The 144,179-nt window shown below is 41.4% G+C and overlaps 2 protein-coding genes across 3 annotated transcripts; one reads left to right on the forward strand and one right to left on the reverse strand.

Annotated features, from left to right (window-relative positions):
• Positions 1–4,551: 4,551 nt before the first annotated feature.
• LOC131682040 (nuclear hormone receptor FTZ-F1 beta) lies at positions 4,552–117,671 on the reverse strand. 2 transcript variants are annotated; one of them, XM_058963211.1, is made up of 9 exons: positions 116,441–117,671; positions 34,899–34,952; positions 8,852–10,018; positions 8,585–8,796; positions 8,161–8,456; positions 7,857–8,093; positions 7,641–7,790; positions 7,316–7,573; positions 4,552–7,208 (listed from the first exon to the last, which is right to left on the reverse strand). In XM_058963211.1, the coding sequence occupies exons 3-9, from the start codon at positions 9,949–9,951 to the stop codon at positions 7,107–7,109; spliced, it is 2,355 nt and encodes a 784-aa protein (XP_058819194.1). In that variant the 5' UTR covers positions 9,952–10,018; positions 34,899–34,952; positions 116,441–117,671; the 3' UTR covers positions 4,552–7,106. The 2 variants fall into 2 exon arrangements, with proteins under 2 accessions (XP_058819194.1, XP_058819195.1); XM_058963212.1 differs by having other exon boundaries at positions 4,552–7,196; positions 116,441–117,670.
• On the forward strand, positions 72,930–77,711 carry LOC131679389 (uncharacterized). The gene has a single exon (XM_058960102.1). It carries the CDS (start codon positions 72,930–72,932, stop codon positions 77,709–77,711), a length of 4,782 nt encoding a protein of 1,593 aa, XP_058816085.1.
• Positions 117,672–144,179: the final 26,508 nt, after the last annotated feature.

Genomic DNA, 144,179 nt, shown 5'->3' on the forward strand with positions numbered 1-144,179 from the left:
CGAGTAGTGGGCAAACCCCTACTTACCGTAACTTACAAGCCGTTATGCTCTCCCACTGTGGACTCCAGAGCAGTACAATCGGATGCTGGACGCACTAACCGAATCGTTAGTGGGGCGATTACAGCTTGTTGGAAGCCCTAGCGAAGCTGGATGTAAAGCTGTGCAACGAAGGTTCCGCTACCACATGCCGTTAAGACAGTCGAGAATCCACCATCGACATAATATTCTGCAGTCCTTCGCTGATGGATAACATGAACTGACGGGTTAGTGAGCAGTACACACATAGCAACCACCAGGCGATCCACTACACCATTGGTCGGCGGAATTGCATGGTGACGCGAAGAGTGAGGACTGGCGAGCGGAAGTGGAAAATAAAAAACTTCGACAAGGACTTCGTAGCGACAGCGTCATTCCAATTCCAAGTGCCGATGAGCTGTCGGAAACAGTAGCGAGAGCATGTGATGTAACACTGCCGAGGAAAGAAAGACAGAGCGACAGGCTCAGCATCCTACTTGTCTAAAAGCCAGAAGACGCGTAAAGAGAGCAAGATCTGAGGTAGTCAGAGTGAAAAGTGATATTCTGGGCGACTAGGTTCACTTTTAAATTCGACATAGTGCTAGTAAGTCCACCTGCTACAAGGAGCTGTGCAGAGAAGTAACTACTGGGTCAACGCTTACCGTGTCGTGTTGACCAAGATCAAGGGTCCAACGACGGCGATCGAAAGGTGCGTTGACAAATTAAATATTATCGTGGAGAGTCTTTTCCAGAAACACAACTCAACCGCATGGCCACCTACACCGTGCGTCGATGCAGACGGTGGAAATACTGGTGACAATCGAGTCTCCATCGACGAGCTTCTAGTCCGGACGGTATCCCCAACGTGGCACTGAAGATCGCAATCGTGGCGTCTTCGCACATGCTCAGGCTAGTTCTACAGAAATGCCTGGACGAAGGCTACTTCCATGGCAGATGGAAGAACCAGAAGCTGGTGTTGCTACCAAAACCAGGAGTTCCAGCATCGTATCGGCCTTTATGCCTGCTGAATACTCTTGGTAAACTTCTGGAAAGGGTCATCCTCAACGGGCTGACTAACTACGCTGAAAGTGAGAACGGACTATTGCACAGGCAGTTCGGATTCCGGAAAAGGATATCGACGGTAGACGCCATTCGCACAGTTATCGCGAGCGCGGAGAAAGCATCGAAGCAAAAGAGAAGGGGTAATCGCTACTGCGCCGTTGTAACGATCGAGGTACCTGACATGAAAATGAGACCTTATATATATTAGAGTGGGGTCAAGTAGGTCAGTTTTCTTGATTTGTTTTTTAATCTAATGATTTATTTGAAACGGCTCAATGCGTTAGCACAACTGAGTCGTGGGTCTTTTAATTTTTTTACAACAAATGAAAATAAAAAAATAAATTCTAAGAATGTCGGTCTGCCAGATCTTGTTGACGCAGTTTGCTGCTGCATGTTGAGATCCTTTTCCTTGGCGGTGAAGCCGCTTGGGGGTCATTCAGTCTGCCTTTTCTTGCGTTATCGTTCTCGTCCATGTCATCATCGGTACTGCTTTCTTGCTGGTCACGATCAGAGGATCTTATTTGTTTCTTGTTCTAACGGGATGCTGTTGTAAATTCGTCTTCATCGGTATTTGCTTCTTTATTGGTGATGCTAGTTGTTGGTTTGGGAGCGGTTGTCGTGGTCGTTGTACCTGCATTATTGGTTAATTGGATCGTTGTTTTTGGTTTATCTGAAGGTGTCGGTGGCTGCTTGTTAGAGTTGGTTGGAGTAGATGAGTTTTGACTAGTTGATACGGCACAAGTTTTTCGGTAGTGGGCTGTATGGTTACAGAATTGGCATGTTGGGGTCTGCCCGGGATATGTGATTAGCGTTGTTTGCTTATAGGTCACTCCATCCTTCGGAGATTTGCATTCGATAGTCATGTAAGAAGGTATTGGTTGAGTCACTCGCACCCTCATAATACGAACGCCGTTGGGAATGCCGGTGAAAAAATTTCTCCAGGTGTCATTCGTAATAGATTCTACTTCTCCATATTGCGACATGATTCGTTTGATGTAATCTTTCCTAGTACGCGGGGCCAAATCATTGATACGCACCTCCACCATGTCGTTTTCCATATTCACGGGGATCTTGCAGGCATATTCACGGGAATCTTGCCATATTCTCTTGAGCGCAGGCAGAGGTTAGAAGCTTAGAAGCTTAGCACAGGTGTGATCAAAACACAGTGTTTTTACGTGGTGTACTGAATGTACGTAACTTTAGTGAGATTAAGCTCCATTTTAACCTTAACTAACTGTTCCACTTCCTCAACTGTGAGTCTAACACGAGTTTTATTAAAGTTGATCGAAATTTTGTTATTCCGTGGCACGGGCACTTTTGTTTCATTTGGCAAACTCATTTCACTCCGCAGCCAGGGGCAACGACACAATTTGTTTATGCACTGATATAGAACGAAAGCTGGCTTGATTCACTGGTGCCTATAGCCTGCTATAGCGTAGCGATTTTTTTTGCTTCTGCTTTATGTAGGGTGACCATATCAGACAAGTAAAAAACCAGGACAGTCGAAAGGGTACTGCTTTCCCCCCCCCGCTACCTCTCAATCGACATTGCCTTTTCCGCATGTTTTCGGCAGTTAAAAAGTTCTGGGGTCTGCCAGGCAAAGCTTCGTCAGTAAAAAAGTTCTGGGAGTCTGGGAGGAAGAGCTCTGCCAGAAAGTCTTTCGTCGGAATTCGATCACCAAGACAACCAAGGCAGTTCTTGCTACACCACCATCGGCAAATGTTTCATGCTGACACGCTGTGCGTAGGTTCTCTTGTTAGTATTCGTTAGTGCCTGAGCTGCAACTCCGGTGCTTTGTGGTTTAGTTGATGTTGATAAAGGTTTGTGTGATGCTAGCAGTTGATGTTGCTTCGTTAGAGGTTTGTGTGCATGGTTTCTCGTAGTGTGTCTTCTTGTGTAACAACGTAGGGCACGCAGGGGTCTGTCCTTCATGCGTGCACAGCGTGATTTGACATTTGGTCACGCGTTTTGCTTTGAATTGAAAGTTCAGATATGAAGGAATAGGTTCCGTCACTCGCATTCTCACGAAACAAACACCGTTGGAAATACCTAGAAAAATTTTCTCCAGATTTCAACCTTAAAGGATTCCATTTTACGTATTCCGACATGATGGTTGTAATAAATTTATTAATAGTACCCAGGTGTAGATCGTGCAGACGCATATCAATCTTATCATTGTCAATAAAAACGTGTATCTTGGTCCTAACATTATTGCATGTTGTCCTCCATAGCGTCACTTTCCGTTATGGCCAAATTTTAAACGTTAACAGTAACGAGTATGGTGTATGACGACGATTTTCGTTAGTCTAAACTGCATTTGTAAATTTGCTGTTGAGTTTCAAACATCTTAAAATGAATGATCGCACCGATGAAAGTAACGGTGCTTTATTGTTCAAACTGTCTTGGGATGAATTTTATTATTCGATTGCTTTGCTTGTTTATAGTGCTGACACGGTTTATATAGACAGCAGACTGTAGGTAGAAACGTTCGTTTGATTCACTGCACTGTTAACAAGCAGAGCGACTGATTAGGTACTGGTATCGACCCCGTAGTAATCCCATGATCCCCAGCTCGAGAGAGCGCTCAATGAAATTTTCCACGATAGTTGATATTTTTCTTTTTATGGAATGAATTTCCAGTAACACGAAAAAAACCACTAGCAAGAGGACTCAAGTAGAAGCAGAAGCACCCAAACGCCGATGTGTCTTTTTTTAGAGGTACCAAAGAGAATTCTTCGGGTCCCGGATTGAAAGGCGATTTAAGCCGAGAAGAAGCGCTGGTAAACATTGTTTCATCGATATTGACGAGGCACTCTTGAGAGATTTAAAAAAACATCGGAAGGTACAATTGGAAGATTCGACTTATTAAGTTTTGTTTGTCGCATTCCGATAGCGGATGAGTATAAGTTGCAGTTATGGTTGCGGTCGGTCGTAACTGCGATCTGGAGCATAGTGAAAAGCGAAGACTGAATAAATAAAAATATATTAGGCTTACAGAAGAAAAACCAGGACAAATCAAGCATTTTCTGGGAAACCAGGACGTATGGTCACCCTAGCTTTATGCGAGGTCAGAAGATAGACTGGCTTTATTTCGTGTTGTGCTTCTTCAGTAAAATTCGTTTATAGACCAACTTGAATATTCACCCAACAGTTCCTTAACACATTTTATTCTTGGAAGAATAACTAAGTGTGAATAGGACCCACTAACTAGAGCCAGCTAGAATTTCGGCTCAATTTCCGGTTGAACTTTACTGGATTCCAGTCATCGGTGTACGAACCTTGCTTGAAAACTTGCGTGCAATTATAATTCACATCTGGGAACTTGAGTGCAATTTTTATTTGTAACGCATTTTCAATTCAATGTTCAATGTTTACATATATAGCTTTTACCAAAAACATAACGTGTATTCGTTTCGTTCAGTAAATCAACTTAATCATACGACTTTGGAGTTTCGGATATTCATGACTACGAGCTAGTTTTAAACTGATATTTATTTTTAAAAAATGTCCAATTTGGCTTCCCCCACCATCACCACCACGACGACGACGACGCCGAGATAACGCGATTAGTTACTAATCGAGCCTCCGATTTGTCGTAAGCGGCGGGGTGCGATGGGAAGATTTCGTTCCGAGCTACATAATAGTAAACCTAAAAATTCGTTTAAGTACAATACGTGTATAAAAACTACTAAATTGAAGTATTGGATTTAATCTTGCCGATTGCATCGCAACTTGCCATAAAAAAACGATCGATCCTGCAACGTAATGAAACATACTACGGTCTTTTTCAACAGGGGTGGTAGGGTGGAGGAGGAGGGGTTTTTAGTAAAAAAGTACGTTCCTAAAAATACTGCGATTTCTCCGATTTGTTGTGCTGATTTTTTTCCGCTGATTTTGCTCTTCACTGTAGAAGATCATTTTTAAGTAGCTGTATATTTTGCTAGATGTTTTTGTGTTTACTTTGTGTTCTATTCGTTATTTACGCTATAGTACTAGATTTTACGCATAGATCATCACATAATTCCCTTTTTCCTGGACAACTTTTATTCGCTGTTTAAAAATCTCTCTCCGATATTTACACACTGAACGAAAACACCATTCTCATTTTCACAGAAATCTTTGCGTAAAAAGCTGCAAATGCCCTCCAAAAATCTTTTCATCTGTTGTTCTTTTTTTTTTCTCTCTTTTGGAAGCTATACGTTTAGAAAATAAAAATATTGCACTTCTCATACAATATTTAGAAAATTGTTTTTTTCCCCTTTTCTTACTTCTGCAACGCTTCTCTGTTAGCTAACTGTTATGCGTACTTTGCCTGCCCCCGGGACTCTCCCTCTAACGTTGTTTGTATATTGCAACTATCAAAGAAATATTCTCCAGAGTTCGTCGAATAAAAACACGATTCAAAAAAGTTGTTCTATTGTTGCATATTAGACTATTCTGCTGTGTCACGGCACACGTTACCCGGTACCGCTTGGGCTGTTTGTGTTGTGTTGTTTTTTTGTTGCTTTGTTCTTTTACGTAATTAATTAACACTAGACTAAAAAGTTCAGTCATTTCTGTTTACTAGTTGTTCTCTCATTATATTCGGTTTTTTTTCAACTGTTTTGCTTAACTTGCTTCTGGCACTTTTCTCCAGATTTTTTTTTATAAAATATTTTATACTCTACCGGAAAATTGTTGTAATATTTCCATCTGGTTGGTTCTCAGACAAAAGGCACACATTTCTCCGTCACTTTTTGCGATTTTAGCAAAATGGCCAAACAAAGGAATTGCTGTTGTCACAAGACTCCGATTCGATATAAGCGCGTTATATCGATCAGGAGAACAGTGATCAGTTAAAGGCTTGTAAAAACTTGTGGAAACCGTTTGCCTCTCAACCGTGTTTAATCATGAAATCGATCAGCCGTCACCCGCCAGCTTCGTGGGGATTCGGACTAGTTTTTTTTTATTTATTTATTCCTGTCCGTTTTTGAGTTCAAGTTGTGCCTTACAAGGGTTTGTTCAAACGTTGAAGATCCTTCGATGACACGTTTGCTTACACGCTAATCTTAGAAACAAAATTATCTCAGTTAATCCTTACGCTGTCAATAGAATATTTGCAAAATCAGTCGACTATCGAATTACAAAACGTAATCGAGCCGCTGGAAAAACTTAAACATTTCGATTTAAAAAAAGCACTGCTTAACAAAACTTGTATTAATCAACAATACAATGCTATTTTCTTTGTCTAATAAGAAAAAAAAAATAATTCAAGAGCGTAGTAGTTGGGTTTTTCCCTAACTTGTCGGGAAAATTCTATTGCTACCGTAGTGAAAGTATTGTGTGTTTCGTGAGAATTTTAACCTACTATGAGTTCTGTCTTAAAGTGCTATAAGGAAACTTAATCGGTACTTCTAAGGGATCAAAGGACAATACAGAAAACGAAAATCAACTCTGTTAAAGGGCGTTTAGACGCATTCTTCATCCTCGCACGTATAGCAAGAAAACCGTTTTGAACGATGTTTAAAGTTACATACGAGTAGTTAAATAAAACTTCTTACAACAGACAATATGTAAAAAAAACTGCATGGGGGAAAAATAAAAATCTGTTAAATATCTGATTTAAAACTACTTATAAAAAGGAATAAAATAAACTCGCTCTTCTTATTAGATTAAAAGTAAAAATCACAATTTCTAGAAAGAGTTTTGATTTCGGGTTACAGCATTCAAATATGGGAAAAAACACAAACAGCTTGCGCTACCACCAGCCTTCCTCGGTGGTAGCTGCCATGAAGATTCACTCAAACAACTAAGGAAAAACGAGGGAGTGTGTATGTAGGTGTGATAGAGAGAGCTGAATGCGTCAGTAGCAGTAGTGAAGAATGCCCGCACAAAACACGTGCGGGGTGATGTGAGGCGTTCCCGCGCCTACTATGATCGCAGTGCCTTCCTCCGGCAGTCGTCGACCACCGTGGAGGCACCGGTTTCTAAACACTAGAATGTATGAGGCACGTTCGTCTGGTTTTCCGAGGTCGAAATCCTAGTTCGTCCTAATGCTCTCCCCGGAGCAGTTCCATCAGCAGATTAAAGGACGGTTCTTCGCCTTCCTTCGGCTTGATGGTTAGCATCTCCTTGCCAACCTGAAATGAAAGCTGAAAATCAGCGATTACTGTTGGAGGGTAGCAGGCCGTTTGCCCAGATGAAGATGGTTCGGAAGGGAAAATACAGAAGTGATTTGAGGAATTGAGTTCAAACCTACCTGACAAGTTCGCTGAAGTTCTGGAATTCGCAACAGTAGCTCTCCAAACTTGGCCGGAGTTTCCGGGTAGTGAGCTAACGTGTAAGCTTGAAGTGCCTGTAGAGCCTTCTCTTGACTGGCTCTTACTTTCTCCGATTCTTTTAGTTCCGAGGTATCCGACGACATGAGCACGATCACCTTCATAGCGACGTATTCGTAACGATCAACGCGAAGTCGCCGCAGATGATCGGTCAGATTGAGCATTCGTTCGATACAGGTCTGTAAGACAAAGGAAACATATTTGCAGATGTGATCAGAAAAATTATCTTTGACAGCATTCACTAACCTGCAACCCGCTGTGCCTGGCCTGCTCCAACGTGATCGACTTTCCGAGTGAGATCTTAATTTCCCCCGGAGTCGGCATCGACCGGAAGCAGCATGAAAACAGCAACAATTCACACCACGAGTTGATCAGCAGGCAGATCTGATCGTCAATCTTCAAAAAGGTTCAATATTACAGTTTTCCAATCGGAAGCATTCAACTGATCATATAAATAGTTACCGAAATGTTCTTAAACAGAGGCAAACTCTTGCACCACTTGACTATTTTGTACAGTCGATGGTCCGCAATGTTGCACAGATTCGCGATCAGATCCGGATTACTCTCGCTGGTGATACCGGCACTGGAGAGCAGAGGGCTAGCGGCAATGGCTGCCGGAGTTACCGGCGGTGGCGGTTGATTCAACCTCGCCAATTCCATAGCGTTGTACTGCCACAGATGTTCGACGTCCATGATTTCCTAAAATAAACAAAAATCGATCACAATAACATCCAAGACTTTAGAAGCTACTCTATCGTGATCTCACCTGCAGTAGCTGTGGAACACCCGGTCGTACGTGTTCGCCACCGTTATTCCCGGTCAGCATGCCAGCAGGGCTGTTCGAGTTACTTTTGACGTCCTGTTGAGACTCGATCTTGAACTGATGACCGGTCGAACCTCCGATGCTGCCCGGTGGAAACTGACCGCCAGATTGGAATTTCGAGTACGGAAAGTTGTTGCCATTATCGTTGCCGGCCAGCGAAGGGCTCAGAATCGTACCGGGCAGGGTGTATGAGCACTGGTACGTGGAACGACCGCCTCGTGTGCGATCTTCGCGTATAGCTGAAAAAATCTAACTGTTAGAACCTTTCCAAAATACACGACTTCGTCGTATTTTCAAATACATTATTTCCATATTGTCTAGTGGTTAGAATATCCTGGTCCTCTTGATTCCCTTTCCCCCAACTCACCTTCCAGCTTCATTCCCTTTTGAAGGCACTTTTCGAACCGGCAGGCGGGACACTTTTTCCGTGTCGCAATCGTCACCGGACAGGCCGCTCCCCTAAGGCACACATAGTTCTTCCGGTTTTGCACAGTACGCTTGAAGAATCCCTTGCACGATTCGCACGAGAAAATCCCATAATGGAACCCGGAGATCTTATCTCCACAAATGGGACATGGACTAAAACGAACAACAAAATTAACCTTAACTTAGTTTCAATCGCACATTGACTCACCTATTGATCAGCTGCTGCCGGGAGATTCCCGGGGACGGAAGATGTTCGCTGTCGAAGACCGGCTCCTCCTGACTGGCAAGCTTCAGTGCTTGCTCGTTGTCGATCATCGGCTTGTATAATACTGAGTGATGCAGCGGAGACCCGTTGTAGGACCCGCTGGCGAACATATTGTGCCGTCCCTGGATCGGAGAATGTGTCGGACTGAACTCGGAACTGTACGAATAACAGCTGCTGTACGAGGCATCGCTATTGTTACGGCTTAGCGAAGGCGTGTAGGCAGCATGGCGTGATGTCAACGGAGACTGGCTAGGTGAACTGTGCGTGTATACCGAGTGAATGGCGGAATCTGGACTCGGATTGGCCGGGAGGAGTGTAGTTTTGGAACGGACCAAAAGCGGTGAATTGACTGCTGGAAGATTCTCCGCCAAGCTATGCTCGTACTTTAAGTTGATTACGTCCGGGAGTTTCTTAGCATTAATACTACTACTACTACTACTAGATGGAATGGAATTAGCGTAGCTCGATGCAACGCTTTGGTTGATCAATGGAATGCCCACTTCCGGTTTGATCATTCTACTTGGCAGGGGAGAGCTACTACTGCTGTGATTGGCCGTCAGTGCCAACGGTTCGGTTATACCGGGCCCCGATGGTTCCTCCTTAGTTACTAGCAATGGCTCTGCCTTTTCGATTGTTGCCATCTCCGGACCGATCCCACTGGAACTATTTTCGTTGTCAATCATCATCGCTTCCGGTTCCGATAGTTCCCCCTCCCAGGACATTGGCCGGGGCAGTCCTTTGCTAGCGCGACTATCCTCTCGCATGTTTACCTTGGCTGTATTTTCAATGTTCGAAAGCTCTGTATCAGACTCGTCGGATTCTTCCATTTTTGGCACGGTTATTCTGATACCAACATTCCCGAAGATCGTACTACTGTTGACGCTAGCATTCGGGGTGTTACTACTGCTGTTACTACTACTGCTACTACCGGAGCTGGATCCCGCCGGAATTATAGTGCCCACGTTTGCCGGGCTGAGGCTGGGATCATTCCCACAGTTGATCGTTGTAACCGATACGTTTCCACGCGACTCCGTTGATGTCATTCTGCTACTGCTTCAATAATTATTCTTCACGTGCGCTATGACAATAATACGAAGACAGCAATCATTTCTGAAAGGAGAACCAAAATGAAACAAGGTTAATTTGAATACGTGAAATCATCGTCGAGATCTGCAAAAAAAAAACTACTCCAACTGGAGAGAATGAAACTCAATCCATATTCTTATCAGACAGACCTTCCAACCAGACAACAAAAGAGTTAAAGGCCAAAATCCGCTTCCTACACGCAACAGAGCCCACAGTCTTTTGTTCTTCGCAGGCTGAATTACCACTGATTCTGAACTAAAAACTGGCACACTCACACACACGGTGCTTTATCCTCTCGCGACTATCACATTACAAAGTTTATTCATGCTACGACCCCCTATGCACAATCCCCATTTTCAGATCCAAACCAACATCAAACGGTACGAAATAAGTTTGCAAGTCGCACAAAACTCCAACATCCGCGTCCAACTTCACTTCCCACAGCACACAGGTTGACCCTTCCTATTACTGTACTTTCGACTCGCTCGCTCGCTCCTTCGCCTACAAATGAACCGAAACCAACACAACACCTTACATTCCGTCACACATGCGAGCGGATCTACACCGTTCGACACAAGGCCCACCACTTGTCCGCGCAGGTGTTGGTGCGAATGAATCAAGTAGCGTCAATAAACACAACGACCTTCAGATATGTTGGATTTGTACGCAACGACCTTGCATGTGCGTCATCGTCGTCGTCGTCGTCGTCGTTGTACAGGCAACGCGTCGTTGTATGGGTTGCAGCGGGCGCATCCATCGTCGGTGTATTTTATAACAAAAGAAACCAACAACAGCGGCACACTAATACTGATCGCGTAAAGCAAAGGCAAAGCCGAAGCCGGGCCCAAGTGAGTGAAGCAAAGTATGTATACATATATAGCAAAACAAGGCAGGCAGTGGCGGGTGGTGATGGTGTTGCGGATTTGCATTCGAAATTATTATTCCTTCGCTTCGGGTTTGTGCAAGAAAAGCTCGTTGCTATGTTACTAATACTGATCGGTTGGCTGGGAGGGTTGCCAGATACGATGTTTAAAAAACATTGGATTTTTAATCTTTTTTTTCGATTCAAGTTATTTTTTGCAGGTTTAAAAAGTTGTTTCGAAATAGTAAATGAACGTTTCGGTAACGATTAAATATGGTGAACGTTTGAGTATTTCTCATTTATCTCCAAATAAACTATGTACTTTCAAACGCTTATTAGATGATCGTCGATTTCAGGTTTCCAGAGCCAAAGGCAATACTACTATATAAGCCTAAACATTAAAAGAAATGACAGCTGTTCATCGTCATTCAAAAATAAAATTTTTGTAATAAAGCATTTTAGCAAACTGTGGAGGAATCATGCTTACCACGAGCGCTATGAAAGTAATAAGCGTTTTGGTGAAGCAGTCATAGATCAATCAATTTTCATTATTTTTTAATTATTTTTTCAAACATGATAATTGACACTTAGTAGCTATTTTACATTAGAGTTACGAAAAAGTATTTAATTTTATCGAGCGCATTAAAGTCCCGCAAATAGAAGAAAAATTGTAGGGAAATCGGTTGGATGAACTTCAGAAAAATTTCAAATCAAATTTAGACAAAGCCAGCACCAATTTTAGAAAACATTTAAGAGACTTTGTACGAACGATTAAGCATAAATTTGTACCAAAAGAAAACTTGTTGTAATTGTGATTTTCAACCAAAACAACGGTAATTTTTTTTGCACAAATTTTAAACATGATTGCTGTGTAAAACAATAATTTCGGCAGAAAATCATTTCATCAGAAATTTACTTGAATTGTCAAAATAGGTCACAAGTCTCAAAATAACAGGAAACTTGGCCGAATAAATAATTTAGCCAAACACGTAATTTAGCCGAAGAAGTAATTTGGCCGAACTCGTAATTTGGTCGAACAAGTAATTTAGCCGAACACGTAATTTGGTCGAACAAGTAATTTGGCCGAAAAAGTATTTTAGCCGAAAAAGTAATTTGGCCGAACAAGTAATTTGGCCGAACAAGTAATTTGGCCGAACAAGTAATTTGGCCGAACAAGTAATTTGGCCGAACAAGTAATTTGGCCGAACAAGTAATTTGGCCGAACAAGTAATTTGGCCGAACAAGTAATTTGGCCGAACAAGTAATTTGGCCGAACAAGTAATTTGGCCGAACAAGTAATTTGGCCGAACAAGTAATTTGGCCGAACAAGTAATTTGGCCGAACAAGTAATTTGGCCGAACAAGTAATTTGGCCGAACAAGTAATTTGGCCGAACAAGTAATTTGGCCGAACAAGTAATTTGGCCGAACAAGTAATTTGGCCGAACAAGTAATTTGGCCGAACAAGTAATTTGGCCGAACAAGTAATTTGGCCGAACAAGTAATTTGGCCGAACAAGTAATATGGCCGAACAAGTAATTTGGCCGAACAAGTAATTTGGCCGAACAAGTAATTTGGCCGAACAAGTAATTTGGCCGAACAAGTAATTTGGCCGAACAAGTAATTTGGCCGAACAAGTAATTTGGCCGAACAAGTAATTTGGCCGAACAAGTAATTTGGCCGAACAAGTAATTTGGCCGAACAAGTAATTTGGCCGAACAAGTAATTTGGCCGAACAAGTAATTTGGCCGAACAATTAATTTGGCCGAACAATTAATTTGGCCGAACAAGTAATTTGGCCGAACAAGTAATTTGGCCGAACAAGTAATTTGGCCGAACAAGTAATTTGGCCGAACAAGTAATTTGGCCGAACAAATAATTTTCCGAACAAGTAATTTGGCCGCACAAGTAATTTGGCCGAACTCGTAATTTGGCCGAACAAATCATTTGGCCGAATCAGTAATTTTGCCGAACAAGTAACTTGGCCGAACAAATAATTTGGCCGTACGGGACATTTGGCCGAACAAGTAATTTGGCCGAACAAGTAATTTGGCCGAACAATTAATTCGGCCGAACAAGCAATTTGGTCGAGTCAGTAATTTGACCGAAGAAGTAATTTGGCAGAACAAGTAATTTGGTAGAACAAGCAATTTGACCGAACAAGTAATTTGGCCGAGCAAGTAATTTGGCCGAACAAGTAATTTGGCTGAACAAGTAATTTGGCTGAACAAGTAATTTGGCCGAATCAGTGATTCGGCCGAACAAGTAACTTGGCCGAACAAGTAATCTGACCAAACAATTTGGCCGAACAATTAATTTGGCCGAACAAGTAATTTGGCCGAACAAGTACTTCGGCAGAACAAGTAATTTGACCGAACAAGTAATTTGACCGAACAATTAATTCGGCCGAACAAGCAATTTGGTCGAGTCAGTAATTTGACCGAAGAAGTAATTTGGCAGAACAAGTAATTTGGTAGAACAAGCAATTTGGTCGAGTCAGTAATTTGACCGATGAAGTAATTTGGCAGAACAAGTAATTTGGTAGAACAAGCAATTTGACCGAACAAGTAATTTGGCCGAACAAGTAATTTGGCCGAACAAGTAATTTGGCCGAACAAGTAATTTGGCCGAACAATTAATTCGGCCGAACAAGCAATTTGGTCGAGTCAGTAATTTGACCGAAGAAGTAATTTGGCAGAACAAGTAATTTGGTAGAACAAGCAATTTGGTCGAGTCAGTAATTTGACCGAAGAAGTAATTTGGCAGAACAAGTAATTTGGTAGAACAAGCAATTTGACCGAACAAGTAATTTGGCCGAGCAAGTAATTTGGCCGAACAAGTAACTTGGCCGAACAAGTAATCTGACCAAACAATTTGGCCGAACAATTAATTTGGCCGAACAAGTAATTTGGCCGAACAAGTACTTCGGCAGAACAAGTAATTTGACCGAACAAGTAATTTGACCGAACATGTAATTTTGCCGAACAAGTAATTTTGCCGAACAAGTAATTTGGCCGAATCAGTAATTTGGCCAAACATTTAATTTGGCCGAACAAGTATTTCGGCAGAACAAGTAATTTGACCGAACAAGTAATTTGGCCGAACAAGTCATTTGGCCGAACGGGTCATTTGGCTGACCGGGTTATTTGGCCTAACGGGTCATTTGGCCGAACAGAACATTTGGCCGGACGGGACATTCGACGGAACGGGACATCAGGTCAAACGGAGCATTTGGTCGAAAGAGACTTTTGGCTGAACGGAACGTTAGACCGAACGGGTCATTTGGCAGAACGGGTTATTGGGCCGAACGGTCATTTGGCCGAACGCGACATTTAATCGAACGGGACATTTGACGGAACGGGACATCTGGTCAAATGGAGCATTTGGCCGAAAGAGACTTTTGGCCGAACGGAACGTTAGACCCAACGGGTCATTTGGCCGAACGGATTATTGGGCCGAACGGTCATTTGGCCGAACGGTCATTTGACCGAACGGGACATTTGGTCGAACGGGACATTTGGCCGAACTGAACACTAGACCGAACGGATCATTTCATCGAACGAGTCATTTGACCGAACAGGTCGTTTAACTGAACGGGTTATTTGGCCGAGCGAGTAGTTTGCTCGAACGGCTCATTTGATTGAACGGGACATTTGGTCGAGTGTGACATTTGGTCGAATGGGACATTTGACCGAACGGAATATAAGGCCCAGCGGGACATTTAGTCGAACGGGACATTTGACCGAACGGGACACTTAGTCGAACGGAACGTTTGACTGAACGGGACATCTGGCCAAACGGGACGTTTGACTGAACTGGAATATTTGGCTAAGCGGGAGATTTGGCCGAGTGGGACATTTAACCGAACGGGACATTTGGCCGAACGGGACATTTGGTCGAACGGAACAATTGGCCGAACGGGTCTTTGGCCGAACCGGTCTTTTGGCCAAACGAGTCATTTGGCCGAATGCTTGTTGGTCAAATGCAACTTAATTGTCACAATTTTATTGAATTTTTCCGTGGCGTATCGTTTCACGGAATGTGTTATAATGGTGGGTTCAAAAATGTAGGTATGAATGATGAAAGAAAATACAATAATTTCGAATCGGAATACCTGATACGCCGATTGATATCAGGATTGGCTTTCAACTCCTCCAACTATGCTTTCGATGATTTATTAGGGAAAATGGAATGTAATCACCACTCCATCAGTTAATTCTGTGGCATCAACGGAAGACGGACGAGCTGTTATTTAAGGTACAGAAGCTAGTGGACTCTTCGATGCGTGATCTGTGAAAAACATTTTCTCGCAGTCAATGTGTTTGTATTTATTTATAAAATTATTCGGGAGCTCCCGCGAAGTTATATGATCTGGCATTCCAAGATATGCTCTTTCATGGACGTGTGTTCTTTGCAGAAGGATAATTTGAATCTTAGAGTAACATACGTAAAAGAATTATTATCTTGCGCACATGGCTGAAGTACACTGTCATAAAATTGGTTTGCTATTGAACTCGGCAAGCCTAGCCAAAATTTGCAATGACCAATGGGTTCATAACCTCGCGTCGGATGAATAAACCAGTAGAAATATCCCAGAAATGGAATTTGATCTCGGGAAATACGCAAACAACGATACTGTATTTATTCCAAGTTTATAATGTAAGTGTTCGCGGAAGAATGTAAATAGCTTTCGATATTTAATGTTTCCCCTTCAAGTGCGTTTAAAGTCCAACCATCCTTCATGTACTGAAATTCAAAATAAGCGAGCATGTTATGCACTACTAGAAGCTGAAGATGGGCTAGATCACGCTTCATTGAAAGCCAGATGTGTTTTTTCTTGGAGAATATGGTTTTTGCAAATCTATAGCTCTGAGAGAGGAATCACGCCATAATTTACCATTTATATTGGCGTTCATGAGTTGGCAAGATATTTATCAATACCATTGAGGTAGAAATTGTAAAGCAAAGGGCTTTAACAAGAACCTTGTGGAAATTTCATGTAGCTGCTTCTAGATGTTGCTCGTGTTATGAGAAAAGGTAACGGTAGAGTTTATCCGAAATAACAAATGCTACAGAACCGTAAGCTCTCTTATTAGCCAAGAATACAGTCATTTGCTCTTTAGAGCGCATGTTAGATGAAGTTTTGTTGAAATCAATGCAAGACTATCATTCCTTCCTTTTGCGAAAGTTGTCGAATAGCATTGCAATCGGTCGATACGAATTGTGGTCGAAAGGTGATTAAACTGGTTTATGAATAATAATCACTGTCGAGTTTGATTCTGTCTGACCGAAGAGCATTATTTTGGGCATGACACTAGAGTACGTAGGGATTCATCGATATATGTGAGTGATTTATGTAGTTACCGTGTCGCATCGTTGCGCATAATTTTCTGAATACGAACGGAGTATGGACATACCTTTCTTGCAAAGGCTAAAAATCATATTACTCGTATATTCGAAAATATTCAATTTTAAAAAACCCAATCATCTTTCGTTTGTATCACGATAGAAAGGCTATGCAGTCACTCTGAAACCGACTTTTTAATCGAGGCCCGGAAGGCTAAGTCTCTTATACCATTCGACTCAGTTCTTTGAGTTAAGCAAATGTGCGTGTGTGTGTGTGTGTGTATGTGTGTGAGAATGTGTGCGTGCGTGTGTATGTATGTATGTGACCAAAAATAAACACATCGGTTACTCAGGAATGGCTGAAGCGAACTTAGTCTCAAATGAAAGGTACAACGCTCCCATAGGCTGTTATTAAATTTCATTCCATTCCGACTTCCGGTTCCAGAGTGGTTGAAGAGTGGGGCCACTTTTTATACTTTGTTTTTACAAAAAATGATCTAGACTGTCTTTTGAAAAGGGTCAAACTTTTTCACCAATTTTTTTTTCAAATGGCTGCAGTCTAAAAATTACAAATCCTACATAAAAATGTCGGAGTATTTTCACAAAATTCGTAAAATTTTTGAATTAAAATATTGAAAAAATTCTTCGTCGACTCCTACACTGAAAAAATCGATTTTAAACATTTAAAGTCGAATTACAAAAAAAACTCCAACTTTGATTTGGATGAGTTGTTGATCCAAGATAGGTTCCCTACCTATCGTCAAAAATTCAAGTTGGACACTTTCAACGAAAAAAAAACTTTTCCTTGTCCAAACTGATTTTTTTCAGTGTATTTTTATCGAAAACTAAACCAATGGAAGTCATAATCATCTCAGAATTGAATTTCCCAACTGCTAGTTGCCTGATACATGCAAAAAGTATCAGTAACTGTTCGGTATCGAACGTCTAAATTCATAAAAATCCCTCTTGTCTTTCCCTGACCGATATTTGCTTTAAATTCCCCACCCACTATCACCCAATCCATTATTAAATCTTATTCTTGAATACAAATCATATCCCATTACTTGTATCTTTCCCCCATAGTTCATAAGTAGAAATAAAATCCTGTTCAATCATGTCCTAGCAAGAATTCCCCTCCCGCCCAGCCGTACCATCATATTTTTTCGTTTCAATGGAGGTGGGAGGGGCCAACATCACACAAAGCCGATTCAGACATCGGAAATGAATCAGGTATAAAAGTAATGCATTTTGTACGTATCACATCAGTATTTTTGTAAATTTCAAACCGTAAACATCGCGAAATAAACAAATCCAAAGAGAATCCGGAATTTTCCTTTCTGCCACCGAAAGAGCACCATTCGTGTTTCGTCCTCCACTGCTGGATCAGAGGCATCCGTTTGCTGCTGTAGCTGAGCCATCGCAATACAGTCCACTGACTTGCTGCGCATCGGAGTGCACACCCAAGGAAGCAATTAGTGTTCGTCCCATCGAATTGATCCACATTTAGACCCCACCCGCGGTAATCTATTGTGGACACCAGTTCGACTAGCACACGGACAACCTATTGCTGTTCCGAATCGACAACCGTCGTCGTTTTGGAGCACCATCAAGACAAACCATCCAGATTCCTGATCCCATACATTGTGCACCGCACAGTAACAAATTTGGTACATATTCATAACGTACTTGAATGAAGACTGGAACACTCGAAGACTGGAAGACAGAAGGAATGGAATACTGGAATACGGCACACAAAATGTCATTTGGATTCCAAATGAATGATCTGTGGTGATAGATCGCACACAAAGGACGCTTGTCTGGTGAACTCATTCGATGTTTTATCCGAATGTGCTGATGAAATTTCTAAATTTCCTCGCATAATGCATAATGCCAATGAGAAGAATACGCAATCACCTCCGCCGATAACAGTGATGACCTTCGACTTCAAAGCCTTTCGAACTGAACTTTCGACGTTCCTTCTGAACGTGAAAGTTTCTTTTCAGATTGGCCGAAGAGGAGAATATCGAGTTACAGCGGAGGAATTGATTGGCCACAAACGACTAATCCAGTATCTTACGGAGAAGTTATATAAATTTTATTCATATGATTTCAAGACAGCTAGATCATTCAAGGCTGTCTTGAAAGGGTTACCACAAGATCAAAGTTTGGATGAAATATCCAACGAATTGAAAAATTTACTTGGCTTTTCTCCTTCACAAGTTATTCTTATGAAGAGAAAGGCTTGCCACGACAACACGCCTGTACGCTCTGGAATTATCCAGGAGCTTTATTTAATTCATTTTAACCGTAATGAGGTTAATAATTTGAAAGTATTTGAAAAAGCACGTTTTATGTTCCACGTGCGAGTAAAGTGAGAACATTATAGACGACATGGGGGCAGAATTCAAAATCTGACCCAGTGTCGTAGATGCCAAGGCTTTGGGCACGGCACAAAAAATTGTCATTTGGATTCCAAATGTATGATCTGTGGTGATAAATCGTACACGATAGATACTTGTCCGGTGAAAAAAACCACAAAAAGTTTGAAATGCGCTAATTGTAGCGAAAATCATAAATCGAATTTCTGGGGTTGTCCTGTTCGAGAAAAAATTATAAATTCTCGTTCTAGACAACAAAAACAACAAATAAAAATGTACCTACTTCTTCAGGTACTCTTCAAGAAAACACGTCCAAACGTGTTAATCCGATTCAAAATAGATTAACAACTTCTTCTACCTCCGTCACACCATACTACAATGGTGTGTCATCTTATGCTTCAGTGAAAAGTAACAAGGCCAAAATAACGGCTACCGTTACCACACCTACAAACTCTTTTGCACCCAACGCTTCCTTTAGTCCAATGGATCTAGGTAGCGTAACGGAAGAAAAGTTAAAATACTTGCAAGTCTCTATGTTACCTATGATGATTGCTATGTTAAATTCTACCTCCATGTTTGAAGCTTTTCAAGCGGGGTGGGAATTTGCTACCAAAATTGTAATAAAATTAAAGTTTGACAATGACTTTAAATAATCATTTAAATTTATTAAATTGGATTGCTCGTTCATTGAAAACGTGCGAATTTTTCAACTTCTTGAGGATACATAATGTGCATATAGACTTTTTTTTAAAACCAAATATTAAATTGAAGAGTAACTCAAATTTTGTTATTCATCGATTTGATCGAATTGTTGGATTCAGCGGAGGAATCGCAATAGCGGTTAATCGCAGGATCAAACATTCCGTTACGCCGTCTCCTGACACCAAGGTGATCGAGAGTATGGGTATCGAAGTTGAAACTGATCTTGGTATCATTTTTATTGCTGCAGCCTATTTGGCTTTTCAGTGCACCGGCGAGCAAATTAATTTCTTGAAAGGCGACTTACAAAAACTTACAAGAAATCGGTCGAAATTCTTCATAATCGGTGATTTTAACGCCAATCGAGAGGATGCAATTTCGAAAGCACTCATATTGATTTATGGAAAAGGTTAAAGAGGCGCACTCGGGTCGATTTATATTGATTGATTTTTTTCCTCTATTTTCTTGGTAATTTCTGATCATGCATAACGAATACCCAAAAAAATAACGGGAGACAATCTTCGATACGCGTTCAATAATCGAAATGTATTTTTCATTGCTAAAGGCACATTCTCTTATTTTAAAGATGTGGGTGTGTGTGTACAAGTCATATACTAACTAAAATAGGCAATCAGTCGCAGCATTTTAGACGCCTTCCCGGAATTACCAATTGATTGGTGTAGTTTGACTGAACGGATAATTTGTTCGAGGGAGCCATTTGGCCGATCGCGTAGTTTGGCCGAACGGGTACAAAGTAATACACGAGTGATAAATGCGGCATGATGAGGTTGAATGAACCGTAAACCCTATTTTCATCAGTTTTTGGCCAATGACAATCGATAGCGAGGAAGTGACGGCACCGGTGATTGAGTGGTCACGTCTTCCTTCGGAAGGGAAGTAAAGCCGTTCGTCCCCGGTCCATGAGTCGATGGCTCGATATTTAGTACGGATAGTGGAATCACCTCTCTGGTGAAGAGTTGCACCCTTATACTTGCTAACAAATATCCTCCTCCCGTGATACTTGTGGTGTGCGCAGTAGTATATACGGCCTCTAGCAAAAGCAAGTATAGGACTAACATCCCTTCCCTTTCATTTCGCGATCTACGTTCGATCTTTAAGATTTCTGCGTTCGGGCCTGACCGGCGCTGGTATTAATCAATAATCACTTTAAGATTACCAGAAGTTGCACATTGAAATATGTTCCATGCATTCATCATGAAGACGCATATGCGTCTTCCGCTAGCCTAGATCGATAACGGAGTAGCAGCCAGGAGTGGTCGCACAAGTTCAAGATCAATGACAATCGCTAGCGAGGAAGTGCTGATGACTGTCGGGAAATTAATTTTCTATGTACAATATCAATTCATCATTGCTTATTTTGAGCACCTTTCACTAGGGATATAAAGAAAAACGAGAGAGCTTTTAGTAGGATCGATCCCAACGCTTTTAGTGGAGGAGGTAGTAAAGTAATGAGTATCCATCGCTGACGAACTAGAGAGTAGAACAAAGACACGCAATTCATGCAAGGAAACCTCTTTTACAGGTTTGTTCAAGTGTGGTGAAGACACTATCCGGTTTTCTCACACAACTACACTCTGCTAACAATGTCAGCATACTTGATCATTTTATTGTTTGTCTAAAGAATGAGTCGATAATTATGGCGACACTTTTAAGCTTGCGTAACTTTTTTTCACACTTGACCTAAATTTACCAAATTTTGCGCAGTTTCTCTTTAGAGTAATTATTTTATATACGTTGAATTTGTGAGTGAGATTCCAGTCGAGATGAAAGACAATTAGCAAACCGTGCGGGAACAGATTTTATACAGTGATAGTGAACCACAAGCCAGAAGTTGGACGACAACAACGTGCAAACAAACCGAGAGAGAGAGAGAGAGAGAGAGAGAGAGAGAGAGAGCAACGCTTATTTCACAAAACTTTGATGTTTTGCAAAGTTGCGTCCAGAGGGCTAAGCAACGATCCGGATTGAAAACATACAAGATGTAGAGCTGTTAAATTGGGACTGTTCAAGCAATTCTGTTGAGGTTACAAATATGAAAAGTTTAATTCAGGGTATGGAGTCATTCGCCGCTTTTCGCGCAAGAATAGTTTCCAGCCCTATGTCAGGGGTTGGGAGCTGAACCGAGGTGAGCTGCGTACAAAACAATCGATTGAATTAGTATAAGATTTTTATAGTTCCGCATACACGAACCCAATGCGATGGACAACTTTTTTTGTTCGACTATTTTCTTCGTACGCTTTGAACATAACCGGTGTCAGCCTTGTTCAAGCATATTCAAATAACATAATGGGTAAAATAGTCTAAGTTTTATGTTCCACGTATGAGTAAAGTGGGAAACGAAATAGACAACATGGGGCAGAATTTAAAATCTGACCCAGTGTCGTAGATGCCAGGACTTTGGGCACGGCGCGAAAAAATTGTCATTTGAATTCGAAATGTATGATCTGTGGTGATAATTCGCACACAAATGACGCTTGTCCTGTGAAAGAAACCACTGAAAGTTTTCAATGTACTAACGTAACGAAAACCATATATCGAAATTCTGAACATGTGCCATTCAAGAAAAAATTATAAATTCTCGTTCAAAGTAACAAAAATAACAAATAAAAAATTTACCTACTTCTTCAGGTATACTTCAAGGAAACAAGTTTAAACCTGTTAATCCGCTTCAAAGTAGAAATACAACTTCTCTTCCTATACAAGAATCTTCTATCCCGCCACACTATTATACAATGGTGCATCATCTTATGCTTCAGTGGTAGGTAACACGGCTAAAAGAACGATGACAACCACGCCTGCAATTTCGTTTTCACACAACACTAGCTTTGCTCCAACCGATCTAGGTAGAATTGCGGAAGAAAAACTAAATTTCCCGCAGGAATCAATGTTTCTATTGATGATTGCATTGCTAAATTCTACTTCCATGTGTGATGCTTTTCAAACTAGGTGGGAATTTGCTAACAAAATTGTAATCAATTTAAATTACAATAATGACTGTAACTAATCATTTAAATGTATTAAATGGGATTACTCATACATTAAAAACGGCCGTAGAATTTTGAAATGAAATCTAAATTTTAACCAGCAGTAATGGTAAAAAATCGGACTTAAGCTACTATACTGGTACATTTAGAAGAGAAAAAATCCTGATTAGCTTCAGTCAATAATGTTCTTTGTTGAAAACGGCAAAAACGTAAAAAAAACTGTGTGAACGAATGAATGGCATTTTACATGACAACGTTCGTCCTTACGCTCGCATACCTATTCGATGATGCTAAACGTTCAGTTGTATATCTTTTTCAATACTTTGAAAAAAAAAATCTGAAAGAAACTAAATCTGAAACTAAAAACTCGAAACATTCCTTCACCGTCAACGAATACTAGCTCGGATTGCATATTACTAAAAAAGTGGCTCATTTCTGGTTGCACTGTTCTTCTGTGCTAGCATTCACCGACACCCGCACGCGACAACTAGAACACAAACACTCACACAACGGTTCTAAGGCCGAGACATTGAGGAAATGTCGAAGCACAAACAACAGGCACCCAGGTCTTGAAGGTCTGTGAACGGTTTCTTTCTTTTATCGTTCTCACAAGACAAACAGTTTAAAGAAAAAGGCAAAGAGTCACAATAAAATCTCCGATCCCCGATTCAACCATGGCTTTATCGTGATTCCGTCGTCATTTCCTATGTGGCCCAGCAGCACGCCAGTGGAAACCGACTGACCAATTGGAACGATTTTCGCTCTGGAAGGTTACTTCTTATGTATGTACCAACTGCTGACCCGACGATACACACTCAGAATGCACTTTCGAGCGGAACAAAATCGCTCAAACAAGTTTACCGCAACGAGTTAACTACCTTTCACAAGAACATGTGGTTTCTCACTAGGGGTACATGGCGAACGATGACACCCGATATCCAATCCAAGCGAGTGGCGTTCACTCATCAGCACGCATGTGTGTCACCCAGTCGGGTCTCCCGTCGCAACCAGACCCGCACCAAAAAAAAAAAAAACGATTTTCATCCAAGCATGCTGCGACGGACGAGGTGTGAAAAATCCATCGAAACAGTCATATGAGTTTGAGGTGATGATACATTCATCTTTTTCGACATTTACCCCGCCACCCACCCCGAACAAGGCCAGTTAGATTATAAAATGATGCGTTTTTTATTCGACCGCCCGCGCTGCCAACCCACTCGTTTGACCACGGCCGCGGCAGCTCGACTCGACCGACGGACAACGAGGGGAAAGCTTAAGGTTGCACAGAGAAAGCGCAAAATTCGCAAACGAAAAAAGCAGTTTTTTTCCACACCGTATGTCAGATCTTCATAAAAATCAATCAACGTATGTAGAATATTGTTACAGTACTGCTGATTGATTTTTATGAAGATCTGACATACGGTGTGGAAAAAAACTGCTTTTTTCGTTTGCGAATTTTGCGCTTTCTCTGTGCAACCTTAAACATAAAAAAGCGATCCTCCACGTTGCGGCGGCGGCTATCGATGATGTGCTGTGCGGTCCGTCGTCGTCGGTAAGGCCATGCGATGCGAGCAAAAGCGAACCATCGCGAGGTGCCCGCTTGCTGCCGCCACCCCGGGGAAAGGTCGTCGACGCGCGCGAACGGACGCGATTACGATGATCATGATGATGATGATGGTGAGCAACTCTTCTACTAGCTAACACGAACAACTAGTACACAGTTGTTGTTGTTGTTGTTGGTGGTGGTGGTGGTGTTGATTGTGTTGGGGATGGTAGGCAACGAGAACCGCGGTGGCTATGACGAAGTACGGAAACCGTTAATCGGCCGAACACACAGAGCTATAATAGCACAGCGTTTTCGCGCGATTCGAGACCAACCGGCAGACAGGCAAAAGGAAATAGGTTTGGATGAGTGATGGTGATGAAGAAAGTGCGGACCGGTACGCGGGGATACTAGCGGATGGTATGGGTGATTTGTGTACATACTGTGGGCTGAAGTATTGTCAATAATTAATTAATTATTTGTTGCGTTTTTGTTTTCGACTTTTCACTTCACCTGAGTATTTGGAGTAGCATTTATTCAAACTGTTATCATTGTAGGTAATAATTATACATCATTTTACACAACGCTGGCTATCCCACACGTATTTAAATCGATGATTGAATGATCGTTTCTGGGAAAATTTGATCTGTCCTGGATAGAGAGCATGCGTTTCCACTGAATAATCATATTCAATGGAGGCGCAAGTAGTTAGTTGTTTCGACTTTATATGTTGAAGGAGGAGAGTGGTGTTTTTTGAGAAATATATTTTTTATGGGATGAAGGTGTCGTTTACTTTGCTCGTTTTTAGCTGTGACTGACATGTGCTGAAGTTGGAAATAGACAATCCCTATTATTTTTTCTATGTTTGGAGAGTAATTTTCGCCATTGATTCTTTATTTTACTTTTTACATTTCTTACAAAAGAAATGTATAGGATTCGCTCAAACTTTGAAAACTTTTTTACCATAAACACGTATAATCTGTGTTGATTCCTGAGCAAAATAAAACATCATAATTATAAAAAACGAAATAACTTGTTGATGTCATCTTATGAAATTTTATGGTTGTCCAATAAAATATCAATTTTTGCTCCGATTTACGTGCGTGATTTTCTTTGGCAAAACATCAAATCAAATATTAGTTTTGTTATCAACAAGGAATTTCACCAGCTCAAGTTTTCAATTTTCTTCAATTGATTGCAGAAACAGTTCTCTGATTGACGTCATAGGGCAATTTTTTTTTTTTGGTTTTTATTTTGTATTTATAACTTCTGAAATGACCAACTCGATAATAATCTGAGCAATCCTTATCTGCACTACCACAATATCAAGTCAGGAATCGAATTATAACAGCGGAAGTTTCCATTTTGGAAAGCCATATTTTTTTTATTTGATTTTTGATTTTTTGATTTAGGCAAATTGTTCGTTCAACGAGTTGAGAAATTAAGAAAACCTGAACTCATCCCTTGAGACCGTTATTAGAGTGCGACAACATATTGTTTTTCAGTCGTTGGCCAGTTGGTTGAAATTCGATATCTTACGAAAGCGTTTATGGAGTTGATACCCCAGGCTCCATCTTAGTTGAAATGTCGATAAGTTTTACTGATTAAAAAATACATCGAAACTCTCACAATTGCTCGCAAAATGCAATTCACGCGTTGGAGTGGAACCGTTCGTCGCCAGCAATGGTTAAAGGTTATTCAGAAAATAATGGCTAATTCCAATTTTCCAGATTATAATTTGGTGACAAATGTACACATATTACCGAGCAATTAAACAACACAGACGAAGCCACAAATGACAAACAGAACCTGGACTCGTAAGCCGTGTGAACAGTAGCTGACGAAACTCGATGGGCAAATCCTGGAGCTCAAGAAAACAAGCATATTAATGACGAATACGGCTATGAATTCGGAAGTAGGTATTGGTAAAGGATTGTACCCTTCATTGCGTCCCATGACGGTTTCGCTCGGGTGCTGTCAGTTCAATCGAAGATGGCGTCGAAACAGCAAGCACTCCGCGAGCGTGTTGTACGGTTTTACGAAATGCGTGGTCTTCGAGACGAAAACGTGCCCGTGAGTACAGTTTACCGGATCCTGACATCCCTAAGCGTGGAGCGACAGGCCCGCTGAGAGGGGGAGGCAGCCAGGGCTATTGACCTGGGGGCCCGCGTTGTTACCCGAATGATGGGCAAACACGTCCGGTATTCATAGAATATCAATAAAAATACCAATAGTAATTTTATTGTAATCCTTCGCCTTATTAAATTGTTATATGATGAAAGCGTAAAAAAATGAAAACTTTATTTTATAGTTGACATTTGTTAAAACAAATGTTCTTAAGGGAGTTGTCTACTTTGTGTACAAGTTTAAAAATCACGCCAAGTTTAATAATCACGAGTGTTATTGCTTGAATCAACGGAATACATTACAAAATATTGAGAAGCCAATTCAAAGTATTTTCGAAGAAAGCAAAAGAGTGTCAAACAGAAATGCGAGCGCACGGACAAACGCATCCGTCCTCTTCTACGTTCGCTTCTTTTCTGGTGGTGCCGGTTGTTGACTTGGAGACACTGGACGTGATTGTTGTTGAGTGAATATTTGTTCCTGTCAGATCCGTAGATATTGGTTTTGTGGCCGTTAGTGGTTTGGCATAAGATAACGGTGTGCTGTTCACGATTATAATAGGTGGCCTTTTCTTAGCTACTTTTGCACAAAGTTTTTCGTGGTGCAGTGTCTTTTGTAGAATTCGCGCATTGAAATCTACCATGGTTGCAGTATTGTCTGATGAAACGTCTCATTTTCGGTTAATCCGCATAAAATGGTTACGTATGAATAAGCTGACCAACTCTGACGAAAAAATCCGTACACCATATTGCAACGAAGCGAAATCGTTTACCACGCTCAGGCAAACAGTCCGCACAATGTACGGATTTTTTCTTCAGAGTTGGTCAGCTTATGTAAGAAAAAGTTGGTTTGTATGGAAGCATTTTCACCACAAGAACAACGTAAGGGCACCCAGGAAAATGCGAAGTTACAGCTCTTATGGAAGCCACTTCTCCGTATCTTGACATAAACTTGTTAATCCCGATGGCAGGGGCGTGTAGATATAATTCGTGTAAGCACATCTCTCTAGAGCTCTTGCCTATGTATACGGAGATGACATTGTTAATGTGACTGCTTTCGTTGGTGTGCTGCATGTTATTCCGCGAAACAAACGACTGTGCTTCTTAATGTTTGTTATGGTGCATTTGCAGGGCATTAACTTCTCCCGGATTGAGCACAATCTGCACATTTAGTCATTGTTTCGCTTCTCGAGTATCTGGTCTTACAGGACATTTCCAAATATCAATGGCAACACAATTCGCCTGCAGTCGTTTTTGCCGTGTATCTATAGCGGAAGGATTTTTATTTTCTACTCTGGGCGAGATGAGAAGGTAGACTAACCTTAATTGACTAGTGATTACGATGGATAATTTTTGCATTTTTGTATTTTTATAGCACGTTCAAGGAATATTTCTTCTAAAAGTGCATTGTGTTGAGATAGAAAGGTAATTTTGTGACTCGCCAAAGATGCGTGCGATGTCTATAAGACCCTAAATATAATGTTCGAAATAAAGCAATCAAGTCAGTTCAGTTCATCCAACAGTTGCAGTACTCGGTTGCCCACTGCACCGGCAGACGAAAGAAGAGAGGAAGGGTTGGTACGTTATCGAAATTTATTTTTTTTCTTTTGCTGTGTCGATAAAGAAGGGAGGTTATTTAAAAAAACACGGCTCTATGTTAACAATGCTGACAGCCATTAAGGTGCTTCTGAACTAGCTCTATTCTGGCACACTATATCGCCTTTTCCGACACTAAGTGTGCTTTAATGATCTCTATAACACTATAAATCCGTGAAGAATATGTTTTGTATGCGAATATTGAACATATCTAAGGTCATTAAATAATGCTTCGCGGTCTCTTGGGTATATTCCTTACCCCTAATCTTACCGCTTCCCCAATCCTTTCCATCAGGGAAAGGACGATTCATGGCACGGCACAAATCTCCGATCAACATGGGAAACGTATCATTTGAGCTAGACGCTACTGATTCCTGAGTGCCCGCAAATTGAAAAAAATCATAGCTATGGAAATTTTACCCGATTTGGATACCACGGAATAAGAAACTGTCGAAATTCACCTGTCTGGAAGGCTATCTGTGGATGTGGCAATATGAGTCAACTGGAGACTAATAGAAACCACGGACTGAAGCCACTTTGAGTTTCGCATGGCTGAAGAGGTACAAACTCATACTGGTCTAGAGGGTTTAAGTTTAAAAGGGCCCGGCAGTAATACAAGCCTTGGGGCCCGCCGCGGCTCTCGACAGCCCTGGGAGCGGAAGGCTGGTAGCAGCCGCTTGCGAAGATAATCCCCCGTCCCATTGAGGATTTTTTCGGCTCCCTCAGTGCCCTAGTGTACAAAAATAATTGGCGGACCAAGGATACGAAACAGTTGACCACCAGGATCCGGAATTGTATCCGAAAGATGGACGTCAGTGCCGTCCAGCGCTCTTGTGAGAGCATCGCGACTAAGTTGCGTCGGAAGGCTGACTGGGCTTCTTCTCCAATATTTATTGACGTTTTTTTGAAGAATAAACATTATGTTTTTAATGAAAAACACTGAAGACGTTGATTTTTTTTTTTGTTTTTAACTACATGACTGAAAAAATTCTCATTTTTATTGAACACCCGTTAAATATCCCAATGCCTTCAATCGATGAATCTGTGGCAGAGCAAGTCAGAATCGAGCATTGATTCGAATCCCATGTGATCAAAACGCTAAAAGAGCATCAGAGTACCAAAGCTAGGATTGAGCCAATTCAAGCGTTACTCCCACATTTCGATTCAAGTTTCAATTTATTTCGATCAAAATCTCTGCACGTATACCGAACCGTAGTGGTCATAGCGACAATTAAAACACTTTGGCAAAGAAAGCTTTGTCAGGCAAGCGTCTGTGGATGTGGCAAGATGATTCAAATCTTCATCACATTTATGTCCGTCAACGAACAAATCTACAACAACAAACCTCTCAGTATTCTGCTTTTTTGAGATCTAGTTAAAGCCTGGCACTATTATGCCCCGACCATTTTAAACAAGCAAAAAAAATTACAGAATTTTACCCTATTGAGGAATTTTGGGCCATTTAAGAGCCAAACGTAGGTTCCAACAATTTCAAAAATGTGCTTAAAAATGAACTGGAGCACCATAAAACTGAAAAAACGACCGACCTTATTCTTTTTGTCACTAATCGTAATTTTATGAGCATTTTTTTTTACTTTGGAGAAATCTTGTCATCTAGTTTCATCACATCAGAAATGTAGTATTGCTCTAGTCTGAACTGGTGAACTATATTTGATGTTAAATTTATTATTTGCATTTTTGGACTTAACATTTATTTCGCCGTAAAGGTGGCTATCATACACTGGTAAGAAGAATTCAAAACATTAAACCCGGCTTATACTGCACGGTCTGATGGTGCACTTAAACAAATCCCTGGCATTTCCTATTTCTGTTAGCTCAGTTGACAGCAAAGCACATAATACCTGGTAGGACATTCATTAGCTTTAGAACTATGAGAAGGGCATTGCGAAAAAACTATGAGAAAGGCACTGCGAAACGATCAAAATGAACTATTCTATATTTTGTCTACAATATGAAAATTAAAATGAATGATGCTTCACTGATAGCCCGAACAAAAGAAAAGCCCATAATTCTCCCATGCACATGGTCCTAATTCACATCAACTGCATGTTCTAATAGTGTTTGAAATAGGTTGAACCCATGGTCCGGAAGATCCCGTATAACATCCATATTTGGGGGAAATAATGGATTTTTCAGACCATTTTATGGTGTCACAAACATGAAATTTAGCGCGAACCACATTCATGGTATTATGGGAGAGTATGGTATTTGAACCCATGAGAATTTGCTCAGGAGTCCTCTAAAATAGTATTGTTTGGCCATATGTTAACTAAGTTTGGCATCTATTTACACAGAATGGCCTGTTAACAAGTTCAGATTAAACATATGAAAATCGTACTATTAATAAAAATGAAGATTAAGAAACTTCGCGCTTAAACGCATCACGGAATATGAAGATTGTTTTTATGATATGGATAACGTTCAAATGGTGAACGGTATAACCACCCTACTTCTTCATTCGTCATTCTGTCAGATTACTGCTACATCATGCAAATAATATTGATATGCAATATCTTTTATTTCTAGGCTTCAAATCTAACATCTTCTGATTACCATTACAATATGTCTCTTTTTGGAAATCTTGGATTGAAACACTAATTTCATCTGTTTGCGCTAGTTAGATACTAATTACTAGCGCCAATTTGGTGTCAGTTTGGATATATCGTCTAACTGGAAGCAAGTTGGTGTCAGTTACTGACGAGTAAAAAACGAAACATTGAAATCAAATTTTTCTGGCCCATTTAATTTTTATACCTTTTTTATGAACTTTACTACAACTTGGAGGCCGATTCATCCTTCTTGGTTGCGTCTATGGATTCAGTCGTAGCTGTTTAATCGATAGATTCTGGTTGAATAGCAGTCAAGTTGAAGATGTTGAATACTGTGGTTATGTTTCTTTAAGCGGAATTTTTCAGAGTTACAGAGGGGCTGTTTTATTACTGAAACGAAATTTTCCCTAAAAGACGAACAACAGTCCCTGTATGTGTGTGATGTGTGTTACTACCAACTATTGTAGCAGGACCACCGTCCATAGCACTGGGCATTCCTTCCACTATAATTTTATCAAACATTCCCCACTAATCATAATCCTAAGCCACTGTATGAAGGGCTAAAAGGGGGTGGGAGTAGGAAAGCAATTTCGCTTACTTATGCCACGGGAGCGTTTAAGAATCTCCTTCCAATGACAAGCTCCTATAGACGAATTTCGCGCTAAATCGTATGCAGAGTTGCATATTTTGTTTTACCAAAACTTATCTAGACTGTATTTTGAAAAGGGTCAAACTTTTTTTACCAATTTTTTAAAATGGTCTCAAAATGAACAATCCTTCCAAAAATGTCGTAGGAGTTATTTTCACAAAATTAGTCAAATTTATTAATAAAAATATCGAAAAAACTCTTCATCAACTCCTACACTGGAAAAAATCGATTTTGAAAATTTAAATTCGATTTACTAAAAAACCATCTTTGATTTGGATGAAATTTTGCTCCAAGATAGGAAATTATGTTTCCTACCTACCGTCAAAAATTCCAGTTGGACACTTTCGATGAAAAAAGTAATTTAAAAAAACTTTTACTCATCTAAAATGATTTTTTTCCAAAGTATTTTATATCAGGGTCCATAGCCCAGAGACCAGAACATAGAATCCCGAGGAGAGAACCCAGCCTCCAGATTCCATAGCCCAGAGTCCCGAGGAGAGAGACTAGAATACATAGTCGCGATTCCTCAACTCAAAATACTGAGGCGAGTCTAAAGTCCAGAATCCAAAGCTCAGCATCGAGAATGCAGAGTCCATAGCGTAGCGATCAGAACCCAGAGTTCCGAAGACAGAGCTCAGAGTCCAGAATCCAGAGTTCAGATTCGATAATCCAGAGTTTAGATTCCATAGCCCAGGGACCAGAACCCAGAGTCCCGAGGAGAGCCCCGAGTCCGGAGTCCAGAATCCAGAGTCCCGACTGCATAGTGCAGAGTTTAGAGTCCACAGTTCAGAGTCCAAAGTCCAGAATCAAGACCCAGAGGCCATAGCTCCAAAAACCACAGTCTACAGTCCAGAGTTCATGGCACAGAAACTCGAGGCGACATCTCAGAATACAGAGTTAAGAATGCAGAGTCCAGAGTGCAGAGAACAGAGTCGGAGATCCTGGGTCTAAAGCCCAGCGACCTCGACCCAAATTATTGCGACCGGAGTCTAGGGCTCTGAGACCAGAATCCAGAGCCCGAAGTACGTAACCCACAATACTGAGGCAAGGGATAAGACTCCAGAGCACAATGGTCAGAACCCAGAGTCCATAACGCAGAATCTCGAGGCGAGGGTCCAGAGTCCAGAGCGCAGCGTGCAGCATTCAGCATTCAGAGTTCAAAGTCCAAAATCTAGAGCTCTGAGTACAAAGACAAGAATCCTGAGACCAGAGACCAGAGTCCTCAACCCAAAAACTGAGCCCAATGTCCCGAGTTCAGAGCCCTGAGTCCAGAGCACATAGCCCATATACCAGAATCCATACTTTCATTGGTTTAGTTTTCGATAAAAATACTGAGGCGAGTCTAGAGACCAGAATTCAAAGTTCAGTGTCGAGAGTGCAGAGTCCATAGCGTAGCGATCAGAACCCAGAGTTCCGAAGACAGAGCTCAGAGTCCAGAGTTCAGATTCGACAATCCAGAGTTTAGATTCCTTATCCCAGGGACCAGAACCCAGAGCCCCGAGGGGAGCCCCGAGTCCGGAGTCCAGAATCCAGAGTCCCGAGTGCAGAGTGCATAGTACAGAGTTTAGAGTCCAGAATCAAGACCCAGAGCCCATAGCTCCAAAAAACACAGTCTACAGAGTTAAGAATGCAGAGTCCAGAGTTCAGAATGAAGAGAACAGAGTCGGGGATCCTGGGTCTAAAGCCGAGCGGCCTCAACCCAAATTATTGTGACCAGAGTCCAGGGCTATGAGACCAGAATCCAGAGCCCGAACTACGTAACCCAAAATACTGAGGCAAGGGATCAGACTCCAGAGCACAAAGCTCAGAACCCAGAGTCCATAACGCAGAATCTCGAGGCGAGGGTCCAGAGTCCAGAGCGCAGCGGGAAGAGTGCAGCATTCAGAGTTCAAAGTCCAAAATCTAGAGCTCTGAGTACGGGGATAAGAATCCTGAGACCAGAGTTCAGAGACCAGTTTCCTCAACCCAAAAACTGAGCTTTCATTGGTTTAGTTTTCGATAAAAATACGCTGAAAAAAAATCAGTTTGGACAAGGAAAAGTTTTTTTCAAATAACTTTTTCCCTTGAAAGTGCTCAACTTTTTTTTAATGGTAAGTTGGGAACATAATTACCTGTTTTAGAGCAAAATTTGATCCAAATCATAGATAGTTTTTTTGTAAATCGACTTTATATTTTTTAAATCGATTTTTCCAGTGTAGAAGTCGATGAGGAATTTTTTCAATTTTTTCATTAAAAAATTGACTAATTTTGTGAAAATCACTCCTACAACATTTTTTGTAGGATTTGTCATTTTTAGACTATAGCCATTTGAAGAAAAAAAATGGTAAATAAAGTTTGACCCTTTCCAAAAGACAGTCTAGAACAGTTTTGGAAAAACAAAATATGCAAAGTGGCTTTTTGTGACAAAATTCTCATGTACAGAAAGTTTCGTTAAAATCTGAGAGGGTGCTGCCAACATTTGTTCGAGTTGACGCGAAATTCGTCTGTAAGTCAATCGCAATGCAAGCCGTTATAGTGAAAGGTAGGTGGGGAGAAGAGCCAGCCCGATCTCCACGAAATGTTGGCAACAGGGAGCTGGCTTCTCAACTCTCCTTGTTCAAATCTCTTCAAGAGTACTCTGATGATCCCTCTCCAATTTATTTAACCGATCTTTGGATGTATACTCAGGGTTTTTATGCAGTTTTTGAGCGGTTTTTTACAAGAATTTTTGAATTTACGCGGTTTTCATTTACGCGGATTTTTGAATTTACGCGGTATCCATTAACGACGTTTCCATCAACGCGGATTCTTAAATTTAAGCAAATTTTGAAAATTACGCGGTTTTCATTTACGCGGCCTGTATCCCTGTATTGGGACAAACAACATTCACTGTAGGATAGAAAAGAAACAGGGTTACCTTATCAGATCAAATATCATTTACAGTTGATCGCAGATTTTATAATTCATCACTTCGTTTGGTTTCTTTTAACTAGTTTATGAATTTTTTTATTGCTTCTAAAAATTGAAAAACAACTGAGTATGATTACGTGTGGAGAGATAAGATTTTTTTTTTAATCTAAGATCTGTTTTACATCAGAAGCCCTTTTTGATAACTTTCGTGTTGTACTGACTCCCGTACATTAGTAGTGTGTTTTGAGTCTAAAATGTCCATGAAGCCACGACACGATCATAAACTGTGTAGATGGGCCTCGATTGTATCTTTAACATCTGCACACTCGACGACGTATTTCAAACGGTTCCGTGAAGGCCCAGGAGTTTCTTTGCAATATAACGACAGGTTATTGAGAAGAATCAAAAATGTAAGCGGGGTGTATCATCCCCCCTGGAAAATAGATAATAATTATCATCCTATTAATCCTCAAAAAGGCAAGCTAAAATTGTGACTACAAGAAGCATCGCTCCTAAGACTCAATGAAATCGTAAGCCTCTTTTTTGACTTTATATTAGTGAGAGAATCCCGGTCCGGCCCGAAAACGCTAGATCATTTGTATTTCAAATTACAAATTCCTTGGAACTAGAGAACTGTAACTAGCCGGACCTCTGAGACCCCTTGTCTTTTTGAGGGTTAATTGGATTTTTTAGGAGCACCCGGGTAATTGAATTTCCGGAAAATCATATCGAAGATAAACTATCTGAGCGTACTTTTGTTAACTAGTTAGTAACGTTACTATTGTATGGAAAATACAAAACAAAAATCAGGAAAAAACTGGATGTAAGTGAGTAACAGTTAAAAAACCTGGAAGATTTTTACACTTGTCTGTTTGACTGAATTGCGTGAGAAAATTTACTAAACTTGAATGTTGACATCGCTGATACATATTCATCTTTGTTGGAAATCTCTTAACTGGTCAAAATGATGATCATATTTAGGAGCGGGCATAGCGTTTTTGGTAAATCAATTGCCCTGTACGCAGCTCACTTGGGTTCGAGTTCCAACCCCGTACATAGGGTTAGAGATTTTTCTAAAGAGGTTTTTCTAATCCGAAAAAGAGGCGAATGCCCCTTATAGAGGTTAAAACTTTTATAATAGAAAAAAAAAATCATATTTTCAAGTATTCTCTTAACATTTAACACAAAGTCACTGTTTGCCACCATCGTAAAACTAGATTACTAAATGCAATACAAAACTACTCACCTATGCAAACCGGATAAAAGCAGGAATGCTACATGTCTATTTGAGCGGAGGAGTCTGAAAACAAAGGAAAAGAGTAGGGATTAGTTGGATAGCTTGCATGTTTGCATGTTTAGAGGTTAAGTCTGTAGAATTTTTGTTTACATGAAAATTTGTGTTTCGTAAAAATGATCTACGCCCTTCTACTGAGTTCACCAATTCATCGTTCAATGGACATTCGTAGGTACAGTCGTGAAACGGTTCTTGTCGCCACTTCTAAGGACTTCGACCACCACATGCCGCAGCAGATCTTTAACAATAGTTGTTTAAACGCGTCTTTACGATAATAAAAACAGACCGACATCAAAAGAAATTAATTTTATTATAATGAATAATTAAAATGTCTCTCTCTACTTTTTTATATGCACCGGTTCATTTTAAAAAAAGCTGACATGAAACAGAGCCTACTACGAGAATATCATCTTTCCGTAGTAAAACTGCACGCCATCTCAGCCCATAGTGCTACCAAATTCAACCGACCGACTGATCAGAGCAGCCGGTCGGTCATCATGATACCCAGCTGCTGGTAACCGTTAGTCACCTTTCGTTATTTCACATTGAGACAATATGACTGCCGCCGGCACCGTCGCAAAATTTCGCACCAGTTTTTCGCGGAAATCTTTTCCATTGTTGTCTGTCTGATGAGCTGCTGACGGACTCCCGGCTGCTCGCATTGGTCGCTAAGCGACCATGTCGATGTGTTGATGTCTTTCATTGGAGGTCGTCTCTGTTGACTTATTATTCTGGTGCAGTGATGCATCACCCACGCCCGATCCAAAAACTTCCACAAGATGATGGGATTATGTTGATAATGACCCGCAGGGGAAAAGGTACGACACTACCACGCAAGATGAAGATCGTGAATCAATCAACTGAGAGCAACCACCGACACCGTACAACAGATGATGAAGATGGCTCTGAAACTCTTCGGGAGGATCTTCTGTACGCGACGCTTCTACGGTTTGTCTGGAATGACAAACAAAAAGGGGTGGGCGCGCGCACACACACAGAAGATTATATAACCGAACAACTTGGCTGCGCCCTGGCTCGTCGCTAACAGGCTCGAATCTGAATCTCGCTATTAGGCGTGGGAGACGTTGTCTGAGCACAGCTGTAATTGACATTGAAGATGAGTAATTGCTGTGCACCAAGGCGGCGGCTTTAATTGCTGTCGCTGATGGGGCCTGTCAGGATTTGTTGTCACTTGTAAAGGTGCCACTCCTCATTTTTTAAAACAATATTTGAGTTTGAGTACAAGTATCAAACACTTTCAATGATTTCATGATTACCAACCTTCGTGGATCATTGAAGTTTTTCTCTGCGTGTATGTGCGTTCGTCTCTGAAATGAGTTTTAATTTCCCCGATTCATTACCATGTCGCTAATGATACATTCAATAAAAAAAAATGAACCTCTCACCAACAGTTAGCACCGACAAAAGACTCAAAACACAGACATTGCGTTGAGCGGCAAACAAACCTCGTCAGAAACGGAAACAACACAACAACATTTACGAAGCAGCAGAAAGTTCAAGGTCAACCTCGAGCCCGTCCACTTCACGGTGGAAGAAGACAGCGACTTTCTCTTTAGCACGTACCACGCAAAACCGATCCGGTCAGCCGGATTCAAGCTGTGTGAATAAATAAGCCAAGAGGGTTTTACGTTGCAGAAAAAAAAATATATAAAACAATAACAGAAAAAAATGCGACTCGCCCCGGTCCAACACCACAACGACGACGGCAACGACGTCGTTGGCGATAACGCGCGGAGCGCCCGGTGATTAATAGTTCGCTTGCGGTGTTCGGAAGTTGATAATCAAGTGGAAACTGGTCCGCTCGATTGGCTCTGATTGGCGAACTTTCAAATTTTTCCTGTTTGCCGATTTGGAGCAGCTCGTTTTGCGGAATTACCACCTCGCCCAACACGTGTTGTTTCGTTATTTCTTCGTCATTCGACCTTTCCCCGTTGCCATAGTCGTCAATGCAATGCACTCGATCTGGTGAATATTTGTTTCATTTTTTTTTGGTTCTGGAAATTATTAGAAACAACACAAACATATGAACTGATGTAATTTTCGGCTGTAATCTCGTGACACTTGGGTTTTTCCTAGCGCTAACCGAACCTCTAGTCAATCGCATCAGCAGAGTGGTCTGGTGGAAAATCACTCTGCGTCTCCATGGTTTACTCAGCACACTTTGATCTGCATAAAATACCGTTCGCACTTCTGAAGACAGAGAAATTTGATTTTCACCGAGGTGTCAGTTCTAGTACTGTCTCGCTTCTTGGCGGTAACTCTCTTTCACTCATCGCTCGATTCGTGAGTGAAATTAGCTGTTTCGCGTATCAAACGACTGTTGACCACTTGTTTGCGAATCTCTGTCGGAAGAATCTCGGTAGGCCATGCCACCGCGGTTGGCTGGTAAAGGGTGAGTCGTTAATTATTGTGATATTTTAGATTGATTGGTAAAACCGCTACAGTTATCGAAATGAAACCAAAGTTTTACAATAGTTCAGTATATGTATTTATTACCCTTCGCCACTTCTTTGGTCTTCCGAAGTTCGTGCTTCATCATGACCTAACAGTTTTCTTTGGGAAAGAGTTCAGGACAGTTAGGTGGGTTAAAATTTTCAACACAATATCCACCGAAATAATTCCATACCAATCCTGCACGGTTTAGGAATAGTAGCATGACGCCAAATCAGGCCAAAACAGCGGGTTTTGATCGTGTTGTCTCAAAAACGATAAAAACCGTTTTTGTAGACACTCAGTTTTGAAAATATCACCGTTTATGGTGGCTTTGGCCAGGAATGGATAACTACGTTTGCCACAAATGCATATGGCCTGCCAAATCAGGTACTTCGAAGCGTTTAAAACAATCATCTACAGCAAACTGCTTAAAATCCGCTTTGATGTAGGTCTTATCATCGATGACGCAGCACTGATATTTTATTTGCAGCGTCGTGTAGAGTTTTCGAGTGTGCGTTTGGGCAACGTCAACAGTCATTCCTATCTGGAACGGTTGAAGAACCTTTGAGACGATCGAATGATGAATATTCTTCAGTTTTCTCAAGGCGTGAGGGCGACAACTCAGAATTTTGCCTGTGGGTAAGCAAAATCCTTCCACAAATTGTTTGCTGTTTTTCTTCCACCTCGATCAGAATCTGACCGATAAATGCCCAACTGAGCGGCTGTAAACAATACACTCTAAAGAGAAACTGGGTAACATTTGAGTAATTTCGGTCAAACATGAAAACAGTTGCACAAGTTTGAACGTGTTGCAATAACTATCAACGCACCGTACCCTATTGAAATATACGCTACTTCACCTCATTCACACGACAGAGGCCGACGAAAAATAAATCTGAATAAAAAATAGACAAGTGTGCTTAGCAAAACTCGTGTTTTTTTTTGGGCGAACGAGATCACCAATCAAAGTCCTTCTTCGGATTAACACACACGCAATTCAAGTTACACCAATCAGCAAAGGTTTCAAGCTGTTGCTGGAGGAATCTGCAACTTTCAGTTGAGCCGTTAAGACGAAATATCTTTAGATCGTTTACGACAGGCCAGGCGTGGAGACTTCTGTACTAGTTGGATATCATTGAAGTAAAGCAGAAACATCAACGGTCCCAAGTGGCTTCCCTAAGATACTCCTGAACTACAAGTAAATATGGGTACCTAACAATCTGCAATGACAACCACTACCTGTCGATCTGTAGGGTAGGATCGGAACAACTTCAGGAAATTACCGTAGATTGCGAATCTCTCCATTTTAGCGATTGTTATATTTTAGTTCACTTTATCAAAAGCGGCAGATACTGCCCATTAAAGCATAAGAGTCCCATATTTAAAAACAGCAAGCCAAGAAAAACGCTGTTCAAACTTTACATTTTCATTGAGCCTTAATGTTGGTATTTCGTATTTTTTGGTATTTTTTCGATATTTTCTAAACAAGCCTGGTAATCTTATTTGTGCATTGTGATTCAGTGGTAATACAGAATACAATCCAACAGATAACTCATTTTCGACAAAAGTCTATATGGGAGCATAAGATAAGCACAAGAATTAATGGGCAGGATGGGTAAATAACATCAGTTTGAACGATCTACTTGAGACTGTTATAAAAGTTTCTGAACATACCTATCAGTAACGTGCACCAAAACGTTGGAAATAGTTTGAGCTGCGGTTTCAGCATCTTCGGAGTCTACAAATTGTTGCCAATCGAGATTAGGGAAAAGATCAGCAATACTGCAATGGTCAGCTGTGGGCCTGTAATTATATGTAATTCTTTTGGCTTTAAATCCACTAGTTTTAGATTCTCATTATATGTGAAAAGATGCATTTGTTAGTTTGTCGAGAGCGCGCTATGTTATCCTTATCTCAATCGTTTAGTAGTTGGTTTCTTGCACAAACTGAACATTAGGGTGGGACAAAAAATAGATTCCAGCTCCGAGCAACTTTTTGGGTACCATTTGGGTCCTAAAACATCTGTGCAAATTCTTAGCTCGATCCCTGAAACTATATTTTTGCGCCCACTGTTTAAAGTATACATGGGATTTTATATGGGAAAATTAACTTTCACAAAATAATTCCTCCAGGAATATTTATTTATTTCGTCAAGCATATGTAGACTACATAGAATGGTTTTACAATATTTACTTATATACTATACATTATTTCTACGGTTTAGTTCAGATTTGATTTGTTTTCTAGACATGGAAAGGTCAATGACGCATCATTCTATTGATGGGGCTATTTTTAGCATAGTTTGTCCTAAAAGATTGTTCTTGGAATAAATTACGAGTTCTTAGTTGTCGGCTAGGTACATACAATTTTATTTGCGAAAGTAATGATGCGGATTGTACACGTTGAGAAATAATGTCATTGATAAAGTAAAGCATGGCAAATTCGCGGCGTTCTTTGAGTGTTTGTATATTCATGAGCATGCAACGTGCTTTATACGATGGAAGAGGAAATGTCGTCCAGTTTAGTTTACGAAGCGCGTACAAAATAGCCCATTGCTTACTAAAAATAAACTGTTATGTAAATTTAACAAAGAAACAAAGTCTCGAAAACTACGAAACGATCTGACGCTTGAGAAAAAAGTTATTAAGCTGAAACCAATTGATGCTTTGCGATTGATAAAATATTCATTTTTTCTAGCACCACTCGCAATTCGCAAGAGTTTTGAGGCATAAATTGAATCTTCTTTTGTACATAATAAGAGAATGTTAAAGATTTTGTATATAATTCGACCGTCAGCAGCAGTGATGCTATGAAAAATAAAATTTTCATTAATCTTCAGGGCATCAATCGGTTTTTGCTTAATAACTTTTTCCACAAGTATCAGATCGTTTCGTGGTTTTCTAGACTTTGTTTCCTTGACAAATTTCCTACAAAAATCAGACATTTATTTATTTTTAGAAGGTAACGGGCGACTCTTGGAAGAATTAATTTGCAAAAGACGTTTTCCCCATACAAAATCCCATGTAAACTTTAAACCGTGGGCGCAAAAATATAGTTTTTGTTGTGCACAGCTAAGTACATAATAAATTTGCACAACCAATCTTGCACCCTTATACTCCACTATTAACTAATATATATTCAAGAAATACTTGAATTGTTTTTCAAAAAGAAGCTTTTTACTCCAACGAACTTCGCGTATTGTCTTGTGTAACTCGTTCAAATTTCTATTTTCGTAATTTTTCACACAGTATGCCATAGTTTCAACTGTCAACCACAATGCTGCTTTGTATTTAAAATTATTCTCTGACATACTTGTCGATAATATGGTTTCGGCATCATCAATAATGATTTTTAGATTTTTTCGCATTGTATTATTCAACCTTTTCCATATCACCGACAAGGCAGCGCATTCTTTTAGACGATGTTTAATGCTACCTAAAAGATCACAGAATTCGCAGTAGGGAGAATCTATGCCTCGAACACCATGTGTAAACATTTTAGATTTGTGTGGAATAATATCTCTGAGTATCACGAAAAGAGTCGATTTTTCTTCTAACTATAAAAAAATTCCTATTATTATTTTCCAATAATGCTTCCCACTGCCAATTTGGATTAGCGATTTGCTTTTTGTTGGTAATATTTTTTTGGCATGTAAATATTCATATATTTGTTTGCTTGTTTCTAATTTATCATTAATGTCACGTTCTTCCACTATCTTTAACCATTCAAGCGCATTCCTGGTTAGATTTGTATTGCTTTGTTGTGCCAACATGAATAAATCTATATCTACTGTGGAATTCTTTCCACGATTTTCACTTGGTTTCAATATCAACCAGAGCTAGGCCACCTCTTTGCACTGGGAGATATAATTCTTGTCGATCAACTTTATAGAAACGTCCCTTCCATAAAAAAAAATCCACAAAAATTCCTTAGTGAAGCCCTGTGTTTATTTTCTGGTGGAAAAATTTGAACGATGTACCACAATTTTGAAAGGATGAATGTGTTCAAGATCCATACCTTGCGAAATAGATTCAGTTTTCTGTGTAGCTGGAAAATTAAACTTGTTTGGATAATCTGAATAATTTGGGTATAATTTTGTTCGACTATTTTTTCATAATTTTGCTGAAATTTAACACCTAGTATTTTAATTTCGTCACTTTCCCTAACCAATTGTGGCCCAATTGCACAATTGTTTAACCTAAGAAAATGAGATTTTTTCAAGTTTAGTTTGATTTTTGAATATAAACAGTAATTATTAATCAGTTCTTGTGTAAAATCAAATTCATGATTATTTCTGGTGAAAACTTGATAAATAGGGGCATGCTTAACGGACAACCTTGTCGCACTGAGCAAGAAATTGCAAAAGGGGATATTAAAAAGCCATTGTGTAGAACTCTTGATGTTGCATTTTTGTATAATTTATAAAGACTGATGATAAATAGCTGCGGGAATTGAAATTTATTTAAAATCGTTCACAAAAAATGATGATGCACCCTGTCGAATGCTTTTTCCAAATCCAAATTCCTTTGAACTTTCGGTTTTTATTTGCTGTGATAACAACATTTCGCAGTAATCGCCAATTATTAATGCACGAGCTGTCTGAAATACAAGCAGAATGTCCAAATCCAACTATCGTAGATAAAATCGGTTGAAAACGATTCCATAAAATTTTAGTGAAGATTTCGTAATCGGGGTTTAACCTACTAATTGGCCGTTTGTTCAATAAATCAAACCTTCAGTCCCCCTTCTTAGGAATTAACGTGATAACACCAGAAGTGAACAATGCTGGTGGGAACAAATATCCATTGAATAATTTTCGTAATTCGTTCTTGATTAGATCAAAGAATTTAAGATAGAATTCATAACTTATGTCATCGGGCCCTGGAGAACTTTTTTTATACTGATTTTATAGCAAGTTCTAGCTCATTCATCTCTATGGATTTTATCAATGTATTTACATCTATTTCGTTTATTTTTTGTTTATTACCTTCAGCATGTTATCAGAATTTATTCCATTTTCATTTGTGGGTTGCTTTCAAAATTTTTCTGAAAAATGGTTAAGAATTTCATTTCCTAAGATTTTTGGATTAGATTCTATTTCACCATGTATTCGTAATTTTAGCAGATTTGTTGGTGTTGATTAATGGAAGTTACTTGATATAAAGATAATTGTGTGTAAAGTATTTGCTTTTAATTTCTATTTAAAGTTATTCAGTCTTTGTTGTTCAAGTTCAATCAGTTTCGATTTCACCATTGTCAACTCTTCCGAAGCATTTTTATTTATATTTTGTTTTTCTATAATTTCTTTTAAACAAACGCAGTAAAAGCTTTTTTTTCGATTCACTTGCTGATTGATTTGAAAATTTTCCTTCTTGAAAAAAAATTTATTCCCCTTTTCAAGTCGTTATTTCACCAAAAGCTTAGATTCGTCAACGAGTTTCTGATTTTCAATTGAAGTAATTCGTTCATCGTTCAATAACGCTGAGTTTATTTTCCAATACTTTCTTCCATAGTAATTCATGTGATTAATATCAGTAATTTCCAAGGCACAGTGCAGTGTTTCCAAACGCCGTTTTCACGATCAAAATTCAATAACTCCTGAACCGTTGGATTTGGAGATTAGATTTTTTCGAAGAAGAGTCTGGATATAAATAGACGCATCTTTTAATATAATGAGTTAAGTGATTAATTCACCTAAAAGTAAGATAGAAAATTTATTTCCCGTGATAATTTCGCTAGAAGCTTACTGTCTTTAATAAAGTTCTAGAAAATGTTGTTGCCAAGAACTTTGGTGAAGATACTAAAACTCTATATAGCAAGGGTAGCGAGATATTGAGGGTTACTTGCGATAGAGCCCTTAAAACAGTAAGTCAAATATTTTTTAACAGTACCTCAAATATTTTTCAAATTTTCAAGCTGTAAAAAAATTACATTCCGCTTGCAATTTGTCCTGGGTAATAGAAATACTCGCGATATAAACTACAATACCACTTGAGTTGCTGTGTTATGTTCCAGACTGAGCTAACTGAAATCGGAAGTGCATGTGTCAGGGTTGCATTTGACTACTTCATTAGACATTGGCCCGACAGTACACGATGACAATCTACGAAAAACTAGTAGCAATAAGCCATTAAAATTCAACTTTAACTTAGGGACCATCCATAAATGACGTAGCATTATATGGGGGAGTTTTGTATTTTGTGATGATGTGTGGTGACAGGGGGTAGGGAGTCATGTCATGCTACGAGCTTTTTTAAAGGGGAATAACTAACATCATTTTTCATTTTTTTGAAAAAAATTACCGCGACAAGGGGGGAGAGCTACCGTAAAGCTACGGAATTACCAGGGGGGGTATTTAGAGTTTTTTTTTTTGGTTTTTAAAATCACTCAAAAAATGATACGTCATATATGGATGGTCCCTTACATGTCTTATTTACGATTCAAATACTACTGAAACTTGTGTGTTTTACACAATTTGTTCACTAGCTTTTAGTCTACGGGACTCACAAAAGTAAGCGGTTATATTGTTCCGTTCTTCTTAACTTTTCAAATGTAGGCAGTACAAAGTGGCTAATACAATGAAACCTAGCGCTGTCGAATTCCAACTTCAGAAAAGCCACATTCTCTGTTTCAATAAACATACCACTTCGCTAAAAGATGGGCGAATATTTAGATTTTTTTTTATTAATAAATATTCTGTTGATCTCGCAGAGATTCATTAATTTTGTATCTTAGTATTCCTTGCTGCAGGAATAGAAATAATGGTTCTTCGTTATATTGACCCTTTTTCTAAAAATTATTGTTGGAGTAGGTTGATTTTCTGGCCTGTAGCTAGGATTTTGTTGCAGAGGGGCTCAAAAATCGATGCATTAATGAACTAATTCCAATGTCTTGAGAGACACAGTGAAGACTGTACGAAATTTTGAAGGGGGAAGACTATTTCAAAACAAGTGCAATAAAAACAAAAATCCTACAAATACAGTTTATGTATCTGTATTTGTAGGATTTAGGCTATAATATACCGTATATTTATTTATAACGAGAGAATAGAAGAAAGATATTAAAGAATTCAAAAACCTACCGAATATGATGTCATTAGAAAATGCAGTGTTCTGGACTGCGTGTTTGTAAGGCAGCAAATTGGTATAAATAAATAAATGCCATAGCTTAAATCTTTCTCAAAAAACTGTAACCGCAACTCCTGGAATAGGAATATTTCAGCGTAAAGTTCTAGCTCTACGCTTAATCTTTTTCATGATATTTAAAATTTTAGAATAACACTACATTCATGAATTATGTATACCTTCACACAGTGTTCGGTAATATTGAAAAATAAATGACAAACTTAAGAATTCCCAATAACGATCGTCAAGCGGTGAGATAGCATAGTTCTCACAAGTCTACTATCTCACGCCTCCACGCGAGTCTGTGTCTACATTTGGTCATTAGACTGGTGCCGACTGGGTACTATCAACCTTTTGCCTTTTGTCGGCAGATTGAGTGGGTGCGAATGGATCTCGGCATGAACACATTATCGGTAAAATGAACAGTTAATCTGAAATCAGTCCCAATACGATTTTAATCTGACTGGAATCAATGATCACGGGTCGATAAATTCGATAGATACTGAAAATCCGTCTCGTATGCATTTATGAATTCTTTGGATAGGACAGTGTCTGCCATCTTTGTTTAGCTCAAGCATGATAGTGCGAGAATTGGTGCATTCGATTCAAGTAGTGCGCTTATAGCTTCCAAACAGAAGTATTTCACTATTCTCAAATAATTTGTGTTACACAATTGATATTTAAGAACAAAACAAAGATACTTATACCAATTTATACGCATCCCTTCGATTGTAGGCCGTGGAATCAGTGAAATACTGCGACACCCTTCCTAATAGAGCCAAAATCGAAACTCTACCCTATCTAACCAAGTATTCACGCGTTTGAAAAAAAAACACGTTCACCAAAAACTGAATCTTTCCAAAACCTCTAAACGTGCCCCAAAGCAAACGCAAGCAACTGCACGACCCCAATCAAATAAATCCGTCCATCTAGTAGTCATTGCATCACGACAACGCTATACGGAGACGAATAATCACCCGAGGTGACCAAGAACTGTGCGACACTTTGCTGCGGCCATTCTCTCACTCACCGATAGTCATGATGATGATGATGATGATGATGCTGATGATGGTCGCCTAGGTGTAAACCGGCTTCGGTCCGGCCCGTCCCCGTCAGTGGACCAAACGCGGCGGACGACGGATCCGACAAATGAACGTTCGACAGGTGGACCAAGTGCGCCGTGCGACGAGAAGGAGATCGAGCAGATTAAATGAATTAACGGTGAAAAAATATTTGCTGTCATGTCTTCCTCCCCCTCCACACCACATCCGAGATCCCTCTCGCGACCGGCGATCGGGCTGGAGTACCTGTTTTGCCGTGTCCTCGTCGCAGCATTCGCTTGCCTGCTGCCAGCAGCACACAGTTTTGTACTTTTACATATTCGAGCGAGAGAAGAAAAAAAGCCGTTCGCCTCGCGCTGCTGCCGGACTGGAACGACTGGATTGTGGTTGACCATCACCTCGTCTCGCGGTGCCCGATACAACAACCGGCGATGCATGGGATGCTGACCGTGCTTTCAAACCGAATCTGAGCAGCAGCGCCTCTTTTAAAATGCAATCTCACAGACTATGCACCTGAGGAGGGGCAGTCGTGCAAAAACACCTCCCCGAAACCGAAAAGCTGATCGGTCGGTCGGTCGAGTCCGGGAGGAATTTAAGGAATTTACCATCTCATTACGGGGCTGTCCTGGTCGGAGCTGCAAACATAAAAAAAAACAGTTCGCGCACTGACCCCAAAAATAAAAACTGCTGCAGAATCCGAAAGCAATCAGAGCAGAGCGAAACTATTTCGTGCCTGCAGAATTTGAATAACCGGCTTCGAGGAGGTTGCTGATTGGGAGATGATGATGGGATGGGCTTGGTGGTGATCTGTTCAAAGCACGGGGAGGGAAAGGGGTTTCTATAAGTGTTATCATCCGACAAAGCCTACTAAACCGCTCTTTCCTGCGATTGCTGCGTCGCGTCGTGTTGGTTGTATATAGTTAATGAAACCTGAGAACGAGACATTGAACTTTGTTGGATCGATAGCCGTTTGGGATAGTTGGGAAGACACCGCGAGTGTGTGTGTGAGAGAGAGAGAGAGTGAAGGAGAGGGGATCAAGAGCGGAGTATATGGCGCTTGTTTGCATTCCGTGTGGCCAACGCTGGAATAATAGGCCGCTGGGCTAAACGGTGAGGTGATTGATTATGCTGGAATGTAGCTTGATAGAAGTTCCCGTTTATGTTACAGACATAAAATTTGATGGACTAGACGATTTATCACGATGTTTCTTTTTACAGACAGCCGACAACTTTTTACGAATGTGCTGTAAAATAAATCATGTTTAATCTCTAACCGTAACGTACTAACTAGTTAATTACTAAATCTATCATATTTAATATAAAAGCTACCACTGAACAGACCCCAACTTGGTCGCTCGAAAGGAATGTCATTTTTTGTTTAGTAACAAGGTTGCTACATAGCAAGATCTAGGCATGACGACCACCCCCCGAGATCGGAGCAACTTCATCAGCTTCGGGTCGGCTTCTGGCTTCGAAACACCGCAATTCATTGATCCGCCAGCGGCAGCTCAGCCACAGACCGTTCATGGGCTGCCCGCAGTGCTGCTTTGCCAACCAGTCAACCGGTCTGCTTGTCCGCTTGCATGCCTGCCAACTACCCGGCAGCGCTTCTGATTGTAGGTTAAAGCAATTTTGAAAGTTAAATTACCTTCGAAAAGCGGAGCTCCTTCGCATGTATGTATGTATCGTATATATGTATGCGATTTCGCAAGAATATTGTGCCTTCCCTTGGGTTCCCCCCTCGGACGACCCATCGGCAGTCGTTGGATACCAGCTGGGGTCTCTGAACGGCTGATCTTGTCCTCACGCAGATGGTCGACATGGATTGGAGGGAAATAAAAGTGCGACCATCGAGTGCTGATCGAGATCACGAAATGCGACTTATAATCCAGGATTGACCTCTGTGTTTTACTTATTTTATATTTATGGGTGACACCTAAAGTAACCAACAGTTCCGATAACTGGGTATAATTTGAATTAATCTACTTCAATGAAATTCAGGAATAGCATTCCAAGCAGCTCTTTTTTAACAGTTAGGTGTCCAACAAAAAAAAAAACCTATTTTAATCCACCTAGCGGTGCAATTGTGCCTTTCTCAATCATGAATCACGAGAATGTGTGCGTTGTTTATATTCATTAAAAGAGTTCGAGTTCTAAAATTTTGAAAAAAAAAAAACAGCCACGGTAATATTGAATTGAAAAAACCTGTTTTAATGCACCTAGCGGTTCAATTGTGCCTTTCTCATTTCTCTAAACTATGGCACGGAGGCTTTTTATGTTCAACATAATCGTGGAAATGTCCATTACATTCTTAGTACACTTTGCACTTATACACAATGGCATGCCAGCCACGAACTTGATGAGCTACGTGTCGACGGTGAAACACTTGAAACAAAAAAAATATCATACTCCATTAGCCTAATCAGCATTAGATCAATGTTATCTGCTTGCTAACTCATTTTGTCATGCGGGGCTGGGTATGTGAAGAGGGCGAAAGTCCCATGAACGAACGACTCCCCAGCTTAAATTGGTATGCTTTGTGATATAGTGGTGGTTTAAAGATGATGGGGTTGAAAGGGAGGAGTATGCGGGATGGATGGGGTGGTGGTCTGAGGGGTGATTTAAGGAGATTTTTAAAGGAGGGGCGCGAACAGTAGATGGGGGGTGTAACCCCTCTCCGAAAAACCATCAACTACGCCCCTGTTAAAATCCAGAAACCCTAAACGAGTCGAAAAAAAAATTTCGGGATTAAGTTGACGTTATTCAGAGTGATTGCATAACCTTTCTATATGAGAAAGGCAAAAATGTGCCAAAATCCAAAAAAGTGAATCGTAGTCAAATTTTTTTTCGAGTTTGCATCAAATCTCGACGTTTCATGCACCCTGAACACATTTAGCATCAAAAATAAAAATTCTATTTTTAATTTTTCCTATAGTTTATATGAGAAATTTCTGTGTGACCGCACTCTAAAACCCGTAATTCCGGAACCAGAATTCCGATCGATCCAAAATTCAATAGCAGCCGATGGGAAGGTTGCACCTTTCATTTGAGACTAAGTTTGGGCAAATCGGTCTAGCCATCTCTGAGAAAAATGAGTGACATTATTTGACACATACGCACATACATACACACACACATACACACACACATACACACACATACATACATACACACACATACAGACTTTTTCCGATCTCGACGAACTGAGTCGAATGGGATATGACACTCGGCCCTCCGGGCCGGGATTAGGTTGACGTTTTTTAGAGTGATTGCATAACCTTTCTATATGAGAAAGGCAAAAATGTGCCAAAATCCAAAAAAGTGAATCGTAGTCAATTTTTTTTTTCGAGTTTGCATCAAATCTCGACGTTTCATGCACCTTGAACACATTTAGCATCAAAAATAAAAATTCTATTTTTAATTTTTCCTATAGTTTATATGAGATATTTCTGTGTGACCGCACTCTAAAACCCGTAATTCCGGAACCAGAATTCCGATCGATCCAAAATTCAATAGCAGCCGATGGGAAGGTTGCACCTTTCATTTGAGACTAAGTTTGGGCAAATCGGTCCAGCCATCTCTGAGAAAAATGAGTGACATTATTTGACACATACGCACATACATACACACACACATACACACACATACACGCACATACACACACACATACACACACACATACACACACACATACACACACATACATACATACACACACACATACAGACTTTTTCCGATCTCGACGAACTGAGTCGAATGGGATATGACACTCGGCCCTCCGGGCCGGGATTAGGTTGACGTTTTTTAGAGTGATTGCATAACCTTTCTATATGAGAAAGGCAAAAATGTGCCAAAATCCAAAAAAGTGAATCGTAGTCAATTTTTTTTTTCGAGTTTGCATCAAATCTCGACGTTTCATGCACCTTGAACACATTTAGCATCAAAAATAAAAATTCTATTTTTAATTTTTCCTATAGTTTATATGAGAAATTTCTGTGTGACCGCACTCTAAAACCCGTAATTCCGGAACCAGAATTCCGATCGATCCAAAATTCAATAGCAGCCGATGGGAAGGTTGCACCTTTCATTTGAGACTAAGTTTGGGCAAATCGGTCCAGCCATCTCTGAGAAAACTGAGTGACATTATTTGACACATACGCACATACATATATACACACACACATACACACACACATACATACATACACACACACATACAGACTTTTTCCGATCTCGACGAACTGAGTCGAATGGGATATGACACTCGGCCCTCCGGGCCGGGATTAGGTTGACGTTTTTCAGAGTGATTGCATAACCTTTCTATATGAGAAAGGCAAAAATGTGCCAAAATCCAAAAAAGTGAATCGTAGTCAAATTTTTTTTTCGAGTTTGCATCAAATCTCGACGTTTCATGCACCTTGAACACATTTAGCATCAAAAATAAAAATTCTATTTTTAATTTTTCCTATAGTTTATATGAGAAATTTCTGTGTGACCGCACTCTAAAACCCGTAATTCCGGAACCAGAATTCCGATCGATCCAAAATTCAATAGCAGCCGATGGGAAGGTTGCACCTTTCATTTGAGACTAAGTTTGGGCAAATCGGTCCAGCCATCTCTGAGAAAAATGAGTGACATTATTTGACACATACGCACATACATACACACACACATACACACACATACACACACATACACACACACATACACACACACATACACACACACACATACAGACTTTTTCCGATCTCGACGAACTGAGTCGAATGGGATATGACACTCGGCCCTCCGGGCCGGGATTAGGTTGACGTTTTTCAGAGTGATTGCATAACCTTTCCATATGAGAAAGGCAAAAAGGTGCGAAATCGGCAAAGTCCCAAAAAGTCGATTTTTACAAAAAAAAAATTTTCGAGATAACATAAAATCTCGACGTTTCATGCATTTTAAAGATGTTTGGCATCAAAAATACGAATTCGATTTCTGAAATTTCATGGGGTCCCCCCTTTGAAAAAAAATTTGAGTTCTGGCTTATATGGGAATTTCATATGTGACCGGACGATTTAGTCTATATTTCCGGACCCATATAAGCCCAACCATTTCAGGGAAACTGATGTGAGTTCGTAAATTTTGAAAGATGGCCGCTTTTCCCGGGCACTTCCGGAACCGTCTATGGTGGTCAATGTAGTCAACGAAAGTTTGGTTGGCCGTCGGTGACCTAGAACAACAAATTTAAGTTGTTTGAGAGACATTTTAGCGAAATTTTTACCTTTTACCTTTCTCATATAGAAAGGTTATGCAATCACTCTGAAAAACGTCAACCTAATCCCGGCCCGGAGGGCCGAGTGTCATATCCCATTCGACTCAGTTCGTCGAGATCGGAAAAAGTCTGTATGTGTGTGTGTATGTGTGTGTGTATGTATGTGCGTATGTGTCAAATAATGTCAATCATTTTTCTCAGAGATGGCTGGACCGATTTGCCCAAACTTAGTCTCAAATGAAAGGTGTAACCTTCCCATCGGCTGCTATTAAATTTTGAATCGATCGGAATTCTGGTTCCGGAATTACGGGTTTCAGAGTGCGGCCACACAGAAATTTCTCATAAAAACTATAGGAAAAATTAAAAATAGAATTTTTATTTTTGATGCTAAATGTATTCAAGGTGCATAAAACGTCGAGATTTGATGCAAACACGAAAAAAAATTTGACGAAGATTCACTTTTTTGGATTTTGCACATTTTTGCCTTTCTCATATAGAAAGGTTATGCAATCACTCTGAAAAACGTCAACCTAATCCCGGAGGGCCAAATTTTTTTTTCGACTAGCATAAGGTTTCTGGATTTTAACAGGGGCGTAGTTGATGGTTTACGGAGAGGGGTTACACCCCCCCTCTACTGTTCACTCCCCTCCTTTAAAAATCTCCTTAAATCACCCCTCAGACCACCACCTCATACCCCTCCCTTTCAACCCCATCATCTTTAAACCACCACTATATTACAAAGCATACCAATTTAAGCTGGGGAGTCGTTCGTTCATGGGACTTTCGCCCTCCTCACATGCCCATCCCCGCATGACAAAATGAGTTAGCAAGCAGATAACATTGATCTAATGCTGATTAGGCGAATGGAGTATGATATTTTTTTTGTTTCAAGTGTTTCACCGTCGACACGTAGCTCACCAAGTTCGTGGCTGGCATGCCATTGTGTATAAGTGCAAAGTGTACTAAGAATGTAATGGACATTTCCACAATTATGTAGCAAGATCTAGGCATGACGACCACCCCCCGAGATCGGAGCAACTTCATCAGCTTCGGGTCGGCTTCTGGCTTCGAAACACCGCAATTCATTGATCCGCCAGCGGCAGCTCAGCCACAGACCGTTCATGGGCTGCCCGCAGTGCTGCTTTGCCAACCAGTCAACCGGTCTGCTTGTCCGCTTGCATGCCTGCCAACTACCCGGCAGCGCTTCTGATTGTAGGTTAAAGCAATTTTGAAAGTTAAATTACCTTCGAAAAGCGGAGCTCCTTCGCATGTATGTATGTATCGTATATATGTATGCGATTTCGCAAGAATATTGTGCCTTCCCTTGGGTTCCCCCCTCGGACGACCCATCGGCAGTCGTTGGATACCAGCTGGGGTCTCTGAACGGCTGATCTTGTCCTCACGCAGATGGTCGACATGGATTGGAGGGAAATAAAAGTGCGACCATCGAGTGCTGATCGAGATCACGAAATGCGACTTATAATCCAGGATTGACCTCTGTGTTTTACTTATTTTATATTTATGGGTGACACCTAAAGTAACCAACAGTTCCGATAACTGGGTATAATTTGAATTAATCTACTTCAATGAAATTCAGGAATAGCATTCCAAGCAGCTCTTTTTTAACAGTTAGGTGTCCAACAAAAAAAAAAAACCTATTTTAATCCACCTAGCGGTGCAATTGTGCCTTTCTCAATCATGAATCACGAGAATGTGTGCGTTGTTTATATTCATTAAAAGAGTTCGAGTTCTAAAATTTTGAAAAAAAAAACAGCCACGGTAATATTGAATTGAAAAAACCTGTTTTAATGCACCTAGCGGTTCAATTGTGCCTTTCTCATTTCTCTAAACTATGGCACGGAGGCTTTTTATGTTCAACATAATCGTGGAAATGTCCATTACATTCTTAGTACACTTTGCACTTATACACAATGGCATGCCAGCCACGAACTTGATGAGCTACGTGTCGACGGTGAAACACTTGAAACAAAAAAAATATCATACTCCATTAGCCTAATCAGCATTAGATCAATGTTATCTGCTTGCTAACTCATTTTGTCATGCGGGGCTGGGTATGTGAAGAGGGCGAAAGTCCCATGAACGAACGACTCCCCAGCTTAAATTGGTATGCTTTGTGATATAGTGGTGGTTTAAAGATGATGGGGTTGAAAGGGAGGAGTATGCGGGATGGATGGGGTGGTGGTCTGAGGGGTGATTTAAGGAGATTTTTAAAGGAGGGGCGCGAACAGTAGATGGGGGGTGTAACCCCTCTCCGAAAAACCATCAACTACGCCCCTGTTAAAATCCAGAAACCCTAAACGAGTCGAAAAAAAAATTCAAAAACGAACGAAAACGATTCACTTTTTTGGATTTTGGCCCATTTTTGCCTTTCTCATATAGAAAGGTTATGCAATCACTCTGAAAAACGTCAACCTAATCCCGGCCCGGAGGGCCGAGTGTCATATCCCATTCGACTCAGTTCGTCGAGATCGGAAAAAGTCTGTATGTGTGTGTGTATGTATGTATGTGTGTGTATGTGTGTGTGTATGTGTGTGTGTATGTGTGTGTGTATGTGTGTGTATGTGTGTGTATGTGTGTGTGTATGTATGTGCGTATGTGTCAAATAATGTCACTCATTTTTCTCAGAGATGGCTGGACCGATTTGCCCAAACTTAGTCTCAAATGAAAGGTGTAACCTTCCCATCGGCTGCTATTGAATTTTGGATCGATCGGAATTCTGGTTCCGGAATTACGGGTTTCAGAGTGCGGCCACACAGAAATTTCTCATAAAAACTATAGGAAAAATTAAAAATAGAATTTTTATTTTTGATGCTAAATGTATTCAAGGTGCATAAAACGTCGAGATTTGATGCAAACACGAAAAAAAATTTGACGAAGATTCACTTTTTTGGATTTTGCACATTTTTGCCTTTCTCATATAGAAAGGTTATGCAATCACTCTGAAAAACGTCAACCTAATCCCGGAGGGCCAAATTTTTTTTTCGACTAGCATAAGGTTTCTGGATTTTAACAGGGGCGTAGTTGATGGTTTACGGAGAGGGGTTACACCCCCCCTCTACTGTTCACTCCCCTCCTTTAAAAATCTCCTTAAATCACCCCTCAGACCACCACCTCATACCCCTCCCTTTCAACCCCATCATCTTTAAACCACCACTATATTACAAAGCATACCAATTTAAGCTGGGGAGTCGTTCGTTCATGGGACTTTCGCCCTCCTCACATGCCCATCCCCGCATGACAAAATGAGTTAGCAAGCAGATAACATTGATCTAATGCTGATTAGGCGAATGGAGTATGATATTTTTTTTGTTTCAAGTGTTTCACCGTCGACACGTAGCTCACCAAGTTCGTGGCTGGCATGCCATTGTGTATAAGTGCAAAGTGTACTAAGAATGTAATGGACATTTCCACAATTATGTTGAACATAAAAAGCCTCCGTGCCATAGTTTCGAGAAATGAGAAAGGCACAATTGCACCGCTAGGTGGATTAAAACAGGTTTTTTGCTTTCATCGGAGTATCGGTTTGAATCACAATTTGCTATGTGATCGCACGCCACAACCTGTAACTCCGGAACCGGAAGTCGGATCGGGATGAAATTAAATAGCCATTTACGGGGACGCAATACCTTTCATTTGAGGCCAAGTTTAGTCGAATCGGTCTAGCCATCTCCGAGAAACCGATGTGACTGTTATTCTGAATTTAGATACTTCCGCCGGGGCTTCCGGAACCGAGGATGGTGGCCAATGTGGCCAAATAGACTTTGAATGGATGTTAGTGACCTAATACTACAAATCGAAGCAGTTGTGGTCATATTTTGGAAAATTTTTCACCTTTATACATTCATTGCAGAATTTATTAAAATCGACATTTTCTGCGTGTTCGTACTTATCACCCTGTAATTCCGGAACCGGAAGTCGGATCCATTAGAAATTCAATAGCAGCCTATGGGAATGTTGCACCTTTCATTTGAGACTAAGTTTGTCAAAATCGGTTCAGCCATCTCTGAGAAAAATGAGTGACATTTTTGGTCACATACACACACACATACACACACATACATACATACACACATACATACACACACACAGACATTTGCCGAACTCGACGAACTGAATCGAATGGTATATGTCACTCGGCCCTCCGGGCCTCCGTTAAAAAGTCGGTTTTCAGAGCAATTGCAATACCTTTCTATTGAGAAAGGCAAAACGTCTTTAACAGGCCAACGAGGGTACCCACAAATTGAAATGCTCATAACTATGGCATCCTTTAACCGATTTGGACGCTTTTAGATGTTTTGGATTCAGGAACTTGTCCACTTTTTTATTCTGTAAAATTGAACCGGAAGAATGGATCTGATTTGCGGTAATCCGGATTTTCCGGAGTAATGTTCCAGTGCTAGGGTATGATTTATAAATTTTAATAATGTCCTAGCAACTCTTCAAATTGTCTCCGAAGTCTGTTTTTTTTATTGTTACGGGACCCTATGGTAATTTGAAAAATGGAATTTGAATGGAATGGCCACTCATGGCTCCACGGGAACCTGCTCCGGAATGTTCGTTCCGGGGTCAAATAACCAAATGGTTCCAAAACCACAAGATACAGCCTACTAATGCAATTCCAAGAATTTTGATACCCATATTGCTAGTATTCCATTGAAGTTCACAAATAGTACCCCAGCACTGGAACCTGCTTCCGGAAACTCGGATTCCCGGAAACCGAATGAAGTAACCCGATTCATTTTTACCAAGTCCAAAGGTGGATGAGTTCCTGAATCCAAAACACCCAAAAGTATCAAAATCGGTTGGATATAATCTTAGTTATGGGCATTTCAGTTTTGGGGGTACCCGGGTAACCTCGTCGGCCTGTTACGTAGTAAAAAAATTCAGGAGCCCCTCCTCACTCCCCCTTACTATATCAACAATATTATTAACCCAAAAGCTTGACTTAGTGAAGTTCTAAGATGTCACAAAGTTTCAATTTCCAGCTATGGATAAAACATGGGAATTTCATTAATAGAAACTTAAAAAAGTACCCGGGTACCGCGTCGGACACATAACGGTTCTTTCCTTTAGTTTTTTGAAGTCAGCGTAATACTTCTAACGTCACGCCACATTTTTGCTTTAGTGTAGAAAAAATTAGGTAAAAACTATTTTATTTCTCCAATCAGAAAAAAAATTGTTCGAAACCACTTTTGCGCGTAGGGGCGCAAAACTAATAACTAAATTAGTTATGGAATTTGCGTTTCGACTTCATCTCATCCAACGCTAACTTAGTGACAAGACTAAGCTAGCAGCGGATTGACGCTAACTTCAAAAATGAAAACACTATTTGTGTATCTGAACAAAAACTGAGTCCTTAGTGCTGGTATGGACTTATCTAACTAGCATTAAGTTAGTGCTAGTTACTGATAAGAAGAATTCGAAACATTAAAAATCCTGCTTAATCATAACTCCTTTTCTTACTGGATATCACGCAGGACTAGGGATTTTCTCAGAAACACAAATAGTGTTTTCGTTTTTGGAGCTAGCGTCAATCCGGCATTAGCTTAGTCCTGTCACTAAGTTAGTGTCGGATTCTGATGAGACGAAGTCGAAACGCAAATTCCATAACTAATTTACGTTAATCTAACTTTTCAATATGGGGGTCTCGTTGCAATGAGAAAGTTTTCGAATTTTTTAACGTGTAACGCCATGATATTGTGGAATTTGATTTGAACAGCTTTCAATGTTATTGATCCTCCTAAAAGTCTTCTGATACGTTTTCTCCCTGCAGCGATCATATTCTTCGATGGCTAGTCGTCGAACGAGGTCATCGATTTTATCACTTTTCTACAATGGAACAGCAGAAGTATCTTCCCTAAAATCGAATCCTTCCAAATTCTTAACAGTTTAAATATATCACTTTAAGTCGTTAAAAAAGGGGAAAAAATAAAAAGCACTAATAATTTCAATACAATTTGAGCGCATTCTGAGATACACCGTTTTGAAGGAAAAAACTCGCATTTTCCCATATAAAAATCCATTTTTATTGGCCAAAATTTACCATGATCTGCTAGAAGCAAACCAAAAACGTAGTTTTTTATCATCTCTCGTCTACTTCACGATAAATTATGTGTGAACTTGGAATATTCAAGTTTGTATTTTATTATTGCGCGCTTGCAATTTTATATGGGAAGTTGCGATTTTTTTTGGTTCAAAACAAAGCATCTCAGGATAGGCTCAAATTATATCGAGGTTATAAGTGTCTTATTTGTTTGAAAATGCCTGAGGAGCACGACAGAACGGTCAAAAGCTTCATTATCGAACGTTCTGTAAATAAATCATTTACCGAACTGATTACCGAACGTTCAGCTGTTGAAAGTTCGGTAAAAAATTACCGAATACAGCGAAATTTTCTGCGTGTGTAGCGTTGGTTTAGCTAGGGTGACCATATGAGGCGAGTAAAAAACCAGGACAGTCGAAAGGAGATTACCTCCCCCGTTACTTTTCAATTGACTATGCCTTCTCCACAGGTTTTCGGCAGTTACAAAGTTCTTGGGTCTGGCAAGCAGAGTTTCGGTAGTAAAAAAGCTCTGTGGGTCTGGGAGGAAGAGTTGCACTAGAAAATTTGTCGTGGGAATTCGATCACCGTGCTTTTTTGGATTTACGCACACACACGCAGTTCTTGCTACACCACCACCAACGAAAGTTTCATCTTATTGTTGGAGAAATCTAAAATCCTGAATTGAGCAAATGAGACGAAATATTATGAGATCGTCTATGCAGGAACCGGTGAGGAGTTTTCAGCACTAAATACACGTCATTGAAGTAAAGCAGAAACATAACGGTCTCAAGTAGCTTCCCTGCACTATATCTGGCAATCTCCAATGACAACCATTTTCTCTCGATCTGAGAGCTAGGATCGAAACAGTTGCAAAACCTAGCGTTGATTCCAAATTTCTCCATTTTATCGATAGGTTGGTGTTGGTAGTATCAGTTTGAGCGCGACTTTCCATACTCACTGTTATGTAGTATACTTGCCTTTATTAGTCGCTGTTCACCGTCCAGCCATGAAACTATGCCCAGGCGCGAAGCCATGCAAATCACTTAGTCTGCTTCCACTCGGTTTATCATTTTCGACCATGCTGTCCTCTTGGTGCTGTATGGGTTTTCACGATTACCTACTTTGAGTTGTTTGTGGAACCAACGGGTCACGGTCGTGTATCCGTATTTTTTGTCGGGGTGCTGGCAGTTGATTGGCCGTATTTTTTGTCGGGGGTGCTGGCAGTTGATTGGTAAGTAGCAGGCGCATCACCATGATTGGACACGCTGTGTATAGATTATGTTGTTCCAGAACTCGTTTCGATTCCGGTTGTTGGTGATTCAGTTGAAGTTGTTGGGTTTGCTCGCAATTGATGTTGTTTCATTAGAGGTTTTCGCACATGATTTGGCACATAAAGATCTGTCATTCATATGTGCACAGCCTGATTTGAAATTTGCTTACACTTTCTCTTTCTTATTGAATGTTCAGGTATGAAGGAATAGGTTTCGTAACTCGCATTCTCACGATACGATACGTAAAAAGTTTCTCCAGGTTTCAAACTGTCACCGTTACGTACTCCGACGTGATGGTTGTAGTGAAATTATTGGTAGGACGTTGGGATAGATCGTGCAGACGCACATCAGTCTTATCATCGTCAATCTAAACGGTTTTCTTGGTTCTAACATTGTCATGCGCAACGACGTGTTGCATGTTGTTTTGCATAGCCAAACTTTTCGCCGTGGCAAAATTTTTATGTACTATCAGCACCGCATTACGAGTATGCGCTTTTATTAATTTTCCTCTTCACGAATACAAGCACGGACAAACGACCACTGTATTGTACCGAATTTTGCTGCCGAGTTTCAATCATTTTGAAATAAACAATCGATACCGCATCGATGAAAGTAACGGCGCTTTATTGTTCGCACTGGATTGGGACAACCGTTATTTTTCGATTGCTTTTTTGGTGCGGTAAATGTAGATAGCAGACTGTATGTAGAAAGGTTCGTTTGATTCACTGCACTGTTAACAAGCAGAGCGGTTTTAGCTTCCGATCCGATTAAGATGAAAAAAGAGTGAATTGGAACTGGGAATAGCTATTGATGTTTCGCCATTTTCCCTTTTTATGAAATAGTTTTCCAGTAAAACGAAAAACTGCTGCTAGCAAGAGAACTCTAGAAGAAGCAGACTCACCAAAACTTCGATGTGTCTTCTCAGAAGTACCAAAGGAAATTTTTCGGATCCCGGATTGAAAGACAATTTAAGCCAAGATGAAACTCTGGTAAGGTAAAAGAGTATAATACGACCCACCGGGGCAAAATGGAAGGATTCCTGAATTATCTAAAATGACTGATAACAGTTTCATTTCATGAAATCAACATACTAAGTTAGTTTGGTAATTTTAATATGTGTGTGTGTGAGTTAACCATCCTAACTCCCACTATCTGGTAGTGATTTACAGAAAAAAAGATGTTTGCATGTATTTTAACATATCCATGCAAATAACTTGGTTCAAGGATTTAGGTAGGTGTTAGCTCAATTGACTTCCCGATGACCCATTTCGTGTACAGCGACAGACATGTTCCGAGGTCATCGTTCCATCAACCAGCCCCGCCTTACTGTAATGTTTGTATCAAATGGATTATAACATTACAATTTCGATTCCTTACATGAGGTAAGAAATTGACGCGTATTTAGTGTATTTATTTGATTTTTGTATATATAAATTAGAATGTCTGTAGAAAAATATACCAGTTTTTCTATTTCCTTCCTCATCTCCTACTTACTGATACTTGCTTATCCATTATTCGTCCCATTCCAAACCTTCTCCAGATATCCTCAAAATCTCAAGCTTCTTTCTCACGCATCAAACAGCCCGAGCAATCCTTTCTCTTTCTCACGTTTGCATGTACAGCGTCGGAAAATGTCGGAAGAAAAAGAAAAACTGACCTACAGGTTTCCGAATGTGGAACTAAGAAATTGGTGCGACACCTATCGGGCGATAGCTATGGGTGACGCGCTGATAATTTGGAATCGCCACTTTTTTCACCAAGTGACGCAGAAAAATTTTCACTTTTTGGGAAAGATTTATCACTTTGAAAAAAACACTTTTTTGTGAGTTTTTGATCTCCACTATTATTATTTACGTTGTTAAAACACTTTTTTCTTCCCCGCATCGGGAATAGACGGCCCGTATTGCGGGGGGAGCACTTTTGACACTAATGCTGTGTGGCTTTGAATCACTTTACGCCGGGATGAAAAACTCAAAAAAAAATCAATGAATTCCACTTCCGATTTACGAAAACTGTTCATCGAGTCGTTCTTCGTATTTGAAAACACTTTTGTTTGATAATCCGTACCGAAAAACTACGATTTTTGACCGACTAGCGAGGAGCTCCAAAACAGTCGACTGATCGCGGCTAAGGTACACACTAAACCATCACGAAACCAGTTTGGTAATTTTAATATGTTGCAAAACAACAATATACTCAAAAGTTTTAAAAGAGATGATGTAAGCTCCCACTTTTTCCAATAGCATTACAACCAGAAAGAAACAGTTGGATCTGTCTAAACTATTTCAAATAGCTTAGTAGAAGATTATAGTTACTATTTTAGTATTTAGCTATTCTTAAAACTATGTGTGCATGTAGAATTATTCATGCATTCACAACAGCTCATCACCGGCTAAAACGCCCCACCCATTGTTGTGGGGAATACTCACCGATTGCTGTGTGGCATACCATCCTCATGTTGTGGGGCATATTACACTGTAACCGGGGGCATTTTGCACTGGGTGAAAGAAAAAAACTAGAATCCGGGCATCTTTAAAAAATGTTTAATAATACTTCTATCAGGATGTTTTTAATACAAAATGAAACGGGTACTAATTTCTAACTAATATAACAATAAATTAGAGTAGTTGGTGCGGAGATCATAGTGTCGAATGGTGAAATATAGCTATCGACATTGATAGCGGCCAGAGTTTGGTCCAAAACTGGAATGGGTTCGATTTGTTGGGTTGCCAAGTTTTCTTGCAAACAGACTACACCTCATTCATATGCTCCATACATACGAACGCCTCTTTCTCTTTTCAATTCCCATGTAATAAAGAAAGTTGGAAAGAGAAATAACTAGGTACTATCGAGAGATTAAAAAAGGCATCGGATGGTACAATTGGGATATTCGAGTGTATGAAGTGTTTGTCGTGCTCTGGAGCAGAGTGAATAAAGCGAAACCTCAATAATTAGAAATATAACGGGTGTTCAATAAAAAATTGAGAATGATTTCAATCCCTTTCTGTAATTAACTGTACAAATGGGTGACATGTTTCTTTTCGCTCGGATGCTGTCAGTTCAATCGAAGATGGCGTCGAAACAGCAAGCACTCCACGAGTGTGTTGTACGGTTTTACGAAACGCATGGCCACCACTTTCGAGACGAAAACGTGCCCGTGAGTACAGTTCACCGGATTCTGGCATCCCTGAGCGCGGAGCGGATGGCCGGTAGCGGCCGTCCGGTGAATATAATGACGAAGAAGAAGCAAGCGTTGAAAAAGTTGTTCGACAACAAGTACGGAATGAGTTTGCGTGACACCGGCCGGAAATATCACTGCTGCCATACCGAAACCTTAAGATGGAGGACATTTTCTGTCGGAAGTAGACGAGCAGATAGCGATCGTGAATCGGAGTGCCGGTGGATGATGAAAAACTACAGTCAGTGCCGTCCAGCGCTCTTGTGAGAGCATCGGGACTAAGTTGCGTTGTACGGTTGACCAGGGCCCATTCTCCAATATTCATTAAAGTTTTTTTGAAGAAAATTTTGAATTTTTTTTTGTTTCTTAACTACATGACTGAAAAAATTCTCATTTTTTATTGAACACCCGTTTTTAGGCTTACAGAAGAAAAACCAAGACAAATCAAGCTTTTTCCTCGACTTCCCAGGACACCAGGACAGTCAGTGATGGTCACCCTAGTTTAGCAAGAAATAATTCCACCAACCATTCTCGTTCTGCACCAATTTTTTTTACATCCCGATAAAATTATTTCCTCGAAAAAAAATCGTTTCTTTGGTAAGTTTGGATCTAGTTAGTTATTGTTGACTTGTGTTTCCGGTACATGATGACAAGTTTTGCTTTCGGAAGTCCTAAAAAATAGCAGCCGTACAGCACATAATAAATAGTGTTTACCGATGTTCGCCGCTTATAGACTTCTGAAAGTATATTAGCCATTCTATGGATATATTTATTAAATATTCACTTCAATCTTTATTGAAATTTCCAACGTTAATCGATAAAAATGACACGACATATGTTGTTTTCAAAATTCTGCATGACTATTAGTGAGCGAGGAAAACTAGCTGTCAAAAAATTCACGCGCAAGAGTCTTAATATTTGTAGGATGGGCAATATTCCTCTCCATATCTGATTGCATAGAAAATGCGTGCTATTTTACAGCTCAATTTCATCAAAAATTTGAATCACAGCAAGCTGTGTGCGCCCCGCACAGCTGTCTGCAACTGCGCTTGATCGGTTGAGTAGTGGCAGTACGGCGGACGTCGCCGTTCAGTCACTCGTCGTCTAAATACATTGTTGGTAGCCACTCAAAGTGCTATTAGATGATGATGATGACGAGTGCCGTTACCGCGGTCACTAGATTACCGCAAATTCCCGCTTCGCCAAACAATATCACCACCACCACGACGATCAGCGCATTAGCGATTTGTTTGCTGCATCAGCGAAACCTTTCAAGGACACACCGCAAATGGATTCGTGCGCCGATTTATAAACTTCCGCCGCTCTCCGCGTCTTCTTCACCCCCGTCTTTCGGACACCACCTTAGAAACCATTACAGAATCAGTCATTCGCGCGCTTTTTGTTGCTTATTATAATACCGGTACGGCGCGGCGGTGCGCAGACATTCGGATGCGATCGGAACGAGGGGCCAATCGCTCTCGCACTTAGTTCCACACCGATTAGTAATTGCAGGTATGTAGATGAATGCCAAAGGTAGAACATTCTGCCCACTTTAAAGTGGTTTTAATTCGAAGGTGGTAGATTATATAGCATTTGCCGGCTAACTCCTCGGTGGTCCTAACACAGTCGGTTGGAACAGGATTTAGGATGCCAAACCTGTTCAAGAGTGGCCGACATAGGTGTATGAATCATTAGTTACCAAATGTCATCTGACTCATAGTGGTCAAACATTTGAGGAACCATGCTGACAACGGAAATGGCCGAAATATTTCGTCCCCAAAACAATGATGGCCTACCGCAAACAGTTCGTGAAAGGCAAACAGATCAAAGGAGGCGGGTGGCATCGTTTGTGGGATGACTAAACTCTTTTAATGGTGTCCAACAAAATTTGTTACGCTTTCATTATAAAAGTCAAATTTAAAGACTAAACTAGTTAAGTGAATGTCCCAAATGTTCGAGTGACTCAGTTTGTCAAAGCCGGTATCGTCTCCAATAAGCCGCTTGGAAGTTCCAGCTGCCGATTCCTGTCATTCGACCTTTCGAAAAAGAATCACGTTCGATCGGTAGCACTGCAACGTCCCCGTCCCATTCACCACAAAGCCAACACCGACGATGATGAGTCATTATTCACGAGATGAAGCTGTTCAGCTGTCCGTATCATCATCATCTCCGATGCGCGGCCTGCACTGCAATGGACACCTTTTTGCCGGTCAGCCAGCCAACCAGCCAGCCGGCATCGATTGGCGGTCTCCACTCATATGTAGTTAGCAATGGTAATAACTATAATGATAGCACAACAAAAAAAAAATGAAAGAGATCGTATCTTACGGTAAATCGGTAGCACGGTAGCAACGACCTTGAACGAAATAGCAGCGTGAATGGAGGCGGGTTAAGCGAAAGATCGCTTGGCGACCTTGGTCCGCTTCATAGCTGGCTCCGGATGGACGGATATGATGGAATTGATGTTACCTTTACTGTTGCAATTGCATGTTTTAGTGTATGGATTTAGTTTGAATATCAGAAATCGTGGCGGAATCATTTGTTTGTGTGATCCTCGATTTGCTGAAACATATTGAATCCTTGATTCTACATGGAATACTCCTTTGGCTGCAAATGTTTTCAATAGCAAAGATAAAAACGACGCTCAAATTATCGCTTTGTTAAGGGTCAAAATAGAGCGGATCCTCAAACAGTGTCATTTATTTGCAATCCCTAGGGATAAAGAATCTTTCAGAATCGATTTGTGGTAAAGTTCAAAGAAATAACAGACCGAACTATCAATGAGTCAAACGATAAGTTGGATAAAATTCAGCTGATCAAGAAATTTTAAATTTCAAATATCTACTTCGGCAACCAAAAACCAATCCATACCATTAGCATGTTAAATCGCGCCGGTAAAACCCAAAACACAGAACAACCTTGGAAACGACACTCCTATAACCCACCCTATTTCCACCGTATCTAGCTCTCTCCCTCCAAATGTGAGTCAGTGAGACTAGAGTTCATTCACTGCGTTGATCGTGGCAAAGTTGTGCTTGAAACATGCTTCGCTGCGAGGCCATTAGAAGAAACTGCGCGAAAAGTAAACCCCAACTAAAGACCGAACGTCACCACCCACCCCTAACCATCATCGACACAGAACTTTGGATCACGGATCGAATCGCGAAGCCTGCGGCAAAATCGCGGAGACATGCTTGCTGCAGCTAGAAGGTGCAGAAAAAAAAACTCGAGCGAATCGAAACACACGTTTAGAACCAACCACCAACCAGCCAGCCAGCGTGTTTATGTACGCTCCGAGCACGTAGACCGTAATCGCGACTTGGACGCGATCGCAGTTCGGAGGACTCGAACAAAGAAATCGAGCACCCCGAGCGGCCGCGTGTTTTTTTCTAATGGCGATCGGAGTACGCCGTCCTGATTGACAACAATAGTCGTCACTCGTGTAGCGTGAATGGAGGTCTCCTTCGCTTCCGGCTGCCACCGAGCCGACGGCAGTATCAGCAGGAACGGCCAAGGTCAATCTAAAATCCAGGCTAAATCGTATTGTAATTGCCGCGGCATTGTTGTGTCTAAGTGATCGCAACTTGAATTTGCATCGCCACCGTGATCAACGAGAGCGCGCGCGCCGCCGCCGCCGCCGTCGGTGTCCACCGGCTGCGCGTCGTGCTCACGAGCTAAGCTTGGTGATACTATGGAATGATCTGGCAGATATTTCACCCGGCAGTCACGTCTGTGGGGTGTTAACAGTGTTGCTAGGATTACGCAGAAGTTGCTTTATGATGTTTGATATGTTTGCTTGTTCGCTTTTTTGTATAACTCGTCTATTTGACAATGCGGTAGCTTGAAAGTGCCAATCTAAGCGATTGCATTTGAAATATTTGAAAACTAAATTAGTTGTGGACTTTGTGAACTTGAAAATTTGAAAACTAGTGGAAAATATTTTCTATTCTATTCTATTCTATTCTAACCCTTACACAGCCTGTATTGAAAAGCATCCTGGAAAACACTAGGGGAGACTGAGGAGACATGATCCCCTTTTTTATTTTTCAGTCCAACTCCGTGGATTGATAAAAAACTATGTATTTTTTTGTAGTTTTATATTGTTTCTAGGGATGACTAATAATCATAAAAAAAATTACATGGAAATATTATACTGGACATGAGCTATGAGCATTTCTGGAAAACAACAAAAAAATGGAAAATTCTTAGATTAGTGGAGACTCGATCCCTAATTTGGGGACACTTGATTCCTTTATGAAAACGTGTTTAAAAGAGCATGTAGGGTAATAAGCCTATTTTTGCCCTGTTTCTACTATCATCCTACCCATCTGAAGCCTTTGGTTAGAGCAGCGTCTGCCATCTTTGCTCAACGCATTGACTCAAATGGTATTGCGATAATGGGGGTACTCGATTAGAGATTTTGCTGCGCTCAAACAGAAGATTTTCACCATTCTCAAGACAATTCTGTTATTATATTGGCTCTTAATAAGAGGCGAATGACCTTAACGTTAAAACCTCTACAATCGAAATAAAAAAAATGGACCTTAATAACAAATCCAAGAAGCTGAAATAATAAAATTTTTGTAGTAATAATGTGGTACCCTTCTTAATAGGGCAAAAACGGGTACATTAGCCCATTCAATTTTATAAATGGATTGTAGTATTGATTAAATTGTTATGATTAGATATTGTTATTTTTGTTACTACATATTAAGCATCTCTCACCTAATTTTTTTACGAATTCCCCAAATCTCCGTGCAATTATTTGAAAGCTGTCTTTATTATGGTTGAGGAACGTCAAATGTGGGATGAATGGTTGTAACGTATACTGTAGTAAACAATTACAGTTATGTTTCTTTACAATGAAGCGTTCATTTTTGACACTTTTTATGACAACAATGACTTCAATTGTTCTGGTGTGAATTTGGTTATTTTCAGTGGTGTGTATGAAGTATGGCGAAAGGGATCAAATCTCCACGAATTTGAAGGGATCAAGTGAACCCATAGCATCTATTTCAGCAAACTTTAGTAAAAATACACTCAGGTTTTTTTTACGCGGGGGATACGAGCCGCGTAAATGAAAACCGCGTAAATGAAAACCGCGTAAATGAAAACCGCGTAAATTTCAAAAACCGCGTAAATGAAAACCGCGTAAATTTCAAAATCCGCGTAAAAAAAACCGCGTAAAAAAAAACCGCGCAAAAAAAAACCGCGTAAAAAAAACTTGAGTGTATAGTTGAACAAACGAATCAGCTCAATCATAACGTATTCATATAATTGACATTCTCCTGTAATTCTGTATGCAAAAGTAGAGTATGTAGTGGGTGATTTTATCAATTTTATAAAAGTTTGAAAATTTGAAAAATAAATCTTCTTCAGTTCTTCTTAGACTTTTTTTAAAATCGGTAAAAATTCGGTTACACAAAAGTCCAATTTCTTTTTTCTGTGTTAATGAAATTTATGTTTAGATAAAACTACGCAACTTTATAGTATATTCGATTAATGTATTCTGATCCGCCTTTGAGTTACAATGATGGTATCAAGTCTCCCCGGGGATCAAGTCTCCTCAGTCTCCCCTACAGTTATTCTATAGTGTTTTTCTTTTCAATATTAATATTTGAAGCATATTTTCATGTGTCGCAAATATAAAAACGGCCAGGCCTACTGTGCTGAGTTGGGTTTAAAGATGTTTCAAAATTAAACGGTAACTAAATTCTCGACAAACATATGATTACGGCCTAAAAGCCAACTGTCAAAATCCACTTTGAATGGAAATTCCGGACAAACCGTTACACGCCAATCACAGATGTTGGTAGTAAACGAAAGAGAAAAGTTTTCTCTTTCATAAACTATTGTGAACTGTGTTCGACTAATAACGGTTTGTCTGGAATTTCCATTCAAAGTGGATTTTGACAGTTGGCTTTTAGGGCGTAATCATATGTTTGTCGAGAATTATTCAATTAATGAATAATTTGATTAACGAATCATTTCGAATCTCAAAGGAGGAAGAAACGAGGACAACCGTACCAACCGTTTCCGTTTGAAGGGGATATGATAAATCGTTGGGAGTGACTTTTCTAAGAAGGTTAATGTCACTCCTTTGGTCCTTTGGGATGAGACAGAGGTATTTACACCTTGCCCTGGCTAATATGCCTAGGATAAAGCGCCTTTACTCGCTCATTACACTTTCATCTTAAAATTCTCGACAAACATATGATTAGGTTTATGATTAGGGCTCAACTGTCAAAATTCACCCTGGAGAACAATTCCGGACAAACCGTTAATCGCCCAATACAATCGTTGACATCATACAAAAGAGAAAAGTTTGCTCTTTTGTTGACTGCTATGCATCGTGCTTGGGTAATAACGGTTCCTTCAGAACTTTTCCTGAAAGTGAAGTCGGAACATCTGGCCTTTGAGCCTCAATCAGGTATTTGTCAAGAACTGAGCATTATTGCTTTTATATTATTAATAAAACAAGAAAAAACATTCCTTTTGTATTCCAAGATCTCCATCGTGATGCTCTACAATATGAGAAACGTCATCAAAATGCATGATGTTATCCACACAATTTTCTTACTAATAAAGCGGCTTTCAATTTCACTGGGTCATATACAGAGCCGTAGCGTGAGGTTGGTCAGGTTGGCCCCGCCAATGACGTCAGCCTCTGAGGAGCGCTGAAATCATGACCGGTATTTAATTTTTGTCTAGTCTAGTCTAGTCCACATATACACAGCCAATACATGCAGGGATCCTGGAAAATTGTAGACGTTCGCCTACAAATTTTACAAAACAGCGATTTTTTTTTGAAAAGCAATAAAAAATATTGAATTTCTCAAAACACCGATTTTTTTAAAGCAATAAAAATATTGAATTTCTCAAAATCTTGCTCAATGTATCCAGTTGATCACAGGAAAGGCCGATAATAATAGATACTGAAAAAACTGGTGATTTGAAAATCTTTTGTTCGGTTAAAACCTTAACATCCACCAACAAAATCTAACAAGCAAACGAGTAAGAACGCTGCTGTCATATGTTTTGTTTATTTTTATGACGTTCGATGTACTAACGTAAATCCAATTTGTCTTCAAATACTCTACAAAATCGCCCAAACAGTAAAGTGTCACCATGAAATGATTAAAAATTTGATTTCTAGGGAAAGTTGCGGGGTGTCGGTTTTACCCATAATTCCCCTACTCCAGAAGCCCTGCTGTGAAAGCGCACACCGCTGTGGTTTCTGAATAAAGGAACTAAACCCCAGTTAAAAAATCAGGTTTCTTCCGAAATTTTCGTCTAAACACGTAAACAAAAAACGGCTCAGTTTATAAAGCAATTGTCCATGTGTGTAAAGTGTATAGATGACTATACGCTGCGAGATATAACCAAACTGTCTACACTTTCTTACACATTTTTTAATATATTTGGAATGGATTTTTGAACTTACTTTGTCTCCGATTATCTTCTTGATGTAAATCATGAACGATAAACTAAATCTTACCCACCTTCTCACCGAAACCTGTGATGGATACTTGATTCGGTCAAACCTTCTGAACCGAATTCCCTCCAATACAGATCCATGACTCACAGCCGTTGGCAAATTTGAAACACACAGGGACTACAACCTTCATCTCTCGGATCCGGAGCCAAACAGGACACAATCTAACTCAATATAATATTTTTTACCACACTTTGTACAATATTACAATTTTCTTTAGAGGAAAAATCACGATCGATTCGAAAACTAGTAGAAAATATTTTAATAATAAATGGAACTATTCAAAGCCTATCTTGGAACTTGGAATGTAGTCCAGCTTACATTCGGGTACATCTCTTGCCACAAGGAATCAGATTGGGCCTTTGTTTATCACAGAATTTGTCAGCGATACTTGTTAACTGGGAAATCTGCTGATAGCACCCAGTTGTCGCCAGTCTAAGGACCAAATGTCATCAATAGACTTAGATTCGCGTGGAGGCATGAGCTAGGAGACTTGTGAGAGCTATGTTATGTCACCGTTTGACGAAGTGGACAGCGTCGGTATTGATCAATACACAAAGTGAAATTACCTGGAGTTGTACATTGAAAGATGATTTGTTACTTCCAGGCAAATTGTCGTCAATTGACTCGCTGTGCAATTTCAGCTAGTTCCGTTCAATAACGGATTAGCAACCGGGAGTAGTCGCACAAGCGCAAGCTCTAACTCATATGCATAAATCTGTTTACATTGCCGGTTTCCAACAGCAGATCTAAGGATCCGTAAATTAAATATTTGAATAAATGTTTAAAAGTTTTCAAGTATAGAGATTTGCAGCGATGTTTCTTGTGTAAATGTAAATGTAAATGTGTTTGAGTCCGGGCCAGGACTGTAGAGAGTAATTACGAACCCGGGAGATCCCGCATAAGGAGCCTCTCCATCATTGTAGATTTTTCAAACACAGAAACGGTTAAGCTCGAAACAAACAAGATAGATGATATTTTTTAGTTCTATTTTATTTTATTTATTTTCCGTCGGTCTTTGTCCACACTGAGTGCCAGAGTCTCTGTCACTCTCGCCAGAGAGGTATTTCCACAACCGACATCAACACATTAACCGGGACCAACGGCTCTACCTCCCTTGCGAAGGAAGACGTGACACAGATTCACTTCAGAAAATCTCACCCACTTCGGCTGGGATTGAACCCAGACCCACTGGGCTAAGAGGCAGTCACGCTTACCACTAATCTAGCGGCGCAGTCTATGATCAAAATTGGGTGAAACAAGAATGCATGTAAATTTGTTTAATAAGAAAGCGTTTTTTATTACCTCTATTAGTATAGAATACAGAAGATATCCCTTCAGTTAAGCGTCCTTTAACTACTGCCATCAAGGATTTTTATGAACATATCCACTGGAAAACAGACAGAGAAAGAATAACCGGAACGGTGAGAATGAAGAAACGGTGACAATTCACTTTTTTATTGAAAACACTGAGAAAAGATATGTCCTCAAGGAAAAAACAAAGACTCACGTCAAAACAAGGAATGTACTGCCATCAAATCCTATACAGCCACCTCGGGCACTTTGTTCGCCACAGCCCGTTTACTTAAACAGTTATGGGTCATCTTTAGGTTCTACTTGACGATCGATTGAGCCGAGTCCTAGTGTGTAGGGAGGGCTCTTGTCCTTATGCACAACCTGAACGCTGTTTGCGGTATACTACTATATGTCGTTTTTCCGTAATGACAGGATTCAAAATCACGAAAGCGCTGCAAACGCTTTTTCATGCTAATAAATTTCCTGGTTGAAGGTCTCGATTGCAATGAAAATATCTCTTTTCAAACCACAGGTACAGAGAGCCTTCCGAATCGGATATTTCTGTGCGAACTTCGACAGGTTCAAATGCTTGAAAACATCAGCCACTTTCCCTTCGTTTGGCATTATACTAGTGGCAGTTGATTTGGCTACTTTTGAAGATTTCGCTAACTCAGCGTGCAAGTTTCTTCTGATTCAGGCAACACGCGAGCAAAATTTCGCTGAGTTGCTATTCTTGCTTGAACCACTCTTTTATAGCTGAAGAGCGAATATCAAAATTAAAAGATGCATCTTTTTGTACACAGGTAAATCAGTTAGGTTCAATCACTCGGAGCCGCTGGTTGTCATCAACACAAGCTCCGCGTTTAGAAACCAAAACTTTTGCTCGGTCTCAGCCACCGGTGTACATCCAGAAGTTCGGCTTCAGCCACCAGGGTAATATAGTACCCTTCTTTCGTTCGGCCCGTTTCCGCGAGTGTTAGATCCAGTGTGTCGTCGTCAGTGCAAAGACTACTTGATTTTTTTTTAGCATAAACAAAATCGTTTCTTTTCGTCACTACCGATACCAGGAGCTCAGACGCCGAAGGAGTTGGGCGCCAACGCGCCTCCACCAAAACAACAATTTTCAAACTCTGAACAACCGTCCGTCTCCTCTACGCGCATCGGAGAGTAAAAACAACCGTCCGTCTCCACTACGCGCATCGGTGACGGGGTAGTGTAGTATTTTGCGTTGTTTTCCCAAAGTGTCCACCCTACGAGGCACAGACACCCTCCAACCCAATGGGGGATCCCCCCCTTCCCCCTGAACAGGGGAACAACGCCCCTCCTTTAAGCCGCACGTTGCCTGAGTACCTAAATTCAGGTGACATAATCAATAAACAGACTCTGCTTTTGAGAGCTATATCATCGGACGGTGAGTCCGACGCCCGACTGACTACAAACCCGTTCACGATTTTGAAATCTGTACAGGGCGTACTAGGATGCGATCCGACAAAAGTAGTTTCGGCCACGAAGGAGGGCAGAGGAGCTCGGTATGTCCTAAGAACGACCTCGAAAAAGGCATATTACGCCCTGCTGAGCATGAAAAAGTTAATCGACGGTCAAGAGGTTGAGGTGGTCTCTCACCCCACGCTCAACATCACTCATGGTGTGATCTACGACATCGACACCAAAGACATGGCCAATGACGACCTTCTAACGGAGCTAAAAGGTCAAGGAGTTGTATCGGTTCGTAGGATCACCAAGTTATACGACGGGGTTTTAAGCAGTACCCCCCTAGCGGTGATATCATTCAACGGTTCTTTTCTTCCCGAGTACATATATCTCGGCCTAGTACGCACTAGTGTCCGGCCCTACTACCCTTCCCCCATGTTATGCTACCGTTGTGGTAAATACGGGCACGGTACTAGGGTGCCCCAACGAGGAAACTTGTTTAAACTGCAGTCAGAAACACTCATCCGACCGAAACAACCCATGTAAGAACGTCTCGAAGTGCATAAATTGTGACGGCGAGCACACAACTAAATCAAAAACGTGCCCCAAATATATGGAGGAAGAGGCCATCGTTAAATTAAAAGTCTCCAAGAATATTTCGTTCCCTGAAGCAAAAGCGCTAATCGCCCAAACTCGCAGAGGACCCAGCTACGCCGAACAGGCTCGAAGCAGCACGGACCCGAAAGGAGACGAAAAGGACCGCACCATCGCCAGACTAAAGCAGGAAATAACAAAACTGAAGGCAGAAAACGACCGGGACGTCGAGATTCTACGTCTGAAAAACCACCTGACGGACGCTTTCCGCCAACTCAAAATTGCCAAACAACAGCTACTTGAGGTAACGAGCAAAACCAACCAACACACTGGAGCAAAGGGAGAGCAGGAAAACGCCAACAGAGCCAGTACGAGCACCGTGATTCAGCAAGACTCCAGACTACGTGAGGTAACGAACGGAACGAGCAGACCTAACCAACACACTGGAGCAAAGGGAGATCAGGAAAACGCCAACAAAGCCAGTACGAGCAGCGCGACCCAGCGAGACCCCAGACTACGTGACGAACGCAAGCAGCAAAAAAATCGCAATCGAGCAGGTGATGGGGAAAAATCTAGAAGCCCGATAAAAAGCACCACAGACCCAACTCCACCCAAAACACAAAGGATAACCCGATCGAGCTCCCGCAACAACAGCCCTTCATCAGTCGGAACTTGGAACATCTCGGACACCGAAGCACCACCAAACCCCGTGCCCCAAGTGTCCCTCGATATTTCCATATAACTGAACTAACAACAGGATGTTAATTGGGATGACAACAAATAACACAACATTCAACCGTAATATAAAACAAAGCCTACCTGTGTCGACCCCGACCGGGGAAGTTCCGGATACGTCCGACGCACCCCCGGCGGCTGTTGACACAGGACCATTGGAGCACCAACAGGGAAGTACCTTTAACATCCCCATTAGCATTCAACTTACGCATTCACCATCCATCTCAGGCCAACCAGACAGAAATCTAGAAAATCCACCAACACAGCAATCCCAAACGACGGGAACCACGACCGCCTCCAGCGCCCCGCATCTTGCCGGGCCCCAGAGTAGGCGATCTTCCCGCCTGATCTCAAAAATGACACCAGTATCAGGAAAATTAAGCGAACAACTCCTCTGCAACGAGAACCGGTTCAGGTCTCCCGATATCCCCGCACCTGGCGGACCACCGGGAAGAACACTCAGCCGGGAAACTCCTACTCACCAACAGCAACGAGTACGACGAGACCTCAGCCCGGTTCCCGGTTGCTCTTGGCATCCGGTACGTTTTAGACCATCCAGGAATCCAGTAGTCACCAATCGTGACGCCCACTTCCCCGTGCCGGCCCTGACCGGGGACGTTCCGCCTTGCAGCGATGCTCCCCCGGCGGCTGCTGGTGCGGGAGGCCCGGGCTCATCCCGGGTAAGTACCTGTAAACCCAAGCCCGATCGAAATCCATCCGCCGGCAAATTTTCGCCCCCAGGTACCACTGCCAGAAAAGGTTACAGCCCAGAAGCACGCAGCGAACAGTCTACCACCCAACAGCAGTGGCAAACTAATCCTTGCCAATACGGGAGCAACGGTACCCTGACCGAAGACACTACTAGCTCGACTAAAAACGTAAATGGCCTAAACACGAGCGCCCGCTTCCCCGTGCCGGCCCTGTCCGGGGAAGTTCCGCCTATCCGCGACGCGCCCCCGGCGGCTGCTGGTGCGGGAGACCCGGCCTCTCCCCGGGTAAGCTCGTACGATACACTCAGTCCGGAACTGTCTGCTGTTTGTATATCCCTCGCAGGTACCTCCAACAATGCCACCGAAGGTTACGGAAACACCTCGCCGATCCACCAAGAAGCATTCGGCGGAATCGAAATAAGAAGAGAAGATGGTGAAGCGGATTTGGACCAGCCCTCGTCTAGCCCCCAGTCTACCGCCTCTAACATCAATTCAACGACACTGGCCATCCAGTGGAACACAAATGGACTGCGAGGATGCCTTGGCGACCTGCAAATGATTATTGCTAAGACTCAGCCCATCTGCCTGGCATTGCAGGAGACACACATCCGGGATCAGACGAACCCAGCATCGTGGTTCGGACACCGGTATTCGTGGGACGCCGCCAGCGGGGACAACATCTACCGGACGGTGGGGCTCGCCATTCGGGTCGATATACCGTCCCGGCCGATAACTTTGGATACCGAACTAATAGCCGCTGCCCGAAGGATCGAATATCCAGTTCAGTGCACCGTTATATCCCTATATATTCCTGGCGGAACTCGGAACGTGGGTTGCAAACTCCAGCGTCTCATCGACCAAGTTGAGACACCATTCATCATCATGGGAGATGTAAATGGGCATCATACGATGTGGGGCTCACGTCTGTGTAATAAGACAGGAAACGACATCGCCGGAGTAGTCGAAAACAACGACGCGGTCGTTCTCAACGACGGCAGTTCAACATTTATCCGCGGACAGACGGAATCCACCATCGACGTCACTATCTGCTCGGGAGTGCTGGCAGGATGTTGCGGGTGGACTGTTCTTGCCGACCCATGCAACAGTGACCACTTCCCTATCCAAGTTACGTACGCCCAGACGCCACCTGCTACAACCCGTCGAAGGCGGTGGTTTTACGATCAGGCGGACTGGTCGCGCTATGAAGAGATCGTCGACGACCTTATGAATCGGGACGAGTCATACACTCCGGATGAACTCACCAAAATATTCAGTAAGGCCGCTGTTTCCTGTATTCCCAGGTCAAGTGGTAACCCTCCCCGACAGGCAGTGCACTGGTGGTGCCCAGAAGTCAAGAGAGCCATCAGAGCACGCCGAACTGCGCTGCGGACACTAAAGAAGACTTCTATGGACGATCCACACCGAAGCCAGCGAGCTGATGACTTCAGAAAGGCCAGAAACGAGGCCAGGAAAGCGATAGAGGAGGCAAAAAACACCAGCTGGACTAGATTTTTGGAAGGCATATCTCCTGACTCATCGACTACAGAACTCTGGCGGAGAGTTAACGCTCTAAGCGGAAAGCGGCGGCATAGTGGCTACGCCATCGCCGTTAACGGGTGCACGACGATCGATCCCACGACCATCGGTAACGAACTAGGTAAACACTTCGCCTCCCTATCCGCAGACACCGCCCTACCAGCCGCGTTCCTGCGAATCAAGCGAAGGGCTGAGAGCAGGCCCGTTCGTTTCGAACCTGATTCAGGTCAAGTATACAACCTACCTTTCACCGGAAGCGAACTATGTACGGCACTAGAATCGGTACACGGCAAGTCTGCCGGATTGGATGACGTTGGTTATCCTCTACTTCGACATTCCCCACCAGTAGCCAAGCGGGCGATTTTGGACAGTATTAACCGCATCTGGAGCGGGGAACCGATGCCCGCTTCATGGAAACAAGCCCTAGTAATCCCCATCCCAAAGCGATGTCAGGGGAGCAGAACGCCAGATGATTTCCGCCCAATCAGTTTACTCCCCTGCTTTGCCAAGACAATGGAGCGAATGGTCAACAGACGGCTGGTGGACCTACTGGAGGAGCGAAAACTTCTGGATCATCGCCAGTTCGCGTTCCGACGTGGAGCAGGAACCGGTCTCCACCTCGCCAGCTTCGGAGAGGTGGTACGCCAATCCGTAAACGACGGCCTGCACGCCGACATCGCGATACTCGACGTTGCGAAGGCATATAATACCGTGTGGCGTCATGGAGTACTGCAACAGCTGGCCAACTGGGGGATCACCGGACAAATGGGCCGCTTCCTAAGCGACTACCTATCCGACCGTACCTTCCGCGTAGGAATAGGGGGTGCCCAATCCAACGCCTTTCCGGAAGCCAACGGCGTCCCCCAGGGATCCGTTCTCGCTGTAACATTGTTCCTGGTGGCCATGAATTCTTTGTTCGCCAACCTGCCGGCTGGAATATACGTTTTTGTCTACGCCGATGACATCGTGTTGGTCTCCATAGGAAGGACAATCGGGCGAACCCGTCGAAAACTTCAAGCTGCCATAAGCGCGGTGAGCCGATGGGCAGTATCAGTCGGTTTTAACATGGCACCCGCAAAAAGCGTAATTACACACTGCTGCAACAAAAACAACATTGCAACAGGGAGGCCGATCCTTCTGGACGGGGCGGTCGTTCCTTACCGTAAGGAACCGAAGATCTTGGGGATAACCGTGGACCGTCGGCTCACTTTCGCGCCACACTTCCAACGTATCAAAGCCGACTGCCGGAGCCGGTTGCGACTAATTAAAACAATCTGCTCCCGGCACAAGCGCTGCAATCGATACACCGCATTGAATATTAGCCAGGCCCTAGTTCACAGCAAGATATTCTACGGGGTTGAGCTGACATGTTGCAATACGGAAGGACTTACCAACATTTTAGGCCCGCTATACCACGGAACAATTCGTGCCGCCTCTGGGCTGCTACCCAGCACGCCTGCTGAGGCGGCCTGCATGGAAGCCGGGATTCTCCCCCTTCGTTGGGCGGCTGCACTCACCATAGCTAGAAGAGCATTGGCATTTTTAGAACGAACCTCCGGAGAGGACTGCTTCCTGCTACAGACAGCTAACGAGATCCACCAGGAATACACAGACGTGGATCTGCCACTGATCGCCCGCTTACACCGAGTTCGTGACCGGACCTGGCACGTCCGCGGACCCAACCTAGACACAAGTCTGTCTGCAGAACTGAGGGCCGGCGCAGCTGGCAGTGAAGCCAGAGCCAAATACAATCGTCTAATGGCTACCAGGTATAGCAATCACGTGCGGATTTTCACCGACGGCTCCAAGATTGGCGATGAGGTCGGTATAGGAGTAAGCGGAATAGGGGAAGGACTCTCCTTTCGCCTACCAGCACAATGCTCGGTTTTCTCAGCGGAGGCGTCAGCTATCGCCCTCGCTATGGTCCAGAAACCGGAGGATACACCCGTCGTCTTGTTGTCGGATTCTCTATCAGTCATCTCCGCCCTCGAGTCGGGAAAATCCCGCCACCCCTTCATCCAGGCTATCGAGGCCGAGTACGACCCACTCACAACAATCTGCTGGGTCCCCGGTCACTGTAGCATCGACGGTAACGAAAGGGCTGACCGATTGGCGGCCAGAGGGAGACACGCCCGCCGACACCTCACCAGACTCGTCCCAGCCGCAGATATATTAGGCAAGTTGAAGCTAAAGATAGCCGAAAGTTTCGTGCGTCATTGGCGCAGCAATAGCGGACACCTCCAGCGCATCAAAGGCTCGCTCGACCGCTGGACGGATCGGATCGACAGAAGAGAACAACGAGTACTGTCGCGACTCAGAGTTGGGCATACAAAAGTCTCCCATGCCCACACCGTATCGCGTGTCCCTCCACCAACATGTGTCACATGCGGAGTCCGAACCACGGTGGAACATATCTTAGTGAACTGTCCGGAGTACAGTGACCTCCGACAGCACCATAATCTACCGAACTCCATTAGAGAGATTCTTGCCAACGACCACGCCCGAGAGGAAGTGCTACTATCTTTTCTCAAAAATGCGGGACTTTTCGACCTTCTCTGAGGAATCAACCACACCAAGCAACAAAACCTATATAACAAACTTGTAAATGTATATAATGCGATGTTAATTAACATATTTTTTCTTTCTCGCAAGGTGAATGACCTATGAGGTTAAAGCCTTTAAATAAATAAATAAATAAATAAATAAATAAATACACAGGTAAATTAAGGGGTTTTCAGAATTTTTTGAATTTCGTGCAAAGAAATGCGTCAAGCTTAAGTCATCCAAATTTTGATCGAAAACCTTTTAAATATCCCTACAAAACTTTTAATGATTTTGAGACGAGCTATTTTTTCGAATCTTTGTCTAGTTTCACCTACATATTCGGCCAAATCGGTGGGCGGCAACATTATCAGCCTCTGAAAATACAGCATCCTCGATAGTGTAGCAGACTTTTTCCGATTTTGGGGAAAACTGATTTACACGAGTCCCAAAACAGAAAAACGAACGTTCAATGGAGGTAGAATTTAAAGACAGAAAAACGAAAAAAAATAAGGAACAAACGAGAAAAAATAATAACTAGATAAAATGGAACAAAACGAGAAAGTTGAAAAGTGACATTTTAATTAAAGGAAAGAGATAAATAACATACAAATATAAAAAAACCCACCAATATCCAAAATAAAAAATCCATTGAAGAGAAACAACAGAAAATATACAAAATTAAAGGTAGAAATATGAAAGTTGGTAAAATTTGGAAATAAATAACACCATAAAACAGATTGAGTAAATGAAATAATCAGAATGAAAATAAAAAGAAAATAGACTAAAATTGAAGAAATAGAAACATATTGCAAAATGATGCAAATAATGAAAAACGGGTAAATGATAAAATGAAAAATGAAAATATCATAAGCAGGAAAAACGACAAAAGTAAGAAAAATGAACATAACAAAAAACCAAGCTCCAAAAAGTAAACAAATAGAGAAATTAACAAAATGGATCTACTGAGTTAGACATAGAAATAAAAATAATACAAAATGTTTGAAATATAAAAATTTGTAACAAAATAAAGAATAGAAAGGACGAAAACAGGAAAACGGAAAAAAACGTTGAAAATATTTCAAAATAGAAGAAATTATGAAGAACGACCAGGGAATAAATAAATAAAAATAAAAAAGCTGTGAAAAAATTAAAAATGGACAAATTATTATTTTTTTTAATTGAACTATTTTTGAGCTGAATAGGTGAAATGCAATAATAGAAATAGAAATAAATGAAAACAATTGGACGGAATAGATTGAAAGAAAACATGGAAAACAAAGAGACCTTGTAATGAAAAATATGAAAAGTGCGGATGAACAAAATACTAAAAAATACAAAAGAAATCGTGGGGATTAAAATTTAGTGAAACAAAAAAAACAATAAAACGATGGACAAAACGAAAAAATAAAGAAACATGAAAAGATGAAATGTAGCAAAACATATTAAACAAAATATAAATCAAGAACACATGAAAAAATAGAAAGATTGAAAAACCTAGATGAAATGGAAAAAGAAACACAAAAATCCAGAAAATTAAAATGTGAAACAATATAACAAGAGAAAAAATTGAATGAAATCTAGCTTATATAAAGGATATAAAAATTTCTCCGACGAAAATCCAAAAAAAAGGAATAAAATTACTTAAATTGAAAAAATCAGTTAGAGAGCGATTTTTTCGGGTTCTCGTATTTGAATAATATTTTTAGGTGAACACGAGAAATTCCTATGAATCGTTTTTTCGTGGATTTTCATGTATTTTCTAAATTAGTAATGGAATTTGCGTTTTGACTTCGTCTCATTAGAATCCGGCTTAGCTCAGAGAAACGAAAACACTATGTGTGTTTTTGAGTAAACTCCTAGTCCTGCGTGATGTCCCGCAAAAAAAAGAGGGAAAATTTTCATCATAGAGCGATTTATTTCAGGCAGAGCCGTCAATAGGAAGCACCTCACGTGGCTCAATCAAACACGAAAAGTTCTAAATAGAGGTGCCGCATGGCACCATGTCGTGACGTCCGAAAGATGGTGCCTCACACAGCCCGGGGCATTAACATCCGACAGCGATAATGCATCAAAAGATTGGAATTAGCAATGGACGCTGTGACGCACACATAGTGTCGGATATTGTGACACACAGGTACTGCGTCATAATGTCCCCGGTCATAACGTTACAAAACAGTGAGCGTCATAACGTCCGGGATATTATGACGTATGAGAGTGTGTCATAAGATCTGATTTTATTCTTGAGGCACAACGTCTAATGATGCACACTGATACGGGGCTATTGCGTCATAAAATCCGGGATAGTATAGTATTACGCACTCATCGGTTTGGATATTTTGACGCGCAGGTACTCTGTCGTAGCGTCCCAGGTCATACAACATTAGGACATTAAGACGCAGTACTTATGCGTCATAATATCCTAGACGTTAAGTGCCTCACAATGTTCATGAAATCAACTGCGATATAAGATCCGCAAATGAACGTGCGTCGTAGCGTTCCGGACATTGCAACGCATAAAGGGTGGGTCACAAGATCCGAAAACAATTGTGCGTAAAAAAAATCCAAGTGCCTTATGACGCACATCTGTTCTCTGATGTTATGATGCAGCCTGGTGCGTCATAATGCCCTGGACGTTTTGACGCATCACCCTTCGGACGTTATGACGCTGTGACACGGTGCCGTACCGCGTGCCTGTTTTAATCAGTTGTTGCTCTTATACCGAACGAGTAACATCGTAGCTTCTGGATGCTACAATAAGCGGTGGAAGCTGTGGATTTTGGGTAGCAGTGGCATTAACACAGTTAAACCGTGTACGAATTTTTCTGGTACCAGCATAGTGCCACAGCTTGATTTGCAAAGTGGGTGGGTGGGGTAGTTTCGGATTGAGTTCAATGCTGCGTTGTGTCAATCCATGTTTTCGGCGGTTTGTATTTCGGATATAGGTGACGTGTTTTTTATCACTAAGGCATCTGGCAACATGCTTCCCATTTTTCATAAAGATTGGTGCTTCCCTCACAGTGCTAGAAACTGCTCAATTTTTACCTTTCAATGCTCAATAAAATTCTCCTAGAATATTTACAATAGTCCACTTACGTGGAAAACGTAGCCAAAGGCACTCTAAATTGATAAGTTTTATCAGTTTTCAATAATATTGAACAATAAAGAAAGAAATACGAAGAAATCATTTTTCGCCGTCAACGTAAACTGTTCCTGGCAGCACTGCTTTATTGAATCCAGTCAGACTAATTGCAATAACTTCAGTTCTAGAGCTGATCCTTGTAACTGTTAGTACTCAAATGAAAGGCAATAGTCAGGTAATTTAGCATTACTTGTGTTTGTGAGCAAATCTTACCTCAATCAAAAGTTATAGCTGTTTAAAAACGTTGTTGTCCACAAACAACATGGGCATGAATGGGTTAAAAGGTGCTCTCTCGAACAATGCTTCGCATAGAGTCTTCGAGTCTCAATATACACTGAGTGCAAGCAAGGTTGGAAGATAGTGACTTTTCGATAGCGCTGAAGGATGATGTGTTATGAGATCTTTACGAGTGCCTTATTTGAATCCCTAATAACCCTTTCATTCCCAGTTTTAGTGGGTTTGGCTGAAGGTACAGTATTGTTTGATTCTCTACGTGAAATGAACAAATCTGTACCTGGCTGAAAAATAAATTGGAAAAAGTAGGTGGGAGGGTAAGGGACCATATATTCTTCACCAGAATGAAATCTCTTTTAGATTCCATGGAATTCCAAGGAAGTTCGAATGTTTTTATGAGGCGAGATTTCCATAAGTTTTGTTTGCGGGCAGTTTACTGAAAAATTCTGAGTACCAAGTCGATTTTTGGCGAAAAAAGAGTTATGAACTGAACTATGGATTCCAGAAAATCACGAAAAAAGTTGGTAAATCCTTTTTACGCCAAATTTGAATGACAATATCCCTTCGGGGGTGCTGTCGTCCTCCAATCTCAATATCCGCTCAACAAGAAGTTTTTTTTTCATTTCTTTGGGAAAGAAGAATACTTCCGTATTGTCTCTGCTCTCTGTGTCATTATTTTCCATGTCCCTAACCTTACCACTTCCCCAATCCTTCCCAACAGGAAAATGATGGAAAGACAATTCGCAGCAAGGTGCCAATCTCCAATCAACATAGGGAACGTGCCAATTGAGCCGGTCTCTACGGATAACTGATTCCATTCCCTCTACAATCACTGCATTGTTTTGGGTCATTCGCTGCTCTAAATAATTCTTATGCTGAAGCTATTAGGAAAAACTGGCCATCTATTTGCTAAAATTGTTCGTTGATTTGAAGGCATTGTGAGTGAACACGTATCCACCAGGTAATGCCTATCGATCTGACATTTTTTTGAACAGAGCAAAATATTTTCTTAGATTGGTTGTTTTTTATTTGGCCAACTAGGGAACTTATCCACAGGGCATCAATTTGCGTGGGGAATACGCATGGTCTTGTCTGAGTGGAATGATTATTGTTGAATCATGTATGTGGGATGATAATTTTTTCGATATAAATTTATCCTTCAGAGTTTTCAGTAAAGTAGAGCGGCATATTGAAAGCTACTCAACAAAAACTTAGTAGCATCTAAGCTTAGTTAAAACTGGGACGCAAAATGAGCAAGCCTTTATTTCAATGCAATAGTGGTTTCCACTACTACTGATATGTTCAATGCTTCTCCTCCATCATCAAAAGGCCGCATCTAATTTCCAACCTATCTTTTAAATCCTGTTCGAATGAGTTTTTATTTGCATATTCAGATGCGCGAGGGTTTGTACTTTCTGATTCGAACTCATTCGAATGTTTTCCGGATCATCATATTCCATACACTGCCGATAAATCTAGTCGTATTCCTGAATCTATTTAACTTCTTCCGGTTTCTTCTACTAGATATTTAACGTTTCCAAATCGTCGCAAAATATTAATCTAACTTGTCTTAAAATTTTCACGAGTTTACTGTTTAAACTAGGTTAAAAAAATTAGGTCATTTACCAGTGTGATAAGAAAAGCATTCTTATCTGGCAATCCTCGGGTCAATTCCTAATCGACTAAACATATCAGGTTACATCACTATTTTAGCAATATTCTCTCGGCAGGCTATATGGAGTTCAAATTTCCGTAGTTCGGTTATCCAGAGCTTAAATACTAAAAAAACCAAACTAAATATCTTCTTACTCTGAAAATTTGCGTACTCGGAGACTAACTATGCCACCACATAAAAACATATCCATTTCGTGGTCGCAGTGTCTGCTTGGGGCGAATCATAGACCATAGACCTGTCCTTTAATCCATCTCCATGATATAGAAGCATCGCTGAGTCGCCTTCCTTTAAGTAGGTATCACATCAACATTTGCTATCCTAGCGATTAGGTAAGATGGTCGTGGCCAACAATGACGATTCTCGTGCTATTGGTTTATTGGACGGACTCGAAACATATAATGTTCGTTCCCGAACAGCGATCTTAGAAATCAGATGAGTTAGAATACCAACATGATGATCGTTAGTATGCAATCTACGAATAGCACCGTGCTTCGCAACGCAACTGGGGAGAAATTTGTTTAAAATCATCCTTGCGCGTGAAGAGTACAAGACCTATTACTAAATTAGTTATGGAATTGGCGTTACGAGCTAGACTCATCAGAGTCCGACACTAACCTAGTGACAGGACTAAGCTAGTGCAGGATTGACGCTAGCTCCAAAAAACGAAAACACTATTTGTGTTTCTGAACCGGGCGATTGCTTAGTCCTGTCACTAAGTTAGCGTCGGATTCTTATAATTCCATAACAAATTTAACAATTCAGTTTGTATGGAAAAAAATCATCAAAACACACGGATTAACATGATTATAGATGCCGCCACCACGAGGCATTATGAAGATGATCTAAGTTGAAGTATACCTTTAAACACTTTTGCGGCTTCAAAATGGCTCAAATTTTCTCGATAGGCTGAATTCTAGAATATTCGAAGGTTGAGCTCTTTAAGTTAAAAAACAGCATTCCGTGCCAGTCTAAGAGGAATCGGATATAGCAGAAGATGCTAAATCCAACCATAACAGTGCAAGGCTTTCGCGAGACCTTAAAAAGTAGAATTTGAATTGGTTTGCATTTGTGAATTTGTCTGTTGACGGTCCCTAATGTGGTGAAAATCTGAATCCTTTTGCCGCATCCGCAGAACGCTTGCCAGATACAGATTTACTGGGTATAGGGTTCAATTTGTCGCTACACTTCGGTCCCTACCGAACTTTGTATGAGGAGTAGTCCAAGACATATCAAGGCTTTTGCTCAAAATAAATTAAACGGTTATGAGCGAAATGTTTGAGTTACGCTGGAATTGATTTAGTGCCATCCTGGCCTTGCTGTACCGTGTTTCCTACCGCTAGCATTATTCGGATTGATTGCTCTTTGAACGTTCTGATCACGCGGGATACGAATCCATGTGCGAACCCGAACTGCTCTGATATCGACAAGAGGAATTGAGATATTGATAAAACAATGCCAAAAATAAACTTTAAAATTTCAGATTTTTAGCAAAGGCAAGTTTACTGGGTGGGATTGCTCGGAAACGATGATATGGGTAATTTAAGTTATCTCTAAACTATGCAGCCAACGGAGCTACGGAGTTCCATATTGTACTGTGCAAGTATGAGTGTGGTTGAACACTATTGAAACATTTGAGAGTGTTTCGCTCACAGTTCATAGCAAAAAAACAGACGCATTTGCACTCCAGAGGATTCGTTTTGGTAGTACAAACGTTTTAAAAAAAATCACTAAAATGAACTGCAATTATACTTTTCCCAAGAATAATTCTACTTTTCTCAGAGTATTTTAAGCAAATAAGTCATTACTGCAGATAAACTATCTGTATAGTAATAACTTCTAATGAGTATGCGCAAAATACTGAAATTGAATAAATAGAATATTGGCAGCCTTTAAAATCACAACTGTCATTGTATTTAATATGTATGCATCATGAAAATACGCCTTATCATTTCCAAATATCTTTGAACAAGTTATACAAATGATACAATTTGCAACTCAACACTGATAGAATCCCGATCAGAATGAAATAACAAGATTATAACAGTATGCAATTGTCGTAACATACTATGCTATAAATTTGGTCTCGTTAGTAGTTAAAATAACAGAAAATTATAACAAGTTACAGAGCGAGATATAGTTTTGAAATTTTTTTGTTATGTGTTTCTGATCGGGATATATTCGTAAATTGCTAGGAATTAGATTCGCACAGAAAATTTTCATAAAATATACGAATTTTTCGTACATATAATGAATCGTTCGTAGTTCTATTGAAACACTTTTATTTTTCATTACGATTGTTTAGTGAAAACCACGAAACGACTTTCGTTGTCTTATTACGAAATGGCTTTATTAGGCAAACGAATTGTTCGCTGCTATATACGAAAGTCTTTATAATATTTACGAGCACCATTCGTCAAACCGTCAACGTCAAAGGAGTTTCAATAGAATATGGAGTCATTGTTGCTATTCGTCCGATAATTGTTGATCACCACGACAGTCTTGGTCTGACTATTTAGTAACCGTATCCGTGTCCGCCGATTTCAGGAAGATTTCCTAAATTTCTTTCGCTTCCATTTGATCCAGAATCCGGAGCAGTACGGATTCAGTTGAGCCATCGTAAAAAATGGTTTTGAATGAATAAGTTAGTTTTTCTCTGCGGGAGCAATGTCAAAATAATATGCTATTAAATACGAAAAATTCTCTTAGATGAACGAAAAGACTTCGTGCGACCAACGAGATTGTTTGTAATATACACAAATGTTTATTAAAATAAACAAAAAAAAATCGTTTCATTCACGAAAAATAATGTCGTTTTCAACGACGAAATTCGTACAATCTACACTAAATTAGTAAAATTTACGATAGCTTTCGTTCATCAAGCGGCCATTTCTTCATACCACAATAAAATCGATCTGTGTCATTTATTAAAAAAAATCGGTGTTGGCAAACATCGATCTCAAAAGATCGAATGAAAAAATAAGAGGATAATAAATACGAAAACTTTTCTAAGATGAACGAAAAGAGTTCGTGCGACCAACCACATCGCTCGTAATATACATAAACTTTTATTAAAATAAACGAAACATTTCGTTTCATTCACGAAAAATGATGTTGTTATCAACGATAACATTAATAAGTTAAAGTTACGAAAACTTTCGTTCATCAAGCGGCCATTTCTACACACCACAATCTTTCTAATCCTCACCAATGATGAGCAGGTTGAAATAGAATCAAATTTGCCAGATCGGTCCCTTTAATTAAAAAAAATCACTGCTGTCAAATATCGATCCTAAAAGATCGAATGCGACCAACGAAATCATTTGTAGTATACATAAACGTTTATTAAAATAACGAAACATTTCATTTCATTCACTAAAAATAATGTCGTTATCAACGATTACATTCGTGCAATGTAAACTAAATAAGTAAAATTTACGAAAACTTTCGTTCATCAAGCAGCCATTTCTTCGTACCACAAGAAAATCGATTTTCATAAATTAAAAAAAAAATCGATGTTATCAAACATCGATCCTAAAAGATCGACTGCAAGCAATAAAAATAAATATGAAAACTTTTTAAGATAAGCGAAATAAAATCGTGCGACCAACAAAATCGTTCATCATATACATAAACATTTATGGAAATAAACGAATCATTTCGTTTCATTCACGAAAAATAATGTCGTTATCAACGATAATATTACTGCAATGTACACTAAATATGTAAAATTTACGAGTGCTTTTGTTCATCAAGCGGCCATTACTTCACACAACAATCTTTCTAGACCCCAATAGAAGTGAGCAGGTTGAAATAAAATCGATTTTACCAGATCGATCTTTTAACAAAATAGTTGTTGTTAAACATCGATCTTAACTTATCGATTGAAAAAATAATATGCTAATGAATACGAAAACTTTCTTAAGATGAAAGAAATAAATTTGTGTGAGCAATGAAATCGTTCGTAATATACATAAACGTTTATTAAAATAAACAAAACATTTCGTTTCATTCACGAAGAATAATGTCGTTATTAACGATAACATTCGTGCAATGTAAACTAAATAAGTAAAATTTACGAAAACTTTCGTTCATCAAGCAGCCATTTCTTCGTACCACAATAAAATCGATTTGGCCACATCGATTTTTTTTTAAATTCAAAAATATCGATGTTGTCAAACATCGATCCCAAAATATCGACTGAAAACAGCAACAGTCTAATAAATACGCAAACTTTTCTAAAATAAACGAAATAAATTCGTTGGCAGCACGAAATCGTTCGTAATAATCACAAACTTTTATTAAAATAAACAAAATATTTCGTTTCATTCATGAAAAATAACGTCGTTACCAACGATAACATTCGTGCAGTGTACATTAAATGTGTAAAATTTACGAAAGCTTTCGTTCAGCGAGCGGCTATTCTTGTTGATGATATGAACGAAACCTCTTATTTACAATGCACGAAAATACTTCGTTGCAGAAAACAACGAATGAATTCGTGCATTGCATGATCGATTTCATTATATTTACGAATTTATATTATCAGTGTACAAATTACTTCACAACGACTATTGGTCACGAATTCTTTCATGACTACATTTACATCTTTTTAAAGAATGGGCAATAAACAAAACATAAAAACAAAATCAAGGAAATCAATTCCTTGATTTTGCATTTTAGAACTAACATACGAGAATTTGAGGAATATTTACGAGCATTCAAAACTATATTCAAAACGTGTGTTTGTTGATTTCCATAAATTTCAAAAAACTGATTTTAATAGATTCTTTCAGAAGTACGTAAACATTACTGTATTTAAATTAACAGTTGTTTTACCCCTTTCCGATTTCTGTTTCTTACACCACCCTTCCATCTGTTTTATTTATTACTATGATTCTAGATTGAGTATTGCTTCGAAGGGACCGTTCATAAACCACGTATACCGAAATTTGAGAATTTTTAACCCCCCCTCCCCCCTAGTAGACCTTAGTAGACTTTTACCAACCCCCCCCCCCCCCCCACACGCCAAAAGTCTACGTAGACTTTAATTTTTTTTTATTCGCGGAAAAAGTGAAATTAGCAAGAAGCCCATTATAATGTTCAAATAAAATCTAGCGTTTAGATTTATTTCAAGCTTTTTAAATATTAAAGAAAGGTTTTTCACAGTGGGTTTTTGTCTATGCTTGATCAAATCAATTAATACCAATTCAAGGTGCTTTCCAACGTTTGTGTAGCGGAATAATTCTTTTCAAGGTCACTCGCTCAAGTATATGTAAAAAGATATATTGCTATAATTAGTTCAAATTTTGGCCGAAGTGCGACATACACCAAGAATGCAGAATTGCTAAACACTTTTTGAGCCTTACTGGTGCATTCAAAATTGTTAAATTATAAGAAACAATTACAAAATAATACTGTCGATGTGTATTATCATCTAGACTAAAATAATAAACCAGACATGTACACAAATTTCACTTTTCGTGAAAAAATTTCAATATTTCTAAGATAATAAGATAATCTAAATTGCCTTATTTGATTAAGGGGACGAAGCTATTTAAATCTTCCCAAAAATATTTATTTTTCTTATGTAATTAATAGCCATATCACCTGATATTATTATTATCGCAAAGTATCAAATTTTAACTTCGAATATTTTCGAAGATAAATATAGTAGAACCGGTTTGCACGAAGTTGCATAGGGTGTCTAAAGATTTTGAAATCAGTGTAAATGATTGCAAGAGAAGCTGATTAACTCGTGTAAACACTTTGTTGTAGAAGTTTAACTACACTACTGCTTTAACCATCGAAATCAATAAATAAACAAATAAAAAAATAATCCACTTAATTGGATGTTTTGTTGTTACAATGGTGGTTTTTATGCTTAGCTTTGACCATTTTTTAACTTTTTATGGTTCATGCATTTAATGGTCCATGCATGTCTGCTAGTGGTGTTTCAGATGATTTCTCAGTCAAAATCTTCCGTCGAGAGGAATTTTGGGTGATCGTCTTTGGAACTATCATTTTGTATTATTCCCAGGTCAAAACTATATGAAAATATACGCAAGAAACAACAACGTGTGAGGTTGTCCAAAAAAATCATGGGTTCTGGGTTGAGTGGTCGTTTAACGAGTAGTTACCTCAATAGTGTATGTACTAGCTTTGAAGTGTCTGCATAAATACACCTAGCTTAATAGACCGATATTTTGAATACAACTCTCTTTAAATCCCATTTATAATTAGTAATACGAGAATAATAAAAAATAAAAGTCTACGTAGACTTTTGCCAGACCCCCCCGTCCCCCCTATGAGTCTACGTGGTTTATGAACGGCCCCGAATCACGATCTTCTACAATGGGAACTAAAGATGGCGCCACCCTCGATCGACCTGTTGTGGCTAGATGATAACGGCACATTGGGCTCGAGTCGAAAACCACTCAAGTGTCAGCACAACCCTCGTGGTGGATTGATTGATTTTTGTTCGTGACCTCGTTTTATGACCGCCACCGTAGCCAATGAAGAGAGCGCAGGCGGCGATCGTGCGAAAACCAAGCCGACAGAGTGAGAACGGCCTGCTTAGCTGGGTGACTACAAGCGGTCTTGTTCTCGACTCGACTCGACTCGACTCGTCGTTGTCGTTCGGTTTGGTTTGTTGGCACCTACCAACCTACTGCAGCCATAATATTGGTAAGTAGGTAGGTGTGTCTTGCGGTGCATGAAATCGCAATTTGACGGTCAACGAGATGCAGCTTTGAAATGCGGTGAACCGCGGCAACGAGGAGTGCTAATTGCATACGTGCGCTCAATCCGAAGATGTGACCTTCGGATTGGACAGGTTTTAGGAATGGGAAAGTTTGCCTGTTGTTTCGAAGCATGCGCGCCGGCCGGGTCGGATACTGATAGTAGTTTGAAGGATCTAAGGCGGGTTTTATGGTTAAAGGTGTGATTGGAATTAAGAATTAATGTTCACCGTTTCTGCCCTATGAAATATCCTACTTTGTAGTATATATCACTAATAAATGGAAATGATATTTTTTCTCGATATATTTACTCAAAATATTGCGAAAGAAGCGAGAGATTCGGTATATTGAGACAAACTGTTCTCTTTCAAAATATCTTAACGAAAAATCACAACTGCTACAGTTATGTATATGGATAAAACCATTTCAAGAAACGGCCCTCATGACGCATGAAAAATAGGTTTTGATTATGATTATGAACAATAATTTTAAAATTTAAATGAATAATTCATCCCGTATCTTACATCTTCATCATTAATTATTTTGGGTCTAAAATATTCCAACCCAACGCCACTGTTCGTGCTGTCAAGCTAAACACAAAACACCCCAAATCATCACAGCAAGCGACTCAAAATCTACCGTGTGCCAAATGAAGTAAAACTACTTCGTTCCTCTACCTCTACCGAGTGCCCACCACCAGTTTAGAACTAGACAACTCCACTCCAAGTTGAAACAGGCCCTCCATGGGCCGCAGAAGGTGATCTGGAAAAGTGTGGAAAAAATGTCGGTTACATTGAAAATTGGCACTCCCGTATCGGTTCTGTATCTCTCCTCACTCGTCCAACCGAGCAGAAACCGAGGTGGCACACATGTCTGACACGGGGACTGACTGCTCTGGCTGAGGTCTAGAAATTCATATGAATGTATGAAAAAGCGCTAATAAGTGGCACACGAATTGAACCACGGCGGGACCGGAGATAGCCATTTGGTTGGGGTCGCCGAGTTTCAAATGTGTTTTGGGGTTTTGCTGATGGGGAGTGAGTAGGGAGGGGGACGTGCTATATCGATTCGAATGCAGCTGCAGAGAGAAAAAGTGGCATGTGCAAGGTACACCGCCGTATCGGGTTGCACCACACACTACCGTAGACAGGAGATCTGTTTCAGCACCCCCCCCCCCCTCCTTCCTCTTTCACCCGTTGCTAGAGAAGGGAAAAGGTGGAAATATTTTCCTGCTTAGTAATACACTGCTAAGTCGGACCGGTCGCGGTTGAATGGCTGCACTCTCCGGTGGTGGCAGCTGAGATATTTATGCGACTGCGGCATGATTCTTATCGTCCAGCGTTGAATTTGTACCTGAGATTTTGCGAAATATGTGTGTGCGATGTCGGGCTTATTCTTACAACATAACTTAAGAGAACCGAACACATACGGTTGCCCGTTGCCGACTCGGAATGAAATTTCTTCTTCGTGATTTCACACACGTATCTCGAAGAGGCCTGACAGCGATCAATCAAAGACCTCATTGAGGGTACCTATTGAAGAGCTGCACTGTACCTACCGACCTGCACACCAGCCGGAGACCATCGGAAGATAAATTATGCATCGTCGTCGTCGACGTCGTCGTGTGCAGCTCACATTCCGTGCATACATTATGACACGGACGGTGTGCTCGCGCCGGTGCCTCAAACAAGGTTCGATCTTTATTGAACGGAGATAGGAACGGAAAAAAAGAAACTTGACGCACTGGCTAATGGAACGAGGACTCGGCTCAGAATCTGTTAGCAACAGTCGACGACCGACCTTCTAACCAATTCAACGCTCAGTGGCATCACCGGTTGTAAAGATTTAATGGTAATGATCCTTTCAATGTTTTCTTAGGCAATTAACGCTTGTTTCGTTTAGAATTTGGCCACTTCTTTAATTACTGCCTCCACTACCGTTCTACACATATTTGTCCCATGTAAATATGGAATCCCGAATAACTTAGAACAGTAATGCGTATAGAAGCAGTCTAGTTGTAACCTAATGACTAATTACAGCTCTTTGATCCTGAAATGAATATATCTTCCCGATTCATAGATTCGTTCAAATGTAATCAAAGATACATAATGAAACAAGTGAAAGAAATCTGCATAATAACGACGAAAACTTAACTGTGTATTGAGGAATTCAAGCCGCCTCTATCATCGAAAAATTCGAATAGTTTTTTTTGTATAATTGTTCCTTCAAAAAAAAATATTTCCAATGCTTGGAAACTTGTTGAAACACTGAAAAATCCGATTCCAAAAGAATGTTTGACTGTGAGAACAGTAGAAGCTAGATGTTTGAAGACAACGGACGGAGCAGTTCAGTAAACTTCATTGACAGGCAATTTTGAGGGGCTGTGACCTTATTGGTGGATTGTTGTTTACAGTATATAATATTAGAGTTTTATTAACAGTCCAAATACCGTCACGACATTCTTTTTGCACAATCGAGTAAAAAAGGTTATTTTATGATCTGCTGCTGTTAAAAGCTTTAACACATTCTTCTTGCCATTTGTTATAATTTTTTCTATTTGGCAGCGAGAAAATTTTTTTGCTGTGCTATTTCTTATATCTTTTCTAATTTCTATCTCTTCAACTTTCCATGTTGCGTCGCAAGCAAATGATATTACTGACGACAACTATTTTACAAAAAGGCGACCGTGTCTACATTCCCGCCTACAAAGTAGAGATCGACGGCGTGATCAACTACTAGTTTTAATTTCTATTTAAAAGCCACTTTTGGGAAAATATACGGCTACATTACTGCACTGTCATTCAAATTCTGTTTTATTGCTGTTGTGCATTAAAAATACTGTTTACTAATAGGACGTTTTTAAATAGATTTTGGAATGCTGATTAAAAGCAGTCAAGCAGACAAAAAGGTCAAGACCATTCACCACGACAAAATATTATGATCTCTTAGCTCAGGAATTTTTTGCGACTCTGACACCCCTTTTATTGCACCTAAAAGCTATAGGCAGATGAGATTCCTTGAAAAGGTTGAAATATTTCTCTTGAAAGGGGAGGGGGTCACTAAATACAAAAGCTCAAGTAGGTGCTGATACAAAGCCTAAGAAAACCGCCTATGATCATAGTAATTCTAGATCCAACGAGGAGTTTTAGGGTATCCAGAAACACCAAAAACTTCAACATTTCAACCAGAGATCCAACTTAGCGCAGGACTCGGTGGGCTTAGGTTGGGCCATTCTATGTTATTGCGGAACTCTTCCTGACACCGAGGAGACTTCAATTCTCATGGCATTGCCTTCTCTATTTTTTTTCGTCTCTTTTTTCGGGTCAAAAAAACCTGTAGAAAAATCTTTGGATGCCGGATTGGGAATGTAACCCAAGTGAGCTACTTTTATATAGACTTTAAATTTGAGAACAACACCATTTATTGTGAATAAATCTAGATGGGACTAACAGCGCCGTAGCGTGATCTTCAAGAGCCTTTCGTGAAATCTCGGTTTAGTGCCCCATTTGGTTTTTACATTGGCTTCCGTTTTCAGTTCAACTTGTGAACAATAATTTAGTGTGAACCTAGAAGTGGCACACTGATTTTGATTTATTTCAAGTGATTTGTAAAATAATTCAACATTTCAGCGCCCCCTAGGGTTGGTGCCCTTGGTGGGGACTAACCCGGCCAACTGCACGCTACGGGTCTGGCAAAGTGTAGGCTCATTTCGGATCAACGTTTGTGACGGTATTTCTAAATTTCGTTCATAAAGTGGAACATTTGCAGTAGGTGAAAGAGGAGCTAAAACTTGTGGTTATCTGTATTTAGTTTTATCATATAAGGAATGTAATACTGATAACGTTCAAAAGTTTTATCAAAAAGGAAAGTTTGAATATATGTATCCTTCTTGCGTCGCTTGCGTTCCCGACGTTTGAGCCAAACTTTATCCCAATACTGTGTTATTTATAATAAAATAAACAAAAAAACATTTGTTTTGTGAAGGTATTGTACTTAAAAAGAAATTAAGTTGGATATAAATTGATTCTTTCCTGATAATAAGATTTCGACTGTGTTGTATTTTTATGCTGGATTTAGTTCGACTAACTCAAAGACTTCTTAGTCGAAATAATTCCAAATTGAAGATTGATTTCTTTCGACTGTGGAAAGCCCTGAAGAAGATTCTAACCACAGATCGAAACGTCGGCGAAGATAAATTAGAATCGACGCAATTTTTGAGTGACGGCACTGTCGAAATCATTTCCCGTTTTTAATTTGGAGAGTTGGCTTAATGAAATATCTAGAACTCAAAGGTGTTTGCAACGGCGTAGAATTTGAGAAAAATGAAATTGAAATTATCGCGGAAAGTATCATTACACTATTTCTTCTCAGGATACTGACGAAATGCTACTCGGAATTCTAATGAATTCCTTCTCAGGATTTTAACGGAATCGTCAGAGTTTTGATGAAATCATTCTAAGTGTACTGATGAGTGCCCAGCGCCCGATGATATCCTGCACAGAGCTCTCATGGATTCATACTCATTATTTTGAAGAGATCATTTCCTGGATTCAGATAAAATCATGCTGAAAATTCTGAGGGAATTCTTCTGAAGTATCTTGGTAAAAATTAAAAATCTAATAGAAAGAGATGTCGAAATTATGGTCAATGTGTTCAGCAGGATTTTTGTGACCATTCTTGTATTAAGTGGCATTTATTTATACAATTAAAAGATGCCGACAATAAACACAACATTTTCGTGATGCTAAAAAGGATGCTAGTTCAAATTTAAATTTAAAGTTTTGTTTACCCATATTCAAAATACAGACAAACGCAAAGATAAGGTGTAAGCCAAAGCGACACACTTTTACAGTCTTTTCTTTTCCATATATCACACACGATTGAAGCTGAAATGAGTTATAATGCTCATATTTATAGTTTCGATAAATTTTGATGCTTTGCTTTAAAAGCAATTTTGAAACACTATAGTTGTATTTCAAGAATGTTTTAATAGGGACAAGCAATTTTCTAACCAACATTTAATTATATTTCTTGATGGAGTGTTTTATTTTGTACGTTTGTCAAACAGCTATTTTTAAATTGTTTGACAAACGTACAAAATAAAACACTCCATCAAGAAATACGTGACGCTCATTTAATAATTCAGCATCGCAAAATACTTAGTGTAGAAGTTTCCCGTGACAATAGCATAAAATACTAAGTTACTTTACCCTACCCGGACATAGACTCAGGCGATTCGCATTTGATAAAAATGCCAAGATATCCTGACCCCTGCGAGTCCCGAGTTTGTTCATATGACCCTTTTCCAGGCTTTCTTAAAACTACTTGCTCTATCTTAAGTACTATGGTTCGCGATATATAATTAAATGTTTCATATCTCTCAGTCCCTTGCTAGTTGAAAAATTTTATAAGAAAAAAAACTTATACAGAAAAAAATCCAAAAATCAGGTTAAGTGACGAAGCTTATTTTTTGTTCAATGAATTTGTCAACAAAATTTGCCGAATATGGAGTGAATAACATGCTCAGAAGATTTAAGAAAAGCCATCACCTCTAGTAAGATGCTCCGTTACCGCTACTGATGGAACCCAGATCAGGATTCTGACCAAATTGTGCACTAGTCTATGTTTCTCCGTAGTGGAGAAAACTTTAGGTAAAAACTATTTTTTCTCCGCTAAGGAGAAAAGATTTTAAAACCATCTTTACGCGCGAAGAGCACAAAATCTATAACTAAATAAGTTATGAAATTTGCGTTTCGACTTCGCCTCATCAGAATCCGACATTAACTTAGTGACATGACTAATCTAGCGCTAGATTGACGCTAGCTCCAAAAAACGAAAACACTATTTATATTTCTGAGCAAACCCCTAGTCCTGCGTGATGTTTCACAAGAGGACAGGACTCTGACGGAATCTTACTCATTTTTAGGTGAACATGTACAATATTCAGATACTGTATCGATGGAATTTTTCTCAATTTTTTGACATTATTCAAAACAAAATTCTAAGCAGCAACAAGTAAGGATTCTTTTCGAAATTCAGATGAAATTCTGCTCAGCATTCCTATGAAAACCTGGAAACCTGGGGGCGATGCAGCACCCAACTGCATATTAAACCTTCCATTTGAGAAAATCGGTTCAGTGACCACCGAAGAACTGATGTTACTTTAGTTGTGGAATATGCGCGGAAGCCAGATGTATCGATCCAGATCTGCGAATCGAAGTAATTTGGTGACGATTTCAATAGATTTTTAGCCTCTGAGGTATTACGATTGTAACGCTCTATAAGGAAAATTCCATTGTGACCTTACTAACCAACCTGTAACTCCGGAACCAAATGACAGAACCGAATGAAATTCAATAGCAGTCAATGAGATTACTGTATAAATTTTTAATTTTAAATCAAGTTTGTGAAAATCGGTCAAGAATTCACTAGGAAATAGGTGTGGTTTTAGCTTAGAAAAAGAGTTCCTCGGGGATATCAAGAATTACCATAGGTGGCCAATGTGGTCAAAGCTACTTGGATTGATTATTAGTTATCTAAACCCGCATATTCAAGTAATGTTACATCCAATTTATGATGTATGTAAATCATGCGTACATCACGGTGTTACCAGTTTACGTGAGAATTTGCTGGTGACTGTACTCTTCAACCCGTAACTCCGAAACCAGAAGTCGGATCAGTCAAATTCAATAGCAGCGTATGGGAGCATTATATCTTTCATTTAAAACTAAGTATGTGTAAATCGGATCATCCATATCTGAGAAACTTGTGTGAGTTTAAATGACACACACATACACACATAACACACCTTGACGTAGTTCCGTGGGGAAGAAGAAAAAACATTACGCAGATAACCAGGCGACTACGTACAACCAGTGGATATAGCCTTGAGCACAAATGGAGTAGGCGGAGCGACTTCGTTCGCCTGTGGTGGTTTGGTGAGATCAGCACCACCAGCAACAGCTGTAGTTTTCAGTAAAAGCAGGAGGAGAAGAAGCAGCAGTAACAGCAGCAACAACAGCAGCCAGAGCAGAGCGCGGCGAGTACGCGAGAATCATTGGTCATAAGGACATTAAGGAGATGGTTCTCAGAATCCGAAAGGCGCACCTGTCTGCCGTGAAGGAGTATGGCATGGCAACGCTGAGGGCTGATGTAGCGGAGCAAGAATTGGCGTCGCCGAAGGCTGCTGTCTTCCTAGCTCCCCAAAAGTAGTGGAAGGAAAAGCTGGTTGGAGTGGTGAACACGCCAGTTTCCATAACTCCAAAGACAGCAAGAACCTCGATAGGAGCTGGAAGACCAGGCGGGCCCAAGAGGCAGTCGCACGAGGACGTTCCTACTGCCGAAGAGAAGCACGCCACCCAACCGGGAGCTGGAAGCTGGAGTATCGTTATAGGTCGGATGGAGAAACACGGGAAACAGTAAAAGCGGAAGGAACAGAGAAAAGTAAAACCCCCGGTTTGTCAAAAGTCACCAAAGGGAGAAACCGTGTTCGTCAAAGCCAACGACACGACGATGTATGCAGCGCTCCTCAAGAAGGTCGGAGAGGATTCAGGGCCCAGGGATTTGGGTATAAACGTGATGAGAACTAGGTGAACCCAAAAAGATGAGAAGAACCCGTCGAGTCTAAGGAAGATCCCACGATTAATAGCCCGACTATGCAGGTGATTATGACCAAATCACTGGACGAAGAGGCAGAAGTTAAATCCTTAAGCCCGGATACAGTGATTGTGTGCAAGGACCTGAACAACCTGGGCACATGATGATCCGGGAAAAGAAGCTTGGATGGTCGAGATGCTCATTGAGAGCAGCGCCTCGAATGAAACAAGCGAAGAAATGCTTCACTTATTTGGGCTTAGGATATTTGGCTGGAGCTTGCAAAGGACCGGACAGATTCAGGATGTGCTGAAAATGCGGGAGACGGGCCATCTAACGAGACCCTGCACACAAAGGCCGAATTGCGAAGTTTTGCGCTCCAGCGGACGGAAACGACCATCAGACGGGTGGCTTCAGATGCCCTGCCTACAAAAAAGCGACGGTAATGGAGATAACCCAGATAAATCTGAATCACTGTGACCCCGCACAGTAACTGTTGTGACAGTCTACGACTGAACCAATGTGTGGCGTGGCTTTAATTGCTGAGCCGCATTAAGTCCCCTTGATACCGGTAACTGAGTGTAGGATGGATCGGGAACGGCTGCGATACAAGTTATGGGCACATTTCCCATTCGAGAGGTGATAGAAGATTTCGTAATCGCCTAAACCAACGGCGTCTTCGTGTGCAGCTGTTACGCTCCTCCAAGGTTGACAGTAGAAGAGATCACTATAATGCTGGAGTAATTAACCAAGAAGTTGATGGTCCGAAAACCGGTAGTCATTGGTGGTGACTTCAATGCCTAGGCTGTGGAGTGAGACAGTAAGGTTACCAATACAAGAGAGTATATCCTGCGGGACTCTCTAACGAAGTTAGAGATACGATTAGGCAATGAAGAGTCCGTTAGCACATTCCGGAGAGACAGGAGGGAGTATATCATCGACGTCACCTTCTGTAACCCTTTACTGGCGGCGAACATGGATTGGAGAGTATACTAGAAGTATACGCATAGCGATCACCAGGCGATACGCTACCGAATCGACCAACGGAACCCTGCTGCAGCACGGAGAAGGATGATCGGCGATCGAACGTGGAAAACTAAAGCTTTCAACAAAAATCTCTTCGTTGGGGCATTTCGGTCGGCGGCTTGTGACGCCACGAAAACTAAAGCCACCCAATAGACGGCGTCCGGAGATTGCTGGTGGAACGAGACGCTCAGTACGCTATGCGCTTCTTGTCTCAGAGCCAGAAGGCGGGCTCGGAGAGCTGCCAGATAGAGAAGAGCGTAAGGCAGCGTTTCGGGAAGCTAGGGCCGCATTAATTTTGACGGGGCGCACAGCGAGCAGCGGTGAATCGACCAGATAGAGGACGACCTGCGGACCCTTCGAAGACTGCGAGGCTGGCGACCAGCAGCAATGGACCGAGTGGAGCGGAGACGGCTTCTGCATACAGCATGAGACGACCAGGCTCTAGCCTGAATGTTAAGTACATACCGTTTTAAAACGGGAGATCAGGCTTAGCAAGTCAGATTGCCGCAAGGAGCTGTATCGTGAAGTAAATGCCAATCCTACACGCATCGAAGCAACTGAAATCAAAAAAGTTCCCAGTCCTGATGAAATACCAAAAGTGGCGCTGAAAGCTGCGATCCTGACATACCCGGACATGTTCAGGATGGAGCTGTAGAAATGTCTAGATGAAGGTAACTTCCTCGAAATGTGGTGTTGCTTCCAAAACCAAGGAAGCCACCAGACGATCCGGTCTCGTACAGGCGCTCATGTTTGCTGGATATACTCGAAAAACTCCTGGAAAGAAGGGCAGAAGTCAATGCGAGTCACAGCTGGCGTTCCTCAGGGATCCATTCTCGGTCCAGCTCTATGGAACGGGATGTACGATGGAGTCTTAGCACTGCAAAAATCGTGGGTTTCGTAGACGACGTGTCACCAACGGTGATGGATGAGACACTTGAAGAAGTGGAGGTGTCAGTGACGGAGACGATAGACGCGGTCGAGAGCTGGATGAACGGGGTCAATCTGCAAATAGCTCACCACAAGACGGAGGTGTGTTTGGTCACCAACTGCAAAGCGGTTCAGCGGATGCAGATCGACTGAAGCAGTTGGGAGCAATAATCGACGACCAGTTGAGCTTCAACAACCACGTCGACTACGCCTGCGAAAAGTCGACGAAGGCAACGAATTCAATAACGAGAATCATGCCAAACTTCGGCGGTCCGAGAAGCTGCACAAGACGTTTGTGATTTAGTGTTTCGTCATCGACACTGCGATGTGGGGTTCCCACCTGGGGTGCGGCGCTGAAAACCAAGAGGAACCACGAAAAACTAAACAGAACGATTCGGCTGATGGCAGTATGCGTTATCGTCAGGATGATCCCCTTTTGCATCACCATAGTGGAGGATATCGAGTAGTACCATCTGAGAAATACTAGAAACGTGAGAATCGATTCAATGGCGAGGTGGCAGCAGGAATGGTACAATACGGAGAAAGGAAGGTTGACCTACCGACTCATCCCAAACCTGTCGACGTGGGTCAATAGAAAACACGGAGAGGTGAACTTCCACATCATAACGCTCCTGTCGGGCCAGGGCTGCTTAAGTAAGTATCTTCATCGGTTCGGGTTCCCAACGTTACCATTACGCAATCACGCCGGAGTAGGCTAGATCCACCGCCGTGGACTAGTCGAGTAGACTGCGACAGAGCGCCGGGTATGGTTCGTCTGTACTCCAGCGAACCAGGCGCTACGCTACACCCGGAATTGCAGGACTGAACACTATACCCAATAGAAATGTAGCCAAAACCAAAGAAGAATCAGTATCGGGAGAACTTTTTCACCGGGAAACTATTCGTCGTAGTCGGCTAGGTTCATCACTATTCGTCGTAGTAGCTAAATTCGCGAACAAGTTGGGAGCTGAATGACTCATCAAGGAAGGGATGATAAATGGCACGAGAAGGGAGCCAAAGGGCTTAGAGGAGTTTCGGTGCTAAATGACATCGGACAGGGAGCCAAAGGGCTCAAGAAGTTGTAGTGCTGAAACCAAAGAAGGATCGGTATCGTAAGAACTTCTTTAACCAGGTTACTCTCCGTCGGCGTAAGCTAGATTCACCGGCGGGGACTACACTGAATAGACCGCAACGAGATACCACCAGTGGCGGCTCGTCAGTTTACCAGCGAACCGGACTCCCTACTTTACCGGAATCGCTGAACTGACCACCATTAACCGGATGAAAAATGGTTGGTCGCAGTACCAGATTGTTTAGTCGTTCAATCCAATCCGAATGACGTATACCTATATGCTACTCTAGAGTGACAAGAAAAAAAACTTTCCAGTGCATTTAACACCCATTACGAAGAAATTTACTTTATCCGTGTGACAAGTCTATAACTATTAGTTTTATGTTCTACTAACTTGTCGTTTGATTCAGCAACAAAAGACACTTGGTCAAGCGGTTCCAATGTAACTATCACTCAAGTATAGCTATTGCTGGCGTAGATTAAATTTTACTGATAGTCAAAATAATCATTCATCCGTTGTTTACAATCGTTATACGTATCAATATTTAAGACAAGTTAATTTTTTTTTAGAGTTGTTCTACTGGAGAGGTTCTCGGAAGGGTTCCCCGTCAGAATCACATACTACAATTTGCAGACGAGACAGGCAAGGTCACCCACTAAAACACTGCTTTAGGCCAATAGTAGCGGACCGTGATTCGGAATGTGATATTCATTGTACGATTCAGGTATGTGCGGGCGTAGGGACTCGTGATCGCGTGTATCATCGCGAACGGCTCGAGCATTTGTACGTTAACGTGTGCGATCGCATGTGCGTTTGTATTTCGCGTGTGCTAACGTGTATGTAACTTCGCGTGTATAAATCCTACTTTATAACCGTGTGCCTTTTGCATATTCGCATATTATTTTTTGATTGGTCCTGCTGAATGTATGGACCTAAGTTATCAGGACAGAGAGTAATGGTTTCCGGACGTGACCGATTCATGAGCGCACGAAAACGGACGTTTGTAGGTTCGCCTTGGAGACAGCATTTGAAACTTCGTAAGTGCTAAAATGTTCTCCTTATTACCGGGGTATTATAAAGTTTGCGCGATCGCGAACGTAGGTGTGCGTGGATGATCGCGAAGGGCTTAAGCGTTCGTATGTTAACGCTTTTTTCACATGTGCTCGCGTTCATGTGACGAGTGTACAAAACTAGATTTTGCAATAGTGTGGCCATTCCTATATACGCGTGCGTTCTTGGATGGTCACGCGGACCTTCATTCTGATAGTTAGTTTTCGGTGTACAATTCACTTTCTGACATGGAGTAAGCTACCCCATATCACCAGAGTCCTCGGTCATGTCGCCATGTAACGTTGTGTCCAGTGGATATGAGAGCTTTCTTTTTTTAATTGGTCCAATTGAAGGCGTGGATGGGCCTAGTCTGCTGATATCAAGGATAGAAACCGGAATTGACCGATTAATGATCGTGCGACCGCGGGAGTTTTTAGATTCACGCTTGAGACCACGTTTGAAAATTATTAGGAGCTGAGACATTCACTTTATCACCGGGATGTTATCATGTTTACGAGATCGCAGGTGTAGGTGCCGTGGATGGTCGCGAAGGGCTCAAGCATTTGTATTCGACAAGTGTATGTGACTTCGCGTGTATAATTTCGATTTTATAATGATGTAACGTGTATTCTAGTTTGATCGCGCACGAACCGCGAATCTGATGCTTAATTTTTAGTGTATGGCACAGATGGTAAAAGAGAGTCCGTTTCCCCATATCACTGGAGTTCCAGGTCATGTCACCATGGAACGCGTTGTTTAGTCACTTTTTTGATTGATTCAACTGAAGACATTAGTCCAAACTGCTAGGACCGAGGAAAGACTTTCGGAAGTGACCGTTTCATGATCGCGCGAGTAGTAGGTTAATGTTTTAGACCGCGTTTGGAAGTTTAAAGATGCTAAGTTTACTTAACTACTAGGGTTTTTTTCATGTACGCGAAATCGCGGGCGTAAGTGTGTGTGGATTATTGCAATTGCATGGTCGCGTTTGTGGCCAGGTTTGTGTCATCGCGAAGGCCACGAGCGTTTGTACCTATATGAGTATAGATAGCGTATAGTAGAAATATACCAATAAAAGGAATCATAACATGCCGAATATTGAAAAAAAAGATGCAAAGAGCTTGATTAGAAGTGTATGAATTGATCGATACAAAAAGCAAACTAATAGATGTGCAAAAGTACAGACTAATGAAGTAGAATAGAAAAACACATGTAACATGCAATCAAACTCGTCTAAATGCAGCAAATGTTGTATATTTACCATTAACGACAATTGAATGCTGTTAGACTTTCATTATGCTATGCTGGCCGGGAATGGAAGACTCACGTGCGTCGGTAAATTCATTGTACCCTAATTTATCCAATCCGACTTTCCCGAATGAATAGAACCAAATGCACAAATTGATCATCAGAAGTATTAGCCACTATTCTATCATATACGCCAGTTCTGCATCCATTCCGAGGCGCAAATGTCACAAATACTCAAACGAACACTACATAGACAGACATTCGACTAGCACATAACAATTGTACACTAGTACGAAAAACTACGATTATTACAAAGCGACAGCTAATAAGTTTCTACTAATTCTACTTTATTAAATTAATTCAATTATTAAATTAATTTAAATGGTATATGTACGATGACGAATTCGACCGATAAATGGACACACAATGACACACTGTGACGTCCACAAATACCGCCGTCAAATTGTGGAACAATATTTGCAAACACGGCACACAGCAAAAGTCAATGCACGACGACCCGCTAGTCGGCCACATCACCGCGCACAGACCAGTGGTGGAGCGTTTGTATGCGCAGGTGCAGAGTATGAAGAAACATAGAACATAAAAAAGGCGCATTAGCCCTCTCGGTACCCTCGATGCACCACTATCGAGGCGTAATGCAATAACCATCTTAAAGAAGTTGTTCTTTAACGCTGATGCACGCAATATGCCTGATGATGTTTGCAATACCGTCAAACCCCTTAACCTTGGGGAGGGATCAATATTTAAGACAAGTTAATTGAAACAATTTTCGAAATGTTATAAAAAAAATTTCTGCGTGATGCACAACAGGAGTTATTATCATTTGAAATCTCGCGCTACTTTACATCAAAAGATTAGATGTGTTGATGTTTATTTTTCAGAACCGCCGCATACAAACAGCTAAACAACTAAATCCCTGTTCACAAACAAAGCTGTTTTTAGAAATTTCCATTAATTAAATATTCAAACGACAAAATAATTTATTCCGTTCCAATTTTTCGCCAAACATCATTCCACCCGTTCGATCAGTAACCCAACGGATCAAAAGAAAAAGTATTCTCCCCCGACGCTGCTGGTCAACGATCAACCGATGGTCAAATCCAAACCTGATTGGAGCGGGACACAACGCATTAAAAACGGCGGTATCAAAACGTGAAAAGCTGCAATCGGCACGGCGCCGCACAAAAACCAAATCAAAGAAGGTGACGATCATCCCAATCGCAGCAAAGCTTTTCAAAACGAACCGAAGAATCCGTGAGGAAGAAGAAGAGTAAGGCAAACATGGCGGGCGGACGGAAACGGTGTAAAACTACAAAAGAGATCCACGCAACTAACACAATTAACGAATGTATATACCTGCATGCACACAGCCAAAATAAAGGGGGGATAAGCCACAGACACAATCGCAGGCTCTGTTCGTCGCCGGGCAGCTATGGTTAGCAGTGTCACGACGCACACGCACACGCTCGCGAAGGTCATCTTTTCGCTTCCTCTGTTGCGCACACGAAGCATCCATAATAATCGGTGCGATAGCGGTACGGTTCCGTTCCTCGTCACGTCCTTCAGCCTGTAACTGTGTGTGTGTGTGTGCGAGTGAGTGTGTTCGAGGCCGTGTGATCTTTTGTTCGCCGCCTGTCTTCGCTTGAAGCTCCGTCTTCCCGATCCGGTGTGTGATCACCACATTCGATGATAGCCAGTGGAAGAAAAGGAAGAAAAAAAACAACGGATGGCGACGACCCTATTTTGGTTTGACGACATTTCAATGACCTTGAACTTTGATGAGTTTGTTGCTGTTGAGTGTTCAACCTTCCTCCCACCTAGGCTCACACAATCGGCCTGTCGTCGGGAGAGTAGGTAGCAGAGGAAGAAAAAAAAACAGTAATCTATAAAAAGATGAATCACAGCAACCGCTTCGTCGTGGAACGATTACCGATAATAATCACCTCGGTTAGGCAAGGAGGCGTATGTTTTTTTTTCCTTCGCTACAACAGCTCGGTTGGAAACAAATAATTCAAAAAAGCGATTACGGGGCACAAAATCTAAGCACGGCGATCAATCCAAGTAAACATCGGAACGAACAGCAGAGGAAAAAATGGGATAGAAACGCTCGCACATGCACACACACGCAGAGAGGCCACAAACAAAAAATAATAAGCAGCGCAAAAGACCTTGAAGGACTTTGGCTAATGATTCTTATAAGAAGAGAACAAAAAAGAATTATAACGCCGAGTTTCAAATGTACAGCCGTGCTCCGACATGATGGCGTTTTCGTCGTTGGGGGGCAGCGAGAAGTGGAATAAAAAGTACGTGTACATATATAGAAGCTAAACCAAAATACATGAACGGAAAAGAATAATGAAAAAAAAAACTTCTGCTGTTGGAATCATCAGGTGGCGTCCGGTCGAAGGTGTTTTGTATTGTAAGTTTATTTTTTTTTATTTTTTGTTTGCGTTCATTAATCTTGAATGTTGATGCGAATTGAGAACGTTTGCTGAAGGTCGTCTGCTCAATGTGAGAAGGATGTTTTTTGCTTGTTTTGTTGCTGTTAGAATGTAAATCGTTCTGGCGGTAATTGGTCGTATTATTTTAATATCGACATAAGCGTGAAGTGGCTTTGATAATCATTGTATTATTCTGGTAAGTACAGATTAACACCCTTATTCTTGTTTACGACTAACTAAAGTTCCGTTCGAAATGGAAAGGGGTGGATGTGGGTCGGGATTTCATACGTGTAATGTCCCGGCTTATGTCCAACCACTAAACAATGGATGCGCATTTGCGGCGTTTTGGGCTCACAGAGAGTAGTCGGCGCGCTTGTAATGAAGGTTATCACGACATCGATCACATTGTCTGGGCGTGCACTGGGTATTGTGGCTGTAGATCGCAGTTAAAGGATTACCTCCGGGCCCGAGGTAGACCACCCGATGTTCCAGTTCGGGATGTCCTAGCAAGTCGCGATTTTCCCTATATGTCTCTCATCTACCTTTCTATTAAATCGACAAATGTCCTAATCTAGCCCATATCCTTTATTTCTCGTTTTTAGAAGTACCCTGTCCTACCTTTTGGAGAACCAGAGTGCCACTCTGTGACTACCGTTATCTTTACCACTCCTGCAAAAATGAAGTCAAAGCGAGAGCAGGTCGATGGTCTGATCACTCTTGAAGGATTCTGCGCCGTCAACCCGATCCTAGGCATCTACCAACCTGAGGCTCTAACTCATGTCACTGTTCTTCTCTTTGCCTGATAGTTGCAAGTTTTGTTCTTCTTTCACCGTCATCGCGCTCGCCTACTCCCCCTGTTCCTGATACAACTCCTGCTGCTGTTACAAAAACCAATTTGTATTATATTCCTAGTTTTAAGATAGCCTTGAATCCTTGTAACCTATTAGTTTTAAGTTATTCAAAATGTAAAAAAAAGGATTTGGCACCCCAAGCTAACGCATTTGTGCCTATTAAATAAACGAACTGAATAAAAAAAATAAAGCATGGTTTTTTTAGTGTTTCGAATTCCCCTCGTCAGTAACTAACACCAACTTAATGCTAGTTAGATAAGTCCAAAACAGCATCACAAAACCTCTGTGCTTACTACGAGACATCACGCGGTTTACGCCAATTGTTCAGCATTCACGCAAGCCTTGTGATTTTTTGGATCTTAGCGTCTCACGAGCGCCAATTTGGCGCTGGTTTGGACTTATCTCACTAGCATTAAGTTGGTGTTAGTTACTGACGAAAAGAACCTAAAACACTAACAAACCATACTTTCTGTAATCATCCTCTGGCGATGAAATCAGTCAAATCCGAGGTCAAGTGCTGCAGTTGGGGGTGTAGTAAACTGCGCACGTGAAAAATTTTCGTCTTTGGAACCAGAAACACAGACTAACAGACATAACACTATGGGGGAATTCCCACAAAAAACATCGATACGACAATTTTCCCAGAACACTAGCTCCACCTTTTATTCACAGTCCCAAACAATCATTTGCTAATCCCTCAGGTTTGGGAACAATTTTTCACTAGTGGTCTATCTCCCATATGCTTGTTCATGTGTCAGTGGCGCCATAATTTCAAATGTGGCCACAGTCCCAACTACAAATATATTTAAAATGACCGTTAAATCGGGCGAAGTATTGTTTTCGAGTGTTATGTCTGTTAGTCTGTGCCAGAAAGATCTAAGAAAGTTTACTTGCAGATTTATTATGTTAATTTCCAAAGGACTGTGTCGTGTGCGACTCAACCCTGCACTTTTTCGGACTTCCATTCGTGGTCTAATGCCTCGCACAACTAGATATTAAAACAAATAAAATATAATCTATTTTTCTATCCATTGTAGATCGCCTCGTTTCAATTCGTCCCATATGTTAACTCCTGCCGAAAACATTGGTTTAGTCGAACCGGATAGTTTGTGATGGATGAAAGCGATTCGGAAATGTCGCGATGTACTGTTCGAAGGAGATAGTATGAAACACTTAAATAAATGAACTCGACTTTAAGTCACCAGTTGGAATTCCAGGACATGTGCTCAGAGCCCTTAGCGTGCGATTGGCCGGGTTGAACCCCGCCTGCTCTACAAAATAAGCCAGGATAAGTGGGTTATTCCCATGTTCACACTAAATTATTGTTCGGAAATCGAACTAAAAAAGAAAGCGAGTGCAAGGAATCTCGTTCGTCGATAATTTTAGAAGCAGTAGCAGATGTCCCCACCTGAGGATTGTCGGAATAGCTCCATCGTCATAATTCTTAGCAGGTTTGCCATACCGAACGCATAGACAAATCGGCAGATGAATCTTGTCGACAAAAAAAATGAGTCTAAACAGTCTCCAAAGGTTACAAGATATGAGTTTGAAGGGACATACAATTTGCCCCATCCAGTGTGATCGCCTTTCAAAATCTTCGCTTACTGAAGCAATGGTTCTTGAAACAGCCAACCCTGTGCTTCAGTAGATCCACCCATGATAACCTCATACCGGTGACCACACCGTCAATCTCAGCTTTGTGAGCGGGTAAGTAGACACGGTAGTCTTTCATAAAAGACTTGTCGCCAGTAACGTCATTGGCATGCGTTAGACAGGATATGACAGCTCTGTGTTTTTCTGGGCGAACTTTCGAGACTCCTGTAACGGCTAAAATTTCAGTATCAATTATCGAATTATCTTTGATCCGAAAGTAGATCACAAAAGGTCCGACCGATTTCACGGTGCATGATTTTAAACGGGAAATCGAAGTCGATAAATTTTGCTCGACAGCCCTGTTACAATCTGAACTGGCTAAGGTCCAATTTCGTCATTCACGCTTCACTTTTAAACCAGATCTAACGCACCGGCAAACCTGGTTTAAGGGTTAAGCGAGAGTGAAGAAATTGGCCCTAAGAAAGCCAAATTAATACCAAACAGACTATGCAAACTAATGACAACTTCACTTGAAGAGCACGAATTCCGTGACTCGTGGTAAGTCCTTCTGTTTTTATGTAAACCTTTGATGCTTTGGACACCTAAGCGTTTGGTTACAAGAAGGGAACCTGACACCGCAATGAGAAAGGAACGTAACCGAAAAGTTATCCAAGATCCAAAGACGAGCAAAAAATCCAAAGCTTTCAAGTTAGCCCTGCACACAGAGCTCGATCAGTATATCAGTGTGCCAATCCCAAAATTATGTTGGCTAATGACCGTCGGGAATTGATTCACTGAGACGAGATATGCTTCAATTGCGTGAAAGTGACTCATCTTGTGAAGAACTGCCCATCCGCGGTAGAATCACAACTCTGTCCAAGTGGCACCACATTTGCCTTCGATTTCGGTCAGTTCCGCGATGAAGTAACAGCTGCTTAGAACCAACAATCAACAAAGGTAGAAGAGGATATACTAAGAACGATTCCACGAAGTGTGGGCATTGTCCGACGTATTGAGAGTACTGGTTCCAAAAGACGTTCAGATAGATGTAAGGTGACATTCTGGGCGGCTTTTAAAAGCAAGTTAGTGCATAGTAAGTCCACCTGCTACAAGAAGCTGTGCAGAGAAGTAGACGCTAACCTCTGGGGCAACGCTTAGCGTGTCGTGATGGCCAAGATAAAGGCTCCACCGACGCCAGCTGAAATGTACGCTGACAAACTAAAAATTATCGTGGAGGGTCTTTACCCGAAACCGCATGGCCGCCTACACCGTACGTCGAGGCAGATGATGGAAATCCTGATGACAATCGAGTCTCCAACGACGAGCTCCTTGTAGTGGCGAAAAGGTTGAAAGCGAAGAAATCTCCCGGTCGAGACGGTATCCCCAACGTGGAACTGAAGACCGCGATCCTGGTGTTTCAGGACATGTTCAGGACAGTTCTACAGAAATACTTGGACGAAGGCTACTTCCCAGATAGATGGAAGATCCAGAAGCTGTTTTACTGCCCAAACCTTAGAAGCCACCAGGAGGATGAAAAGGGTCATCCTCAACGCTGAACTACGCTGAAAGTGAGAACGGACTATCACAGATGCAGCTCGAAATCCGAAAAGCGATCTCGACGGTGGACGCCATCCGCACAGTCATCGTGATCGCGAGCACGGAGAAAGCATTGAAGCAGACAAGAAGGGGTAATCGCTACTGCGCCGTGGTTACGATTGATGTGAAGAACGCGTTCAACAGCGCCAGCTGGGTGGCTATCGCCATACCATTGAACAGACTGCAGGTCCCGGACTATTTGTGCAAGGTTCTGAGAAGTTTCTTTCAGAGGTACCTCAGGGCTCCATACACGGCCCAACGCTCTGAAATGTAATGCTCATCGGAGCGTTAACACTGAAACTGCCCACGGGAGTCGAGATCGACGACGTTGTCCTGACTATAACCGGCGAGATCCTTGAGAAGGTGTCGTTGTTGACGGCAGAGACAACAGACATCGTAGACACCAAGTAGCAGCTGCCTCACTACAAAACGGAGGTAGTGTTGACCAGTCACCATAAATCCAGCGCGTCACGATCAGCGTTGAGCGACACTCAATTCCATCGATGAGTGTGCTGGAGAATCTTGGTGTGATGGTCGACAATCGGTAAACTTACAACAGACATGTCGACTATGTGCGTGCGAAGGCTACGAGGACAACTACCGTATTGTCAAGGATGGCGAACATCGGAGGAGCAATATGTAGCAAGAGACGTCTCAGTATATCAGTGTGCCAATCCCAAAATAATGTTAATGATTCACTGAGACGAGATATGCTTCAATTGCGTGAAAGTGACTCATCTTGTGAAGAACTGCCCATCCGCGGTAGAATCACAACTCTGTCCAAGTGGCACCACATTTGCCTTCGATGTCGGTCAGTTCCGTGATGAAGTAGCAGCTGCGTAGAACCAACAATCAACAAAGGTAGAAGAGGATATACTAAGTACGATTCCACGAAGTGTGGGCATTGTCCGACGTGTTGAGAGTACGGGCGCCAAAAGACGTTCAGATAGATGTAAGGTGACATTCTGGGCGGCTTTTAAAAGCAAATTAGTGCTTAGTAAGTCCACCTGCTACAAAAAGCTGTACAGAGAAGTGGACGCTAACTCCTGAAGCAATTCTTAGCGTGTCGTGATGGCCAAAATAAAGGGTCCACCGACACCAGCTGAAATGTACGCTGACAAACTAAAAATTATCATGGAGGGTCTTTATCCGAAGCACGATCCAACCGCAAGGCCGCCTACACCGGTGACAATCGAGTTTCCAACGACGAGCTCCTTACAGTGGCGAAAAGGCTGAAAGCGAAGAAAGCTCCCAGTCCGGACGGTATCCCCAACGTGGCACTGAAGACCGTGATCCTGGTGTTCACAGATAGATGGAAGACCCAGAAGCTGGTGTTGCTGCCAAAACCAGGTAAGCTACCAGGAGATCCAGCATCATATCGGCCTATATGCCTGCTGAATACTGCTGTTAAACGTCAAAAGGCTGACGAACTACACTGAAAGTGAGAACGGACTATCACAGAGGCAGTTCGGAATCCAGAAACGGGACGCCATCTTGAGCAAAGAGAAAGCATTGAAGCAAGGGAGAATGGGTAATCGCTACGGCGCCATAATTACGATCGACGTGACCAACGTGTTCAGCTATCGCCGTAGCACAGAATGCGGGTCTCGGACTATTTGTGCAAGGTTCCAACAGTTACTTTATGAACCGAGTACTGGTCTAAGAGACGAACATGGATCAGAGGTCTATTAGGGTCATGGCGGGAGTACCTCAGAGCCCCATACTCGGCCCAACGCTCTGGAATATAATGTACAACGGAGTGTTAACACTGGAATTGGCCGCTAGTCAATGAAGATGGCAGGGGAAGTCGCGATCGCGGTTTTGCAGATGCATTGTCTTCACGATAACCAGTGAGTTCCTTGAGGAGGTGGAGATGTTGACGGCAGAGACAATAGGTGTCGTTGAAACCTAGATGTCTGAAGCCAAATTGCAGCAGGCTCACCACAAGAGGTAATGTTGATCAGCAACCGTAAAAAAAATCCAGCTCGTCGTGATCAGCGGAACAGGAGGATATTCAATCCCATCGATGCGTCCGCTGAAGCACCTGGGGGTGCTGATCGACGATTACTAGCGTATTGGCAAGCAACATGCCGAATATTGGAGGAGCAAGATGCAGCAACAGACGTCTCCTGGCGGGTGTCTCATCCTCAATACTGAGGGATGGCTGTTGCGCTGAACTCAAAGCCGAACCGGACGAAGTTGTCAAGCACGTTTCGCCTAATGGCTGTTCGAGTCTCAAGTGCGTAAAGAACGATGTTGTCGGAGGTTGCATGCGTCTTTGTCGGGATGATTCCCATTTGCATCACACTGGCTGAGGAATGCTACCAGCGGAGAAATGCACGAAATGCAAGGAGACTGATCAGAGCGGACTCGTTGGCTAAGTTGCAGCAAGAGTGGGACAACGCGAAGAAAGGAAGGTGGATCCACCGAGTCACCCCAAATGTGTCTGCTTGAGTACATAAGAAGCATGGAGAGGTAAACCTCCATTTGACGCAGTTTTTGTCCGGGTAAGGATGCTTCCGGAAGTATCTGAATTGGTTTGGACGTGCTGCGTCACTCATTTGCCCGGAGTATGTGAACATGCAACAGACTCCGGAACTTGTGGTCTTCGAAAGCCCTAAGTTCGAAGGGGTTGCCTGGAGTAACAATTGACAATATCGGCAAAGAGATGTGCCACAACGAGCATATCTGGGACACTGTCAACAAAGTAGCTACCAGAATACTCTCCGAGCTGCAGAGAAAGGGATCAACAAAGTAGCTCCACCAGCTAGAAAACCGCCGTGAAACTACAATTCGGGTCTCGGAAGAAACCGCCACCTGAGAACTCTCCATCGGTGTTGATTAGGTCCACCGCCGGGGACCAGTTGAGTAGTGCACCGGGTTCGAGTCGTCGGGGCGCCAGCAAACTGGACAACAGACTCCACTGGAGTTGCCGGACCGACCTCGACACCCTGCCGGGTTGCTTGTGAGTAGGCTAGATCCACCGCCGGAGATAAGACCGAGTAGACCGCGTCTAATAACTAGCAGTGGGTCGTTTGGGCACCAGTGAACCGGAAGCTACGCTCCAACCGGAATCGCTGAACAGACCGCCGGGGACTAGATCGAGTAATTCGGGATGAAGTGGAGAGCTAAATGGCTCACGGAAAACAACATCGATATAGGGAGCAATCTAACACTGGGGTATTCACAGTAGGGTACATTCACCGTCGTGGACTATCGGAATACATCGTGACAAAATGGGAGCTAATTAGCTCACGAAACAGATATGCTAAATGTGAACGAACTTCTCTGCAACGTATTCTTCCGTAATTACAAGAGTCTTTGCGCTGACAATGAAAAGATCTGTCCGCAACTTCTTGTGGCAACAGTAGATGTCGATTTACAATCAGTGGTGCAGCACAACAGTCCGTAACAACCTAGGAAAAATTATCGAAACAAAGGTATTAACATTTTATTTCATGAAAATTACTAAAACAAATCAGTCGTTGTTTCGAAGAAATTCTAGCACTTATCCCACTTGATGCCATTCATCAGCCAGAACATACCTCCTACCCTTAAGGTCTCGCCTAGATAATTCCACCAATTATTCATCCAACCAGTGGTTGGACCCTTGATCCTCAGTTTCTATTTCGTTACACCTTTATACTTCTGTTAGACGAAACCGAGGAAAAGTTGGTCGACTCAGCTCTTCTGGGATGGAACTGGACTCCATTGTCCTTGTACCATTGCAGCACGTCCTTGCTCTAATGGCAAATGGCTAGATTTGAACCATTTTCGGGAGTTAATGAAGTGTAATACTCGATGGTCAAGATACTCCATTTAGTATAAGTCCAAATTCCTTGTCTTATCTATCGCAAAAATCCTTGTTAAGTTGCCAGAAGATGAGATTCCTTGACAAATCATAATTTTTTTTCGCGAGACTTTATTTTGCCAGGAACTTTTCCGTGAGCCGAAACAGAATTTGAGCTCTGGGATTTTGTTGAAATCAGCTTCAGTATAAAGTTCTTCTTCATCATACTTCACATCCGTCGAATTTTGTTAGTACCAGGCCGTACAGCTTACGGGCTCGGCTTCCTGGTACTGTTTGTTGTTTGGGGCTTCGGTTAGATTGCTTAATTGCTCGATGTCATTTATAGCGATGATGAGACACGAGACAGTTCTGAGAATGAATGAGAAAACAGAAGTGAGAATTAAATTTGCGTATCGTTGGTGTGGAAAAAGTTGTAGATAAGAGACATATAGATGAGATTACGAATAGCCAACACGTCTTGAACCGGATCATACAATGATCTTTCTTAGTTATACCTTGATAACCAATGAAAATCAAGAATATTTGCTGACTGAAACAAAGGATTGTTGCAGAAGCCAACCCCATTTGCAATAAAGCGCCGTGTCGGTGATGAGTACACCATCAATCTCCAGTTCCCACGCGGGGACGTGAACATGATACCACCTCGTAAAACGTGTAAAACGTGAAATTGAATGGAACCGCACACATTTTTCAGTTTCAGCTTCCACCGCATGACGATAAGGTGGTAGTTATAACGTCACGTGCGGCTAAAATCTACAGGTGACAAGGATGCGGGTGGACCTGTATCCATTGAACAAAATTCCCCTGTATTTTTATTATGTCAGGAGCTTCTAGAACGGTACAATTGGATGCCCTTTGACTGGGTAACGATTGAATTGATTGGAATGCAAGCCAGGTATAGCATCGAACAACTTGGGTACGTTGTGCACCAGTAGCAGAAGCATTGGTCGATTCTTGGAAGATCCCAACACCCGTGATCCCGGTTACGACAGCAAATGTTTCGTCTAGTTGTGAGTGGGATGAACGTTGATCATGCAGAATTATTTACGTGACTTTATTGGAATCTAGAACGCTTTATTTCTTGGTATATCGTCCTGTCTCAGAAACTCTTGGGCGATCGCTAATCTGCTGGTTACAACCGATTTCTGGATAGCGTCTAGCTCCTTCTCCAATTTCAGTTCTTTCAGCGTTTCCAGTAGCTTCTCGGAACCTCATCCAACCTCCACATTTCCGTCAACCACAACTCTACAGGGTCATTGGTTGATATCTGGAAGTTTTTCACCAGATTGTGGTTTAGTGGAACGGTGACGTCAATTATGGTGACTTAGTGTCGACCGTTTTCATACAGCAGTATATCTGGGCGGTTGTGGTGTAGAAATTGGTTTGATAGAACAGTGCGATGCCAGTACTGCTTGAAAGGGGACTTTTTCAGAAATGGCACGGACAGGTTAGGGTAGTTCGATACAATTTCCTCCAAATGACGTTTCAGCGCTAATTACTGATACAAAATAATATGGCCAATGGTCTCTTGCGGTGAATGACACTTCCGGCATATGTCCTAGACGTTTTAATGCCAAAGATACCTCCTGTAATTCCTCGTCGGCATGATCGTGTCCTGGATCGCTATCATGTTGGCCTCGATCACTGAAGAAAGGTTACCTCGCTTGAGCCACAAGTTCGATGCAACCTTGTTGACGTACGGCTGCTCCAGCTGGTGTAGGAGGGCACCGTGCTCTGCAATCCTCTACAATCTGCAGATTGCAGTTAAGGCTGTATTTCGCTTACGCTAGCTGGAGTACTTCAGTTACGGTCCGTAGCACAAACTACTCGATATACTCCATGTCCGTTGGCACTTTCCACAAAGTATTCTTGCAGTCATCGCACCTGCGCTACGCGTAGTGCCTGGATGCTGACTATCCCTTGCCCTCCCTCATACCGTGGCAAGGTGAATCTCCGCCGACTAAGGATGCCTTCCTCAATTATCTCTCAAGACCGTCCAGGTCAGTTCGGCTGCATTTGATGACGCCGAAACTGTAGGTCAACACGAGGACAGCAAATGTGTTGATTGAGCTGACCTTTTTTACCCGCGTCCAGGAGACTTCAGGACACAGTTCACTCGACTCAAGAACTTATCTCGGAGCTCAAGCTGGATATCGGTGTGTCGAATTCCGGGAAGCTGCCAGAATACGAGATACTCATACGATTTGCCACGAACTATGTCCCGAATCATCTCACCTTCTTCGATTTCATAGTCATCAGTGTCAACCGCTTGCCCTAATAGTAGCTGAACAGATCGGCATTCCTCTGGGTCAAATTCCATGCAGATGTCATCACTCTTCCTTTCGACAAGTTTGATGACTATACCCAAGCGTTCCGTTGAGTCAGCGTGGATCTTGAAAATGTCCATATAGAAGGTACGGGTCACCTCTTCTGATGAAGCTTTTTGTACCAAAAGTGTTGGACACCGTCTGGTGCCGATGCTGCGCAATTCCTAAGGTACCGCATACATCATTGGTTTCGATAGTGACAACTGACCTCTCGTCAATTTCTGTCCATTCCTCCTTGGGCCTTAGCCACGGTTGCCCTTTGCGATATTGTCCGGGGGCTTCCCAAATACCGACCCCAAAAGCTAGTGATGACATAGTCGATACCTGGTAGACCTTACCAATTAAATCGGGCTTCTCGTGGCTCATTTTGTCATAGTACGCTTGCTCGCTATCACTACATATCCGATTTTGTTGACGCCGCTTTGCAGAGTCAGTGTAATGTCTTAGCCAATTTTATAAGAACCTCTTAACACAACTCCCATCAGAGGCCAACAAGAGAGTCGTTGAGGCACGATGTTAGATTTGACAAATGTTAATTTAAACCAAAAAGTCAAGTATTAACAAATTCGGCGAAGAACTCCATACTTCATTGAATCTATATCACATAGGCAATGTGTTCTGGCAATGAGATTTCGATAACCTGAACTCCGAGGTCTTTGAGTGATTCGACTATCTATTTGCTCAAAATCTATTTCCAAAAATAGGATAGCTTTGCGATTTCCAGGGAGCATCTATTTGGTCTTAAATAAGTTGTAACTTTATTTTGTTTCAGATTGTCAGCGACATTGTTCACTGTTTGACTGCTTCGACTTTTTTTCGTCGTCTACCAAAAATAGTCTTAATATTTTTTTTCCATTTTCATTAAAGTTTTTCTGTAAATAGATACAGACGCCTCTGCCAGACAAAAATATGTGGAATTTATCGCCATTCTGGTAAAAATAAACTTCCTATTTAATCTCCAGTGTATATCAATTGAAATCAAATATTTGAAATAACTGCGCAGTTGTATACAATATGTATTTGTCCCATCCAATGACAATTCCCTGCACAAAGCCTTGTGCATGTCAAATGTTGCTTCTGAACTTCAATATTCATAATAAAACAAATGTGCTCCATCGAAATATGGTTTAGAGTATTCCGTCCATTCTAAAACGTTGATTGTCCATTGCTTAAAACCATTGCCATACCCGTTCGAAGCTTTCACGGAAGCTAGAAATTCCAGCACTGATTCTTTAAAACACTGATTAAAATCCCAACACACAAGATTCCGCCAACGATGAACTCGCAGCCCACTGCCGCAACGTGAAGCCTAAAATCAAAACCTGCAACCCAAGAAAGCATAAACAGAAGCAAAGAAAGAAAAAAAAACAACAACCCAATAAGAATCAACTCTCGCACAACTTACTTTGGGTCCCGAAGGTTTCAACTTTTATCCGCAAGCTTGCTATGTTCCACTGCTTCGCGTATTCCACCTCTCATTCGGACGCCAGAGTTTATTGACACTAGCCGAGCCGTAGCTGTTTCTCGTACACCACCACAGCTGCACAATGGCAGCAACCGCAAACACTACTAAACGCCAGCCAGCCTACTTGCTGCTGCTGTTGCTACTGCACACACAGGTAAGAACGACAGTCCAAACAGAGCAAAGAAAATAAAAACAGAAAACCGTCGTTTATGCTGGCTCCCTCTCTCTCTGTATCTGCACACTCTCTTTTCAGCCGCTTCCTTTCTACACATCCATGCAATTTTGCACAACACTGGACTTGTTTGCGCTGTAAATCCAAGTAGGCTGTTTTGGGGGCCACTCACTCTTTTGCCCGATTCTTCCTTTCGCCTTTCTTTGCGATCCGCGACCTCCACACAGGATGGTCTCTATCTCATTTTCTGGTTTCTTCTATCCACAACACCTTTCGGTTGTTGTTGTTGTTGTTATTATTATTCTCCAATGTCGTCGCGTTTCACCTCACCTTCTTGCTGCTTGTTTGCTTCGCCTACGGCCAACGTTCATGTATTGGTAGCGAGTGTGAAGGAATCGAAATCGGATCGAGGTGAATGACGAAAAAATCTGCACTTTTGTACGACTTTATTCACCGATTTTTGTCCACCAGATTGTGACTGGTTTCCACCTAAATCGCCCCAGTTTAAAATTTTCTCATCACTCTCAGCTTTAAAAAATTCAGTAATCGATCCAACTGCAGCACTTAATTTTTTATTCAATTTCACTAGCACGCCAACAGCTTCTTGGAAACACGTTTCCCCTTATCGCAAAATCATCGCCAAGGTCAAACGGAAACAAAGGTGTAAATATTGTTCCTAATCGCGTCAATAGCAGAAAAAAATTGCACAATGAAAAACAACAGCAACAGAGTCGAAGCAAAACAACGGTGCTGATATACAACCTACTCCCACCTCGTCTCAACCTTTTTTTCTCCTTCACAAGTCAATACCAGAGAAGCAGAAAAAAAACTATCACCAATCTGGTCCCACTCTTCACTTCTTCACACCACTCCAAACCAGCACGAGAAAACGGTGAGTATCAGAATGCTGTGCGAACGGGGAACAGAAGAACGGAAGATAAAACCTAGAAACGCGTTCACTCTCGCCGCCGACTCGAACTGAACTCGTCTCGATCGCACAAGGAGCACTGGACTGAACCACCCGAATCGCGACTCTCGGGTCGGGCCTCGGCTCGGTAACACGCTGCTGCATGGCATGGTTTGATCGAAAGCTTCGCCGCTTTGTTTCGCGGAATGAGCGAGGGAGACAGACATATTGGAAACGAACGAAAGGGAATGATACGAGCGAAGGTGGTGTGGTGCGTTCAGCCGATGTTGCTATGGCGAGCGAGATAGATTCTGGGGGGAGTAAAAGAGAACGGGAGAAGGAACCGGTTTCAGTGTGGGCACGTATAAAATGTAAACGTCAAGTGCCACCATTTTTTATATGGAAGTTTTTCAGGTGCAGGTCGCGGTTGTGGGTGTAGTGTTCGAATGTAGATGTCGCTTTTGCGGAAGAAGTTGAACCTGTATCAGAGTTTGAATAATTATTTTGAAATTTTTGCTGAAGTTTATTATACTTGATAGCTAGGGATGATGAATGTTTTACAGTTGGGACGGGTATTGTGGATAGCAACAATATAAGCCAAATTGATTGAACCAGTGGATAGTTGGATAATATCAAAATTTTCCAAAAAGATCTATTTGGTCAGAATGCGTTGAATTGAAAATAGTAACAGAAACAATTATGAGTAAGAATAATATATTCCTAATCAATCATTCATCATTAACTTCGTTCAAAACCAACACACCTTCTCAATTTTATCATATGCAATGTAAAATTATTAAATTATATATCATAAACTTGATACTAGTTTGGATACCAAGTAAATTAAAAATGACCATAATATGAACCATTGTTGTATTGATGAAGCTCAAATAATTTCTGTATTACACATGATTAAGAGCGATAGGTACCACTCTCTTACCCTATCACCCGTAATCTGTCAATAAATGGAATCCATTATGAAGGATGCGGTTTTTGTGGTCCGAATGCGATTGAACTTAGACTGAGAAATAAAAATATGCATAGTTAGCATACTTTCTATTCCCGTCCGTTTTCTTCTGCTGTGATTTTTATGCATTTTCATGCATATACTTATAGTAAGCATTCAATGAGTGGATAGACCGAATATGTCCAATGCATGAAATTTACAGCAGAAAGGAACTACATTTACACACACAACGATTTGCACATACAAATCAAGGATAAAAACCTTCGTGTCAGTTCTCTGGTCACTACGGAAATCCAACGCTATTAAGCAAAACTTGACTACAGAAATCAAATCCAGCAAACCATGAACATTTCTAGCGGCTGGTCATTCTATTACGATGAATACCGAAGCTGCGTCTAGTACCTCCAAATAACCAGTAAGCACCATCTGCGAGGAAGCAAATGCAAAAGTGTGTTGCGTTCACATTCGTAACCCGTGGGAGCAAAAAAATCAGAGACAAAACCGCGAGCAGCACGAGACACTATTACCGATGACGACATGGACGTGTCCGATAACGATAGAGAGGTGAATGACACCAAAGTTGCCGTAGGCCATGAAAGATATATTTCTATGTACCCTCCAATATTCAATTTTGTTTTATTTTTATGTGTTGTAAATGTTTAGAAACACCTCGTCAAGTTTGAGTCAAGTTAAATAAACGAATTAGACATATTTGAAATAATAAAGACACCGGTGACCAGTGAGCTTTCGGTTTAAAGAATTTGTATAAAAATTGAAAGAAAGTTTCCCGCATTTTTTGTACATTGCTCATGAATGAACAAATTTTAGCTAAATCGACAGCTTTAAACACGCTTTTTACATGTACGGAAAAAAATTGTTCCCAAAATCGTGAATAAAGTTCCATGAATTCTGGAACAACCACGTTCTTACGTTACGAAAACAGGACCACGAACAATCATCATGGCTTTTATAATTATGTTCAATTTCTCTAACGCCCGCATAACGCTATTATTAGTGAAAATATTTATTTTTGCTTTATGAACATAAGTCATGTTTTCCGCCATGTCATTACCAAATGGATTTTCTGTACGTGAACTAGTATAAAACTTTAAGAACATTATTCATAAAACCAAAGTTTGACTTATGATGTTATTCATAGATTTATGAACTTTAGTTCACAAAATCAAAGCTCATGAATTATTTCGCGTAACTCGGATTTTATTCATGAATTAATCCACGTGAACTAATTCTTGTTTCTTAATATATATGTCACGATCCAATATTCGTGCTCGAGAAATAGTTCCTAAAATCATCAAATATTATTGTCGCCGATACCCCTTGTTTCGGCGCGTCACTGGTGAACCAAATGTCCTATCCCTCGCTATCCTAACGTCACGACCGGGCAGTGCAAGTACTTTGACAGACGGAATCATCAAAACAACACAATAGGTCAATCAGTCAGCAGAATTGCGGTGATTTAGCTAGTGAAGTGATAAAAGTATTCCCAACCCACGTTCAGTTCGCACAGTTGCAGTAACCCCAAGAGTTAAATTTGTAGAATTATTAAGTTAGACTTTAATTTCCGTAACAGCCACGCAGTAAGTGGAAACCTAAGGAGGGAACAGAAGAATCAAGGTATTATTATAAAACTACACACTTTATATACTAGAAACTATATACTTACCCATATCTACCGCTAAAACCTAACCTAAATTCACCATCGTCATTGTAGAAAAATCTAAAATCAGCAATCCACAGTACAGTAAGAACCTGAAATACTAGAAAACACTGAAAATGTAAGAAACTTACCTTTATACTTACCTACAATTGCGACTAATTAAAATTAATAAATTGCAGCCTTTTAGCTGTGCAGTAATCAACTAAAAGAACGGTGTTTGTTCCGACTTCGGGAACAATTATTCATGTATTCGTGAACTGATTCACGATCCCTAGTATACTAGTCACGATTTACCATTCGCTTTCGCGAAATATGTCACAAAATCATACAATATTATTCATGTATTTGTGAACTGGTTCATGATTCCTACAGTAATAGTCATGACTTACCATTCGTGGTCGTGAATTCGTTCATGAAATCACAGAACATTCATGAACAGAATGTCACGACTTAGCATTCGTACATTTTTATGATCATGTTTATATTGTTGCGACACTCCAAGTGCATCACATCTTTACAAAACTGGCAACGCGGAATAAAGTAATGATATTTTGGGTACCAGACCACCAAGGAATCGATGGTAACGAAGTGGCCGACCAATTAGCCAGGTGTGGTACATCAAACATGTTTGTTGGACCATCAAACTAGAACTTTCGGCTTGGGCTACTACCAACTAATAAACGTTTGGCGTAACGTAGTAGGCGCTCGACAAACCAAAAAAATCATACATCCAGATACAACGAGAGCCAAAAAACTAATGGGTTTAAAACGAAAAGATTTACGTATAATCACAGGTTTAGTTACGAGACATTGTCCTGCTAAGCATCATCTGAAAAAGAATTGGCAAAGGTCAAGATGACATTTGTCGATTCTGTAACTACTAGCCCAAGAACTCTCTGCCAATGTGCAGGAAGAAGGAAGCGATTCTTCGTAAGGTATCTTATGACGTCTCACGAGGTATGTAATACCTGTCCCAAACGGATCCTCAGCTACATTAATAATGTACTACCCGGTTGGAACGACACATGTGGTCAAACAAACAACTCGCTTCCAACTACATTGATTCGAACAATTTGTAACATGTAGAACAAAAAGGGGCAGACACAAGAGATAACCTGAATAGTGGTCGCAGTGGCAAAGTTTCCCCTAACAAAAAAAAGCTAGATCAGTTATCATCGAGACGATAACCCCATGCCGTACCACGAAAATTTAAGTATCCTCGATGCTGGGAGGAGTTCCGTAATATCACAAATTTGCCGGTTCCCAGCCTAGGTTTAACCAATTCTGCACTAAGTTGAATCTCTTGTTGAAATGTCACATGGTTTTTGGTGTTCCTGGAAGCGTTGGAAACTCTTTGTTGCTTCTGAATTGACCAGTTAGCTGTTCGCTTCGGATTTGTGCTTTTTCTTGCTGGTATATTTAGCGGCTTTTCAAAAGAGAGAAAACTATTGCTACGAAGACTCATTTGCTTGTAATTAGTGCAATACTGCATGCATGACGCGCGGCACAAACAATGCAGACGATCCTTGTCGAAGAAGACGCAAAGCAGTCTCGCCAAAAAGTCACTCGAAACTAATTTGAAGGGCCGGTGCGATTGTTACTCAAAATCTTTGCTCGCTGGAGCAAGGGGTCATTGAAACAAACAATCGCGTCCTTCAGTAGATCCACGCATGCGACGTTCGAAACGATAACTACACTATCGATCTCAACTTTGTGAGCGGGCATGTAAACGCGTTAGTTCTTCATGAAAGTCTTGTCCCCAGCAACGTCATTTGTTTGCTTTAGACAAAATATCACAATCCTGAGCTTATCTAGGTGAACTTTCGAGATATTTGGAATAGCAATACTTCGCAGACTATCTTTGAACCGAAAGAATATCGGATGCGGTCGATTCCAGCTCAATATGATTGATTTTGATTATAAGCTCGGATCTTTGGCGACGAATCATGTTCGACATCCATATTAGGATCATTTGGATCAATTCAGGAGTACACTGAATATACGGCAGAGTGCCAATATTTATGGTCTTCCTGAAATTTCAAATTGGACACCCCTCAAAAGTATTGGTACATCGAAGAAAGTCTCCACGCAAAATTTGAGCGCAATCGAAAAACAATGTCATGAAGCGTGGAGATCTGGTGTGATGTTGAAAAAATGTGGTGCAAGGAATATTTTTGAATTGAGATCCCAAGTAGCATTTAAAGTTTTATAGCATGCTGCCAGTGCAATCTAAGTTTTAAGAGGTTGTTCAAGAGTGCCTTAAAATCACAATTGTTCCTTGGGATGGGACTTGAGTTTGGAAATGCATTTTAATTTTGTATGCCAAATGGATATCTACATGAAATGTCGAAATCTGGAGACAATTCGAAAGAAAACATGTTTTTTTGATTTTTATTTAAAAATCTTAGTTGGAAAATTAAAAGTACCAGAGAGGCAACTTTTGTCAATAGAATCTTTTTAAGAGATTACGCAAGATCCGTTGTTTTATGCAGTTCTAAGACATTTAGCATAGAAAATCTATTGAAAGCAAACCTTTTCAAACCCCAGTATCAACTCAAATCAAGAATTTTCCTTGTTTCATAAAGGCTATCTTAAAACAAAATTTAGGGTAGCAGTAGATTTCGACGTTTCATTACATCATAAGCCATGTAGCATTTATCACGGGTGAAAAAATTTTCACTTTGGCCGTTTTGCGCAACCCCTTCATTGCGTCCTATTGAGCTACACTTTTTTTTGCTGATGTGCGTCCGGTTACTAAATTCGATGATCACCTGCTTTTCATACATGCCATTTGCATTCTAATATACGCTGAATACTTCTCCTTTCGTCGCCTTTAAACACCTCCCGAATAGAAATGTACACTAACAAAACCATGATTTTCACTGTGACAGTACAGTAATTTTACAATAATTCACAGTAAATTTTAGTGTTATGCTACAATACAAAAACAATAAACTTTAACGTTTTTACAGTAAATTTCAATCTAAAATAAACTTTTACAGTGAAAAAGGGGGGTGGTTATGTATCTTAACATTAAAAAAATCAATTTTTCTCCCCCAATTTTTTTCTCGAAAACAGTAAAATTTAATGTGAATGCACTGTATCAGTTTTTTGCTGAACAGTGAAATTTATTGTTACATGAAATTTTATTGTAAATCTACTGTGAGAATTTGGCATCGAACAATGTTGAAACAGTAATAACTATAATATTTATTGTTTTATTATTGTTTGTAGGGTAAATGCTATTGTAAAATTCTATCCGGGCTAGCGTCAACTGATTTCCTCAATATACAGTAAAGATTTGTGGCGAGAATTCATATGAAATGAACGATAGTCACACATTAATTACACAAATTATTATTTGAAGGTCGAAATGAAAATGAAAGCCAAAGTAAACACCAAAGGGGCGCAAAACTGAGACTCCGCCAATGGTGCCAGAAGACCACGCTACGGCTCTGGGAATGATATACCGCCAACAATATGCAGTTGATACCGAAACACATCTAGATATTTGGATGAATGCTAGGGGCAAATCAATTGTGACGCATTTTTATAAATAAACAAATTAAATGCATTTGTATCCATTAAAATGAAATTTAAAATATATTTTGCATTGCGTGTAAGACAATACCCTGCAGAAAAATATCTCTACGTCCAACAAAACATCGAACGAAGTCAGTGGCGTAGTAGCGGGGGGGGTTTTGGGGACGAAACCCCCCCCCCCCCCGAAATATTTTGGAGAAATTTGAGAAAATTGAATATGTTGAACAAAAAAATGCCTAATATTTTAAATGAAATTCTCAAAGTTTCATTTGCAAAAGTTATCTTGTGAAAATATTTCCTTGTAGTGAAAATTGGCTGCAGACTCGATAACTTCCTTTCGGCACGTTGTGGAGGCTAGCTCAACCGCCGAGGACTATAACGAGTAGATCGCGGCGAAGCGAGGATCTAGGAGCTTAATGGTTCACGAAACGGATATCGGTACCGAGAGAAATTTCGCCACATTCTGTAGTCCTTGACTGACGGCGAACATGGACTGGAGAGTGTGAGAGAAGTATCCCCATAGAGACCCCCAGGCGATTCGCTACCGCATCGGCCAATGGAACCCTGCTGCAGCACGAAGAAAGACGGGCGGCAAGCTAAAGTGGAAGACGAACGCCTTTAACGAAAACCTCTTTGTTGAGTTACTTCGGCGAACAACGGAATCAAGTACGTTGATACGGCTGACGGCTAACAAGAAGGATTGCGACGGCTTGTGACGTTACAATGTCACGAAAACTAGGGCCATGCAGTAGACGGCGTGCAGCTTACTGGTTAAATGAGTAACTCAGTACGCTACACGCTGCTTGTCTTAGAGCCAGAAGGCGGGCTCAGAGCGCAAGATCGGAGACTGAGATAGGAGCGCATCTAGAAGGTAGGGACTCTTTAAAACAGGAGATCAAGCTTAGCAAGCCAATTGCCATAAGTATCTGTGCTGAGAAATAAACGTCAATCCCTGGGGGACGCGTACTGAGTCGTCATGACGAAGACGAGGGTTCGTCGACACCAGTTGAAACATGCCCGGGTAAGCTAAAGATAATCGTTGAGGGTCTCTTCCCGAATCACGATACAAATACCTGGTCACCGACACCGTACGGCGAAGAAGAAGGAGGTAACACAGTCGAGTGGCAAGTGACTAACGACGAGCTCAAAGACACGTCGATGTGACTAAAATCAAAGAAAACCCCCGGTCCGGATGGAATACCAACCATGGCGGAAGTCACCGGGCCATTCAGCCTCGAATAGACCAATGCGTAGCGTGGCATAAAAGAATGTGGCATCCTGAAGAGCTACTTCCAGAGTAGAGCACTGCTATACCAGACGAACAAAAGGGCAGAAGGCGATGCGAGTCGCAGCGGGCGTTACTCAGGGCTCCATTCTCTGTCCAACACTTTGGAACGGGATGCACTGATAATATAAATTCGTGAATATAATGAATCATGTAATGCACGAATTCATGCGTCGTTTTCTGCAACGAAGTATTTTCGTGCCCTGTAAATAGTAAGTTTCGTTCATTTTATGAATAAGAATGGCCGTATGGTGAACGAAAGCTTTCGTAAATTTTACACATTTAATGTATGTACACTGCACGAATGTTATCGTTGATAACGACATTATTTTTCGTGAATGAAATGAAATGTTTTTTTTTTTTTTTATTTTAATAAATGTTTGTGTATATTACGAACGATTTCGTTGGTCGCACGAAATTTTTTCGTTTATCTTAGAAGTTTTCGTATTTATTAGCCTCTTATTGTTCTTTTGGGATCGATGTTTGACAAAATCGTTTTTTTATTTAAAAAAATCGATGTTGCCAAATCGATTTTATTGTGGTACGAAGAAATGGCCGCTTGATGAACGAAAGTTTTCGTAAATTTTACTTATTTAGTTTACATTGCACGAAAGTTATCGACATTATTTTTCGTGAAAGAAACGAAATGTTTCGTTTATTTTAATAAACGTTTATGTATATTACAAACGATTTCGTTGGTCACATTCGATCTTTTAGGATCGATGTTTGACAGCACCGATATTGCTCCGGCAGAGAAAAACTCAAAATTGTTCATACAAAATCAACGAGCAGTTCGCGACGGCTCAATCGATTCTGTACTGCTCCAGATTCTGAATCAACTGGAAGCGAAAGAGGTTCAAGGAATTCTTCTGCAACCGGCGGACACGGATACGACTACTAAATAGTCAGACAACAATTATCTGACGAATATTAACAATGGCTCCATATTGCTCTTTTGACGTGGACTGTTTGATGAATGGTGCTCGTAAATATTATAAAGATATTCGTATATAACAGCGAACGACTCGTTTGCTGAATGAAGCTGTTTCATAATAAGCCAACGAAAGTCATTTCGTAGTTTTCACGAAAAACTCGTAATACAAAATAAAAGAGTTTCGATGGAACTACGAACGGTTCATCATATGTACGAAAAATTCGTATATTTTATGAAAGTTGTTTGTACGAAATTAATTCCTAGCGATTTACGAATATATTCTATTAGTGTGGGGTCTTAACACTGCGGCTGCCCAGGAAAGTGAAAATCGTTGGTTTCGTGGACGATGTGTCAATAACGGTGAGACACTTGAAGAAATGGAGGTGTCGGTGACGGAGACAATAGATGCGATCGAGAGCTGGATGAACGGGTCAGGCTGCAAATAGCTCACTACAAGACGGATTTGTTGTTGGACAGCTACTGCAAAGCGGTTCAGCGGATACAGATCACCATCGAAGGGCATGTGTATGCATCGAAGCGTGCACTGAAGCAATTGGGAGTGATAATCGACGACTGATTGAGCTTAAGCAACCACGTTGATTACACATGCGAAATGTCGGGTCTTTATCTAGTGTTTCGTCATCGATACTGCGATATGGGGCTCCTGCTTGGGGTGCGGCGCTGAAAATCAAGTGAAACCGCGAAAAGCTGAACAGGACTCTTCGACTGCTAGTCGTACGAGTTGCGATTGCGTACCGGAGGCAGTATGCCTTGACGCCGAGATGATTCCCATCTGCATTACCCTGACGGAGGATATCAAGTGCTACAATCGATGAAACGTCAGAAACGTGAGGAAGATGATGAGAATCGATTCGATGGTGACGTAGCAACAGGAATGGGATAATACGGGGAAAGGAAAGTGGACCAACCGGCTCATCCAATCCTGTCGACGTGGGTCAATAGAAAGCACGGAGAGATAACCTTCCACCTGAGACAGCTCCTACCGAGCCACAGATGCTTAAGGAGTATCTTCATCGGTGTGGGTACGCAACGTCAACACTGTGCCGGGAGTGTGAGAACGTCGAGGAGACACCGGAGCGTCTTTGAATGTCCGAGGTTTGAAGTCTTTGAATGTCCGAGCAGAGTCTTTGAATGTCCGAGGTTTGAAGGGACGTGCAGGGAGCTACTTAAAACGGGAGGACCGGACATCAACCCGGATAATGTAGCCTACAGAATTACAAGCGACGTAGGGACGTGGAACGCAGTAAACAGAGATATGATGTAGATCAGTGATTCTCAACCTGGGGTCCGCGGGCCCCTAGGGGGCCGCGAAGTCATTGCTGGGAGTCCGCGAAGAGAAATATATTTTCCGAGTGCATATTGAATTTCAAATCTTGTTTCCTAACAAATTGAAAATAACATATTGATAGCATACAAAATTTATGTTTATCTGTGGGGGTCCGCAGCAACCCAGTGTGATATCTAAGGGGTCCGTAAGAAAAAGGTTGAGAACCGCTGATGTAGATCGACACCGTCTTACAGCGGAATGGACATCGAACAACGGTTTCGGGAGAGCAATCACCGCCAGGGAACTCTCCGCAGGTATAAGCTAGATCCACCGCCGAGGACTAGTCGAATAGACTGCAACAGAGCAGCGAGTATGAGTCGTCGAAACGCCAGCGAACCGGACGTCACGCTCCATGCGGATTCGCCCGACCGACCACGGCACCCCACCGGTTGTTCCGATAGAAAAATAGCGAAAGCCAAAGAAGAATCGATATTGGGAAAACTTTTTTCGCCAGGGAACTCTCCGTTAGCGTAAGCTAGATTCACCGCTGGAGACTAGACTGAGTAGACAGCGACGAGACACCACTAGTCGCGGGTCATCGGCGCACCAGTGCATCAGATACCCTGCTTCACCAGAATCGCCGAACTGACCTCGGCATCTAGCTGATTAGCTCGATCTCGGGAGAGCTTCTCTCGCCGGGGAATTCTCTGTCGGAGTAGGTCAGGTCCATCGTCGGGGACTAGACCGAGTTGTTCGCGAACAAGTCGAGGACTGAATGGACCATCAAAGAAGTAGTGCTAAATGGCCCAAGAAGAGAACTAAATGGCTTAAAGGAGTTGCGGTGCTAAATGGCACCGGTTACGGAGTCAAAGGGATCAAGAAGTTGTGGTACTGAAACCAAATAAGAATCGGCATCGGGAGAACTTCTTTCGTCTGGGACCTCTCCGTCAGCTTACAGTCAGATTCACCGCCGGGAACGAGACCGCGTGGACCGCGACGATACACCACCAGTCGCACCGGGGATCCAGCAAACCGGATGCCCTACTCTACCGGAATCGCCGAACTGACCGCAGGTTGGCTCGAACTTCTCTCGCCGGGGAACTTTTCGTCGGAGTAGGCTAGATCTAGCGTCGAAAACTAGACCGAGTAGTTCGCGAACCAGTCGGAAGCTCAACGAGGAAGTGGTACTGAATGGCACAAGGGAACTGAAGGGCTCAGTAAATTAGACAGTCTGAAGTTTGCCGCCCAGATTGTCCTCGTAGAGGAAGAGCATTTATTCTATACCAACAGCTAGCTTTCCTACCTTGACTACCCAAACCCGTTCCCTGAATTGTTGGTTTTTGAACATTTTTTTCTTCTGCTCAGAATATTTTTGAACATTTTTTCAAATATATAAAAAAATTTCATATCCCCCCCCGAAAAATTTTCTTACTACGCCACTGAACGAAGTGGATCAGTAAAACCTGAGTGTATATAAGGAGAGTGAGGACAACTGTCAAAAAAGGAACAATGATTATTTGTCAGTGACATTCCAAACGAGTCAAATCCGAGGTGTATACAGGTGTACACATTTTTTTCTATGTGTGCATCAGCTGTCACTTTTTTCGGACAAACAAGAAAAAATGAAGAAGAAAACAGAAGCACGTGGTCCTATACTTCATTCTGATTGGTTAGTGATGTAAACATTTGCTCTTTTGCGATCCCGGACGCCATACTTATTTTTACCACGTGCTTAAAAGCTTCGTTTCGATTGGTCGGTTTGTTGATTATGCGCTTCGCAGTCCTGGGCCGCCATGGTTAATTTCACTAGCAACAAACCAACACACTCAAACATGACGAATGTGAACACCTATACTATAATGCATCTCGAGTCAAATCCATGTATTTTGAGAGGTCGTTTGTTCGTTTTAAATAACACTGACAGACAATTATGACAGTTGCCTTCGCTCTCCTTACATACTCTCTGAGTAAAACGTTTCTGCAAGAAAGTGCAAAGTTCATGCTAAAATGGAAATTAAATGTTTTTTTTCTAATTTGCTGCAAATTTGTAATAGAATCCACGAGTGATCTGCCTCCAAGATAAATGAATCAAAGATTCCAACTTTTGCTTGAAATATAATACAAATATAATAAATATGATATAATAAAATATTTGCAAATGAAGTGAGCAGGAAACGCATTGATTGTATATTTACATTTCATCGAGATTGAGATACATTGAAGAGCCATTTGCTGTGTGTTAGCATAGACCTTTTAAACTTCAGTCGGTAGCTTCACAAGACAATCATCTGTTACTTTCCCCTTGATTCGATCGAATTTTTAAAGCGGAACAAGATCATTTTCTCGAACAGCTTCCGGATATAGGACAGCATTGCAATCGACCGATATGAGTTGTGGCTGAAGGCTTTTTTTTCTAATTTTCGAATGGTGATAACAAACATGAGAGACTATAATACCCTCAAGGAACTTATAGAATAAAGCAACAAAGATACTTTCTCTGAGTCAGACCATGATCATGGGGGCATTATGAGTTTTTCGTTAGCTCGGGATCCTAGCTCTAGGAGGAATGTAAATTTAAGCAATGTTAAGATCTCTGCGTTTGTGGCTTGACAAGTGACAATTACAATCCATAGTGCCGAAGGAAACTTGAATGAAGGAATAGGACTTCTTTTTGATCCCAAAAAGTACCCCCCCATAGAAGTCTTCTCGATTAAGACGAATAATGTTTAATAATGTCAGGTTTCTTCAGCTGAGCATTGATTCACGGGACGGGAAACAAGTAACAGTGATTGTTATTCGTAAACCGAGATAACCAGCTGTAGGCTACAATTCGTATCGGCCAATCGCAATGCTATTCTACTACGCTTAGGCCATTTGGCGTTGATCAATCACAGCACACGGTCTAAAGAGCAATTTGTTTCTGTACTCGTGGCTAATAAGAGAGCCTACGATTCTGTACATGGTCGGGCGATTTAAAAAGTTGCATGTTTGGGTTATAAGCTTAAAAATGTTTTTTGAATAATTGGCGTGTTCTCACTTGTACTTTGTTTGTCTAGTGCACTTCATTTGGCCAACGAATGTGGGAAATTGTGGAATCGTGTGTAAGTATAGTAGAACAAGATCGCTGACCTAAAGTCTTAATGAACATCAGATTGTGATAAGTTTTGGTGTGAAATACCAATTTCACCATAGATTCTTCCTATAGTTTGGTGGTGATTACCTAGTATACTGGTAAGTATTTGTGAGTAGATAATGAATCCGAAAATAAGTATTGATTGTAATTTTCATATTAGGCAATTAAGGGCAATTGAATGGCGCGTTCCGTGGGCGATTTGGGGTCGATTTAAGGGCGGGTCGGGCGGAAAAAAATGACGGCGGCAAATCGCCCAAATGTTGCATTTGAAAGAGCCCCCTAATTGCCAGCAATGTGCTGCCAAATTGAAGGGTAATTAGCGCATCTGAGTTGGCAAACAGCCCCCCGTTAGCCAGCAACTTACCCTTTTTGACTGGGCTGCAGGAAACCCGGCCAAAAAAATGCGGACGAACACGGTGAGGCGATTTAAACAGTTTGACGTTTGACTCAACTCGCCTGTGCTAATTGCCCCTAGGAACAAATGAAATTTGCGAATGCGATTTAAAGGCAATTTCAACACTTAGTCAAATTTTCTGGTGGCTGAAATGGACTTGGTTGTTTTTCGCGTTTTCCAGCATGGCGGTTCATGTTTGGCTTAAGCTTAAAATTGTTTCTTTAATAATTAGCATGTTCTCACTTGAATTTTGTTTGTTTCGTGCACTTCATTAAGCCAACGAATGTGGGAAATTGTGGAATCATGTGTAAGTATTAGTAGAACAAAATCTCTGACCTAAAAGCTTAATGAACGCCATATTGTGATAAGTTTTGGTGTGCAATATCAATTTTACCATTGATTCTTCGTATAGTTTGGTGCTGTTTATGTGAGCAGATAATTATTCCGAAAATAAGTATTATTTGTAATTTTCATATTAGGCAACTGAAGGCGATTAAATAGCGCCTAGGGGTAGGGCGGCAGAAAATGACGGCGGCAAATCACCCAAATGTTGCATTTGAAATAGCCCCCTAATTGCCAGCAATTTGCTGGCAAATTGAAGGGCAATTAACATATCCGAGTTGGCAAATAGCCCCCCGTTAGCCAGCAACTTGCCCTTTTTGACTGGGATTCAGCAAAACGTTGAACGAAGTGGATCAGTAAGACGTTTATTGAACAAATTTTTCTGCAAAAGAGTGCAAAGTTGTTGCAAAAATGTAAATGAAATGCTTTTTTTTAATTTGATGTAAATTTGTTATACATTTCACGAGCGCGTTGCCCCTAGAAAAAATGACTCAATGATTCCAATTTTTCGCTTGAAATTTAATAAAAATATAATAAATATGATATAATAAAATTAGTTTGATTCCTTCAGATAGTATAGCACAGGATATGTTTTGATTTTTATATTTGGGATCATCCATAAATGACGTAGCATTATATGGGGGAGGGGGGAGTTTTGTATTTTGTGATGATGTGTGACGACAGGGGGGTAGGAGGCTATGTCATGCTATGTAGCTTTTTTGAAGGGGAATAACTAACATAGTTTTTCATTTTTTTTTTAATTTTAAGGGGACAAGGGGGGAGAATTGCCGTCAAGCTATGCGAGAGATTTTGAAGTGTGACTCTGTGGCGTCTTTATCCCACCAAGAATTGGAAAACCGATTACGTATTGTCGGACCGGGTTTCCGTTTCTTCTGCGCTTGAGTTGCGGCGCCGAGGATCAAGTCAGCGATATATTTGTTCATCCATCGTATAGATTACTTCGGTCGCATAACCAGTAAATGTTCTGTATGATATCATACGAGACCTTGATCATTAGCTGGTGGTGATTGCGATCACGATCGGCAGATAATCACCACCGTGGGAATAGGGTAATACCATCCACTGTCTAACTGTAGTGAGATCGAGTACAGAGCTATATCCAGTATACTCGTTTGCACTGGTGGTTTAGAAATCTGTGTCATATTCCCAGTCTTTCAAATGGTCATATTAGGGTTATCACAAAGATATTTAAATTATCAAAGATCGGATAACGCTTTATGGGTAGACCCATCTTAAACCGTGGAAGTTGTAATGTTGTAGGAATCAACAAAGCTAGAAAGATCTCGGTACATCATCCTAGCTCTAGGACAAATATAAATTTAAGCAATGCAAAGATCTCCTCTGGCTTTGTGGCGTTGAAATTGTACCCATAGTGTCGAAGGTAACTTGATTGAAGGAATAGCACTTCCCTAAAAGTACCCACCATAGAAGTTTTCTCGATTCAGACGAATAATGTTTAAATTCTGGAAACAGAGGCTAATTTTACAAGTAAATTATTTGTCGCCCAGGAAAATGCATCACAATTATAATGTTTCAATGAATCAATTTGGGTATAACACTCCACTCCAAAGCTACATGAGACCGTTGATGTTTCTTCATTATTTCAAAGACGTGTAGTTAGTGATGTAGACTCCTCTCCTGTCTTTCCCAGAGTATCCTAAAATATTTCGTCTCACTCACTCAATTAGGCAATCTATGAGATATTTCTGATCAGCTTATTGTTTATTGTTTATATCACCTGACGTTATTCGGATGAGACGGCGCCGGTGGTTGAGTGGTAAGCGTGACCGCCACTCATTCCAGTTGGCCTGGGTTCAATTCCAGCCGAGGTCGTTGAGATTTTTCTGAGGTGAAAAAAATCTGTGGTCACGTCTTCCTTCGGAAGGGAAGTAAAGCCGTTGGTCCCCGGTCCATGAAATTGGTGGATCGATATCTAGTCCAGGTAGTGGAATCACTTCTCTGGCGTCGGTAAAGAAGAAGTATATCCAACTTCTATACTCTACTAACAAAGATATCCTCCTCCCGTGATACTTGTGGAGTGCGCAGTAGTATATGCGGCCTCTAGCAAAAGCAAGTATCGGACTAACAATTCCTTCCCTTTCCTTCCGCGATCTACGTTCGGGCCTGGTCGGCGCCGGTATTGATCAGAAACACTTTAGGATTACCAGGAGTTGCACATTGAAAGATATTTCGCTAATTATCTACTGATTCCCTGTGCAACTTCAGCTAGTCCCGATCGATAACGGAGTAGCAGCCAGGGGTGGTCGCACAAGCTCAAGCTCAAGCTATATCACCTGACGTTATTCGGATGGGGTCATGCCTGACAAAATCGTTGATTCGATCCAATGTCAAAACAAATCGGACTAACGAAAGATGTTTGTCGGACGGGTTTTTCTGTTCGCAGGAATAGAGCAAAAAAACTTGTTGACAAAACCCACCGCTGAATTACCAAACAAACGTCTCATGGATCTCCTTATTGTAGGGTGACCATTAGACCGGCAACAATTTTGACTTTTTTTCGGAACACTGTTAAATCAAACGGTAATTGGCTTCACATACCATTTGTCAAATATGAACTTTTTCCGATAACTCTAGTTTACTCACAAGAGTTTTCAAGTTTGTATGTGGCAATATATGAAAAATTGGCAATAGAAACAATAAATTCAGTAAAAAATGAACTTATTATCTTGTGCATCCCAAAATATGTAAATATATAGCTTAAGGTGTAAGGATCAACATTGCCGAAGACTGCAAATTGATCCTATTTTGCAGTAAAAAGATATTCTCATATAAAGTTATGTGTTGCCTCTCTTTCTCGCACATGCTTAGAATAGGAAATTTCAAAAAAATCCGTTTGCCTTCAAAATTAAATAACTTTGTCGGGGAACCTCCAATCACTATGCATTCTTCAACAAAGCTGTTCGTTATAAAATAAGCTATGCCACCGTAAGTTTTGAGGTATGCAGAATTACTGTGGAATTTTTTATTGGAATTTGATTTTTAATTTCTGATTTTCCATATATTTCACCATAGAAACTTCTAAACCCTTGTGAGTGAACTAGAGCTATAGGAAAAATCTCATATTTGGCAGATGGTTTAGCTCTACAAACCAATTGATTTAGGACTGTTCCGAAAAAAGTTTAAAAAAAGTTGCCGGTCTAGTGACCATACGTCCTGGTTTCCCAGGACATGTCCTGGTTTTGCATTGACTGTCCTGGTATCCTGGGAAGTGAAAGAAAATGCTTGATTTGTCCTGGTTTTTCTCCTGGAGGCCTAATATATTTCTATTTATTCAGTCTTCGCTTTTCACTATGCTCCAGATCGCAGTTACGACCGACCGCAACGTATACTCATCCTTCATTGTCAAACGAAACCTAATACAGTCGAATCTGCCCATTGTACCTTCCGATGGTTTTTTTTAATCTCTCAAGAGTGCCTCGTCAATATCGATGAAACAATGGTTACCAGCGCTTCTTCTTGGCTCAAATCGCCTTTCAATCCGGGACCCGAAGAATTCCCTTTGGTAAAAAAAGACAGATCGGCGTTTTGGGTGCTTTCGCTTCTACTTATGTTCACTTGCTAATGGCTTTTTTTCGTCTTACTGGAAATCCATTACATAAAAAGAAAAATATCAACTATCGTGGAAAAATTTCATTGAGTGCTCTCTCGAGCTGGGGATCATGGAATTACTACAGGGTTGATACCAGTACCTATTCAGTCGCTCTGCTTGTTAACAGTGCAGTGAATCAAACAAACGTTCCTACCTATATGTCTGCTGTCTATATGTACCGTGCCAGTATTATAAACAAGCAAAGCAATCGAATAATAAAATTCGTCCCAAGCCAGTGTGAACAATAAAGCACCATCACTTTCATCGGTGCGACATCGATCATTCATTTTAAGATGTTTGAAACGCAACAGCAAAATTCAACAACAAATTTGCAAATGCAGTTCAGACTAACGGAAGTCGTCGTTATACAAGCCCACCACACTCTCGTTACTGATAACGATTAAAACTTTGGCCATAACGGAAAGCTACGCTATGGAAGCCAACATGCAATACGTCGTTGAGCATGATAATGTTAGGACCAAGATACTCGTATATATTGACAATGACAAGATTGATATGCGTCTGCCCGATCTACACCTGGGTACTATTAATAAATTTATTACAACTATCATGTCGGAATACGTAAGATTTAAGTTTGAAACCAGAAGAAAAATTTTCTAGTTATTTCTAACGGCGTTTCTTTTGCGAAAATGCGAGTGACGGAACCAATTCCGTCATATCTGAACTTTCAACTCAAAGCAAAACGCGTGACCAAATCTCAAATCACGCTGTGCACGTATGAAGGACAGACCCTTGCGTGCCCTACGTTGTTACACAAGAAGACACACTACGAGAAACATGTACACAAACCTCTAACGAAGCAATATCAACTGCAAGCATACCCATCACACATGCCTTTAGCAACATCAACTAAATCACAAACCACTGGAGTTGCAGCTCAGGCACCAACGAATACTACAACAACAGAACCTACGCACAGCGTGTCCGATCATTGGCACGCCTACTACTTCCCAATCAACTGCTAGCACCACCGATAATAAAGCTAATAACAAAGAATATCACAATCGTGACCCGTAGGCCCCACAAAAAACTCAAACCTGGTAATCGTGAAAGCCCATAGAACATTAACAGCGAGGATAGCATGAACGAAAACGATAAACCGAGAGAAAGCGGACGAAGTGATCTACAAGCAATAAGAGGCATTGCTTGTAGATCACTTCATCCGCTTTTTTCTTGCCTCTTATTGCTTGTGGATCACTTCGTCCGCTTTCTCTCGGTTTATCGTTTTCGTTCATGCTATCCTCGCTGTTAATGTTCCATGGGCTTTCACGATTACCTGGTTGTGTCCCAGCCACAGACGTCAAGCATTGCTCTTCTTTCGACGTCGAACCGATGACATACGAACAGTATGTGTTCGGCAGTTTCATCTACACCTGGGCAGTCCGGGCAGACTGGGACCTCCGCGTGCCCGAACCTGTGGAGGTACTGACGGAAACAGCCATGGCCTGACAGGAATTGTGTCAGGTGGAAGTGAACTTCCCCATGGGGTCTTCCCACCCAGCTCGATATGCTAGGTATCAGCCGGTGGGTCCACCTACCTTTCGAGGAGTTGTCCCACTCACGCTGCCATCTGGCGACCGAGGTCACCCTGGTGCGCTCGCGGGCTCCCCTATTTCCACGTAGCTCAAAGCACTCCTCATCTTCCCGAATGACCAGCCCGACTGGCATCATGCTCGCTATCACGCAGGATGCATCGTGTGATACCGTGCGGTAGGCAGATATCACTCTGAGGCACATCACGCGGTAGGTGCTCTCCAGTTTCTGTAGGTAACTGGTTACCCTCAGTGCTCTTGACCATGACGGGCCGCCGTACCTGAGGATAGATACGGCAACGCCTGCCAGTAACCTACGTCTACTGGCGCACACCTTTGAGCTGTTGGACATCATTCTCGATAGTGCCGCAACAGCAGTCGACGCTCTCTTGCACGTATAGTCGACCTGGCTGCCGAAGGTCAGCTTGTCGTCTATAATGACTCCGAGAGACTTCAGACTTCGCTGTGAAGTGATCGCGACTTCTCCCACATGGATAACTGCATGTTGTGCCGACTTGCGGTTGTTGACGATAACTACCTCCGTCTTATGATGAGCGAGCTCCAGGCCTCTCGCGCTCATCCATTCCTCCACCGTGCTAATCGCGTGTTCTGCGGTTAGTTCTACCTCAGGAATTGACTCCCCGTAGACCTCCAAGGTTACGTCGTCGGCAAAGCCGACGATCTTGACCCCAGGAGGGAACTTCAGTCTCAGAACCCCGTCATACATGAGGTTCCATAGCACCGGGCCTAGGATCGAGCCCTGCGGGACTCCGGCGGTAATCGGAACCCTTTTCTGACCGGCATCGGTCTCGTATAGCAGTACGCGGTTTTGGAAGTAACTTTCCAGGATCCGGTACAGACCCACCGGTAGGCTAAGCCGGTGTAACGAGAGCGCGATGGCATCCCAGCTTGCGCTGTTGAATGCATTCTTCACGTCAAGTGTCACTAACGCACAGTATCGAATACCTCGCCTTTTTCGTTGGATCGCTATCTCGGCAGTATTTATCACTGAGTTGAGAGCGTCCACTGTGGACTTACCCTTCCGAAAGCCAAACTGGTTGCTTGACAGACCGTCCGTACCTTCCGCGTACGGGGTGAGCCTGTTGAGGATGATCCTCTCAAGCAGTTTGCCAGTCGTGTCTATCAGACAGATTGGTCTGTACGCCGATGGGTCGCCTGGCGGCTTCCCGGGCTTCGGCAACAGCACCAGTTTCTGCCTTTTCCATCTATCGGGGAAACGGCACTCGTCAAGGCATCTCTGCATAGCTAGCCTGAACATGTTCGGGTTCGCTATGATCGCTGCCTTGAGAGCGTTGTTCGGGACTCCATCCGGCCCTGGAGCTTTGTTCATTGCTAGGGATTTAGCCACTGCGAGTAGTTCTTCGTTCGTCACTGGAGCCACCATTTCGACCGTGCCCGCACTGTCTCGTAGTGCAGGTGGCCAGGGGCTTGTGGCTCGAGACGGGAAGAGTACTTCGATAATCGTTGCCAACCGGTCCGGAGACCGTTCAGGGGGTGAGGAGCCCCCTTTGGTCTTGGCCATCACAATCCGGTAGGCGTCGCCCCACGGATTCGCGTTGGCACTCTCACACAGGTTGTCGAAACACGCTCTCTTGCTGCTTTTAATAGCCTTGTTAAGGGCTAATTTCGCAGCTCGAAACACTTCACGGCGGTTCTCTCTTGCATCCTCGGTGCGAGCTCTTTGCATCCTACGTCTAGCTCTGAGGCAGGCTGACCGTAGAGCTGCAATCTCGGCACTCCACCAGTATACCGGGCATCTGCCGTTTCTTGGCAGTGTTTTTCTCGGCATAGTGGCGTCGCACGCGCGTGATAGAACAGCTACCAGCGCATCCCCGCTTAGACTGTCGGTGTTGGCCTCCAGTCCCAGGGCCGCGGTGAAAGCTTCGCTGTCGAAGTGATTGGACTTCCACCCGCTTACCTGACAGGGATCTCCCGCCCTCGGATGCTGCACACCATAGTTGATCTTAAAGCGGATTGCTAAATAATCACTATGGGTGTAGCCTTCGTCTACCCTCCATTCCATGCCTGAAGCCAGACTCGGGCTGGCAAAGGTCAAATCAATCCACGCCTCCACTCCGTTTCTACGGAATGTACTAGCGGAGCCATCATTAGCTAGCACAGTATCGAGTTTCGCAAACGCTTCCATTAGCGCTTGACCCCTGCTATTTGTACAGCGGCTGCCTCACTCCACTGCCCAAGCGTTGAAGTCTCCCGCTATTACTACCGGTTTCCGGCCCACGAGGTCCGACGAGAGCCTGTCGATCATCTGGTAGAACTGTTCTATTGGCCACCTTGGTGGAGCGTAGCAGCTGCAATAGAACACACCATTGATCTTGGCAATCGCCACACCCTCGGCGGAGGGGTGTATTACCTCTTGAACCGGGAACCTTCCCGTTGTACAGATTGCCACCATTCCAGACCCGTCCGACACCCAATTGCCGTTGCCGGCAGGGATGCTGTACGGGTCTGATAAGAGGGCGACATCTGTCCTCGACTCCGAGACCGACTGCCACAGCAGCTGTTGGGCTGCTGCACAATGGTTAAGATTTAGCTGTGTGACTCTCACGGCTTCTTCTTATTTAACTCGCCGAAGGGACACGAAGGTCCGCCCATAGCATGTTTATGGGCTTGCTTCTTAGAGGTGCAGATAAGGCACTTATATGCCTTAGTGCACCCCCGCTCTTTATGCCCCTCCTCGCCGCATCGACGACATAGCTTACTCCTGTCTAGGCCTTTGCATTCGTAAGCTTTATGGCCGGATTCTAGGCACCGATAGCACCTGTCCACTGAAGGCGGCTGGGGTATACTGATAGGGCATACCGACCAGCTGATCTTCAGCTTCCCTTTCTCGGTTACCTTTTTGGCATCCGCATTGAGTAGCCTGAGGTAGGCTACTTGGGTGCCAGAGGGTCCGTCCCTCAATCGCACAGAGGCCCGCTCGATTGTGACGCCGCATTGCTCCTTGACGGCTGCGGCGACGTCTTCTGCGGTCGCGAACTCGTCCAAGTGTTTGCACTGGAGAGTTGTTTCCGCACCTAGCGACCTGATTTGGGCGCCCTCACCAAGGACCTCTTGGGCCAAGGCCTTGTATATTGCACTTGATTGTGCGCCTCGCTTCAACACCAGGAGCATCTCTCCCGTGTTGGTGCGTCTTACGCTACGCACATCCTGCCCAAGGGCCGAGAGGCTTTCGGCCGCTTTCATCGATTTAAGGACATCGGCGTATTTGTCCTTGTCGGTTTTTAACCACAAGGCTTCGCCTCTGTCCTTGGCCTTCCTCGCAGGCCGCGGTACCTCCGGTTTCGGTGCCGGCTTTTTCTTGGTAACCAGCGTCCAGGGGTTTGAGCCCCCCTGCCCCGGTCGTGCCGGGTTGCTGGTACCATCGCTCTCAACAGCGAGGTCACTCTCGCCCTCGCTTACCTCACCCAGGCGGCGTTTGACCTTGACGGTTGCACGCCGAGTGGTGTCGGTTTTGGCACCCTCTCCTGGCGACTTCCTAGGGCGCTTCGCATTCGATGCCGTCTTGCGATTGCCCTTTCCCTTTCCCTTCGAGGGGAACTCGGTCGCCGCTCCGATCGACGTGGCTGCTCCATAGAAGGTAAAGGCCACTGTCTGTGAGCCTCTATTAACCTTCTCTCTTTCCTCCCTATTGGAGGCCACTGTCTGGGTTTCTCTGTCGGGCCTCTCCCGACATTCCACCCTCTCAACATATGCCTGCTGTTCCTGTCTTGCGACACGAACAGCTTTCCGGAGCTCCAGAAGGCTCAACTTCAACTCCTTGGCTATGTTCTGCTTTGCGCTAGCGAAGTCGATTATAGCATCGAGTTGCTTCGCTACTTTGCGCAATAGCTGCTATTGGCCCCTCCGATGCATTGGTAGGGGTATTGCCTACCGCTGCTGGGGGGTCACTGGTGCTTTCGAGTACAGCACTCATCGTTCCACTACTCTCCCCACGGGGGGGAGACCTCGCCAAACCACCTCTTGCGAAGGGGTTTGGCACCTCCGTCTGCTTATTTTTATTTTTATTTTGCTCCATGAAAATTCCCACGAGTAGCGCGAGAAATATATGTCCGCCACGCCAGAGCTCCGCATTAGCGTGGTAAGGGACGCTTACTGTGGGGGTTGCCCAGGTACCCCACAGGCTCCGTTAACGATCGAGCATCTTTTTCACCCCCTCGATCACTCATCCCTCGGCACGGGTCGCTTCACGCCTTGGAATTGGGGTTATGCCCTACCTTGCTTTACGTGGTGATCTCGGCCCGGATCATCACAACCATCCTCCTTTACCAGGGCTTTGGACCTGTAGCTCTGGATCTCAATAGTTCCATGTACGTATGTTATTACAGACATGCTACTATTGGGATCCGTCATTCGCTAGCGGAGTTGTGTGTATGTATGTATGTGTGTGTGTATGTGTGTGTGTATGTGTGTGTGTGTATGTATGTGCGTATGTGTCAAATAATGTCACTCATTTTTCTCAGAAATGGCTGGACCGATTTGCCCAAACTTAGTCTCAAATGAAAGGTGCAACCTTCCCATCGGCTGCTATTGAATTTTGGATCGATCGGAATTCTGGTTCCGGAATTACGGGTTTCAGAGTGCGGCCACACAGAAATTTCTCATATAAACTATAGGAAAAATTAAAAATAGAATTTTTATTTTTGATGCTAAATGTGTTCAAGGTGCATGAAACGTCGAGATTTGATGCAAACTCGAAAAAAAAATTTGACTACGATTCACTTTTTTGGATTTTGGCACATTTTTGCCTTTCTCATATAGAAAGGTTATGCAATCACTCTGAAAAACGTCAACCTAATAATTTTTTTTTCGACTCGTTTAGGGTTTCTGGATTTTAACAGGGGCGTAGTTGATGGTTTACGGAGAGGGGTTACACCCCCCCCCCCTCTACTGTTCGCGCCCCTCCTTTAAAAATCTCCTTAAATCACCCCTCAGACCACCACCCCATCCAGCCCTCATACCCCTCCCTTTCAACCCCATCATCTTTAAACCACCACTGTATCACAAAGCATACCAATTTAAGCTGGGGAGTCGTTCGTTCATGGGACTTTCGCCCTCTTCACGTACCCAGCCCCGCATGACAAAATGAGTTAGCAAGCAGATAACATTGATCTAATGCTGATTAGGCTAATGGAGTATGATATTTTTTTGTTTCAAGTGTTTCACCGTCGACACGTAGCTCATCAAGTTCGTGGCTGGCATGCCATTGTGTATAAGTGCAAAGTGTACTAAGAATGTAATGGACATTTCCACAATTATGTTGAACATAAAAAGCCTCCGTGCCATAGTTTAGAGAAATGAGAAAGGCACAATTGCACCGCTAGGTGGATTAAAACAGGTTTTTTACAATGGAATTAAGTTTACCTGTGAATTAGATACAAGAGACACTCCTTAAGAAGCAAAAAAAATAGCTTTACAAAAACTTAATCTGGTATGTCACAACTGTCTATTGGCAGCCCATGTATTTCTTTGCTGTGGCGAGTGCAATGGTATGCGCAGCCGCAAGCCGCTGAACGGTGATTTACGGAATAGGGGGTCCGAATAGCCTCGTACGTTCATATCGCACAAAAGTGGTGAGCGTCTCGAAAATATCTGTGTTTTCACCCAAACAAAAATTATTCCATAAAATAGGAGCCTCAAGCTTTCCAAAACACTTATTTTTATTTTTTCACTTTTATTTGTGGCTTTAATCACGGTTTTTCCATTATAATGATTTTTGTTTTGAGAATGACAAAACAACGAAACACGTTGCATCTCCTTTCTACAACGAACAAAGAATCAACTTCAACTGTCAAAATTAATGTTTCAGAGCAGCGGTGCCACGAATATATACGATAGTCTGATAGTCTTGCTATTTTCTGAGAAATCGAGGGGGCCGAATTACCCCCACTGTCTTAATAACCCCGGGTCCTCCTATAAATAAAAGACAAGAATAAAATAACTATAGAGAAATTAAAAAAAAATGGACGAACTAGAAAATTTTGAAAAACTGGAAAATTGAAATGATAAAAAGACGAAAAACTAAAGGAAATTGGAAGTATTGAACAAAAACGGAGCAAACAGACAAAATGGAAAACGAAAAATAGTAGAAAAACCGATTTAATCCACCTTGCAGTGAGATGAAACATTTCTTACACATTTCACTATTGGATTAGTTTGCAGAACTTACGAGAAGTAGGCACCCAACTAGAGGTGGGATGAAAACAGTTTCTAGTCTTGCACGAATAAAATCTCGAATAAACTGAATAAATTATAGAAATAAACAAAACGAACGAAATAAAAAAGTAAAGCAAAAAATGAAATAATAGGTTATTAAATTCATGAAATGAGTAGAAAAATTAATGGAAACCAAAATTATAATATACACGAATCAAATTAGATTAGGTTATTAAATAAAAATTAAGATTATATTTAGAAATAGTTATAAGATTAATAGTACAAATTGACTCATACTAACAAATTGAATGAAATAAAATGAATAACTGAACATGAAATGCATTAAATTAAAGATATGAATAGAATGAATCAAATGAATAAAATGAAGGAAATGATTCAAATGATTCAAATGAATCAAATGATTCAAATGATTCAAATGATTCAAATGATTCAAATGATTCAAATGATTCAAATGATTCAAATGATTCAAATGATTCAAATGATTCAAATGATTCAAATGATTCAAATGATTCAAATGATTCAAATGATTCAAATGATTCAAATGATTCAAATGATTCAAATGATTCAAATGATTCAAATGATTCAAATGAATCAAATGAATCAAATGAATCAAATGAATCAAATGAACCAAACGAATCAAATTAATCAAATTAATCAAATGAATCAAATGAATCAAATGAATCAAATGAATCAAATGAATCAAATGAATCAAATGAATCAAATGAATCAAATGAATCAAATGAATCAAATGAATCAAATGAATCAAATGAATCAAATGAATCAAATGAATCAAATGAATCAAATGAATCAAATGAATCAAATGAATCAAATGTATCAAATGTATCAAATGTATCAAATGAATCAAATGAATCATACGAATCAAATGAATCAAATGAATCAAATGAATCAAATGAACCAAACGAATCAAATTAATCAAATGAATCAAATGAATCAAATGAATCAAATGAATCAAATGAATCAAATGAATCAAATGAATCAAATGAATCAAATGAATCAAATGAATCAAATGAATCAAATGAATCAAATGAATCAAATGAATCAAATGAATCAAATGAATCAAATGAATCAAATGAATCAAATGAATCAAATGAATCAAATGAATCAAATGAATCAAATGAATCAAATGTATCAAATGTATCAAATGAATCAAATGAATCAAATGAATCATACGAATCAAATGAATCAAATGAATCAAATGAATCAAATGAATCAAGTGAATCAAATGAATCAAATGAATCAAATGAATCAAATGAATCAAATGAATCAAATGAATCCAATGAATCAAATGAATCAAATGAATCAAATGAATCAAATGAATCAAATGAATCAAATGAATCAAATGAATCAAATGAATCAAATGAATCAAATGAATCAAATGAATCAAATGAATCAAATGAATCAAATGAGTAAAAAGAATGGATGAACAAAATTAATAAAGTAAAACTTTAATGAAATGCATAAAAAACAAACAAATCAAATAAACAAAATGAGCTGAAGTGATAAAATGAATAAAAAGACGAAAATTGGCAGAATTAATTGCATTGATTGAACAATGGTAAAATGTTATAAATTAATATAAAGAAATAAATTGAATCAAATAAATTATTTTGATGAA

This window comes from Topomyia yanbarensis, chromosome 2 (assembly GCF_030247195.1).
Source record: "Topomyia yanbarensis strain Yona2022 chromosome 2, ASM3024719v1, whole genome shotgun sequence".
NCBI lineage: Eukaryota > Metazoa > Arthropoda > Insecta > Diptera > Culicidae > Topomyia > Topomyia yanbarensis.

Excerpts from the sequence above, each read along its gene's own strand:
- LOC131682040 (XM_058963211.1), bottom strand. The coding sequence starts at position 9,951 with ATGACATCAACGGAGTCGCGTGGAAACGTATCGGTTACAACGATCAAC. Across the intron at positions 8,797-8,851 it reads CGGCAGCAGCTGATCAATAG|TCCATGTCCCATTTGTGGAG; the intron begins GTGAGTCAATGT and ends TGTTCGTTTTAG. Across the intron at positions 7,574-7,640 it reads CCAGGCACAGCGGGTTGCAG|ACCTGTATCGAACGAATGCT; the intron begins GTTAGTGAATGC and ends TTTGTCTTACAG.
- LOC131679389 (XM_058960102.1), top strand. The coding sequence starts at position 72,930 with ATGTTAATTGGGATGACAACAAATAACACAACATTCAACCGTAATATA.